Source organism: Cryptomeria japonica, chromosome 2 (assembly GCF_030272615.1).
Source record: "Cryptomeria japonica chromosome 2, Sugi_1.0, whole genome shotgun sequence".
NCBI lineage: Eukaryota > Viridiplantae > Streptophyta > Pinopsida > Cupressales > Cupressaceae > Cryptomeria > Cryptomeria japonica.
Window position 1 is genome coordinate 62,047,547 of NC_081406.1, and position 144,179 is coordinate 62,191,725.

The following is a 144,179-nucleotide window of genomic DNA, read 5'->3' on the forward strand; positions in this document are numbered from 1 at the left end:
TGTTAAACTTTGGACCTTCCCTCTTCATCATTTGACTGTGATCTTTACCTCAAGTGATTAAGCTTACAACACAAAGGACCTAGAGTGCTTTGATACCAATTCATAACTCAATGATGAACGAATAGTACCAAATCGGTACTGAGAGGGGGTGGGGTGAATCAGTACAGACAAAATATAATCCAAAACTAGTTTGATAGCAAATACTCCAAATGACTGGCAAACAGTGACACTTTTTGAAACAGAGTGCAACTGGTAAGACCCAGAACAACTAAAACAATCATAAACTAGTTACTCACTTAGCTTTCCTCTTAGCTCAATACTATAGTACCATTACAACCTCATGCATGAACAGGTAAAGTATCATCAGATCTTCACAATAGTTAGTTCAATATGTTTTATAGATAGGCATAAAACACAGAACCATCATATGCATAACAGGTCATAACAAAGCATCACAAGATAAAAGCATCACACATGAAACACATATTTTTCACATGGAAACCCAACTAGGAAAAACCACGGTGGGGATGAATACCCACAAGCTACTTTTTGAACTCTTTAGAAGTCCTCTATATTAGGAGCCTTGTCCGATTAAAGACATTACAATAGGTTCTGCTAGGAACCGATCCTGTTAGGGATCACCCAGTTAAGGGATGGCTATAATACCTGGTTAAGGGTTAAAACTCGTTAGGGTTACCTTGTTAGAGGATTTCAAGAACTCAATAGCTAAAGGATCTCCAGAGTTCTATAGCTTCCCAAAACTCAATAACTTCGAGTTACCTTGTTAAAGGATTTTTATCAAGCCGGTTAAGGCTACCCTGTTAAGGGATTTCACAACTGTTGAAGTGGTTAAAGATCAAAAGGGATTACAATGATCTGGTAACAACACTAAATGCTAATGCAGATCCATTTTGGCTCCTCTTCACCTTCTGCACATTCACTTGGCAGGTATCTCTTCTCTCTTTTGGTCTGGCAAGAATCATGTATCACTTCCCTTGGATACACACATACAACTTTAGAAAGAAACACAATATTGACCTTATAGAAAATAGACAGGTCAGTAGCAAAAACCCTAAACCTTAAACCTGTTAGGTTAAGCAATTCAAATAGTTCAATCCTAACTATTGAATCATACTACATTAAATGCAACAATCTTGAATCGATCTCAAGACATTCTCCATCGTCCATTATCCATTGATTTCATGGCGGCTGATAACCCATCATGTGTTATCACTGTTTGACAAACTTTGCACATTCCCAAGGTGGATAGGGATAGTCTTCTTCATGGAAGATCCTTCATGTACACAGGGTTTACATGGCAACACAATCTGTTCTTCGTTATACTGCTAACTCATCACACAAAGATCACCGATTGAGTCACATAGGCTTAAGGTACTCCAACCGAAAACCCTGAAGTGGAAACTACCTACCAACCGGTAGTCATACAATGCTTCCATATGTCGGTTCCCATAACTACATGCCAATTCACCTTGACATGCTAGTTTATCTTGAACAAACATACCGCTTCACTTTGGCATATATACCGGTTCACACATATGCCGATTCTCTCTTCTCACATATCACATATGCCAGTTCACATCATATCACATATTGACATCAATGACAACATACAATACCATTATGTGCTCATACCGGTTCACATAATGCCAACACCTTCATGTTTTTGGTGCAGAGGCATTTGCTCATGTGCCTGATGTGAATAGATCTAAGTTGGATAACAAAGTGGTGAAATGTGTCTTAATTGGCTATGGAGTTGGTGTGAAAGGATACAAACTTTGGAATCCAGTGACTGGTAAGGTTGTGTACAACAGAAGTGTGATTTTTCATGAGCTGAAGCCTGTGTCACTAGATCATAATATAGAAAAGAGAGGAGAAGCTGAGGTTGAAATTCCTCCAGCCAAAGAAGAATCTCCAAAGATACTTGAAGATGAGGAAAGTTCAAGCGATTCAAGTAGTTCTAAAGAAGAACATTATGATGAGCCTCCCATGGAACCTCGAAAATCCTCAACACCAACATTGAGAAGATATACTCAAGAGAGGCAGCAACCTAATAGGTATACAACTAATAAGTACAGTCACTCTATGCTGAATGTTAATTGTACTTATGTTTTACTTGGAGATACTGATGAGCCTAGGACTGTCAAAGAAGCACTTGAAATGCTTGATTTAGATTCTTGGTTGGAAGCCATGAATGATGAAATGTCATCATTGGATAAAAATGGAACTTGGGATTTGGTGCCATTGCCTAAAGGAAGAAAGCCTATAGGATACAAGTGGGTGTTCAAAAAGAAGTATGGTCCAGATGGTAGCATTGACAAGTATAAAGCAAGACTAGTTGCAAAGGGGTATTCACAAAAAGAAGGTATTGACTATGGGGAAATATTCTCTCCTGTAGCTAAGCTGACATCTATCAGATTTCTCTTGTCACTTGTAGTGACATATGATTGGGAGATTCAGCACATGGATGTGAAGACAACATTTCTTCATGGTGATCTTGAAGAAGAAATTTATATGTCCCAGCCTGAGCACTTGGTGGAAAAAGGTAAAGAACATCTGGTATGCAAACTCAAGAAGTCTCTGTATGGTTTGAAACAGTCTCCCAGAATGTGGTATCAAAAGTATGATACATTTGTTTTGTCCTTGGAATTTGTGAGATCAAAGGTTGATCATTGTGTATACTACAAAACTAATGGTGATAGTATTCTTATCATATCTTTGTATGTAGATGATATGTTGTTCATAGGAAATACAAAAGGTATGATCTCAGATTTAAAATCACAGCTTTCTATGAAATTTGAAATGAAGGACTTAGCACCAGCAAATTACATTCTAGGAATGGAGATCAAAAGGGATAGATCTAAGAGGAAACTCTGGCTCAACTAGAGAAAGTATATAACCAATGTTCTTGATGGGTTTCATATGTTTGACTATAAACCACAGGTTGTTCCCATCTTGGAGGGAACTAGGTTATCTATGTTTGACAATCTGAAATCTCCAAAAGAGATTGAAGACATGAAAAGTGTACCTTATGCAAGTTCTATAGGCAATCTGATGTATGCTATGGTCTGTACAAGACCATACATTGCCCAACTAGGGGTAGTACTTAGCAAGTTTATGTCGAATCTAGAGAAACCGCATTGGGATGTTGTAAAGAGAGTGTTTAGATATCTAAAGGGTACTTTAGACTTTGCATTATGTTATCATGGTAATCTGAAGGATTCAAAGAGAACTCTCAGCATTTGTGGTTATATGGATACTTATTGGGCAGGGGATATTGATAGCAGGAGATCCACTAGTGGATGTGTTTTTGTCCTGAATGGTGGAGCAATTAGTTGGATGAGCAAGCGACAAGCTGTAGTCGCTTTGTCCACTACAAAGGTAAAATATATGGTGGTCACACATGCTTGTAAAGAAGCAGTCTGGCTTAGGCATTTGTGTTCAGATATTGTTTTTGATGTAGGGTAGGTTGAAATCTAGAGTGATAGTCAGAGTGCCATATGTTTGGCAAAGAATCCTACTTTCCATGCCAGATCGAGGCATGTTGATGTTCAGTGTCTCTTTGTTTGTGACATGGTGGAAGATGGAAAAGTTTATCTTAACAAGGTAGGCACTCTAGAAAATGTTGCAAATGCCTTGACGAAATCGGTGAGCATGCACAAGTTCAGGTGGTGTTCAAATTCTATGGGTCTTGATACCCATGTTTCTTAGTAACGTCTAAAATGGTAATCAGTCTAGTGAATTCCTCATCAAGTGGGAGTTTGTTAGAATTGTGCCTCTAATTCACTTGACCTTTGTTCATACTAATCGGGTTAACTCTTGTCGATGAAACAGTGTGAAGGAAATCTATGAGCTCTATCGATATGACTCTTGCCGATGTATCCTCTTTCATCAAAGCTCAGAGAAGCAAGTTTGATGTTATCCTGATGACCCGATGAAGTTGACTTTGGTCATTAGGATAACTTTGGCTATCGGGAAGACTACATTAGAGTTGTGCTGATAACCCAATGGAACTATCTTAGGCTCTTTGGGTGGATATCGGCAATTGGGTCGATGTGATGAAGGCTACATCAAAGTCCCAATGAGTCCTCTCTGGTTTGTCTCAGAGTGCTTCACTTTTCAGGATAGCATTTTGGGCATGTGTCGATGACCTGATGAGACCACCTTAGGTTATTGGGATAACAATGCAGATCAGGGTAACATCGCACTATTGTTTCCGATGAGCCGATGAGGGCCTCTCTTGGTTATCGAAGATCGGGGTAATGTTTCATGTGTTTTGTCAATGACTTGATGGAGTTGCCTTCGGCGATCGGGTATCATCGGGTGATCGGATCTATCGATTGAAAGCTATACCAATGGCCGATGGAGTAGAGACCGACTATGGATGTGAGATTGAACCGAGATCCAAAAAGTTGAACACTCGGACACTAAGGATGAGACTGTCGGTGTATATGAATTCAAACCGACCTGACTCCCTGATGCATGTGGGATAATTGGTTTTCTATGATTGCAGACTGACAGAGACAGTTCGACTTCCCAACCGTCTCATGCAGGTGTAACAGTCAACCAGTTTGGTATTTGAAGCCAAATGTGAACTGAATGTAGGGTTACGAGTTATGATAGCCTTTGAGTGATCTATAATTGTAGTGTGATCCGAGTGTTGTATGTTACATCTGGAATGATTGATTGACAAAGTGAAAGGAAGTCTGCAGACTTAGCTTTATTGTATTTGACAACCTGATAATAAAGTTATTTTTTGTTGGTGGTGGCTTTTTTCTCCCAAAAGGGTTTTCCCACATTAACTCTTTGTGTTCTATCTCTGTGTTGTTTAATTGTGTATGCTCAAGCTTGTGCCATATTCTATAAAAGTTGAAAATTTGTAAACACTAGTTTGTTTTCCCCTGCAAATTGGCATTAGGGAAGCGAATTTCCGCACTTGCTTTCCTTACATATTTTGGGGCATGACCTTCCTATAAAATGCATTGTGGGTTGTGCATTGGGTGGAAAACTCCCCCGATGTTGGCCTGTGATGAAAATCAAATCCACTAACATGTATTTAAGGGGCATTAGTCCTCTCATTTGCATAGGTTGAAGTTGGATGAGTGGGAAGTTTACATGAGACCAAGCATTCTCTTACAACATTGAGCATTCTCAAGTCTCCCTTCAAGGCTAGGTGTTGCATTCAAGTCAAGGATTCAACCATTGAAGAGGAGATTGATTCCAAAATTCAATTCCACATAAGAATTTCTATTAGCATTACTATCACAACCTCCCTTGAGGTGATTTACAATCCAGTCTTTCATTTACATCTACTTGCAAGTACTTTTTTTCATTATTTGGTTAATTCCAAAACTAGGGTTTGACCTAAAGGCAAACACCCAATCCCAACCTATTTTCCTCTATTTTTCTGTGTGTAGGTTGTAGGTGTGCATCTATACTTCTAGATCAGGCTCCATTTGTAGAGGTGGAAAAACCTGTTTCATTTCATCAATTTTTTCAGAGGACCGTGTACATTCCCACCATTATTCAAGCAACTTTTCCTCAAATTTGCAGGGAAACTTCGTCTCAACATATTACTACCAGATCTAGGTGCACAACTTCATCCCATACTCTGATCTCAAGTTATAATCAGTTCTTAGTCACTTTTGCACTACATAATTCAATCAATTCCTTTCCATTTCAAATAAGGAAGAGGAGATCAACTTCTCATTCCCATTTCATTGAGAATTCGATCTTTATCCTTGAAGGTTGAATCTAGTGAATTCTCCTCTCCTCTTCTAATGTAATTAGGTGAAAAGTGTTTGAAGAGAAATCAATAGTGAAACTCTCGTCTCTCCTTAGAAGGAAAGGGTATTTTCCCTCTTGATCTCTCATTCACATTTCACCCACATTACAATTAGGAATTCAATTCTTACATTATTTAGAGTACTAATGCAACATCAAGTTGTGAAACAAACACTAAAACATTCATTTTCTATAAATTTTTAATATAGATATTAAAGAGAAAGTAATGTGGTTAGCTTTTAATTTGAATTTTGAAACTTTTACATGTAAATTAATGAATTATGTAAGAGGAGAAATCCTTGGAACTATTCATTTATTTCATCGTGTGTCTTGATGTACTATCATTAACTACTCTATTTCATGATAACAAATCATAGAGAAATAGTAACATAATTCATTTTTATAATGGTGAAAAATATTAGGGTTTCCACCATTAGATGTATGAAAACCAATAATATCTTGACTTGGAGACCATTACATTTAAAAGAGGAGTGAATATAATAGATCTAGCCATGAATCAACAAGGATAGGGTTGAGAGTTACTATTAGATTCACTTTGGAGGGTTGATTATCCTATTTTAAATTGAATTGTAAAAATGTTGAAATTAGGGTAAATATATTGGAAATAAAGTAAAAATGCATAAACAATGAGCTATAGTCATTGGATCATGCCAGAAACCTAGATCTGAGCAATGTAAGAGTGTTCAGATCTATTCCCCAAAGAAGCTCCTAAAATGTCAAGACTAGAATTCTTGTCTCTCTAGTCCTCTGCACTTTTCGTCATCCAAAGGGGAACTTGTTCATCTTTGTAAATAAATCTAATTATAAAGATTGTATCTTCATACTTGTTCTTGTGCACAATAGAGAAGGGAAATAGGTTGGGAATAGGGGTTTTCCTTAGGTCAAACCCTACTTTCAGAATTAACCATGAAATAGAAATGAAATGTAATTAAATTACAGTAATGGAAATGATATCCTTTTGAGGGAAATGTTAGATAATATTTGAAACACTAATGTTGTACCTTTTAGTGGAGTTTTATTTATCTCCACAAGGAATTAGGGTTTCATGCAGTCATCATAAACATAGAACATGAATGTCAACTCCAATGTTTGAATCTTGTGATAGCTCAATGATGAATGAATAGTACTAACCTGATACTGAGAGGGGGGGGTGAATCAGTACAGACAAAAATATAGTCATAAACCAGTTTGATAGTAGACACTTCAAATGACTAGCAAACAGTGACACCAGTTTGAAACAGAGTGCAACCGGTAAAGCTAAGAATGACTGATACAAGCATTAACCGGTTACTCACTTAGCTTTTCACTTAACTAAAGACTACACTACCATTTCACCCTTATGCATAAACATGTAATCTATCATCCGATCATAATAACAACTAGTTCAACATGTTTTATTGACAAACATAAAACACAGAACCATCATATGCTTGACAAACAATAGCAAAGCATCACAAGATAAAAGCATTACACATGACACACATATTTTTCACGTGGAAACCCAACTGGGAAAAACCATGGTGGGGATGAATACCCACAAGCTATTTTTGAACTCTTTAGAAGTCCGCTCTGTTAGGAGCCATGTCCAGTTAGAGACATTACAATAGGTTATGCTAGGAACCAATCCTGTTAGGGATCACCCGGTTTAAGGGATGGCTAGAATACCCAGTTAAGGGTTAAACCTTGTTAGAGGATTTCAAGAACTCAATAACTAAAGGATTTTGAACTCAATAGCTTTGAATTACCCTGTTAAAGGATTTACAGCAAGCCGGTTAAGGCTACCCTATTAAGGGATTTTCCAACTATTGAGGTGGTTAGAGATCAATAGGTATTACAATGATTTGGTAACAACACTCAATGCCAATGCAAATCCACTCAAGCTCCTCTTCACCTTTTGCACTTACACTCTGTAGGTATTACTTCTCTCCTTTTGGTGTGGCAAGAATCACGTATCCCTTCTCTTGGATACACACACACAACTTTTGCCAATGACCTCAGAAAGAGACACAACATCAACCTTATAGGAAGATAGATAGGTTGGTAGCATAAAACCTAAACCCTAAACTTGTTAGGTTAAGGAATTCAAACGGTTCAATCCTGACCGTTGAGCACACTGCATTAAATGCAATAGTTCTTGATTCAATCTCAAGACATTCTCCATCATCCATTTCCACTGATTTTATGGCAGTCGATAACCCATCACATGTTATCACTATTTTATAGACTTCTCACATTCCCGAGGTACATAGGAACAATCTCCTTCATGCAAGATCTTTCATGCGCACAAGGCTTATGTGGCAACATGATCTATTCTTTGTTACCATGCTAACTCATCACACAAAGTCACCGGTTGAGCCACACAGGCTTGAAGCACTTAAACCGAAAACCCTGAAGTTGACACTACCAACCGATAGTCATACAATACTTCCATGTGCCGGTTCTTATAACTATATGCCGGTTCATCATGAACAAACACACCGCTTCACTCTTGCACAAATGTCGGTTCATAGTGTTCTACTAGTTCTCTCATATGTAGGTTCTCACTTCTTCAACATATTGATGTCAATGACAACATACAATGTCATTATGTCCTCATACCGGTTCACATAATGCCAACAATCTCCCCCTTTGGCATTGATGGCAATAAACAAAGATACCTTCTCCGCTTCACATCTTCTCCCCATTTTCTACAGATATTTTCTCTGCTTCACATCTTCTCCCCCTTTGACAACAATGCCAAAGTGGAGGCACAAGCTTCCCTATTCCATTATGCTGCTCCACTTGAGGAGTGGCATCCTTCAACACATTAATCCTAAAGAAAAATTTGACTATGCAATACTTGACTGATGTGGAGCATATATCTTTAGTTTACCTCCTGAAGGGGCAACACCCCTAATTCACCTCTTAAGTATATAAACATGGCCTTTGGGAGAGGCTTGGTGAATATATCTGCTAATTACTCCTAATTAGAAACATGTTTCAGTGCAATCTCTTTGTTCTAAACCTTTTCCCTCAGGAAATGATACTTAAGTTCAAAATGCTTGGTTCTAGAGTGTAAAACCATATTCTCTGAGATATTGATAGCACTTGTGTTATCACAAAATATACTTACCGATTTAGATACAGGAACTTTGAAGCCATTTAATACATGCTTCATCCAGATTGTCTGAGTGCAGTTCATGAAAGCTGCAACATACTTTGCTTCCACTATAGACTGAGAGATACAACTCTGCTTCTTACTCATCCATGAGACTAGTCTACCACTGAGAAAGAATGCACCACCTGTTGTGCTTTTTCGATCATCTATATTGCCTGCCCAATCAACATTTGTGTATACTTTCAAGTTGAAATCCTTGCTATAAGTATACCACAATCCATAGTCAATAGTTCCCTTCAAATACCTAAGAATCCGCTTGACTGCAACAAAGTGAGATTCTCTTGGGCTTTTCTAGAATCTTCTAGTAATGCCAACTGCATGTGCAATATCCAGTCTTCTATGCACTACATAATGCAACTTACCAATCATTGATTGGTATTCCTTCTCATCAACCAATTCTGAGTTATCTTCTTTAGATAGTTTACAACTGGTCACCATCGGAGTACCAACTGGTTTGCTATCTTCCATGCCAAAGGTTTTCAACACCTCTTTGACATACTTGGACTGAGTGATAAAGATTCCATCCTTCATCTGCTGGATCTGTAGTCCAATGAAGAATTAATCTCCCCTATGAGTGACATTTCAAACTCTTTCTTCATCTCATCTGCAAACTCATGACTCATCTTGTCATCTCCACCAAAGATAATGTCATCAATAAATACCTCATAGATCAGGATTTGATCTCCTTCAGACTTCAAGTAGATATTACTATCTTCACTTGTTCTCTCAAATCCAATCTTCACAAGATGGGAATGCAAACGTTCATACCATGCTCTAGGTGCCTACTTTAGTCCATATAAGGCTTTATGTAGCCTACACACCATGTCACTGTCTTCAGATAGGGCAAACCCATCTGGTTGTTCAATATACACCTCCTCTTCAAGTACACCATTTAGGAATACAAATTTTACATCCATTTGATATACTTTGAAACCTTTAAAAGCTGCATATGCAAGAAGCATATAGACTCCTTCCAATCTGGCTATAGGAGCAAAGGTTTCTCCATAGTCTTCTCCTTCTTCTTGAGCATATCCTTTGCACACTGATTTGGCTTTGTTCCTAATCACTATGCCATCCTCATTCGACTTATTTCTAAAAACCCATTTAGTACCAATGACATTTTTGTGCTCCAGTCTGGGTACCAAAGACCATGTACCATTTTTCTCTATCTGGTCAAGTTCCTCTTCCATTGCCTTGATCCAGTCTTCATCCTTATGTACCTCCTTGAATGATTTAGGCTCAAATTTAGAGATAATACATGAGTTTTCTTTGACCTTTCTTCTTGTAAGGATTCTTGCATCCTTATCTCCTATGATCTGCTTAGGATCATGATTCAACTTGACATACTGAAGAATAGTCTTGATAGATTCCTCTTGCTTTTCTTCTTCATCCTCATCTCCATCAGTATCAGCATCTACATTTGCCGGTGTAGGAACATTGTTATTGGTACTAGATTGGCTGTCAACTGGTTCCCAGAAGGTTGCAACCGGTTGATTTACTGCTTGCTCATTGCCGGTTTCCTCAGTTTTCTCAGAGGTTTCATCAACTCTTACATTGATGCTTTCCATAATTCTCTGAGTCCTATTGTTGAAACACTTGATAGCTTTGCTCTTGGTGGAATATCTTAGGAATATTCCCTCATCACATTTCACATCAAATTTTCTCTGGTGTTCACTCCTCTTGATGTAATATATGCTACCAAACACTCTAAAGTAGATAACCACAGGTGTCTTACCGGTCGAATACTCATAAGGAGTTTTATCCTTACCTTTCTTGATGAGTACCCAGTTCATTGTGTAGACTGTAGTGCTCACCACTTCTCTCCAAAAGGTGTGAGCTACCTTTCCTTGAATCAACATGGTTCTAGCTACTTCAACCATAGTTTGGTTATTCCTCTATACTAGGACATTTTGCTGTGGGCTCCGGGGGGCAGACAGTTGCCTCTTGATGCCATGTTCTTCATAGTACTTGTTGAATTCAACAGAAGTGAATTCCCCTCCTTGATCAGTTCTCAAGCACTTGATCCTTTTACCACTTTCCTTCTCCATTAATGCTTTGAAAGCTTTTAACTTTACAAAGGCTTCAAACTTGTCTTTCAAGAATGTGACCCACATCATTCTTGAGCAGTCATTAGTGAGAATCATGAAGTACCTATCACCCTGCACACTTCTTGTTTTCATAGGACCACACAAATCAGTATGCATAAGGTCAAGCAAGTTGTCAGCAATGAAAGATTTACCTTTAAAGGTTGAGGAAGACATTTTCCCCAATTGACACTCTCTGCACAAGGTATTATCTAGTTTGCTTAGCATCAACAACCCTCTAACTGCCTTGATCTTACTAGCCTTCATAATGTTATCAGAGTTTACATGGCAGAGTCTCCTATACCATATCCAGCTATCATCAAATTTAGCCATAAGACATATACTTATATTTGCATTCAACTGAAATAGGTTACCTTTGGTCTGCATGCTGGTAGCCATCAATTCACCATTCTTTCTTTTGATTCTGCAAACTCCATTCTTGAATTTGAGAGTGAGGCCACTATCATTCAATTGGGCAACACTTAGAAGGTTGTGTCTAAGACCATCAACCCAATACACATTGTCAGCACTACTCCTTCCAATCATAGAGATAGACCCTTTGCCTTTGACCATGCATGGTGCATCATTGCCAAAGTGAACCACACCACCATCATACTCCTCCAAGGATAGAAACTTGCTCCGGTCACTAGTCATATGGTGAGAACAACCACTGTCAATGATCCACTCATTGGAATTATCAAACCAGGAGACAAGAGCCTTCTTGTTTGACACATCTTCCTTGACAACAACAAACACAATATCTTCATTTTCTTCATCCTCTAATTCTTCATCTGTGACACCTTCATCAACTACCACAAAATAGTTTCTCTAATTTCCTCCTTTGAATTTCTTGAACCTTGTTGCTTCTCATAACTATATGCCGGTTCATCATGAAAAAACACACCGCTTCACTTTGGCACAAATGCCGGTTCACAGTGTTCTACCAGTTCTCTCATATGCCGGTTCTCACTTCTTCAGCATATTGACATCAATGACAACATACAATGTCATTATGTCCTCATACTGGTTCACATAATGCCAACATCTTGACCTTACTTATGCTCCAATGCTTGAAATAAGACTGATTGCTTGCTCACTTGAATTTGAATTCTTGAATTAATTGCATGAATCTCTTATGTGGTTATCAAAATGAGAGGGGTAGACCTCCTTTTATACATGCTTGTTTAAAAACAATTTAATTTTCCAACATGAGCTGACATCAGATCTAGGTCCTTGCCAAAATGATGTTACCATCAAGGGAACCAAAAATGGGCCCTAATTGGGAGGACCAGAGTGCTAGTGCCGTAGTTCGGACCAAACAGGGACCAAGAAAAGAGGGGCAGGAGATGTGCATTCTAAAAATTATGATGTATTTGCATGGTGTGAGTAGAATTTGGGCTCTGATCAGGCCTTGGGACAAGAACACCAAGGTGAGGGACCAAAACCTTCAATCAAATTCACCAATCTTCGCACATTTAATCATACAGACTTCTTACACTCATAATATTCACCAAAATGCTTAACCAAATCGATCTTATATATCCGCACCAATAAAATAAGTCAATTCTCATGTCAGCTTCCAAAAACCACATAAGACGCAACATGAAACATGTCATGTTAAGTCGGCTTAATCTATCCACAAAATCATATGTGAACCCAAACACGATGATAACAAGCTTCAAGTATGTTAGCCCAATTTCCTCAAACATGAAATAAATCATAGAAATCAACCCAAATATTTCACATCACATGTTACACCAAAATAGCTCTATTAAACTTGAATTATTAGATATCAGACCTTCAATCTCTCTCATGATTTTTAGGATTAATGATAGTCCCAAAGATACTGAGAGGGGGGGGGGGGGGGGTGAATCAATATCTAACCGGTTAGCAGAATATTTGACCTTATTAAGTATTTTGCATTCCAAAATAGTGTACCGGTAAATAAGAATTAATGTAGTAAATAGGAACAATAAAGAAAACATAGAAAACACACCATAACACAATATGTTTAACGAGAAAACCCGGTGTGGGAAAAACCTCAGTGGGATTTGTGACCCACAATATTCACTCACTGGCCAATGAATGGATATTACTTACAAGAGGGGCCTGCACATGCAGGAAGGCCAACTTCCTAGAGCTCACTACTCAATCACAAGATAGAAGTCTTACTGACTTGCAAAATGTATTATGAAAATCCAATACAATGTATTGCTTCAAATCAACATCAACTATGCCAAGTTCAATACCATTTTAAGCTCATACTATAACCATAAACCTTATACAAAATCTGCCCTTATTATTTGTTCATTCTTCTCCTCTATCATCTTTCATATGTCCATCATAAAATGATTTACAAAATCTCATACATATATGAGTCTATTACAATATGCCATGTCGACTTTACAAAAAGATATTTACAATTAAATACAATAAACAAAAGTTTATTCCTATCGGCTGGAGTGCCGATATACATTGTTGTCGCTACTGGTGAAGTGTGCTGATGCCGGTGCCTGCTGGTGGTTTACCAGATGAATGTCAGGTGGTTGCCTGAAGGTTGTCGATAGGTTTCCATCAATGACAACACCATCATTTCTCACTAGAGTGTAGAATGCCAATAGAATCAACACCGGATATTTGGATTATAGAATAATCTGCCTCAAACCTCGAATCATCTACCTCTATCACTGCAACCAAAATTAAGATATACACACTGAACTCATACTCTATTGGTTATTGTGTTCCACCTTCTAGACTTATGCCTCATGATAACATGACTTCCGATAAATCAAATCTACATGTTTGGATGTGATTTCTGGATTGAGTTGCTATGAATGACAACCTCTAAGAATTTCTCATGCATCAATCTTCACTAGAACAGTGTCTCTTGCCAACAATCTCCCTCTTTGGCATTGATGGAAATATTGTGAAAAATGAATTGTACACTCAAAGCTGCAAAACTCAAAAATCTTTAGGACTTCAAGACTCAACAATCTCAACAAGCTCCCCCTAAGGGTATGCACCATTTTTCATCTTTCTCTCTCCCCATTTGACAACAATGCAAAAGATAGGAATGTGCCAAAATTCATATATAGTGATATACAATAACTTACAACAATTTGAAAATATCTGCAATATTTGTCTTTAGACTCAGCATGTGGTTATCCCAACCCTTCTTCAAACTCTCTAAAATATTGATCATACCACTAAAACTATAGGCATGCATCTCTACTCCTCTATGATGTTCTAGAACACTCTTATTCAGTGCATCCATTGCATCCTATATTCGGGTGGTCAATGAGTCTATTTGAGGAGTGATAAGACTTCTTACTTGTTCCATTTCCCAAAGTTTTGTCCTTCTCCTGATTAAACTCTTGATCTTGTCCAATATACTCATAACTTGACCTTCAAAATTTCTAGTTGGGACTAATTGGGGTGCATATGACTATGATATGCTAGCAAGCTGCTCTTCACATTCTTTTATTTTCTTGTCAATGTTAATGGTGAACTTTAGAAAAATCAGGCATGACTTGTATATCTGGTCACCTTCATCTAATGCATCTTGTATATTCTTCATAATAGTTATCAAACTTACCCTATCAACTTCAATCATCTTCAAAAATGTTTTCAATCTCATAGCATTAAACTGAGACAAAACTTTAGCATCTGTCACCTTATCCAAAGATATAAAATGAAAACCTACAACATTCAACATACTTCTAAGCTTACTAGAGGGATTATCAATTATATCAAATTTAAAAGATGGCAAAATTTTCTCCAACACATTTGTTGCCAATGTTATCAACTCTTTATCTACGGTACAAGACTTGAGTAAGTCCTCACTAGATTTAGCTTGTGCAAGAGTAGCTTCAATGCTTGAATCAGAGAGAGTGAACTCAGATCTATAGGCCCTTGAGAAAAATCATCTGAATCAGTGACAACCTATATTCCTTTATCAATGTCTCTTTTCACTATCACCGGAGCCTGATCATCCTTCTCCTCTCCTTTCTCCTTCTCTGTTACCTCTGCACTTGCATCCTTACCGACATCTTCACCCTTTTCTACATCAACTATCTCCTTAGCTGCCTTCTCTAAATCAACATTTAACATTGGAGGATCTTGTTCAGCTTCACTAGAGTCATCAACCTTAGCATTATCAACATCAACTACAACTGTGGTTTGTTCATTTTACTGCACTGATGGAGTGGCTTCATTAGTTGTCTAATATTTTTGCACATTAGGAGCCTCTGTATGTACTTCTAGAATGGAAGTGTCATGTGATTTCTCTTCTAATTGAGTGTTATCATGTGATGGATTCACATCATATCTGTGGTCAACCAAAATTGTCTCAAAATTTCTTCAGTCTCTTTAGTTACTTCATCTATTTTCTCAAGCATGATTTTATTAACTCTCTTCTTACTTCTAAATCTTTCCTTTGCAAGATTTAGCAATCTAACAACTTTAGCTTTAGAAATAATAGAAGATAAATTCACTAATATGAATTCCTTTATTCTTTCATCTACCAAACGGGTTTATGCCTCCTGGTATCCAAAATATCATATAATTCCTTCAGATTCCCCTCTTTTAGCTTTTCATCAATTTTTCATTTGCTGTCTTTGGGGGGACAACAACATAAGTACCTTCTAATTTTCTAGACTTCAAAGCTTCATCCAATTCAGACTTTTTCTTCTTGCTTGCTCTGGCTCTACTAGATGGCTCAACTTTAGCTCTTGGCTTTTTGGTCGGTTGGGCTCCACCATATTGAGGCTTCTTCACTACCCTAGCATAGGTAGTTGTCTTCTTCACCTCTTTCACTACCTCATTAGACTCTATCTCAACATCTTCGGTAGTAGCCGCAACAAATTCCCTTTGAGGCTTCTCCTTCTTCCTCCTCTTAGCTCCACTGATTGATTTGACTTGTGGCTTGGGTGGAGGGATAGGATTTTGTACACCAGAGGTAGGTGCATACTAGGTTTGTCTTGACTTAGCTTTCTTGGGAGGAGTGGAGACCGGTTTTGTCTTCTTAGACTTTACCATGTCCTCCTCCTTCAGTATATTCTGCTCCCTAGCCCTTTGAACTACCTCTTTTGTTATACCCATTTGTTCTGCAAGCTCTTTAACCTCTTTTATGACTTTCCTCTTCGTTGTAGGCTTAGTAAATTTCTTATGCAAGTCAATATATTTTTTTTTGTAGGTGCCAAACCTTTCTTCTTTTTTATCTATCCGTTTACTCAACAGATGTTGAGCATATGCATCAAGTGTGTTTCCATCTATGTGTGTGAAATTTGGGGAACCTGCAAGGGCACAAACACTTCAATAAACCATTATTTGTATGGGTTAATTAATCAAAAACAAAAAACAAAATCCATTGCAAGTCGGCTTATTGCCTCCTAGAAAGTGTGAGTGTCGATTGCTCTTAGATTGCTAGGCTATCTAGTGACTAGACTACACTCAAACGAAGGATTTTTAAATGCATGCAATTAGGTGAATGCAAGATTAATAGTTAAATGAAAGATTGAATGCAAGATTAATTGATTAAGAGAAATGAGATTATCAAGCTAAATGATCAAATCTCTAAATGAAGCTAGCTCTATTATATGCAAGAAATTGAATCTAGATAAGAGAAATGAATTTGAGTTAATGAACTAGAAATCCAAATTATTCTAAGATTAAATGAAAGATAAATGAAAACTAAGTTGATTGATGAATTAACTATGGAAAGCTTCAAATTTTCCTTGATAACCTACAACACAATATTAGCATAATAATGATGTAAAATTCTTTGATCCTGATTGAAGAATGAGAGCCTGAATTTATAGGAAAATCAGGAGGGAGACCACAGGTCAGGATTGATACTTAATGAACAATCGAGATCTATTCAAAGGAAGCACAATCCAGGGGAAATAATTTGATTGGACAATTTAATTCCATTTTGGAGAGATAAGATTGCGTTCAAATTAGCAACTCAGATTCTTTCCATTTTTTTTGAGTTCAACTGATTTGTTTCCTTTTTTGAAGATTTATGGCAATTTTTTATTTATTTATTAAATATGCAAAAGATATTTAATTAAATAAATGAGATATTTGATTTTTAAAAGATTTTCTATTTTGAATTTTGAATTTGATCAATTAATTAAATGAGAATTTAATTAATTGTAATTGCCATGTTGCATTTTTATACCGTAGGAATTAAGTAATCAGGCTCTCATGATTGATTTAAATTGATTATTTGATTCAGGACCTTGATGAATTTTATTGAATTTAAGCACATTAGTCAAGATTAGGGGACCATGGTTTTCGATGACCATTTTTAGGGTATTACATTTGCCCCTCTTTGAATTGATGTGCGAGCAGTGCATTGATTCAAAGAACAATTGATATCTTGGAGATACCAATTCTTAACTTGATTGATCACGAACCAGATGAAGAGTGAGGTATTCAGTTTGTTTTGAAGCTATAAAACTGAACAGACTGATTGAAAGCGATACTGATCCCGAGCTTGATTGAACTAGGACCGATGAAGAGCAAAGATACTGAACTTGAACTTGATAGATCAAGAAGCAAATCTTACTGATCTAGAACTTGATTGAACTAGACACAGTGAGCAAAGACAAAATTGATCTTGAACTTGATGGATTGAATTGCAAGCCATGAGGGTTCTAAGGAGAACCAAAGGGGGTCACAAAAGTGACTAAAGATTATGCACAAGCAAAAGCGAAGTAGGAAAGCAGGGAATGCCAAAGCTACGTTGATAGATGGAGTGCTTGTGAGTACAAGAAGTGCTTGTTTACCAGGTTTTCACCTTCTTGGCAGAGATCTTTTTTTTTTTTTTTTAGGACATTTTTTTTTAGTGATTTTTTTAGGACTTTTATGATTTTTAGGATTTTTTTCAAGACATTTTAGGATTTTTAGGATTTTTTTGAATGTTTGCCCCTAGTTTCTAGCAAGGTAAAAGGGATTTTGAGCGAGTGAATGAATGAATGGGATATAAAATGAAAGCAGGGAATGCCAAATTTATGTTGATAGATGGAGCGCTTGTGAGTACAAGAAGCACCTGTTTACCAGGTTTTCACATTCTTGGCAGAGATCTTTTTTTTTTCAGGATATTTTTTTTTTTTTAATTGATTTTTTTGTTTAGGACTTTTATGATGTTTAGGATTTTTTTCAAGACATTTTATGATTTTTAGAATATTTTTGAATGTTTTCCCCTAGTGTCCAGCAAGGTTAAAGGGATTTTGAGCGAGTGAATGAATGAATGGGATAGAAATGGATAAGTGAATGATGGAGGAAGCTTATGCAATTTTCAAGGACTATACCACAATAGGATAACATGTTTAATCCAAGCACATGGACTAGATATAGCAATGCAAAGCTAGGATAGGTGTAACGAATGTCAAGTGATCCAAAGGAATGGACATGTCAAGAGGTTTTTTTTGGCATTTTATGTCCTTAATTTTGATCGAGATCGAGGGATAGATTTGGATAGGAGGCATATATGATAAGAAAGATCAAAAGGGGGTAATGATGGATGGAAGCAAGCAATGGACACAATAGATAAGGGTGTGGATCAAGTGCAATAGATAGGACACACAAAAGCCTGTAAAGATCCTTAGCCTTGTTAAGATCAAAGGTGGAAAAAGGGATATGGATGGATATAAAGTGAATAAGGGATAATGGAGGATGGGGGATAATAGATGGATGCACATGGATGGAACTTGCCCCCAATGAATAGTGCAAGAGGAAAATGAACTACCCATGATGCTTGTTTGCCAAGTTTTCATCATGGTACTTGCCCAAGGTGCTTGTTTGATAGGTTTTCACCAGTGGACGAATTTGTTTTTCTTTGCTTTTTCTAATTTTTCACTTTTTTTCTTTCTTTTCTTTTTGTTTGTTTTCCATTTTTTTTCTCTTTTCCTTTTTTTTTTTTTTTTCTCATTTTGACTTCTTTCTTTCATTTTTTTTTGACTTTTTTGAACTGTTGGAAGATGATGGATACTTGATAGGAAATATGACTTAGGAATCAAGTTGTTCTCTATATAATACCCCTGAAAGATGTTCTATAACGATCCATGGCTATTGGAGTTATGCTCAAAGATGTTGATAGGGTGATGGTAAAGGGAGATGAAATGGATGATAAGATGAAAAGGTTATAAGGATTTATGCAAAGGATTGGAGAAGAGGGATGTAAGGATAGAACATAGGTGTTGGATAATGGGTGGGATGTTGGAATAATTGTGCATGGCTAGATGGAAATGCTGGTAAGGTCAACATTGGCACACACCTTGAGGGGTGGTGGACTGGTGGAGGAATAGTGGATTTCAGAGTTTGTGATTTTGATGGAAAGGTTGATGTGGATTTCAGGATACAAGGAGCCAAAATGGATGAAGGAGGTGAAATAGGTTTTAGGATAGTGGATGTGGGAGAAGCTTTTTTTTGCAAACTTCAATGCCAATTTTGATTTTTCTTTAGTGTGCAAGTCCTGTATGAGCGACTTGGGAATCCACATGGTTCTTGATTTTTATTTTTTTTGTGATACTTTAGAATGCATTGCCTCGATGTAAGACTTAGGAAGCCATACAAATTTTGAATTTTCTTCTTTCTTTGTGGGCATTTTGGAAATTTCTTTCTTTTGTAGTTCCTTGGAATGCATGTCTTCTACAAGCACTTTAGGAAACCATATGGTTTTTTATTCTTCTTTCTTTTTCTTAGTGGGCCTTTGTGGCCTTTTGGATTTTTCTTTTTCTTTTTGGATCATATTTTTCTTTGTTTTGACATGTCAATTATATGGGACATGTTGATCCTTGAATACATGTGGATTGTTTGACTCATGACTTTTATGCTTGGACTCCAAATTGCTTGGAGAAGGAAAAGAATGTGTAGATGGATAGGAATGATATGAAGGTATTCTGGATGTATGGAAGGGGCTTGAAGATGTGTGCCTTTGTTGGTCTTGCATAAGGGATGGAGGGATATAGGGACCTAAAATAGATGGAAGGGGTGAAGGGGAAGGCATGTATTTGGATTTAACTGGAGAAATGTTGGATTTATGAGGGATACCAAAATCTTGAGAGTGAGCAATGTAGCTGGTGCAGAGGCACCTAAGCACACAAGCATACCAGAAGGTCAAAAGTCATAATATGAGAAATTTTATTGTATTTGAGTCATTCATAATGTATTAAGGTTATTTGATTCCGTTGAATCATAATATATAAGGCTAAATGAGACATTTTGTCCAAAGATATCATATTTTTTCCATGTTGAAGTGTTAAAAGTGTCCATATAAGGGTTAGAGTCATTTATGTGAAAAATGCAAAAATTGTAAAAATTCCAAAATTGCAACATTGCCAAAAAGTGCAACAAAAGTGTAAAAATGAAATCCATTCATCATGAGGTGGTTAGATTAGTTAGGAAGGGGTTTTAAATGGTTTATAAAACCATTTTTGGTCAAAATCAAGAAGGTAGAGCAGTTTGGAGGGGATTTGACAAAGATTATCCATCAAACCCTCAAACTGTCATAAGGTTTTAAGGAATCTGTGATTGTCATAGATCCATGGAGGATCAAATGGTTAGGATTCCCATAGATACTGAGAGGGAGGGTGAATTAGTATCTAATCGATGAGTTGAATTTCTTGACTTAAAACATGCAGATCATATTATAACAGTGTACTGGTATGCAAGAAATAATGCAATGAACAGAAATGAAAGTAACCACATAAGAAACACACCATAACACAAGATTTTAACAAGGAAACCCGGTGTGGGAAAAACCTCAGTGGGATTTGTGACCCACAATATTCACTTACTGGCCAATAAGGGAATATTACTTACAATAGGGGACTTGCACATGCAGGAAGGCCAAGTGCCTAGAGCACACTGCTCAATGGGAAGGCTCACTGACTTACAATGTGGATTATGCAAATACAATGTCTTGTACTGCTTTACAATAGCATCTTCAATGCCAGATTCAGTATTGATTTCTGCTCTGTTCTTTACATATACCCCTTAACCTATATTTCACATAATAGGTCTGCCTCATAATTTTTCTCCATGCATATGAAATGTCTACAATGATCTCTCTTATATATGAGAGTCATTTTACAACATGCCAAGTCAGCTTACAAATTTTTTACACTAATAAATAAAATATAATATATCAAAAATCCTGTCGGCCTCTGTGCCGGTATGCTTCTTTTTTCTGCTGGTGCCGGTGTAGAGTGTGATTTGTTGATGCCGGTGTGATGCCTTGCCGGTTCCATATGATTGTAAGGTTACCATCAATGACAAAACCTTCAATCACCTTCAATGTCTCATTGGAGTGTGCATATGCCAACAATCTCCCCCTTTGGCATTGATGGCAACACTCATGAGAGATTTCAAAAGTGTATCCAAAAATGTGAGGTCCAAAAGTGTTACCAAAAATGTGTGCTCCCCCTGAGCATATGATTCCTGTGATATTGAATTTTCTCATACCACTACTCCCCCTTTGGCATCAATGACAAAGGTTTTCAAGATGTCAGTAGAGTTTGTGGTTTCAACCTTGTAACTGGATAGTTACAATTTGAAATAGATCTGTCAAAATTAAGTTTGTACTCTCCATAAAATTTTTACTGTCTCTGATAGCTGTTTCTGTCCTTTGAACTGTACTGATGAGATGTTGCATGTGCTTTTCCGGTGTCCTTTGTCCCTGTACAAGTGCCTCAGATATCTCTTTCCAAATGAATGCTAGATAGTCCAATCTTGGACCCAATCTTAACCTTAAACTTTTTTCCTTATTCTCTATTTTGTCCTTTTCTCTTCCCAACTTTAGTAATTCATCCTCAAAATTTGTTATCTTCTGTTCAAAAACTGATAGTGTATCTAGTGAATTAACAAAATTATCTACAAGTTTATTTATTTCATCCTGTACCTTGCTTATTTTCTTATCTATATCAGCTGTTAGTAGGTTTGTCTTGCAGGTGACTTTGTACAAAGTCTTGAACTCTTTTAGTAAATTACATAGTTCCGGTAGAAGTGTGTCAAATTCTCTGGTACACTTCTTTATCTGATTTTCAAAGAATTTTTTCTTTTCAATTTCTACCTTATTCTTCAAAGCCTCTTGCTCAATTGTCATTGTGTTTTCATTGATGTATTTTGACAAAATTTCAATTTGATTTAATGAATCCTTATTGTCTATGTTACAGTTAGGAGCTAGCCTCTTCAAAATTGGTATGGTGTCATCTATAGCCTTATAAGCTTTTGAGCTGAAATCTATTATCTTCTTAATTGAATCTAAGGGTACTTCTGTTACATTGGTTGATTTATATCCTGATGAGGAACCAATATTCTGAATACCGCCGGTGGTAGAAGTAACCAAGCTTGTTGTGACCTCTGGCAGGTTAGTTTGTGTTTCCATTTCTTTAAGCAATGGTTTTTAGTCTTCTCCAATTACCGGTGAAGTTGTTTCCATGTGAACCTATCCCTGTTTTGGAGCCTGTTGCTCTTCTTGTCTCTCTATTTGTTTCTCTGCCTTAGTTTGAGTCTGAGTTTCTACCTATTGTTCTTTGTCATCTGTCGGTCTCTCTTGTGTGTTATCAGTTTGCTCAGCTACCAGTGGCGTACTATCCATGTCTGTCTTACCAGTTGTGTCTTTGTCCACCACAATTTTGATCTTTTGTGCATCAATATCTACTGTATATAAGACTTTAGGATTAGGATTGACATCCTATTCATTCATACTTTTAACCGCCGGTTGATCTTCTATAGTTGTTGTTGTTGTTGTTACCGGTGGAGTAGTCAAAGGAGGTGGGGTTAAGTTGTCTTTAACTTTGATACTGGGTGGTCCACAAACTTTACCTTTACCCTTGTCCTTGTCCTTCTGATATACCTTTATAGGTTTATGGCTCATGTATTCTTCCTATTTTTCTTTTTCAACTAGGAATGTGTCCCATGCATTTTCTGTTTCTTTAGTCACCTGATTAACTCTTCCTACCATTAATGCAATGTGTTGGTGTGCAATAGAGAATACTGACCGGTTGGCTTCAACAATTAAATTATCAATTTCTTTGGGTGAGTTCACTGGGTACACAACAAGTAGCTTTTCTATCTTGATTTTCTTGTCAAGTTCTACTACTACTTGTCTTCTTGCTTCCAATCTTTGAAATAATTCATTTGGTACTTCATCTGCTACTTCCATAAAAAATTTCTTATACATGTCCATGTGCAAAATAACACTATTTTCTACTTGTTCTTTTTCATCTGCTGTCAAAGTGTTATACAATTTTTCTATATTCTTTAGTTTTCCTTCCTCTGTAATTTCATTCAACAGCATGTCAAGGGGGGCCATGTCCTGATATGTCCTCTTCTTCTTCTCAGGTGTCAGTTTCTTCTTTGGTGTCATCTTCTTAACCAAAGATCTCACTGCTTGTTGTTTTTGTCTTATCCTCCTGGGTGAGGGTGTGGCTGCTGGTGAGGGATCTCTTTTTCTTACAACTCTCTTGAAATTTGCAGGCATGTCATTCTACGAAGAAGTGCCTACTGGTGATAGGTGAGTTTCAGGTTGTAAAGTTCCTAACTCTTCCTCAGTAATACCTGTTTGTTTCATCACATCTTCTTTAATGCCCTTTGCTTGTCTAGAACCTCTTCTCACAAATGCTTCGACCTTTTTCACTCTCTTCTTAGATTGAATTTGTTTTTCTATGGTCTCAGCACTACCAAATACTTCTTCCTTTGGTTCATTTGGTGCTTCTAGAAGTGCTTTAGCATATGTTTCAATGATGAGGTCATCAATCTCATAACCTATTTTTGTTACCCAAATTGTCCTTGGGATGACTGCTTCCATCCATATCTCATCCTTTTTGATTACAAAGCATATGTTATCTTTGTACTTGTCAAAAATCTTTTGTGATAATATGATTCTCTTCTTCATTTTGGCCTTAAGTGCTTGAAAGAAATCATGGATATTGTTTTCCTTATCTTCTCCCATATTGTTGAATAATTCGGTTAGTTGTTTACCTACCGGTATATCAAATCCAAGTTCTTTGTAGCCTATACCAGGAACTTGTTTGGTTATATGTAGCATCAAACATACTAGCAGATTTCCAAACCTAAAAGTTCCTTTCTTACCCTTCTTAATCTTGCCTAGGTTGTCAATTAACTCATCCTTCAACCACTCACATATATCAAATTTTGCATTATCTGTGATCATGTTGTTGGCATTATGTGAACCGGCATGAAGACATAATGATATTGGATGTTGTCATTGATGTCAATATGAGACATAGTGTGGACCGGTACATGTGATAGGTGAATAGAGAGAGGAACCAACATATGTATGAACCGGTTTATATGCCAAAGTGAAGCGACATATTTGTTCAAGGTGAACCAACATGTAGTTATGAGAACCGACACATGGAAGCATTGTATGACTACTAGTTGGTAGGTAGCTTCCACTTCGGGGTTTCCGGTTGGAGTACCTCAAGTCTGTGTAACTCAATCAGTGATCTTTGTGTGATGAGTTAGCAGTATGATGGAGGACAGATTGTGTTGCCATGTAAGCTTTGTGCGCATGAAGGATCTTGCTTGAAGAAGACTATTCCTATCTACCTTGGGAATGTGTGAAGTCTATCAAACAGTGATAACATGTGATGGGTTATCAGTCGGCAAGAAATTGGTGGATAATGGATGATGGAGAATGTCTTGAGATCGATTCAAGATTGTTGCATTTAATGCAGTATGATTCAACGGTCAGGATTGAACCGTTTGAATTGCTTAACCTAACAGGTTTAGGGTTTAGGGTTTTTGCTACTAACCTGTATGTTTCCTATAAGGTCGATGTTGTGTTTCTTTCTGAGGTTGTTGACAAAAGTTGTGAGTGTGTATCCAAGGGAAGTGATATGTGATTCTTGCCAGACCAAAGGAGAGAAGAGATACCTGCAAAGTGAATGTGCGGAAGGAAAAGAGGAGCCTAAACGGATCTGCATTAGCATTGAGTGCTGTTAATAGATCATTGTAATACCTGTTGATCTCTAACCACTTCAACAATTGTAAAATCCCCTAATAGGGTAGCCTTAACTGGCTTGATTCAAAATCCCTTAAATCGGGTGGTCTTAACCGGCTTGATTCAAATCCCTTGACCGGGTAACTCGAGGCTAATGATTTCTGAGAAGCTAGAGAGCTTAGGAGATCCTTTTAGCTATTGAGTTCTTGAAATCCTCTAACAAGGTGACCCTATCGGGTTTAACCCTTAATCGAGTATCCCTTAACCGGGTGATCCCTAACAGGATCGGTTCCTACCAGAACCTATTGTAATATCCTTAACCAGACAAGGCTCCTAACAGAGCATACTTCTAAAGAGTTCAAAAAGTAGCTTGTGGGTATTCATCCCCATTGTGGTTTTTCCTAGTTGGGTTTCCATGTGAAAAATATGTGTGTCATGTGAAATGCTTTTGTCTTGTGATGCTTTGTCTGACTTGTTAAGCACATGAAGGTTCTATGTTTTATGCCTGTCTATAAAACATATTGAACTCACTATTGTGAAGATTTGGTGGTTAAGTTTACTTGTTTATGCATGAGAGTATAATGATACTGTAGTATTGAGCTAAGAGGAAAGCTTATTGAGTGACCGATTCATGACTGATTGAGCTGTACTAGATGTTATTGGTTGCACTCTGTTTTACCGGTATCCCTGTTTGTTAGTCATTTGGAGCATTTGCTGTCAAACCGGTTTTGGACTGTATTTGTGTTTGTACTAATTCACCCCCCCTCTTAGTACCGGTTTGGTACTAGTAGTTCATCATTGAGTTATCACATGTCATAAGCACTCTTAATGCATAAACTTGAGACTGAATTGAGTTTATTTATATGAGTTGCTTTATACCCTAATATCATGCTAAAAAATCTCACATTTATATCTGTTACATCATTTACCCTTAAGGACCTTCTGTCGGATGTTGCACCAGTTAACTTAGTAACTAGGTCATTTGAGACCTTCTTGGTATTATCTAGCCTTTTACCGGTGGTCGATAACCCTATGACAACTTTCACAGCTTCCTTGGTGATTTTGTGAATTGCATCTAACCAGAAAAATTCACCATGTACCCTGCTTAAAACTATCCTAATCACATCCTTGGGAAATTCAGGGATGCAGAGGATTTCGGTAAATCCTAGGGTTTCAATGATTTTATGTTCCGGTTTTACATTTCTGGATTCATCACATATGATAGATTTATACATTGTTTTGATTTCTTCATTTCCTAATTCCTCTATGTTGCAGTGGATGTAAATTCTAGGGTCTTCAGCATAAACAACTCCTTTTGGAATTTGAGAAAAAGCACCTACATTGTCATCTTTCTTTGCTACCTCAGGAACAAGTCGAAACATGAGCCTAGGGCATTTTATGACTTTGACTATAGTAGGGTTTGCTATATATTCAAGTGCAGAGGTGGATGCCATGATGATAAATACCTTTTTCTATCTTTTGATGGATTGATTGCTTGAAGTGCTTCGCCTCTTTTCTTGAAATCCCTTAGCTCTGCAAATTTCACGCTCTACGAATGTTTGAAATCACGGTGAATTGAAATTGAGCCAAAACCATAAATTTATAGTGTTTATTTGCCATCTACCATAATTAATGTATGTCGGTTAAGTGCTCACTTGACATTGTCTGCGGTAATGAAGTAATTTCCAACTTCTCATCTCTAACCGAGGGAATAATAGCATATGTCTCATTTATTGCCAAACCCTCAAAGAAGATTTTCTTCAGTTTGATGAAGAGCTTCCTATCGGTGGAGTATTGCTCTGTCCTATCGGTGAAGCATCACTTTGTCCTACTGGTGAAGCATTGATTGGTTCTACCGGTGGAGGAGTATTCCCAACATTTAGGTCAACTTTTCTAATCCATTGTTTTGAGAATTCTTGCTTTACGTCTTCAATTTTTTCTTTCCCTTTCAAGCTAGAACTTTTGTTATCTACCGGTGATCCTTTACTTCTACAGAATTTTTCAATATGCCCAATCTTGTTACATGCATAAAAAGTTACATTATTTTTCTGAGTAGCTTTTCCATAACCTATGTCGGTTTGTGTTCTACATTGATTAGATAGGTGTCCAAATCTTCCACAAACATAACATCTTACATTCATTCTACAATTTTCAGAGTTGTGACCAACTTTGTTGCATTTTGAACATTGACCGGTGGGTGTGTTGATGTTCTGATAATTTCTAGATCTACATTGATTTTCTCTATGCCCATACTTATTATAGTTAAAGCATTTTTCATTGAATTTATAAGCATTAGTTAGTCTGACTAGTTTGCTATGATCTTGAGTGTTTGCAGTATCGAAGCTTTCTCCTACTTCAAAGCCAATTCCCCAAGTATCAAAATTAGGTTTTTGAATCTTCAGCAAGTCACCAAGTTCTTGTGAGTTTTTCTTGAGTTTGTCTTTGTGTTGATTTGAAATATCCAGTTCTCTTTGTAAGATCTCTTTTTGTCTCATCAGTTCATTTGAGTCATTCTATGTATGCATCAGATCTGTCTTCAAAAGGTCATTTTCATAGTTGAGTCTTGTGTTGTCATTTGCTGCATTACTTATTCTTTTGGTCAATTCTTCTTCATTCTTCTTCCTATCTTCAATCTCTTTACAAAATCTCATAGTCATATCATGCATTTCATTCTTTGTAGTTATGTTCTCCAGTTTTAGCTTACTTAACATATCATTAAGTGATTCCTTTTCATCATTCTCATTTTGCATCTTTTCACAAAGTTCTCTTCTCTTATTTCTTGCAATAGTAAGATTCTTTTGAAGTGCTTGAATGATATCCTGAGCTGCTTTTAGATCATCTTCTAGTTTGATATTTTTCAATTTTTTTGTATCATAGTCTGAGAGAGCTGCTTCAAGTTGCTTCATCAAATTTTCCATGTCTACCGATGTCAAGATCTTCCTCAAGCTGTTAGGCTTCTGAAAATAGAGGACCAGGCTCTGATACCAATTGTTAGGATTCCCACAGATACTGAGAGGGGAGGTGAATTAGTATCTAATCGGTGAGTTGAATTTATTGACTTAAAACATGCAGAACATATTATAACAGTGTACCGATATGAAAGAAATAATGCAATGAATAGAAATGAAAGTAACCACATAAGAAACACACCATAACACAAGATCTTAACGAGGAAACCCGGTGTGGGAAAAACCTCGGTAGGATTTGTGACCCACAATATTCACTTACTGGCCAATAAGGGAATATTACTTACAATAGGGGGTCTACACATGTAGGAAGGCCAAGTGCCTAGAACTCACTGCTCAATGGGAAGTCTCACTGACGTACAATGTGGATTATGCAAATCTAATGTTTTGTACTGCTTTACAATAGCATCTTCAATGCCATATTCAGTACTGGTTTCTGCTCTATTCTTTACATATACCCCTTAACCTATATTTCACATAATAGGTCTTCCTCATAATTTTTGTCCATGCATATAAAATGTCTACAATGATCTCTCTTATATATGAGGGTCAATTTACAACATGCCAAGTCGGCTTACAAAGTTTTTACAATAATAAAAAAAATATAATATATCAAAATTCATGTCGGCCTCTATGCCGGTATGCCTCCTTTTTCTATCGGTGCCAGTGTAGAGTGTGATCTGTTGATGCTGGTGTGATGCCTTGCTAGTGTCATAGGATTGTAAGGTTGCCATCAATGACTAAACCTTCAATCACCTTCAATGTCTCATTGGAGTGTGCATATGCCAACACAAACTTCATGTAATTTTTATATGTAGATGTTATTGAATGATAGATAACTGAAATATATTTCAGATTAATCCTTTTTGTATACATTTTGTGGAGTATTTGGCAAGATATGTTTGTTTGTACAATAATTGTCAAAACCCTGCCAAGGGTTACCCATTTTGGGGAAAATGCTCATAACTTTTGATTTAACCATTGGATTTGGCTGAAATTTGGAGAGAACTTTTTTAACTCAGTAATCTAAAGTCTGATTGAAGCATTTTTTTTTAGGATCAATATTTTAAAAGTTATTGATGACTGTGTATTACAATTCATGGTGAAAGGCAGACTGGTGAAGGCAATAGAAGTCTGGTTGAAGCATTTGGTGTGGTCACATGAGGAATAATAATGAATAAAGGATATATGTTTTGGAAAGGTGTTTGAATGTTCTTTCCAGTTCTTTTTTTCTTACTTAATTTGGTTAAGAATTGAATATTGTGTGATTATTTTGGTGAAAACAATTTTTAAAGGAGGAAACCCTGAAGTAGGGTATTCCATGGCAAATAAGAATTCGTTCTCTCATGTTATGGTGAATGTTATGATCTAAAATATTGAATTAAGGTCTGTAGGGATGTAATATAAACTTTGAAATTGGTTTTGAGTTGAGAAAAGTGGTTGATCTTTTTATATGCCTCTTGATTCAAGTTTAAAGTCTACCCTTGAATGAAGGTTTTATGGTTTCTGATAGATGCTCTGCATCAATGGCCATTATAATCAATATTTTATTTTATAGCAGGGGGTTCTAATATACCATGTTCATGAATTTCTAACCATTTTCTTTTATAATGCATTATTTGAAAGATCTTTTTAACAAAGGGTTTCTTCTTACTTTTGATGCTAGAGGCAAGTCAATTTTGAGGTGGAGGTGGCTTGTAGGGAATGATATGATCATGAGAGGGCTTTATGAGCATGATGGACTCTTGAGGTAAACATGGATAATTATGACAAGAGAATAAAGGGATACTTTGATCTTGACATGGAAGAGGACCATTGGATAGAGTAGGAAGGGTGTTTGACTCTTCATTTTGAATAGGATCATTTGAAAAGGTGGAAGAGGTATCATGATCTTTCTTAGGAAGTGGATTAGGAATAGGATTTGGAAGGATGATTTGTTCTTGAGATGGAAGGGGGTCATCTTGGAAGAAATGGAAAGGTATAAGGGGATCATCATGGGATTCTAGGGAGGTAGGATCTTTTTCAACCATTGGATGGGATTGGAGAGTTTTGGTGTCTTGATCTTGATTTATGATAGAACTCATTTCTTCATTTTTCAGATTATCCTCTTGACATGGAGCCACTTCTAAGGAAGGGGTAGTAATTTTGATATGCGATTCTTGGAAGGTGTTCATGTTTTCACATGATGGGGAAGCATTTTGGATGGGGGCTTCTAGAGTGGGTATGATTGGAATTGGAGTGTATGATGGCATAGGATCTAAGATATCTAAATCATATAAAGGATTTATATGAAAAAAAGGATTAGCTTGGATTTGTACTATGGATAGACCTTGAGGGTCAACATGAGAAGTTTCATCATTAGATTCATTATTTGATGGATATGATATGGATTGTTGTTCAAAAGACATAGGAGATGGAGGCATCATGGAAGAGATGGAGGCTACATGTGGGCCATTGCTAGACATAGGTTCATAATTTTCATAATTTTGATCATGTTTCGTAATGACAGCTAGTTTCTCCTTAGGTGAATTATTAGGATCTTCAATTTCAATAACACCATTATCAAGGAGGTCTTGAATTTTATGTTTTAATTCCATGCACATTGAAGTCTTATGTCTGTTATGTCTAATACATGCACAATAATTACTCAAAAATTCACATCCCCATGTGGTCTTGTTAGGCAATATGATAATATTATGCTCAAGAAGCTCTTACAAAGCTAACTCAATAGATTGTCCAAAAGGTGCAAATTGTCTATTTGAGGGATATTTGGAGGAAATGTATTTTTGTCTTAGTGAAGGTGTCTTGTGATCTTGTTCGAGATTTGGCTTTTGATTTTCAATCACTTGTTCCAAATCATATAGTCATTTTAGCATTCTTTGAAGTTTGTTGTTCTTGATGTCTTGAATTTGTCTTTGAAAAGGTGTCATTGATTCATTTTGTTGGATTTGAATGTCATATATTGTTCTCTTGAGATATTGAATTTGTTGGGCCAAGGTAGCCATGGAGATTTATGATAGTTCTAATCTTTGACCTAGGACAATGTATGAGACTCTAGATATGATGCAAACCCTAAAGTGAAAAGGGGGAACTATATGGTATGAGTGAGATTAGGATGTGATAAGGATCAATGAAAAAATGTAATCTATGTGACATGATTAAGATGGGAATGTGCTAAAGGTTGATGCAAAATGCAATCTATATGATAGGAAAGTGTTGTGCAGCTAAACCCTAAATGGGATATGAGGATGAATGTTGTTTTCAATGCAAGGACTAAGGATACTCTAGGTATGAAAAATATTTGAAATGTGAGGTTTGACTTGTGCTATGATGGATAGACACAAAGATAAGTGATCAAAGAGAGGTCATGCTATGATAGGAGATGATGAACTCCAAGCGAAATACCAACTCAAAGAAATTGATATGTTCCCTAACTCAAGGAAGATGCACCTCAACTGATAAGGGTGATTGAAATTTGATGTAAGACCTAAGATGAGAAATCCTAAGTGCAAGCAATGTTTTTTTGGGTTTTGAGTTTTTTTTGGATTTTGGTATGCAAGTAATAATTAAATTCTAGGACCAATGATGAATTGACCTAAGGAACTTATGCAAGGTTTTAACGTTATGTCCTAAAGGAATTTTGGAAGGTTATGCAAATATTATGGGTATGATCTAAGGGGATTATGCAAGGGTATAACTTAATGGTGGTATAAAAAGGTTTGATCTAAGGGAGGTATGCAAAGGTTTGATCTAAGGGTGGTATGCAAAGGACTAGATATAATTAAATGAGATATGCAAGGATGAAAGGTGAAACTAGGTGAAGACTATGCAAGGACCTATAAGGTATGGTAAGATAGAATGATGTGACTATATGAGGACCTAAAAGATCAAGACTTGAAAAATGACGTCTGGAGAGATTTGAAATGATTGTTTTGTGAAAACAGGTTCAATGTTTGAAGGACAATGTTGTTTTGCAATGTTTTTGATTTACAACATGGATGGATACTTGAAAGTTTAGACCAATGTTTTTTTGTAAAGTGTTTCAATTTCAAGTGTGGTGTTGATTGTGAAATTTTCTTATTTGTTTTACACACACTTAGAAAACATGTTAGACAAAATGTTTGTTTGATTTTTAAATAAAAAACGCATTCAAGCACAATCTTAAGGCTGGCCAGGACAATAGTTGTTGGATCTCACTTGGGGGGTTACCCCAAGCTACGCAATTCAAAGCAAATACTTAAATGCTTGACCCCACTGGCTCCACACTCAACACTCACTTATCCGGGGCAGCCAAGCACCAATCCCCACAAAAACTCCATGTGGCGAACTTGTATCTCTACTAAGAATTGTGAGAATGTGAGCCACTTAAGAGGTTCGACCTCTTGTGTCAACAACTAGAAGGTTTTTGGCTTCTAATACAAAAGGTGTCTAGTAAGGGAATCCCTTTGAGTGGCCATACATGCGACAACATATGCTTCATTAAGGCTCCTAGCCTATAGAGGTTGCTCTCTATAGGGTTTATGGGGACACATGTCATCAATATGAACTAATCAACACTTGTTGCTTGAAACTTTTGTCACAAAAACATTTATTTATAGTGGTTTGGAAGAGCTTGGCTTTATCCCGTTATCACTTAGGTTGTTCCCTCTTACCGAGCCTTAGGGGCTTCTCCGGAGGTAAGCCCTCTAAAGGTATCAACAAATCTCAAACTCTAAGAGAAAAAAAATCTTAAGGTTTGGATTTTTGATTGTCTGAATGGACAAGAGCATACTCTCCTACTCTAGATTTTTCCCAAAAACACGTAAAACAAAGTTCTTTCCCTTATAGAAAATGAAGTGTTCCTAAAAATATTAAGAAGATAGAATGTTTGTTTGTATCTCCTGAGGCAACCTGCAAAACAAAGATATTAGTAGTTCGAGTTTATAATCTTTGGCAAGCGTATGTTTAATGGTTGAATTCTTTGCCAAGAAAACCTACAAACATTAAAAGCCCAAAATTAGTTGCCAAAATAACATAAAAAATCATCAAAAGAAAATTCTAGCATGCAAACTGTAAATTAAGCTAATCTAACAAGAATTTCCAATTTTTATGACTATCCTAGTTCTGATAGTTTTGATAGTACTGCATTCTGTCATTTATAAATTTCAAACTAGACAAAATAAGGAAAATCACTTCAGTGAAAATGTTGAAAACTTGGTTTTAAATAACATATCCAAAATTTGTTTAAATCCAATGGTTCAATAAAATGTTATGCCCTCCAAACAGAGATCATTTTTGACTATCATAGAAGAACAAGCAAAAGGATAGTACTGCACTCTGTCATTCATAACTTTCAAACCAGATAAAATTAGGAAAATTGCTCCAAGGAAAATACAGGAAACTTGGTTGGAAACAACATATCCAAAATTTGTTTAAATCCAATGGTTCAATAAAAGGTTATTTCCTCCGAATAGAGACCTTTTTTTACTGTCACAGAAGAACAAGCAAAAAGAAAGATCTTTATTTGCAAATTTAACACATGTTTATTAGTTATAAAGACCAAACATAAAATCTGTTCAAGCAAGATTAGAAATCTTGTAGTTGTGGGTTCGATCGCCATGGTGGGTGCCAAAAATGTGTGTGTGAAATTTGGGGAACTTGCAAGGGCACAAACACTTCAATAAATCATTATATGCATGGGTTAGTTAATCAAAAACAAAAAAATGAAATCCATTGCAAGTCATCATATTGCCTCCTAGAAAGTGCAAGTGTGTATTGCTCTCAGATTGCTAAGCTATCTAGTGACTAGACTACACTCAAACGGAGGATTTTTAAATGCATGTAACTAGGCGAATGCAAGATTAATAGTTAAATGAAAGATTGAATGCAAGATTAATTGATTAAGAGAAATGAGATTATCAAGCTAAATGATCAAAGCTCTAAATGAATCTAAGCTAGATTATATGGAAGAAATTGAACCTAGATAAGAGAAATGAATCTAAGATAATGAACTAGAAATCTAAATGATTCTAAGATTAAATGAAAGCTAAATGAAAACTAAGTTGATTGATGAATTAAGTATGCAAAGCTTTTTCAAAATTTCCTCGATAACCTGCAACACAATATTAGCATAATAACGATGTAAAATTCTCTGATCCTGATTGAAGAATGAGAGCCTGAATTTATAGGAAGATCAAGAGGGAGACCAAAGGTCAGGATTGATATTTAATGAATGGTCAAGATCGATTCAAAGGAAGCACAATCTAGGTGAAATGATTTGATTGGACAATTTAATTCCATTTTGGAGAGATAAGATTGCGTTCAAATTAGCAACTTAGATTCTTTCCATTTTTCTTGAGTTTGGTCAATTTGTTTCCTTTTTTTGACTTTTGTGCTTATAATTTCCAATTTATTTTTCAAATTAATTCCTCTTTCTTGATTTGTTTCCTTTTTTGAAGATTTATGGCAATTTTTATTTATTTATTAAATAGGCAAAAGATATTTAATTAAATAAATGAGATATTTGATTTTAAAAAGATTTTCTATTTTGAATTTTGAATTTGATCAATTAATTAAATGAGAATTTAATTAATTGTAATTACCATGTTGCATTTTTATACCTTAGGAATTAATTAATCAGGCTCTCATGATTGACTTAAATTGATTATTTGATTCAGGACCTTGATGAATTTTATTGAATTTAATCACATTAGTCGAGATTAGGGGCCCATGTTTTTGGATGACCATTTTTAGGGTATTACACCATCTACCTCATACCCGGTGGGCATGATCCTATTGGCATTTTTGATAATTGATGTTGTGAGTGTCATTGATGGACACAAACTTGATTTGAGATCACTTTTTGTATGTATAAGTTAAAGCTCAACCGGTATTTGTTCCAACCGGTATGATGTATTATAGTCTTTAGACTATCGGTGTTTTGCAGAAAGTGTTTACTGATCTGAAGCAATATGAAGACCCCAAGCGGTTTGAGGATCTCAAGTGGTATGAAGGAATGAAGCTACACAACTCATATTTCCCAGTCTTCATTTTGTCAAACTGGCAACCGGTATTTTTGTATGAACCAGTAATACTCTGTGATGAGTTACCAACCAACATTTTGTGATGAGTTACCATCCATCGATTGTTTGGTGGTTCCGACACTTTAACGGTACTTTTTGTGTCGTGTTACATAATATGTCTAGATGCATTGAACCTAGGAAATTGTATTGTAATCCTATTGGACCGATATGAAATTAGATTCCTTTATAAGGACATCATGTCTAGGGTTTTAGGTTGTTGCTAGGGTTTAAGGTGGTTGAAGAGTTTTTGTAAGGAAAAATACAAAAGAGAAGTTTAGGTCTGTGAGAAGAGGCAGAGAGTGTGAATGTGTGGAAGACTGAAGTAATGCTAGAATGCATTAGGAACGAGCTATCAAGGATCTAACCAAGCAATCTATGCTATTTGCTAGATCACTCACTTGTTGATTACTCACATCTTCGACAAGTCTAAAGCCCTTAACCGGGTAGGCCCAAAAGCCTTTTGTAAATCCTCTAACAAGGTGGTTCACATCTAAGGATCTAAAATCCTCTAGCAAGGTAGTCCTTAACCGGACTTATCTCCTAACAGAGATTGAGATTCCTAATAGGATCTATTCTGGTAAAGAACATTGTATGACCTTAACCGGTCTGGTTCCTATTCTGCAGATAGTTACTTGTGAGTTCCATCTCACCGTGGTTTTTCCCATTTGGGTTTGCACGTCAAAATCTCTTGTGTTATGGTGTTTATGCTTTTGTGGGTGAATGCATTGTTTTCTATTTGGTTTGCATGTGTGCTAACCGGTTTGTTTGCTAAACTATTTTACTAGTTTACTGTTAGTTTAGTAAAGTGTTTAAGTACAGTGATTTTTGGCATACTAATTCACCCCCCTCTTAGTATTCATCAATTGGTATCAGAGCCAACCTTTCTATAAGTCTAATCACTTGGAAAGAGATATGGGGGAATACACTATAAGGGAACTTACTCATCGGCTCACTCAGTCTGAGCAAGCCTATGATGATCTTATAGTCAAATATAAGGCCTCTCAGGCAAAAAAGAGAGAACATGTTGAAAAATTGATGGAGCTATTTGAAAATAGTTCTTCTGATGAAGCCGACATGGAAGCCCTGAGTCAAGAAGTAGAAAAGTTGAATGAATCCAATTCCAACCTGAGAAAAGAGTTGTAAGGACTGACTATTCGAATGTGCCAAGAGTTTGAGAACCAGAGGAAAGCTGAAGATCTGGTAAAAGACAAAGATCATGAAATCTCCAAGCTAAAGCAAGAGATCAGTGCCCTAACTGCTCAACTCCATGCAAGAAAAGTGGAAAAGGAAGACATGCAAGGAGAAATAAACATGGCCATCTTTGAGAATGCAAACTTGATGGAAACAAATGCTACTATTTCCAAAGAACTCTTTGAGTCAAAGGAAATACTTGCTAAGTTCAACAGGAGTACTGTTAAGCTAGAGCTAAAGCTTGAATTTGTCAAACCTGTCAAGAATACTGATGGACTTGGTTATTCTGGTCATGAGGAAGGTGAGACCTTTGGTACAAATGCTGGAGCATCGAAGAAACAACCGACATCAAAGGATAAAGGTAAGCAAAAGTTTAAAGCTGTTTTCTTTAACTGTCTTAAAGAAGGACATACTGCCAATGTGTGTAGGAGAAAAGCCTACAATAATTTTCCTTAATTTATAAACAATGTACCTAGATCCAATAAGTTCAAAGGTAATTGTTATGTATGCAACAAGTTTGGGCATAAAGCATCTGAATGGAGGTCTGTTATGAAGAACACTAGAAGATATCCTCAGAGGACTAAAGGAGTTGGTCTGGAACCTTTTGTGAACCAGAATCAAAACCGGTTTAATGCTTTTAATCATTAGTCAGGAAGTGGTGCCTATCAAGCAACAACCAGATGGAGAGAAAACTGTTTGATCTGTCATTGTCATGGTCACACTACTACAACATGTAGGAGGAAGAATGGTAACATGAATAATGGACCTTGGAGAGCACCTAGAATGGTCTGCTATCATTGCAACAAACTGGGTCACATTGCTAGATTCTGCAAGACAAGAAAGAACATATCAGATGACATACCGGTCACTCCAGAAGGAAAGATTGATATTGAAACTGTTCAAGCGGATATGAAAAAAACCTGCAAAAAGAAACTAGCGGTGTTGCAAGAAGAACCGGTTTCTGCACCTAGTGTGGAAATCACAGAACTGACAAACTAAGCATCAGAAAAGATTAGGGGGACCAAACGGCCAAATACTTCGAACCCCTGGTTTACACCGGTAAAAGAACTTAACTAGTATGAGATACCTTTTAGTCGGTAGAAGATCGGAAATGGTAAAAGGCAAATTAGGGTTTATGCCCTAATATTGGAGCATTTATTATGGTAGGTGGAGAACCTATTTAAAAGGAATTTTGAAATCATTTCTCACTTATCATTTTTTGAGCGAAGAAGTTTTTTCAAGTGTAGAGTGAAGGAAGACAATTTACACCGTGATTCAAAGAGTTTATCAAAAATCTTGAGAAGAATCTAAAGCTATCATCTATTGAAGGAGTGAAGAACGCAAAGTGGTATTTTAGTAATTGAAGGAGTGTCAAGTGAAGTTCAAATTGCGAAGCCCTAAATTTCAATTTGCGGAGGTATTTCTCATAATTCTTCATTTATCATGGCTTTCGCATCTCATGATAGTTCTATTGCAACTGTTGATTTTATGGACTTCATACAACGAAAGTCAAAATATAATGCCTTGTCTCAAGTACCGGCTGGTGTTATAGTAGAAGAAGGGATTTTTGATTGCATAGACTACAAAATCGAAGACCTAGGGTCTCTTGTGATCCATTCCCAGCTCAGCTTATTCTGTAGAGAGGATAAGAAGATTAAACTAGAATTCAACATTCTATGAAAGAAGAAACTCCAAAATGCAGTTTACTTTCTTGAAGAATTTTTGGATGATCACATTCATATTATTCTAAGTAGGGTACACGGTGACAAGATGTACCTAGAGCGGACACATGATATCACACCAGAAGTGATTCATGTTGTCACCGGTTTCTACAATACAAGGGAAGTGCCAACCCTAAGGAAGGTCAGCAAGACTGAAATGTCCAAGCTCACCGGTTCAGTGAGCGACTCACATGGCATGACCATCAACTCAATCAAGGACGATATGGTCAAGTATGCCTGCATGGTGATAGGTTACCAGATGTTCTCTACTAGTAGAATTAATTCTGTCTCTGCTGCAGTGGTAAATGCTGCTTACAAGATGATCAAGGAGGATGCATCGTTTGATCTGTGCACTTGTATGCAAAGACAACTTATGTTGAATCTTAAGTCAATCAAATAGGACAATGCACTGAGATTCAAGTTCGGATAACTACTGGTTGGGTTGTTCTTTTACTTTCAAGGCTACTTTCTAGGAGTAGGTGACATTCAGTGGTTTGTCGACCAACCGGTGACAAAACAAATCAAGGAGAGCCTACAAGCAGTTGGAATTGGCTATCCGGAAGCACTAAAAAAATACGTTGATGAGTTCAGATGCAAGATGAGCCAAATGATAAGAATATCCGGTGATTTAGTCAAAAAGTATGAGGGGGACATCTGCTTCAGCATCAAAGTGGATGAATGCTTAATGGAGGCTATTAAGCCTAGGCAGGAAGAAGTAGAGCCTATGGGCTATGAGGTAATGAATGATATGCTGGATGGGTATGCTTCTACCCTAATCTCCTCACCCCTTGATCCTAAGGCAAAGAGAACCGACACCTATTTAGAAAGGGTTGCACTGATTGTAGAACCCTCTGAAAAGAAAGGAAAGGCAGTGCCTTCAACATCAACACCGGTTACTATAGCTAGTCCCAAAGTGACCAAGCGGTCACCAGTTAAGAAGAAATCGGAAGCGGTCACCTACAAAAGTCTTCGAGAGGAGGTGGAAGACAAAAAGCAATACACCTGACTCAGAAGAAACTATGTCAAAAGAACCACCTAAGAAGAAGACTAGGCAAATAAAGAAAAAGACAAAGAATGAAATGACATCATCTGCATCGGTAAATATTGACATTTCTTCTTACAAACCTTTGACACATTGTCAAAGAACTATAAAGAATACTAGGAGAAAAGTACTAAATTATTTAATTGATTGTTTTGATGATTTCAATGATGATGAAAAGGAAGCAGTCGAACAAGAAATCATTAAGTATTTATGTGTTAATGACCGATCACCTTCAGAAATTAGATCTGAGACACCAGATTCTTTGTATAATTCTTTAGACAATAAATGGCACTTTGCCATAGAAAAGGAATAGGAAATGAGAGAGAAAATATTTGCTCAACATTTTCCTGATATATCAAATTCAGAACTTTTCAAAGTTATGAATAAATACAAAGGCCACTTCTTCATGAGAAGAAGAAGACTCCTATTACTGGAAGGAAAGGGTCAAGAAGTGATCAAGGATACACATACTCATGCTCAAGAAGATCTTAAGATGCATCAAGTGGCTGAGGCCAACAGAAAAGATGAGCGAGAACTAGAAACTAGCAAACCAGATGTAGTGTATGATAGTGAAGAAGAACCGGTCAGAGAACAAATGGACCCCATTGATGTAGACAACTTAGATGGTGAAAATTTTACTCAGGATGCACCATCAGAAGGAACAGGACAGGAAAAGAAGGCAGAAGAAGAAAAGAAGCAATAGGAAGATGAAAAGAAGAAACAGGCAGATGAAGAGGATAAGAGAAAAGCAGAGGAAAAGAGGAAAGAGGAAGAGGATAAGAGAGAAGAGGAGAAAAAGGAGAAAGAGGAAGAGGATAAGAGAAAAGAGGAGATAAAGAAGAAAGAGGAAGAGGATAAAAGAAAAGAAGAGGAGAAGAAGAGAAAAGAAGAGGAAAACAAGAAACAAGAGGAAGAGAGGAAGAAGAAGGAAGAGGAAAAGAAAGAAGAAGAGAAGCAGAAAGAGGAAGAGAAAAAACAAGAAGAGGAAAAGAGGAAGAAGGAAGAGGAGAAGAAGAAGGATGAAGAAGAGAAGAAGCGAAAAGATGAAGAGAAGAAACAAAAATAAGAGAAAAGAAAGAAAGAAGAAGAGGAGCAGAGGAAGGCTGAAGAAGACCAGTAAAAAGCCAATGACAAGGAAGCAGCGGAAAAGAGCACATAGGTGGAGACTCCAATGGCAATCGATTGTCAGGCTAAACCAGCTACAATTACCAGTCCTATTGATCTCCAGTCTGCAAATGAATCAGAGTTGTTGCAGAGCATTAAGCTCGCTCAAGAGCAATTGGATGCTCTAAGGAGGAAAAAGGAGGAAGATGTTATCCAAACTATGGTGGAAACACTTACCAGTTTGATACCCGGTACGAACCTTCCCAGTACCGACTCCTCACTAGCACAATTGAAGCTCCTATGCTCAATTGTAGAAGACCAGGTACAAAGCCTAGAAGAGGTCGCATAAGCAAATGCCAAGAAGGCACATCAAAAGGCTCTGGACACTGCCTTGGTGAAAAAGATAACAGAGCTCCGGTCTGATCTCCAAATGGCACAAAAGGCCATTAGAGATGCAATGAATGAGGGAAATCTTCTACTTAGCAAGATTTCCCAACCTCAATTATGATGTGATGATGTGCTCATTCAGAAGAACAAACTGCAATCTGATATGCAGTCATATATTAGTACCTTCAAGATGCCATATGATTGCTTTTCCACATATGGTCAAACTTTTCACTAGCTTTAACAGTAGTCTGCAAGACTAGAGGCAGAGATAAGAAACCGGACATGAAATTTGTAGGAACTTCAACTGGTCCTACTGCCAAGATTGCAAATTCTCTATAAGTGCTACCTAAATCTTGATGCCCTAATGGTCTCTCAAGAGATGAGCACGATAGATGCCATGGAAGAATAGCTCTCCCAGATGTAGATAGAGAAAGAGGTGGCTACATCCCTACTTGACTCATGGTCCTTATCCATGAAGCAATTTTTGTAGGACTTCAAATCAGTTTTTGACAAGTTTTACTCTTTACTGTCATAAACAATTATTCTTTTAATACTAATGAAACAGGGGTTGGTCTGCAATATTATTTTTGTTGTCATTGTTGGCAAAGGGGGAGAAGTATAAATTTTGAATGTTTTGATGTATACTTTCATGTTATTTCTATTAAGAAGTAGTATACATTATATTTTCTGCAAAAGGGATAGTGTATATGCTTAGGGGGAGTAATTTTGATTATGGCATATTTTTGTTGTAAAACACTTAGATTTCAAAATTTTCCTAAGTGTTTCCATCAATGCCAAAGGGGGAGATTGTTGGCATTTTTGATGATTGATGTTGTGATTGTCATTGATGGACACACACTTGATTTACCAATTTGAATGGTATGAAGACCCCAAGCTGTTCGAGGATCTCAAGCGGTACGAAGGAACAAAGCGGCACAACTCATATTTCCCAATCTTCATTTTGTCAAACCGGCAACTGGTATTTTTGTATGAACTGGTAATACTCTGTGATGAGTTACCAACTGACATTTTGTGATGAGTTACCATCCACCAATTGTTTGGCGATGCTGACATGTTAATGGTGCTTTTTGTGTCATGTTACAGAATATGTCTAGATGCATTGAACCTAAGAAATTGTATTGTAATCCTATTGGACCGACATGAAATCAGATTCCTTTATAAGGACATGATGTCTAGGGTTTAAGGTGGTTAAAGAGTTTTTGTAAGGAAAAATACAGAAGAGAAGTTTAGGTCTGCGAGAAGAGGCAGAGAGTGTGAATGTGTGGAAGACTAAAGTAATGATGGAATGCATTAGGAATGAGCTATCAAGGATCTAACCAAGCAATCTGTGCTATTTTCTAGATCACTCACTTGTTGATTACTCACATCTTCGACAAGTCTGAAACCCTTAATCGGCTAGGCCCAAAAGCCTTTTGTAAATCCTCTAACAAGGTGGTTCACATCGATGGATCTAAAATCCTCTAGCAAGGTAGTCCTTAATTGGACTTATCTCCTAACAGAGATTGAGATTCCTAATAGGATCTATTTTGGTAAAGAACATTGTATGACCTTAACCAGTCTGACCTTAACCGGTCTAGTTCCTATTCTGCAGATAGTTCCTTGTGTTATCCGTCTCATCATGGTTTTTCCCATTTGGATTTCCACATCAAAATCTCTTGTGTTATGGTGTTTGTGCTTCTGTGGGTCAATGCATTATTTGCTATTTAGTTTGCATGTGTGCTAACCGCTTTGTCTGCTAAACTGTTTTACCGGTTTATTGTTAGTCTAGTAAAGTGTTTAAGTACAGTGATTTTTGGCATACTAATTCACCCCCCCTCTTAGTATTCATCAGATCCAACAATTCTAGGTTTTTCTGCCTCCGTGTGGCATTGTTCTTTGTCTACCATGAAATATATGGTATCTTCATATTTTTCAACAATATTCTTTGGAATCCTCTATCTTCTTTTCATTATTGCCTAGAATGATTTGAAGTAACCCCATAAATTAGATTTTTATGCTACCACATCTCCTAATCCGTACAAACCTTCCTTAATTTGTAGTGCCACCAGTTTATCATAAGCCCATTTAACTTTTCCTATATCGGGTATCTCATTCAAAAAGTAAAGTGCCAAATAGACAATTAGATAACCAAATTTAAAAACATGTTTCTTATCTTGTTTTATCTTCTTTAAATTGCTCACTAACTCAATGAGAAGCACTCCACACAGATCATATCTTTTGTCCTCCTTAAGCATCTGATAGGCTAAAAATATAGCAGTATTGGATACTGAGTTTTGTCTGCTAGATGGGTACATGTTATAGCCTCTTACCATTGAATAAAATCTCACATCATATTCAATAATATCACTTATTGTCATTGACTGACTGTCATGTTGAGATTCAGTAACCTCTGTCATAGTAGTGTTCTTGACATTCCTCAGACTAAGGATCTCACCGATTGTACTCAAACAAGTTACCACCTAAATGGATTACTTTGTGATCTTGTGAGGTCTATCTAGCCACATAAATTCATCATGGATTTGGCTCAAGATATACCTAACCCATTCAGGTTTATCGAACACCAAAAAGCAAACAAACTGGATAAAACTCTTGTCTTGCAATGATTTTAATTCAAGCTTTAGATTGCCCATTCAATCCATCATATGCTTGGTGGATAGTGTTAACATGTCTACATTCCCAATCTCTTCGATGTTACAATGAATATATGCCCTAATATCTTCATTGTGTAACACACCATATGACACAAAAGAAAAGCTCCTTCTTGATCATCGTCGACCAATTTGAATGGATGTTTCTTAAACACTAGCCTTGCCCTTTCAGTAATCTCAACTACAAATGGAGTTGTAATACTAGATTGTGATGCCATTTCAAAAGTAGGGTATGAAAAATATCTCAAACATGGATAAATACCTTTTCAAATTCAATTAGATACTAGGAATTGCTGTAAGATCACTTCAAGCTCAATTTACTCTGCTCAATCTTTTTCGCCTTGCTCTTCTTCTCATTCTCTTCATTCACAATGTGAAGAATGAATAATAGAGTACGCTTTTTATCCACCTAAAACCTAAATTTAAGCTGTAATAAATGCACAACCCTAAAGGCTTTCTCGATACCCTGCATTTTCAAGAATTCATCACCGGACTCTTAGATCACCATAGAATCTTGCAAATATCAACTGCACATCTAATCTCAATCATCTATAACCATCCTTGGCTGGTTACAAATCTCTAAAGGGGGGTTTTAAGAATCTACATGAAAATATTCCCCCTAAGACCAAAATGCCTTAGTTACCGGATGAGGTTCCAACTCCAGAATTTGGTGTGGAGCCATTCTGAACATTTGAATCTTCCTTCTTAACCCAAATTTTCTTATTCTTCTCTCTAACCTCTTAAATCTTTACTTTACCTTTCTCATCTGATTTATTCTTGTCCATTGGAGAATTCTTGTTCACATTCTTGCTTCTACAATATTTTGTAATGTGACCGAATTTGTTGCATGCATGACAAACAACATTTCTATGCATAAGCTTTAAATTTATCTAATTTGGTCTCATCCTACATTGGTTATAAATGTGTCCAAACATTCCACAATAATAACATCTCTTATTTTGGAAATTATTCATCATTTTTCTACACATGTTTGACTTACGACCAAATTTGTTGCATATCAAACATTGACCGACAAAGGTAGGACCATTATTCACCACATTATTCATCATCCTATTTTTGTATTGATTTGTCATATGATCAAATTTTACACAAACAAAACATTTACCATTGAATTTATAGGAATTAGGCTGTCTTACCAAAGGTTTCTTGTTCTTTTGATGATTGTTTTGTCCCATACCGGAGGATTCTCCTTTCTCAAAGCCAAGTCCTTGCATGTATTTCCCATGTCTCTGACTTTCCAGCATCTCATCTAATCGGGCTGAGCTAGCTTTGAATTTTTCTTTATACTCATTAGTAGTAGAAAGCTCATCTCTCAATATTATGATCTACATTTCAAGTTCTTGTCCATTATTCTTGCATTGTACCAATTCAAGTTTCAACTAATCATTCTCATAGTTCAACCTACAACATTCATCAGATCTATCCTTCAATAACTAAGTTAGATTTTCTTCATTCTTCTTCTAGTCTTCAATCTCCTTTTTTAGTTTCATCACAATAGATTGCATCTCATTCTTCAAGGTTGCTTTATCTCTAGCAAGATTATCACATTCATCTCTTTTGTCTTATAGGGCTTGATTATCAATGCTTTGTTCTTTCTTCTCTTTCATTTTATCCATCAATTATTTTCTCTTCTCTTTGGATGTACTCAGTTGTTCTTTCAAAGATTCAATGAAATCTTCAGTAGCATCCAGACTTCTCCTCATGCTACTCTTTTCCTTCATCTGATTGTGGGTAAGGTTTCCCACCATGGTTTTTCCCCTTACAGGATTTCCACATACAAATATTGGTGTTATGTGTTGTGGATGACTTTATGTTTATGTTTCATGAATTAATCCTTACCGGTATAGTAATTTACTATTAACACTATCTACCGGCATACTTAACTGGTTTACCAGTATTAAGCATTAAGCTGGTTAAATGGTTTTTGGTTTAAATTTATTAGACAACTAATTCACCCCCCCCCTCTCAGTTGTCTCCGGGACCTAACAATAACAAGATTCAAGTATGTTGGCCCAATCTCCTTGAACACGAAACCAATTACCAAAATCTTCCCAAAAGATTTTGCATCACACGTTACACCAAAATAGCTCTATTCAACCTGAATTATTAGATACCAGACCTTCAATATCACTCATGAATCAACACCGGATATTAGGATTCTACAATAATCTACCTCAAACTTCAAATCATCTGCCTCTATCACCACAACCAAAATTAAGACATGTACACTAAACTCATACTCTATTGGTTACTGTGTTCCACCTTCCAGACTTATGCCTCATGATAATATGACTTTCAGTAAATCAAATCTACATGTACCAGACGTGGTTTCTAGACTAATTTGCCATCAATGACAACCCCTAAGCATTTCTCATGCATCAATCTTCACCTTAATAATGTTTTTTTCCAACACGATGCCTTAAATGATTATTACATTTATTTATACAAGTCATCAACCTATGAAATATAGGTTGTCTCAACACACGCTACATATAAAAAAAATATAATTACACACACTACAACAATGAATGCATACCAAAAAAATGTTGGCTAAGACATAGTCTAGACCTAAACAACCACCACTAATATGAAACAACTCCAAGAATTATGTCTCGATCATCTGCAACATGCTACAATCACCAAGAATGTTGCATAACACAAAAAACATCACCAGACAAGGAAAATATTCAATAACATGCACAATAATCAATGCAGACCACCAATACACATATATCACAATTTAGAAACATTCACAAGCAATGTGAATTGCACCACAACAACTCAAATTACTATAATCATCATCATCTTTTTACAAGAGTTCAAGAACACCAACATAACTGACTATCAACCTAAAAGATCCACTTGTGGATTTCCAAATCATGAACCAATCTAATTGAGGACACACATCAACATCCATAATACATCCCACACATCCACAACTAAAGATATTACAAATCTGAAGCAATGTGGAGCACAAACCAAAATATTGAACAATACGAACAACTAAATAACATCCTCGATACTGTACCTCATAAATTGATCAAATCATCATGCAGACCTTTGCAAATGGGAATAAACTATCTACAAACAACATACCATAAACCCTTTAATCTACATCAGCTCATCTGTAGCACACAGGATAAACCAACCCATTCAATCTGACTACATCACTGGAATACATAAGAGAATATGTTGACATCAATGACAACACATCATTCCAGCAAACTTCACAGCAATATCCAACAATCTCCAACAATCTCCCCCTTTGGCATTGATGGCATTGTTAATGAATGTGAAAAAAAATCAATGCAAAGAAAGAAATCAACTCACAACAATCTCCCTTAAAATCACAAGGATCAAATCCCCCTTTGACAAACAACTCAAATCACAAATATCTGATTTCCTATCCCAAAAATTTTCAGGGTTTTTCACATGCTCTTCTCTCCCCCTTTGATATCAATGACAAAGGCTCATGAATCAGGATTCTCTCCCCCTTTGAATTAGCTTCACAATTTTTTATATCTGAACCACTGAACACCAATACTGACTACCCCCCCTGAGTAGTAGCCTCACTCATCAACCTAGATCATAAAATATCTTTGTGAAGTTCACCAAACTAATGCAAATCCATGCATCTTAGTTCTCATCAGGAGGGGCAATCAATGATTTTTTAGTGGCTAATATTTGCCGATTGGCTATTTTTTTAAATCTGGCAATCAAAATTTGGCTAATAAGTTCAACTTTTTAGGTGAATCGAATCACCACATGTTTACAAATTTTTATTTTAGTGTTATTTAAATTGCCACATAATTTATTTTGTTAATTTTTTAACTCAAAGATTCACCACAATATTCAATACATGATTGGATCAGATTCGCCAATATGTTTTAATTTATTGTAGTAATCTAAATTAATTCATCAATAATATATCATAGTTATTAGTTACTTTAGGGTTATACCAACAATCTTTAGTTGCCACCATTGATTTATAATATAATCTAATGACCTTCATTGTATTACATGAGGTAAATTGTACCTACAAGTTGAAATGTTTGTGGTGGTTGAAATTGCTTTTGAATTGTTGACCTCAATGAAAATCAATAGTCTAAAAGCAATTTTTGGCCCCATGAGTATTACAAATTGTTGGTATATTATCTCACAAACTACAAACAGGGCTATTAGATTATTTTAAATTAATGGTAGAAACTAAATAAACTAGAGTCTACCCCTTAAACTCATTAATGATTTCCACCTTTAGGCCTCTACTTTTCTGTTAAAAAACTATTTTTTTTGAATGAAAGGATTTGTAATAGTAATTAATGCATACTCTTATTATTTTCCAAGATTTGCCAATATTTTCTACCGCAAAAAAATTGATATAAAAAATTCGCCAATAAAATTAATATTTTAAAAAAAAGAGGAAAGATTCACCAATGAAAATTATTATTATTTTTAAAAATTAAATATTCGCCAAGATTTTATACAATTTTTTGAGAGGGGGTTTCTTAAAGTTATCACTGGGGGCAATCACCCCTAACTTCTCTCTGAAATACTCAAAAGTATCTTTAGGCAAAGGCTTCATAAAGATGTCTGCAATTTGTTCCTTTGTAGATAAATACTCCAATCTGACTTCTTTCTCATTAACCTTCTCTCTCAATAAATGAAATTTGATTGATATATGCTTTATTCTGGAATGCAACACCAGATTCTTTGAAATATTGATAGCACTTGAATTATTATAGTATATAGCAATAGGCTCATCATAAATAACTCCTATATCCTTCAACATATGCTTCATCCAAATTACCTGAGTATAAATTGCTAGCAACAACAATGTATTCAACCTCTGCAGTAGATAAAGAAATAACATTCTACTTCTTACTTTCCCAAGAGACCAACTTCTTACCTTAAAAGAATGCACCACTAGTAGTACTCTTCCAGTCATCAACATCAGATGCCCAGTCAACATCTGTAAAAGCACTCAAGGTAAATTCATCATTCTTAGGATACCACAAACCAACATCAACTATCCCTTTCAAATATCTTAATATCCTTTTTATAGCAGTAACATGAGATTCCTTAGGATTATCTTGAAATCTAGCAACATGACACACAACATTCATTATATCATGTCTAGTCTGGGTCAAATACAACAATCCACCAGTCATAGATTTATATCTAGTCTGATTAGCTTTCAAAGAATCATAATCCTTTATCAACTTACATCCAATCACCACATGCATACCAATAGTCTTAAAGTCCTTAAAACCAAATTTCTTCAACAATTCCTTTACATACTTGGACTGAGATATGAAAAAACCTTTATCCAACTGAATAATTCACAATCCCAGAAATAATTTCATCTCACCAATCATAAACATCTCAAATTAATTTTGCATCTCTTGAACAAATTTCTTACATAGGCAATCATTTCCTCCAAAGATAATATCATCAACGAAAACTTCAAAAATCAAAATTTTATTCTGATCAATCTTGAAATAAAAATTATTGTCATCAATACTTTTATTGAATCCAAGCTTCATCAAATACTTATCCATTCTAGCATACCAGGCTCTAGGGGATTGCTTCAATCCATACAATGCTTTCTTCAATCGGAAAACCATGCCATTTTCATCTGTTAGCTAAAATCCATCCAGTTGCTAAATGTAGATTTCTTCTTCCAACTCACCATTAAGAAAGGCTGATTTGATATCCATCTCATAAACCTTGAGATCTTTGTGAGTAGCATAGGCACAAAATAATCTAATAGCTTCAATTCTAGATACCAGAGCAAAAGTATCCTCATAATCAATTCCTTCCACCTATGAATAACCCTTGCAAACAAGTATAGCTTTATTTCCAACAACTTCACGTTGGTCATTCAACTTATTGGATGAAATACCCATTTAGATCCAATTACATTTTTATCCTTAGGTCTAGGAACTAGAATCCATGTATCATTTTTCTCAATTTGATTCAATTCTTCTTTCGTAGCTTTAATCCAATTTTCATCTTTACATGCTTCATCAACATTTTTAGGTTCAATCTTAGAAATCAAACAAATTTCTTCACCAAGTCTTCTCCTAGTCATCACACCTTTATTCTCATCACCAATAATCTGATTTTCTAAATGATTCAACCTCACATACCTAGGAGTTTTAGGATTTTCTTGAATTTCAAGCTCTTAAACTCTTTCTTTTGTACAATCATTTGTACCTTTCTCTTCATTCTCTGACATTTTCGGATCAATCTGAACTTGACTTTGGATCTACACTTTTTTTTCTTTATTTGAACTCAAATCCTGATCATTAATATCATATCTACAAGATCTGATATGTCTTGCATTACCTTCATCAACCTTCACATTAGTACTTTTAACTATCTTTCTCAATCTTTTATTATAATACCGATAGACCTTACTTTTAGTAGAATAATCAAGAAAAATTCCTTCATCACATCTAGCATCAAACATTCCAAGATCTTCATCTCTTTTGATATATCATCTACTTCCAAAAATTATGAAATACCTAATAGTAGGGGCATGACCAAACCATAACTCATAAGGAGTCTTACCAGTATCACCTTTGATATTCACCTGATTAAGAGTGTATACTTCAATACTGACAACTTCTCTCCAATACACATGCAAAACATTTCCTTCAATCATCATGGTTCTAACAAATTCTTGAACTGTTCTATTCTTTCTCTCCACAACACCATTTTGTTGTGGTGTCCTAGGAGAAGATATCTGTCTCTTGACTCCATGCTCTTCACAATATGCATTAAACTCACTGGAAGTGAATTGTCCACCTCTATCATATCTCAGACACTTCAGCTTTAATCTAGTTTCAATTTCAACCCTAGCTTTGAAAATCTTGAACTTCTCCAACGCTTCAAACTTCTCCCTTAAGAAGGTAACCCACATCATTCTTGAATAATCATTAATCAACAACATCAAATACATGTCACCCTACAAGCTTCTCACTCTAGAAGGAGCACACAGATTAGTATGTACAAGATCCAATAATCCATTAGAATTATACTATTTGCTCTTATAAGTGTTAGTAAATAGATTTGTCTCTCACAATAGAATTATTTTTTATACTCTTTATCCCAAGAAATGAAAGACAAATTTCACCATATAGTTGGAAAATCATTGTATTGATTAACCTCTAAATTAAGGTACAACTCCCTTTAATAGATATTCAATCAGCTCCAAATTACATACAACCAATATTATACTTTTCACCAGAAAGTACAAAAAGGTAATTGTATTCACCAGTTAATACCAAATGAATGCAAGCATCGATTCATATATAATTCTTTGTGTAAAGCTAACAGACTTCACATGTACGCTAAAACAAAATGAAAACCTTAAAAGATGAATCTCACTGATATTTTTTGCACATATAGAAAGCTATGACAAATTCTTTCTTGAAATAGATTCTCACAGAAATGAAATTTCAAACATGAAACACACAAATTTGAAGCCAAATATAAACCATCATTTGATTTTCATTCATAACTGATCATCAACTTCCAACACATACATAAAGTATTCAGTAAAAATTAAAGAGATAATTTTTCAAAAACTTAGTGGACCAGTGCAAAGTCATTACAAAGCTTATAAATAGGCCCCTCAGACCAATAGTTCAGCCAAAGGTAAAATTAATTCCAAATGAGTTAATGAGAAAATGTCCTAACTGCATAACTGAAAAATTAAAAGAAAGCTAGACACGTTGGCATACAACTGCCAACAGTGCTAGTCATGCGGTCGATTCTATTTCAGTCAGATACAAATTGCTATTCTAGGCAGACACCATAACCACCTTCACTGCACTCCACTCCTGATGAATCCTCGAGAATTCCCAGATTACCACTACATGTGGCAAGCTGATATGAATTACCCTTTGCTTCCAGAGTTCCTTCTTTCTTTTCACTAGCTGCACTTTATCTCTGTGAGAGTCCAATTGATCTAGACATACTGTAAGCATCGACTCCACTTTAGCTATCTTTGTAAAATCTTCCATGGCTAAGGACTTTTCCACCTTAATCTATTTAATGCGGCTACTGAATAGATTGACCATTTTTGTTGTATCTTCTAGAGTTCGGCCATCCTCTTTAAGCAATTGAACATCTACACAATGCAGATCCTTTTGCATGGTTATTCTTAGGGTTGTTAGTTCACCTTGTAGACTGACAGATTCACTATGACCTTGCTCAATGATTTGGTTATGCCACTCTATACTTTCTTTGCATATGAACATTATATCTTCATCTAATCATGGCACTTGTCTTTCGGCAAGAAAATTCATCAAGCCATAGCACTGAATATCGTGCATTTGCCTTGATATCACCTCCCATTTAGTCTTTTCATTTTGCCATACGATTAAGTCAGCATCCAATTCCTTGGTAACATCATTGGCATCTTTGAAAATTTGAACTAAATCCGATATATAATTAGTTCCTTGATGTACAATCGATGTAATCCACTCAGAGAAAATCTCTGCGATCATCTTGTTCCTTTGAACTTCATTCAAGAACTTCTGATTATTAGGGGATTTTAGATTAAAGGGAAAAGAGCCTTGGGACAATGGCGAAAGACTATTCTACAGAGTATGGATGTATTGAGCCATTTGCATTAAACTCTGTTTCAACTCTGCTTTATCCTTTTCATCCTTCCAATTGCGGGAGATAATCCTTTTGGTTGAATTTTCTAAATGTTTCACATTAACCGCTCTAGTTCCTACTCCCAGATCAACTCACTCAATAGTATAATCGGTCTCTGAGGTAGTGGCAACATCCTTATCAGATGTAGGCCTAGCAATATCTGCAGTCCAATACTTTGTGCCCTCATCAAAACTGATCATGTTTTCCACTTTTAGCCGCTTAGGCTTCATGGCTCTTCCTAGACATTTTACTCATGGCATCTTCCATTGACATAGAAATAGGCACAACATTCCTCTTCTTGGTAATTGAATCACTCAACCATTTAGGAGCCACAGTTAGATCTTTGGATTGCATGGGCAGAGGCCCTCCTGAAGTCAGCAACATAGCATTATCTGCATTAGACATCACATCAAGCACCTGTGAATCCTATACATTAGCATCAACATTGGTTACAACCTTGTTAGCATCAAAAACAGGGGTTGTCATATTTCCTTGTACTTCCTCAGCGTCCAAATCAAGAATGAGATGAGCGGGAGGTGGCTGAAAATTCTTCTTGTATCTTGATCTAGTAACTCGGCCACCAATGGAATGTGCAGCTTCAAAGTCAAGTTTTTCCTCTTTAATCTTAGCTTGCTTCTTTCCTACAATAGAATAGGAATATTAGTTAAAATAGTAGTTTTTCTTACAATCTCCTTTTTTCCACCCTTATTTCTTGAACTATTTGCCTTGTTTGAATGAAATCTGTAGTTCCTTAGCCAATTCTCCATTCTGCAAATTATAGTAAAGGTGTGTGCCTGTACATTATCCTTCATCCTTCTACTCCAATTAACCTCTGGAAGAGATTCATTGTGTACCCATTTCATGAATTTGGGGTCTAGTATATCTTCATTATCAATAGTCACACCAGAGGTATCCATTTGCAACTTCATGTCAAGAATCTACTTCAGAGTTAACCTGGACCAATTTCTTTTTCTTACTTCAAATTCATCTGAGCAGTCTTCCCAATAATCTTCCAACTGTGCAACATGTTGACCAGGCATTATCATTTTCACATAATGAGCAATAAAACTTTTGCTGTCAAAATTATTTCTCTTCATCAAAGTTTTCAAATGAAAGCTTTGAAATTCCAATTCAAGATCCAGTGCATCAGAAACAGACCTACAACTGTAATGTGTTAGGTCCTGGAGACAACTGAGAGGGGGGGGGGTGAATCAGTTGTCTAATAAATTCAAACCAAAAACAACTTAACCAGCTTAATGCTTAATACTGATAAACCAGTTAAGTATGCCGGTAGATAGTTTTAATAGTTAATTGCTATACCAGTAAAGACTAATGCATGAAACATAAACACAAAGTCATCCACAACACATAACACCAATATTTGTATGTGGAAACCCTGCAAGGGGAAAAACCATGGTGGGAAACCTTACCCACAATCAGATGATACTACTGTAGATAGTAAGTGTACATAAATGGGGTCTGCACATGCAGAAAGGCATATAGCCTAGAGCTCACTGCTCAATCACAAAATGGGAGTCACACTGACTACAGTTGGATGGTTAAATCCAATAAGAATGTACTACACAAAATAGCATCTTCATATGTTGGATTCAGTACTGGTGTAATGCTGATATGCTTTCACAAAAACCTAGCTTCACCTCCAGATGATGTTTGCATGTATTGCACTGGTTAATCTTGCATATACCTTTTCACAATCCTTTTTCGCATTCCACACTTGATCTTACAAATAAGATCTTACATTTATACCATAACCTAAGACCAATTTTAGTAGGTTGGCTCTACAAGATATTACAATAAAACATTTTACAAACAATATAATATCTGATGCAATAACTGATTGAACATGTCGACTTAATGCATTTACAACAATAATTAATTATTTCCATAGCGTGCCATGCTGACCTAGAAAAGATAATCCTGCCGGTGTAACCCTAGACCAATTTGCCAATAAAAGAAAGTATGTAAATATGAATATACCAATGATTAATTCATTAAGATAAGATGTCCACATGATGTCTTTGATATTCCCAAGTGTCTTCCATAAAATTCCAAGTGTCGGTGATCATTATATCCTGCCGGTGAACCATATACTAGTAACTATGCAATAGTTACTTGCTTGCCAGTGAATGCTGCTGGATCTCCAAAGTTCTAGTGTTTTAGTAGGTGATGACATCAATGAAAAAACCATACCAAAATACCAAAAATCTCCCCCTTTGGCATTGATGACAACACAATATGGAAAAACCATCAAAGTGCCAAAACAGAAATGCCAAATACCAAAAACCAACAATCTCCAGAAAAGATTATAACTAGAAATCAGAGAGTAATAATCTTTCCTAAACAACAATCTCTCCCCTTGGGAGAAACATGTGTTTTTCAAAGTTTTTCAATACCAAACTCTCCTCAAAAGATAATGTGTTTTCCATAGATATCTCTCCCACTTTGACATCAAATGCCAAAGTTATAATAAAACCAAGTTCATATACAAAATACCAATCAATTCAATATACCAACTACTCCCCCTGAGAAGTAGCTTCCTCATCAAAGACTAGAGTAAAAGATTTGTCTATTAATTCTGTCGGTTGATGACAATCATCAACTATCTAAGTCTCTATCGATGGTGGTATGAATCCAAGTTGATCTCTGAGATATTCAAAAGTCTCCTTAGGCAAAGGTTTTGTAAAGATATCTACAAGCTGTTCTTTAATATTCACATAAACCAGTTTTATCTCCTTTTCTTCAACTTTTTCCCTTAGAAAATTCAGTTTGATAGAAACATATTTTGTTTTAGAATGTAGCACTAGATTCTTAGATATATCAATTGCTACAGTGTTATCACAATATATAGTAATAGGTTCCTTGCATTTTACCTTTATGTCTTTCAACATTTGCTTAAGCCATAGTACCTGTGTACAGTTAGTTGCTGCTGCAACATATTCTGATTTTGCTGTTGATAAAGATCTACAACTCTGGTTCTTACTCAACCAAGAAACTAGTCTATTTCAAAGAAAGAATGCTCCACCGGTGGTGCTTTTTCTATCATCCACATCTCTTGCCCAATTTGCATCTGTGTATGCACATAATTCAAAGTTTTCATCTCTAGGATACCATACTCCAAGATTTATAGTGCCTTGTAAGTACCAGAAAATCCTTTTTACTACTGATTCATGATTTTCTCTTGGATTACTTTGAAATCTTGAAACAATACATACTCTATTCATAATATCAGGTTTGGTTTGTGTCAAGTACAATAAACCTCCTATCATAGATTTGTATCTAGTTGGATTAATAGGTGTAGATTCAGCCCTTTGAGATAATTTGTCATTTGTAGTCATAGGTGTGCTTACCGATTTAGAGTTCTATATCCCAAATTTCTTTAGTAACTCTTTTAGGTATTTGGATTGACTCAAGAATATACCTCTGTCTGTCTGTGAAATCTGCAATCCTAAAAAGAATTTTATTTCTCCAATCATAGACATTTCAAATTCCTGCTGCATTTTAATAGAAAATTCCTTACATAAACCATCTTCTCCTCCAAAGATTATATCATCAATTAATACTTCTATAATCAAGATGTCATCATTAGTTAGTCTGTAATGTAAATTGTTGTCTGCATTTCCTTTTGTAAAACCAATCTTTAAAAGATACTTATCCAATCTTGCATACCAAGCTCTTGGAGCTTGTTTTAATCCATACAAAGATTTTCTTAACCTGCAAACCATATCATTATAACTTGTCAAAGAAAATCCATTAGGTTGTTCAATGTATACTTCCTCTTCAAAATCTCCATTCAAAAATGTACATTTAATATCCATTTGATAAACTTTGTAGTTCTTGTGTGCTGCAAAAGCCAAGATAAATCTGGCTGCCTCAATTCTAGCTACCGGTGCAAAGGTTTCATTGTAATCAACTCCTTCCTTCTGAGAATATCCCTTACACACTAGTCTTGCTTTATTTCTGACAACCTTACCATCTTCATTAAGTTTGTTTTTGAATATCCATTTGGTTCCAATTACATTTTTATCTTTAGGCCGGGGAACTAATGTCCAAGTGTTATTTTTCTTAATTTGTTCTAATTCTTCTTCCATAGCTTTAATCCAAAATTTATCTTCACATGCCTCATTAATAGATGATGGTTCAATTTGAGAAATAAGACATACCTCTTCATTTGCCAATCTTCCTCTTGTCATAACTCCTTTAAACTTATTTCCAATTATCTGATCTTCAAAATGATTTAGTCTTACATACCGGGGTGTCTTTGTTTGTTGTTGTTCTTCAATTATTGTGGAATCCTTAGATGGTACCAGGGTAACTGGATCTTCATTTTGTACCAATGGATTTAGAGTAGTTTCATTTGCTATAATTTCTGTTGTCAGTTCAGAGTCTATATACCTTGAAGTTCCTCTGAATTGTTCATCAATCTTTACATTTGTACTTTCAACAATTTTCTGCAATCTCTTGTTAAAACATCTATATGCCTTGCTCTTAGATGAATAACCAAGAAATATTCCTTCATCACTTCTAGGATCAAATTTGCCAATATACTCATCTCTTCTGATATAACATTTACTTCCAAAAATTCTGAAATACTTAAGAGTAGGAGTATTACCAAACCATAGTTCATGAGGGGTCTTACTGGTTTCACCTTTGATGTGAACTTTGTTGAATGTATAGACCGTTGTGCTGACTGCTTCTCTCCAATACACATGTGGTAAATTTGCTTCTGATAACATACTTCTTGCTGCATCTAATATAGTTTTTTTTTTCATTTCAACAACTCCATTCTGCTATGGTGTCCAAGGTGCTGATAGTTGTCTTCTGATTCCATTCACTTCAGAAAATGTATTAAATTCCTTAGATGTGAATTCTCCTCCTCGATCTGATCTTAAGCATTTGATTTTCTTACTGGTTTCATTTTCAACCATTTCTTTGAATAGTTTGAACTTTCCAAGTGCTTCTTATTTTTCTCTAAGAAAAGTAGCCCAACACATTCTAGAATAGTCATCAATGATTAGCATGAAATATCTATCACCTTGTAAGCTTTTAGTTCTAGCTAGACCACATAAATCAGTGTGAATCAAATCAAGAGCATTTTTGGATTTTTCTGGAATACTTTTGAAACTAGCTCTAACTTGTTTTCCAAATTGACATTCCTTACATATTGTATTCAGAGGTTTGACAATTTTAGGTAAATCTCTAACTGCCTTAGTAGTATTGATCTTCACCATGCAATCAAAGTGTACATGACAGAGTCTCTTATGCTATAATGAACTTTCATCTATATGTGCAATCAAGCATGTCTTTTCACTATTATTCAAATGAAAGATATTACCTCTAGCTTGATTATCGATTGCAATTTTCAAACCAGTTCTATTAATGATTTTGCATTTTCCATTTTTAAATTGTAACTGAAATCCTTTCTCAACTAATTGACCAACACTTAAAAGATTATGCTTTAATCCTTCAACATAGTAAACATTATCAGTGTGATGCTTACCATCAAGAGATATTGTACCCTTACCTTTGATTGAACAAGCTTTGTCATCTCCAAATCTTACTAAACCTCCATTGTATTCTTGAAAGTTCAAGAATTTACCTTTGTCTCTTGTCATATGATGTGAGCATCCTGAGTCAATGATCCATTCATCCTTTACTTCAACTTTAGCTGCTAGGGCTTGTTCTACCGGTTGAGCAGTAGGTGTCGGTTGATCTTTTGTTATAGCAACAAAAACCCATCCATTGTCTATTAGATCCTCATTAGAATCATCAGTCACACCTTCATCAGCAATGTAACAAGATTTGTCTATGTTCTTCTTAAATTTGTATCTCTGATATTTAGGGTTAGGCTTGTATGTTCTTCTAGCTTCTTCTCTTAGTCTAGCATGTCTATCAAGGCATCTCGAAGCCATATGACCAACCTTATTGTAGTTAAAACATTTAAAGGGTGCTTTACCTTCATTCTTACTTCCAACTGTACCTTTAGATAGTTTCCTTACAAATAGTGCTTCAAGTTCTTCAAGTTCTTCATTTTCTTTCTTGCTTTCTTCAAGTTCTCTTGCATAAAAGGCTTCCCAATCAGATTTCTCAAATGATGGAGTAGATGATGTTGATACTTTAAAGGCTAAATCTATCTTTATAGTAGAAACATGACTAAATTCTTCAATTTCAAAAGCTGAAAGCTTCCCAATCAATGTATCCCTAGTTACTGATGTATTAGGCATTCTTCTCAACTCATTTATAGCAGTAACCTTCATTTTATATGTCGGTGGCAATCCTCTTAAGACTTTTGAAACAATTTCATCCTTACTTAAGGTTCCTCCACAACATTTAATACCTAAAACAATTTCATTTACTCTTTCCATAAAAGTAGAAATCCTTTCATCTTCTTCCATTTTCAGATGTTCATACCTGACCCAGAAGCTTTCAAGTTTTGCAATTTTGGCTATGGAATCTCCTTCATTTAGTGTTTCCAAATGATCCCAAATAGCTTTAGAAGTAGACCAATCTGATAGTCCCATGATTTGTTGATCTGATAATGTGCTCAAAAGTGCTTCTCTTGCTTTGCAATCATTTTCCTCATCTTTTGTCAAGTTAGCTAGACTGGGTTGACCTGGTACAGCAACAGTATAACCATTCTTTGTAACTTCCCAGATGTCTTTTCCAATGCAATTCAGATGTGTCTCCATTCTGATCTTCCATATGCCATAGTTGGTTCCATCAAGTTTAGGACTGTCCTTCCTAAAATAATTAGTAGACATTGGATCTCCTCAAGCTGTTTAACTTTTGCAAAAGAGGACTAGGCTCTGATACCAATTTTTAGGTCCCAGAGATTACTGAGAGGGGGGGTGAATCAGTTGTCTAATAAATTCAAACCAAAAACAACTTAACCAACTTAATGCTTAATACCGGTAAACCAGTTAAGTATGCTGGTAGACAGTTTTAACAGTTAATTGCTATACCGGTAAAGATTAATGTATGAAACATAAGCACAAAGTCATCCACAACACATAACACCAATATTTGTACCTAAAAACCCTACAAGGGGAAAAACCACAGTGGGAAACCTTACCCACAATCAGATGATACTACTGTAGATAGTAAGTGTACATAAATGGGGTCTACACATGCAGAAAGGCCAATAGCCTAGAGCTCACTGCTCAATCACAAAATGGGAGTCACACTGACTACAATTGGATGGTTAAATCCAATAAGAATGTACTGCACAAAATAACATCTTCATATGTTGGATTCAGTACCGGTATAATGCTGATATGCTTTCACAAAAACCTAGCTTCATCTCCAAATGATGTCTACATGTATTGCACTGCTTAATCTCGCATATACCTTTTCACAATCCTTTTTCGCATTCCACACTTGATCTTACAAATAAGATCTTACATTTATACCATAACCTAAGACCAATTTTAGTAGGTCAGCTCTACAAGATATTACAATAAAACATTTTACAAACAATATAATATCTGATGCAATAACCAATTGAACATGTCATCTTAATGCATTTACAACAATATTTAATCATCTCCATAGCGTGCCATGCTGACCTGGAAAAGATAATCCTGTCAGTGTAACCCTAGACCAATTTCCTGGTAAAAGCAAGTATGCAAATATGAATATTCCAATGATTAATTCATTAAGATAAGATTTCCACATGATGTCTTAGATATTACCAAGTGTCTTCCATATCATTCCAAGTGCTGGTGATCATTATATCCTGTCAGTGAACCATATACAAGTAACTATGCAATAGTTACTTGCTTGCCGGTGAATGCTACTAGATCTCCAAAGTGCTAGTGTTTTAGTAGGTGTTGACATCAATGACAAAACCATACCAAAATACCAACATAATGGCCTACATCAATAGGGGAAATTCCACTCGTGCCAGAATCTTCACCAGAATCCTTTACAACATAGGCTAACTACCTGGAAACTTTAATCAAAACATAACAATCTGAAAGATATCTAGGTAGCCTAAAGGGTTCACCTTTAAAGTCTCCAACCCTTATATAAGTGAAGTGATTAAACTGAATAAAGAAGCTACCATAGTTGTCGATTGGTTTAATAGCTTCAATCGACATTCTCCTATGCAAATTACCTTGTAACTAAAAAGTTAGCCTCCCAGCAAACATATCATTCCAGTGAAGGTAATTGTTGACATGTCCTTTTTGGATCAAATGGGGGTGGAAGTCATAGATTTTTATACCCTGAACCCATTTTATATGGAACAATCCAGGCCACTTCCTCACATAGGCTAACATGTAGAACAGATATGAAGACATATAAAAATTTGAAACCCCAACATGATTGCTCAAACCCTCATGCAACCTTTCTGCAATTATTGTGGCCCAATCAATGAACCGGTTTTTGTCGAGAGCGAATTGGATGAAGAAATACATCTAGTCCTCCCAATAAAAGGAGTGTGAATTTCCCCTAATTCTGCTCAACATTATTACCAAATCCCTGATCTCAGGAATCAAATGCTCTCGGGTTAATGGCCTTGGCACCCTTGAGCCGCCCTTTTGATACTTCAGAAGCCAATTTCATGCAATAATGGTTCTATAATACTGCTTCTTCTCAGAATAAATCCCATAATACTTTCCAATAGTCCAATCCTCATAGGGTTCCCGATGTGGGATACCCATGGCTACCATTACTATCTCTCTATTAATAGACAACATAATTTCACCATTATTTCTCCTAATGCACTTGTTAACCTTGTCATAGTGATTCATGCACACTAAAACCAACTTAGGACAAGGGGTGGCTATGGGAAATGCCACCTCTTCCAATAAACCACTTTGTGCAATATCTTTCAGCATAGAATCAATAGCTGGGTTCCTCACTCTTTTTAAGAAAATATCTAAATCTAATTGAACTAGAGCCGTATCATCTAGCTCTAGTAAGGAAATCACAAGAGAAGAAGAGCTCGCTAATTTAGGCAAATTCGGCCTCATACTTAACCCATAATCTTTTCCCAATCAACTCAGAAAAAGCAAAAAATAGGTTAAATAGAAACAAGTAGCTAAACAATATACCCAAATCATTTAAAAGTCTAGCAATTAGGAAAGTCGTTGAGCATACCTTCCTCTATCATCTATAAAACCCCTGTCACAGTCTATTTTTCTTTAACTCCAAAAACTTTCCTTAAAACTGATGTTTCACAAATGACAATCTCAACAAGACAATTGCTCAATTTAAAACAGCCAAGAAAATCTTACTCATGGTTTCCATAAGTTATCATCATTACTCTTCACTCATGCGACATTACTCTGAAATGATTGCAAATGATCATGCATTTAATAACAAGTCACTTCATATCTGAAAACACGGATTCCCACGCCATAATTGCTATAAATGACAACTTTTAAATCATTAAGAAAGAATATTCCATTTCTCTATCACCATTAGCCATTCCTCAAAATCCGTGCTACCATCTTATGAAATTTTTTATGATTTCCAAGAAATCAAACATTGAACTTTTAACCTTGAAGAACAACAACAATGCAAAAACATATACATGACAAATATTGAACTTTGAACCTTGAACCCAAAAGGTTCAAGTTCAAGGTTCAACCAATGCTAAACACCGACAAACACTGAAAAAGACTTATAAAGCCATGCAGGGAAATAAACTTTAACATGACGCTCGTTGAACTTTGAACCCCAAAGGTTCAAGTTCAGCACAATGAAACTTAAATAAAGAAGACTACGATGACTGAATTACACAGAAAATTCAAGAAACACAACCCGACCAAAGGACCAGTTAGGGACATGATTCAATAAGGTGATATAAAAATGGAAATTTATATGTACCACCAACAATAAGTAACTCTTGTCTACTTCCCTAATTGACATTCCTTACATACCAGATCAGAAGGTTTTATTAGCTTTGGTAGATCTCTAACTACTTGAATAGAACTTATCTTAACCATACAATAAAAATTTACATGACACATTCTTCTATGCCATAACCAACTTTCATAAATCTGAGCAATCAAACAAATTTTACCACTAGCATTCAAGTGAAATATATTTCCTTTAGTCTTTGTACCTGATGCAATCTCAATTTAGAAGCTACTCAAGATCTCACATTTTCCATTCTTGAATTGCAAGTTATATCCCTTATCAACCATTTGACCAACACTCAAAAGATTATAATTTAAACCTTCAACATACAACACATCATCAATATTGTGTTTACCATCAAGAGAAATAGAACCTCTACCACAGATTACACAAGTTTTGTTATCACTAAATCTTACTATACCACCATCATACTTTTCCAAGTTTACAAATTTACTCTTATCACCTATCATATGATGAGAGCATCCATTGTCAATTAACCATTCATCTTTCTCCTCAACTTTAGCAACCAAAGCTTTCTCCTCATTAATGAGGCTTGTAGAATCTTTAGTTATAGGATCATCTTCCTTGATAGAAATGAACACAAATTTATCTCTTGATTTTTCCTAATCCGACTCATCATCTGTCATACCTTCGTCAACAATATAATAACACTTCTTCTAATATTTAGGTTTATATGGCTTAAATGTCTTCTTAGGATTTCTATCTCTTTCAAAACACCTTGATGCAAAATGTCCTATCTTATTACATGGAAAACATTTAAGAGGTAACTTTCCTTCATACTTATTGACACCTCTAGGTAGTCTTCTAGCAATAAGTGCTTCAAGCTCCTCAAGCTATCTTTCTTCATCTTCCATCTTCCATCTCTTTCATATATTTTTAATATCTATATACTCTTGTATAAATTTCTACCGGATCATATCTCTGCTTCCTGGAAACAATAACTTTGAATGCAAATTCAATCTTAGGAAGAGAGTCTCCAAACTCACTCAACTCAAAAGCAACAAGTTTACCAATCAACATGTCTCTTGTCACATTTGTCGTAGTACAGATCTCATCAACATCAGCAAATTTATGTTTGTAAGTAGGAGGAAAGGATCTTAACACTTTAACAACAATATCAGATTCTTCTAATAATCCACTGGCACATCTGATTCCACACACAAGCTTATTCACTTTCTACATAAAATAAGTAATGTTCTCATATTTTCTCTTCAAGCTCTACAACTTTACAATCTTCACATGACTATCACTTTCATGAAAGGTCTCCAATTTTATCTAGATTTAATGAGCAAACTCTAAGTTCACCACATTAGTTATTTCAGAGTCTGACAAGAAACTCAACAATGCTTCCTTAGCTCTAAAATTGAATTTTACTTCCTTTATCTCATCTAGAGTAGTAGGACCATTCTGAGGAACATTATATACATTCTTAGTAATCTTCGAGTACTCTTGTCCAATGCATCTCAAATGACATTATATTTGGCTTTTCTAGAGAATGTAGTTCATTCCATCAAATCTCAGACTATCCTTCTTGAAAGAAAAGGTTGCCATCTCGGATCTCCTCAAGTGCTCAAGCTTCTTCTGGAGGATATAGCTCTGATACCAATTGTTGGCAACAATACAACAAACTGAGAGAGGTAGGGGGTGAATCAATTTACTAAACAACTTACTGCAACTTAAACCACAAATCAGATTTGATAATTAACAATTTAATGCATGAAACAACACCACATCAATACCACACATAACACCAAGATTTTTGACATGGAAAACCTGATTAAGAGAAAAACCACAGTGGGAACCTACCCACAATGAGATAATACCCTATTAGGTGTAAGTGAAATATTGCAATGGGGAATGCACATGCATTCATGCCCACTGACTAGAGTTCATTTCTCAAAAAAGAAACCCAGAAGGGCTACAACCCTTAGGGAAGGCTCACTGCCTTACAAAAAGTTTCACTGACTTACAAAAGAATTCAGACAACAATCCAGATTACATAAACTATGAAAATAGCATCTCCATATGCCTGGGTATAGTTTTGGTTAAGCTCACTATCAAATCTTCTCTGCAACACACTTCTTTGCATAGCTTCGCACTTCCCTACTACTGAATGATTGATACAATACTAGCACATAGCATGATGCATTACAATGTTTATTACATTCATTTATACAAGTCATCAACCTATGAAATATAGGTTGGCTCAACACATGTTACATTTACAAAAATATAATTACACACTACAACAATGCATGCAGACCAAAACAATGTCAGCTAAGACATAGTCTGGACCTAAACAACTATGAAAAATATGAAACACCTCCAATAATTATGCCTCGATCATCAGCAACACGCTAAAATTACCAAGAATGTCACATAACATGAAGAATATCACCAAACAAGGAAAATATTCAATAACACATATATTAATCAATGCGGACCGCTAATACACATAGAACACGATCTAGAAATATTCACAAGCAACATGAATTGCACCACCACAACCAAAACAACTTAGATTACAAGAATGATCATCATCACTCTACTAGAGCTCAAGAACACCAACATAATTGCCTATCAACCTGAAAGATTTTCTTATGGATTTCCAAATCATGAATCAATCAAACTGAGGACACACATCTAATAGAATTATAAAGAACCGAGAGGGGGGGTGAATTAGTGACAGCAAAAACAATACCACTTCAAACACAGACCGGTAAAGACAGTTAACCGGTTTTCTTATAATTATGCATGCAATTCAAAATGATACAAAAAAATCCACAGGAAAGTAAAACATCCACCATAACACAAGTGTTTATACATGGAAAACCCAATTGGGAAAAACCACAGTGAGATGGGACTCACAAGTTAACTATCTGCAGTAATAGATAACTAACCAGTTAAGGTCTACAAAAGTGCTCTGCTAGGAGTGAATCTCGTTAAAGATCACAAATTATACCTTGTTAAAGTTAGTACCCTATTAAGAGTAACCTCGGTAGAGGATTTCAAACCCAAACTAATGGATCACTCGGTTAGAGTATTTGTACAACGAAGTTTGTTAGAGCTTACCCGGTTAGGGGATTTCTCTATTGAAGTGATTAGAAAACAACATGTGGTGTGATCTAGAAGTAGCACATCTTTCTTGATTAGATCCTCTTCTGCTCACTCAAAAATGCATCACCGACATACTCTGCAATGCCTTTAGTAAATCGCAATAGCTTAACACTTCTATCTCGCATAATGAAAATAGTTCATCAAAATGTCATTATATAGATATTAGATTTCTTGTCAGCTCAAGAACATCATCACAATTTCCTAGGTGCAATATGTCTAGACAATCTAACATAACACATCATAGATTGCCTCCAAATCTGTCGATTAGGGGAAATGCATCATGAGCGGTGATAACTCATCAGACAATCAGTGAAACTGATTGGAACACCGATACCGGTTAAGAGTTAATGTCTCCCAATTGATAGACCTATTTTCCTCCAGTTTCTTCTTTGATGATCTCTGGAGTATCTCCAAGCTGGCATCATGCCATTCCTACATATACCGATTGTCTACATATACTGGTTAGACACCTTCAAAACCGATTGGACTTCTCTACGCAAATAATATTGCTTTTGCAATACTAAGACCTAGGAGTAGTACCGGTTTATCTTAACTAAGATGAATATGACACTGTGAACATATGTGTGTGTATACATGTGCCATACATGACAACACATGAAGTCATCCATTACAAAAATCATCATCGAGCCAACAATCACCCCCTATGGCATTGATGGCAACACTTAGAAAATTTTGCAACTTTACAACTAAGTGTGCTTACAAAAATTGTACATACATATTTCTACTCCCCCATAAAAATACATACAAAATTTTCACAACACATACATAACTACTCCCCATTTGACAACAATGCCAAATTGAAAAGTAAAATACATATATATTATCTCAAAATTTGCATCAAAAACTACATATACAAAAATATAAGTCTTTTCAAGGAGTGTTCACTGCAATTTTCAAGAAAATGTCATTGAAAATAATCTTCATCTGAGTAAAATCATTATCCCATGTTTTCAATGAAGTTTCAATGATCTCAATGGTTGTCATAACTTGTGCAACAAAATCTTCCATTGCATCCACTATGCTCATCTCTGGAGTCGCCAAAACCACTTTTGCATCCTTGTATGCTCATTGTAAGATGTCCACTTTAGGTATCAACTGGTTCTTGAGTTTTTTCAAGGATTGGAGTCTCTTATCCCATTCACAATAATAAACATCTAACTGATATTGCAAATCATCAATTGACTTGCCAAAAGCTAAGGTTGAATCATGTAAAGGTATGTAAGCAATACATATCCTTTCTAGTTCCTGTTCTATTTTTTCTCACCTCTTCTTCAGATTAGGATAGAAAAATGAAACATTAGATGTATAGGCTAGTATCCTTCATCCATTTTTAATAACAGTCTTCAAAAGATCTTTATTTAGAGATAAAGCAATCTTCCCTGTATCAATATCTTTCATTATTTTCTCTCCTTACTTCTTTCAATAATTTTTCTTAGCTAAAGTCTGAGCATCTTCTTCAAGGGACTTTAGTTGGCCAAAAACATCAACAACCAATTGGCCAAGCTTGTTGATAGGGATTGACAAATTCCCACTGTCAGTCTTTGGTAGGAGACTTGATAAAATCTCAATGATAGTTTGAATTGTTTATGCTTCTTTTCTCTGCTCTTTCAATCTTTTCTTTTGAGCTCTAGATTGCATCACTGTAGCAATCTCCATGAGTTCAAATGCATTCATATTGTCTACATCTATAGGTCCTTTGATTCCTATTGAGTCATCCTCATCATCAGTTTGCTTATTTACCTTTCCTTTTTCCTTTTCATCTATTTTCTCTGCTATCTTCTCCTCTATTTTCTCTTTCTCTTCCTCCTTTCTCTCACTTCAACGTCTTTCTCTAGTTTCTCTTTCTCTATTTCTACCTCTGTTTGTTTCTCATGTGTATCTTATGTAACTGATGCCAGATGATTTTCCACTTGGTATTCTTTTTCAGGTGGTAGTTGAATATCCATACTAGGTTCAATAATCGGTGCTTCAGCTTCTTCTTGTGTAATAGCAATGTACGGTTGCTATATAGGTTCCTTAACTGGTTCAATGATATTACCAATTGTACCAATAGTGTCCTATATTTCTTCATTATCACCTACAAAGAAAATAACCGGTGGAGAATTCATGTCTTCCTTATTTTTAATAGGATATACAATAGCCCGTGTAACAATATCTTCTTCATCTAGCTCCAATTGAGCTCTCGCCTTTGTTTGATCAGTTTTATGAGACTTCATTTTCTCATGCATCCCTTGAATATTTTTGGCTATAAGATGAGTATCATATTCAACAAGTTGAGTCTTTCCACTCAATAACTTCAATCTTCTTGCCTTAGAATGAAATTGTCCTTTGAAATTGTCAAGAAATTCTAATATTTCATCTTTGGGTAACTCAGGAAAATATTGAATGAAAACTCTATCAATAATTTCTTGATCTTGTTCTACAACCATTTTCCACTTATTTGTAAGAATAGAATATAAAGAATCAAAAATATCCTTTTCAATATCTTGAGGCAACCGATTGTATTGACATAAGTGGTTGATTACCTCTTGAACAATTTGTTGTTTCTATTCATCATCAAATGAATCAAAACATTCTTTCACATTATCAAACCTATTCCTCCCTAATGTTTTTAATGTCCTCTCAAAATCAATCATAGGTTTGTATGATAAAACACTAATAGGGATACTTTTTTTTGAAGTGTCTCCTACTGGTTTGGCTTTCTTACCAGTCACTTTCATTTTATTTGGTTCCTTTTCAATGTTGGTATGCTTAGATTCTGCTTGAAGAATGAGTTTCCTACCTCTCTTCTTCGTTGCAGTTTGCTGAGCATATACTTTGGGCATTGGTTCCTTTTTGCCTTGAAAACTTATTGTCACCCTTGTATTGGTGGTCATTGAAGGTGCTTGCTCAACTTTTTTCTTCTTTTCTTTGGCACTACTAGGTTGAGAAGGTGCACTCCATTCCTGGTAAGTTCCTAGTATTTTCTTCTTCTTATCCTTGGGAAATGCCAAAAGGTTGTTGGAATAACTGATTAATAAGTCATAGTTGACTTGATAACTCATTTCTTCCATCTCATCTTCCTTGGGTTCAACAGCCTCCATAAGGAAAAAGTCTATGGTAACTATGAAACAAATGTCTTTTGCAAAGTGTTTCACCACATCTTCAGGTAGCCTTAACCTCATGCTCATCTTCAAAATATTCAAGAAAATATGTCGCATTATGAAAACCTTCTTCATAAACCCTAATGTACTCTGGTTTGATTTTCCCAATTTTATCACACAAATATTTGAGCTATGAATAGATTGATAGTGATCCTAAATCCTCAATTTTATAATCTATATAACTAGATAAATCACCTTTGATCATAACCCCATCAGGAATTTGAGACAATGCATTGTATGATACTATTTTGTTTGATTCCATAGACTCCATAGGTTTAGCAGTAATCATAAGTCTCTCTGCTTGCTTTGACGATGATGCCATTCTAGATAAATTTGATTTGAGAGAGATTAAGAAAAGAATACCCAATTCCCTTTGCGTTGGCAAGGTTTCCGGTTGATCTTTCAAATGTACACCCATTTCGCCTTTACTAATCCTCTAATCTGATTCAATATTTTGATACGCAACACAAATCCATTCACAATCAGCTAGCCATTCTCTTTTTCACTCTGCAGGTGCTCAAAAAAATTCCTTTGAATGCAATTATGGTAAAAATAACATAGTGAAACTCATTTTTATAAACTTACCCACTTCATTAATTGCCCAATCGATAGAATAACAAACCCTAATATACCGCTTAACAAAACTCACTTATACCGATAGCTATATAACCAATTGATAATCCTTTGAAAACCGATAGACAATGATATCAATAATTCTCACAAAACAACTCAAAATGCAAAAATCTCTTACCACACATTCTTCAAGGGGTCCAGAAGTAGATTTACCGTTATGCTCCCTTTAGGCCTGTTGAAAAGATAAGTTCTCTAGTGAAGGATTCTCCACACTAGGTGAAGGGTTAGATTCTTTTGCAAGTTTGTCCTTACTCTTCTTCTTCCATATTCTTTTCATCTCCTCTCTGGTTTCCTCAACATCGACCTTCGGCTTAACTTTCTGATCTTTACATGGTTAACTGGTTTGTTCTTCTTAGTTCTACAAAACTTTGCCATGTGTCTCAGTTTGTGACAATGATAGCACACCATCCCGAATGATCTTCAAGGTCCTGCATTACCTCTTCTAGTTCTCCTTCTATAGTTCATAGCCACATGACCATAATTATTTCTAATGGTGAAAAACACATTTGTTACCTTTTCCATTTCATATGGACTAAACTAATTGACATAGGGTTTCTGCCAGTTCATGTTTCCCTGGTTGTCATAGGCTCTTCTCTAGTCACCACTAGTTCTTGGATTCATGTGAGGTGCTGGATTGTTTGCTCCATATCTACATTTAACTGATCTATGTCCATACATATTGCATGTGAAACAATGACCTTCAAATCTCCTAGACACATACCTAGCATTACTGTACATTAGGAAATAGGAAATCATCACAAGACAATATAAACATACTAACTCAATCACAAAAGCATTCATTGCAATGAATCTATCCTAAGACACATTCAATAGAGACATGAAAACAAAGCATACAAAACTAATGATTGTGCAAACCAGATGACGATTTGAATGCTCCTTCCATGCGGCTCCATTGTTCTTCTTTCCTCTCCAAATAGTTGTGGATCTCACCTACAAGTGCACAAACAATTGAAAGCAAGTAGACAGGATTTTTGATCAAGAGTACTAGAAGCTTAAATTCGGTAGTCTGATTAAAGTTTATTAGATTAAGGGCCTTGATTGAAGAAATTCATCCAATTTATAGAAGAATTGGAGAGATGACAAGATTAGCATGATTCAATTTAAATGGAAATTGCAAATCAGTTATGTCAATTATGACAAATTATGACAAATTATGCACTTTCTATGCAAAATTTGTTGATTGATAATTTATGACAAATTATGACAACTTCTATGTCAAAATTGATTGATTGTCAATTATGACAAATTTATGACAAATTGACATGTCATTTCCATGAATTTAGGAAAGAAATTGAAATTAGGAATTAGAAAATTAAGAAATTAGGAAATTGATGGAAATTAGAAATTAGGTAAATTAATTAATAATTTGTCATTTATTAATTAATTCACAAAGAGGAATAATTAGCCAATTAAATGAACATTTAATTGCAATGAGAAGACTTAGGATAAATAAACAATTTATTAATCCTAAAGGAAGAAATGACACACACAAGGTTAAATGATTAAATCACGAAACCCTAGAAGATGAATTAGGTCTTGATGAAAGATAATTGACTCGATTCGATCATGATTTTGGATTGATAAATGATTTGATTGATAAATGATTGACAAATTGATCAATATTGATAAAGAGACCAAATTGATATGCACCAATTGACATGATTGAAGAGGACAAGGATCGATGACAAATCGATCACAAAATTGACGAGATTGACAAGTTGATAAGAGATTGACAAGATCGACCAAAATCATGATTAAAGATTGTTACCGACAAGACCAAATTCGAAAGCGAGACAGATGAAGAATGTAGAAGAATGACTCGATGCTCGCAAATGATAAAAAAATAAAAGGACCATGAACCATCCCGGTCACTCTAAATCACTCAGTGACATCATCGAGCAACATAGGAACATGATTGAAGCCAAAGATAAATCAATAAAAAGATAAGATAAACAAATTCCAACAAATCAAACAAACATCTTGATCTTCGTTGTCAAAAGTTGAAAGTGCTGATAAGACGATCATGCTGTCTGGTTTCAGGGAATGCGGTACCTCGTCTAAAATAGGACACAGTCTGGTTTCGAGTATACCACACCCTGTATAAGACCCATGATAGTGTGCCAAGGACAAATGATATTGATGGTAACGTTCGATTGATATGACATTTTTGATCAGTTTGAATGTTTGGTTTTGATTGAAAAAGTTCATCTGTTTAAAGCATGATTTCATTAAAGCACAGCGTGTGATTGCGAGTGTCGTTGGATGAATGCTCAGTGATTTGTCTTATGCACAAAAGGAATAATGTATTGCAAAATGTTTGTTTTTGTTTTTGGAGTTTTACAATTTTTATTTTTTTTCGTTTTTTTCAGTACTGTATTTGACTTTTTAGGGATTTTTTTAGGACATTTTTCAATTTTTTTAGAGATTTTTTTTCAGGACATTTTTTGATTTTTAGAGATTTTTTAAGGACATTTTGCAATTTTTATGAAATTTTTTCAGGACATTTTTAAATGTTTTTGAGATTTTTTAGGACATTTTTCAATTTGTTTTTTTTTTATGATTTTGCCCCCAGTGTCTAGCAAGGCAAGGAATATGACAGGTCAATAAATAGGCTTTCTGAAATATTGGTGGATAGAGGGAAGACAAAGGCCTTTTATTAGGGAGACAATACAGATGCAATTTTCAAGGGCTATGACATGATGGGACAAGAGACTGGATATGACAATGTAAAGCAGGAACATGGCATGAGGGACATGTCAAGAGACTTTTGAAACTATGTTTTGCATTTCACATCCTTATGTCAGATCAAGATCAAGGAATGAAAAAGAGTGTATGGATAGTGATAAGATATGGATAGGATAAGCAAGAACAAGAATGGATAAGGGACATGGACTGAAGGTCGGGATAGGATACGAGATAGTGGTAGAAAGTTGCAATAAGCTAGGGAATATGGATGAAAAGTTATAATAAGCAAATGGATAAATGACCAAAAGCTATGATGGACAAAAAGCTACAAATAAGATGCGTGATGCTCATGATGATCGTCAACCTTGTCAAGATCAAATGTGGAAAGGGAAAATGAACATGAGGGATGATAGGACAAGGAAGGGTAATAGGACATGAAGGAGTATGACATGGTATGATAGGATAATGAAGGGCAATAGGATATGAAGGAGGAAACCTGCCCCCAAGTGTGGTATGCAAGAAGTTCATAGATTACGCATGATGCCTGTTTGCTAGGTTTTCATCATGGTACTTGCCCAAGGCACCTGTTTGCCAGGTTTTCACCAGTGGACGAATTATTTTTCTTTACCTTTTTTTTTCTTTTTTTCTTTTTTTTCACTTTTTTTTTGATATTTTTTGCTTTTTTTGTTTCTTTTCTTTTTTCACTTTTTCAATAGGAGATGGACACATGATAGGGGATGGAAGAAGGACTCAAACATCTTTTTGTTTTGGATAGTAGCCTTGAAAAAAAATGGACCATGACCTTTAAAAGTATGCTCAAAGACGTTGGTAGGATAAGGACATGGAAAAAGAGATGAAACTAAGGCAAGGATTTATGCAAAGGATTGGATCAAAGGGATGGAAGGATGGAAAATATGCATTGGATAATGGATAGGGTATTGGAAGAACTGGGCTTTAGTGGACGGAAATGTTGGCAAGATCAGCGTTGGCACACACCTTGAGGGGTGATGGACTGATGGAGGAAAAATGTATTTCAGATTGTGAGATTTGGATGGAGGAATAGCTTGGAATTTTGGGACATAAGAGCCCAAAATGGATGAAGAAGGTGATGAAGGAATAGACTGGGAAGGTTTGGATGGAGGAACAACAATTTTGGATGCCAATTTTGATATTTCTTTTTGCTTTTGTGCTTCAAGGAGCCGCTTAGGGATCCACATGGTTTTTGATTTTTCATGCTTTTGTGGTTCCTTGGAGTGCATTGCTTGCACAAGGGATTTAGGAACCCATATAGATTTTGACTTTGCTTTATTTTTCTCAGTGGGCCTTTGTGTCCTTTTGGATATTTCTTTTTCTTTTTGGATCATATTTTTCTTTGTTTTGACATGTCGATTATATTGGACATGTTGATCCTTGAATACATGTGAATTGCTAGACTTATGACTTTTATACTTGGCATCCAAATTACTTGGAGGGGGAAAGGAATGCATGGATGGATATGAATGAAATGGAGTTCTTTTGGATTGATGAAATTTACTCAAGTATGTGTGCCTTTGTTGACCTTGCATAGGAGATGGAGGGATATAGGGACCTAGAATGGATGGAAGTGATGATGGGGAAGGGGTATGTTTTGATTTTGATCGAGGGATACCAACATCTTGAGAGTGAGTTGTGTAGACATGACTCTTAAGATCTTCTTTGATATGGAGGGGTTCTTTCTTATGAAGATCTACTCCTTTGCCTTTATGAATATCTTGACTTGTAGGATACTCTTTTCCTTGGGAAGAAGACGCGAGTCCATTATGAGGTGGATATGATATGAGAGAAATAATGAGATCTTGAAGTGGATCGGATTACACCAAAGTGGAAGAACCCATTATGCATGTTGAGGGTTCATGAACATCTTGCACTAACACATTAGGATCATGAGGGGGATTAGGATCATGAGGGGGACTAGGATTATGTAGTGGACATGGTTCAATGACAGGCTCTTCAAGAGATGGAATGGGAGAAATAATGGGATCATCAAAAGGAATGAGATCTTGGAGTGTATATGGAGCATTAAGACAAGGAGATGGAGGAACAAGTGGATCTTGTGGAGGATTTGAAGGAATGATTTGATCTTGACAAGGAGGAAGATCATTGGAATCCTCTTTAAAGGTGTTTTTCTCTTGACTTTCAATGGGCTCATCGGAAAGGATGGAAAGGATATCTTGATCTTTCTCAGGAAGTGGAATGTCAATGGGATTTGAAAGGACATTGTGTTCATGAAATGGAAGGGGATCATTTGGGATTGGATGGACTGGGATATCTTGATCTTGCTCAAGGAATGGTGTGTCAATAGGACCTTGGATAGGATGGACAAGAATAGGGGAATCATCGTGAGTTTCTGGGAAGATGAGATCCTGGTCAACAATTGGATGGGATGATAAGGTTTCGGGATCTTGATCTTGATTTTCTTTAGGACTCATTTCTTCATGCTCTAAATTATCCTCTTGACATGGGGTTAGACGTTGGATATGCATGGGGGATTCTAACAAGGGATCAATGTTTTGACATGAAGGAAATGCACTTTGAACATTTGTGATGGATTCTGGCAAGGAATCAATGCTTGAACATGAGGAAGAAGGACATTGAATGGGGTCTTCTAAAAAAGGTAATGGCAATAAAGTGCATGGTGGCATTGGGTCTTGTATTTCTGAAACATGACAAGGATATGCATCATGAATTGGATTATCTTGGCAATCGATTATGGATAGCTCTTGGATAATTGCATCCTTGGGTGTATTGTTTGATGAGGATAATATGGAAGGTTCTTGTGAGACTTCTAAAGGTGTAGGGATAGATGCCACTGGAGAGTCAATTTGTTTGCGGGGGGATGAGGCATTGCTAGACATAAGTGTATTATCTTGATATTCTTCAAAGAACTCACTTGGTAATTTCCTTAAGATCATTGCAATAAAGCCACCTTTCTTTCGAGGTTTTGACATAGTTGTATCTGGAATTTGAACTTGTTTGGAAAGGAGTTGGTCTTGGTTTGATGTCATGTTTTGATTTTGGACTTGGTTCAATTGCTCTGACATGTTTGAAACTTGGGTTGGTGTGTGCTGCAACCTTTATTTTTGAATGTTTGGTGATTGTGGTTGTTGACATTGATATATTGATTGAACTCGTTGTTGATACTTGATAGTCGGTTGGACATATTGTTGAGATTGGACCATTGGTTGTGTTGGTTGTATATGTTGGACCATTGGTTGTATTGGTTGAAAATCTGATTGATAGTAAACAACTTCTTGTTCTTGTTGTGAAGGCACATAATGTTGAAATTGATGTTGTCTCTTTTCTTGAAATTGTTTCATCATCTCTATTTGTGAGAGGAGAGCTGGTATGTTTGATCGTTCGATAAGAGACCTTACATCAATTGGCTCAATATTTGGATTTTGACCTGGAAGTTTTCAAAACATTTTGGACATTTGTGATCTATTCTTCGCAATGTTTTTCACTCTTTGTTCCAATATCTCCTCTTCTTGAGCTAGTTTCTCCTCTAGTTTTTGTATTTGGAGACTTGTTTCATCATAAAAAGTTTGATCGATATTGCCTTGTTGTTGGGTTGGATAGAATTGTGATTGTATTGTGAGTTGATATGTCAAACTTTGTTGCATCATTGGTGCTTGGAACCTTGTTTCAATAGACATGTCACTATGCAAATGCAATATTTTTGGAATTTTTCAAGGATAATGAATGATATGCAACTAAATGCAAACTAAATAGATGAAAATGCAATCTATGGCAAGAGTACAACCTATGTTTTTTGGTTATTTTTTAAGATTTTGACAAACTTTTTGGAATGCAAATCTAAGAAAGAGACCCTTAGGAAATTGAAATGATGTCTAGACCTCAAAGGACAAAATGACAAAGTCTCCCCTATATGCTTGGATACTAAGCTAGGTTTGACCAAATGATATTGATGGCAAAAAGACAAAAGTTTGATAAGGTCTAGACTTCTTAACAATGACTTAGGGTTGCACCAAAGATTTACATTACTCAAGTATGACAAAACCTAGTTTTGACACTATAGGCTAAGGGACAATTAATATGCAAGTGACCTTAATATGATATGATAATGACCTAAGCTTAATGAAGAGACCTAGGGTATGAAAATATGAATGACAATGGTATGACTTTAGTGCAAGAGGACATATGCAAATGGATAACCCTTATTGAAAAGAGTATGACTTAGGTGAAACCTAACCTTGGTACTTGACAATGACTTTTGCAAAATGCAACCTAGGATGAACTTAAATGTAAGTGACATGAATGTTGAGACAAGATTTTGAACAATATTTGACAACCATGTTTGAAGATGAGTTTTGAATCTTGATAAACTTTTGAACTTTGTTTGGATGAAATGTTCTTGTATTAAACTTTGTTTGGAATCAATTTGTCTTGTTTTGAAATGAGATACAATTTCAACTTTTGACAATCAAAGAAGACAAGATATTTCCACTTAGACTCAAAAAAATCATGCTCATTCACACATTTCTTAGGGTAGGCAAGGACATTAGGTACTTGAGAGGTAGACTCATTATGAAATTCAAGGAGAATACATAGATGCTTGACCCCACGGGCTCCCCTCCACGGCACTCACTTCTCAGGGCAGCCAAGCATCAATCCCCATGGAAATCTCCCCATGGCGAACTTAGTATCTCTTCCAAGTATCCGAATTTGTCCTTCTCAAGCAACTAGAAGGGTTTTTGGCCTCTAAAAACAAGGTATGTAGTAAGGATTTCTGTCAAGCATTACTCCTTGATGTCACGCAAGTGTGATTGAGACATTAAGCCCATCAAGATACCAAACAAATGTAGTCGCACAAGCACAATTTAGACCAAGAGGCCCTACTTAGATGTTGAAATGAGAAAGAGTCCAAGGGTCATCACTTCCCAAGTAACTACAATTCCCACGTAACACTTCCTTTAAAGCTTTCGCTCATCAGGTATTTGTTTATAGTGAGTTAGAATGCCAAGGAATTCTAGCCATACTCACTTTGGGTCATTCCCTTCTCACGATTATCACTTTCTTGCAAAAGCAAAGTGGTCGGGAAGGCAGGCCCTCTAAATGTGACACACAATCAACAACACAAGCATGGTATCAAAGATCTGGATTTTTGATCACCCTAAGAAGGATGAGAGCATACTCTCCTACTCCAATGTCATACTCAACAATCAAAGCAAACAAATGTTCATTCCAACCTATTTAGAAACCACTAGGTGCCTAAAAATTAAATGCAAACACAAAGTTTGATTGTTTCTCCAAGGCAACCTGCAAAAACCCAAGTTAGGAGTTTGATACGCTTATTCTTTGACTTTCGAATCTGCACAAAGCATTTTAGTAGTTTGATTTATTGTCTTTTCCATGCGTATGCCAAGATTCTATACAGATAATTAGTACCAAAATCCAAAGCACAGAAAACAGAATGCAAAAACACAACAAATTTCAAGTAAACACTGCATTTTTTAACTTCTGTTCTGGACTTTACACAGGCGCAAAACTCATGACACAGGTGCAGAACCCATGACACAAGCACAGAATGTCATCTACACAAGCGCAGAATGCTCAACACAGGCGCAGGTTGCTTCACATAGGCGCAGAGTCTCTAGAAAACCCTGCACGACCCTGTTTTTGGGTTTTTGGCCTACAAAATCAACTTGAAAGCACTCCAAAACACAGTTAAAGGGTTAGATGGTTAGTGTTCACGTCAGGTTCACCAATTAATGTATGTTAGGAAATAGGAAATCATCACAAGACAATATAAACATACTAACTCAATCACAAAAGCATTCATTGCAATGAATCTATCCTAAGACACATTCAATAGAGACATGAAAACAAAGCATACAAAACTAATGATTGTGCAAACCAGATGACGATTTGAATGCTCCTTCCATGCGGCTCCATTGTTCTTCTTTCCTCTCCAAATAGTTGTGGATCTCACCTACAAGTGCACAAACAATTGAAAGCAAGTAGACGGGATTTTTGATCAAGAGTACTAGAAGCTTAAATTCGGTAGTCTGATTAAAGTTTATTAGATTAAGGGCCTTGATTGAAGAAATTCATCCAATTTATAGAAGAATTGGAGAGATGACAAGATTAGCATGATTCAATTCAAATGGAAATTGCAAATCAATTATGTCAATTATGACAAATTATGACAAATTATGCACTTTCTATGCAAAATTTGTTGATTGATAATTTATGACAAATTATGACAACTTCTATGTCAAAATTGATTGATTGTCAATTATGACAAATTTATGACAAATTGACATGTCATTTCCATGAATTTAGGAAAGAAATTGAAATTAGGAATTAGAAAATTAAGAAATTAGGAAATTGATGGAAATTAGAAATTAGGTAAATTAATTAATAATTTGTCATTTATTAATTAATTCACAAAGAGGAATAATTAGCCAATTAAATGAACATTTAATTGCAATGAGAAGACTTAGGATAAATAAACAATTTATTAATCCTAAAGGAAGAAATGACACACACAAGGTTAAATGATTAAATCACGAAACCCTAGAAGATGAATTAGGTCTTGATGAAAGATAATTGACTCGATTCGATCATGATTTTGGATTGATAAATGATTTGATTGATAAATGATTGACAAATTGATCAATATTGATAAAGAGACCAAATTGATATGCACCAATTGACATGATTGAAGAGGACAAGGATCGATGACAAATCGATCGCAAAATTGACGAGATTGACAAGTTGATAAGAGATTGACAAGATCGACCAAAATCATGATTAAAGATTGTTATCGACAAGACCAAATTCGAAAGCGAGACAGATGAAGAATGTAGAAGAATGACTCGATGCTCGCAAATGATAAAAACCAAGTGCGTGACATAGGAAAAATGTTAATGCGACGCAAAAACCTAAAATGAGGCAATGCGCAAATGTTAAAGTATGATCCCGCAAGCGTTGACCATTTTTAGGTGTCTACAATTACCATTATACCTTGTATTCTCATTAGCTATACTTCTACATACATTAGCAGTATGTCTAGGTTTGTGACTGTAAGGCCTTCCCCAAACCAAGCTTTGATTTACTTAGTTGACCATGTTTGACCTATTAATAAATGCTTTATAATTCAATAGAATGGACTGTGTTAGACAGATAGATTGGTGAGAAAGGTAATTGAACCAAGTTATAGAGTTATTGCACCTTGTGGTGTACATTTTGATATGTTATGAATTTGAAATCCTAAAAGATCCAATGACTGGATAATCTGGATTTGACGTATGTCAGCTATGTCTGGATGTAGAACTTATATGATTCTATGATTGGGTAACATTTATGAATGTGGATGCTTCATTTATATGCTTTATAGATACAGAACTCTAGATGATCCTAGAATAGGATAAATTTGAGAGGAGGTATGTCATTATTGGATTTGCAGGACTTTACTATGAGGATAGAAATAGGAATGCATGTTTTAATGTATGGATCAAAATTATGTGAATGATGATAATTGTTATGTGGAGTTATTTGGATGAAAGATGTATTGATTGATAAATGTATATTGTATGCAGAGTGTTTGTAGTGCATTATTATTCATGTGTTTTATATTATATGATATTATTTGGAAGTACTAATGTGTAAATTGAGTTGCACAGGAATTATCCATGTGACCATGGGAAAATTACAGAGAACCAAACCTAGACTTATGTATGTTCGTAAGCCAGGGGTTGCCTATTTGGAGAGACAACACCCCGTTTGTGTTGTATTTTATTCGTAACAGTATATGTTGCATGAGTGTTACGTGTTATTTAAATTTAATGTGTAAAAACCACAAGAGACGATTTCATGTTTTAATTTGTAAAAAGTGTTTTATTTGTGTCACTTGACACGTGTGGATTTAAGTTTAAATGTTTTATTTTTGTCTCTTGGTGGGAAAGTGTTCAACTATAGATTTTTCTAATAATGTAGCATGATGTCATAAATACTTTGGGAAAAGAATCTTTGGAGAGGTCAACATATGTTTGACCCGAAAATAAACTTCAGAGGGGTTTAAAATGGGTTAAATGAACACCTAGGGGTAGTTTAATAGGGTTTCCTAAAGCCCATAAGGTATACCTAAGGGTTGGGTAATTTTAGGCAAGTTTCTACTCCTAAGTGACCTTTTTGACACTTTAAAAATTGGCTTTTCGAAGTTGTGCGAAAATTGAAATTAGAAGTTTGATCTTAGTTGTAAACTTTCCTTTTCGAATGAGAGTCTTTTTCCCATTCTATCTTACTTTCCTTTTTGAGTTTTAGAAACTTGTGAGAACTAATAGAATGGGCTTCTTAAGCAAGAACTGGAGAATTTGAGGGTAATCACCCACTCTCCATTTTTGGAGACAAAAGAATTTTGTAAAGTAAAAAGAATGAATTTGGTTTGAGAATTTTAGCTAAGGGTAGAAAGGGAAGAACAGTGGAATTGGGTTGCTCATCCTCAACAAAACTAACCTACCTTTGGGCAGATTAAGGTTGGTCATATTCATCACATAATGGATTTCTTATTGCATGTGTGTTAGTGAACAGATTGTCCTCTTACTTAATTTCTCTTAATTTACTCTATGCCCAATGTTATGAAGAGAACAGAATCTTTCACTACAGTTGAGAAAGTATTAGTTTCATTTTAACTTCCTCTCTGAATTCTTCTAAAGGTATAGCTCCCTTATCTGATTTACAATGAATTCTTTTTTTTTTTATACGATTACACTTTTTCCTGAAAGTGCGTAAGGTTCTCTCAACTACTCCTAGGTAGTGAGGTAATTACAAAATACAGATCACAGATAGAAAAATTCACATATATATATAATCAACAAAATCTATTTCAAAGAATGGATTTTCTGCTAGATTTTCCACATATATCAAGACAGGAAATAGATGAACTTACAATTAACCAACAGCAATAAGGAAATTTCGAATCGCTGAATTATCTCCATAAAGTGATAATAATTCAACACTCAGAACACAAAGTTTCAAAGCATAACTCAAAATCTTTCATATATGTATATCCAACTTCAATGCACAAAGTCTTTGGAAACTAAAACATGCATATACTATCCTTTATCACTGTTCTTCGAAAAATCTATATAATAAAAAAAAAAAAAAACTATATTTAACTTCCTATTTTTTCCTATCCTATATGCCCTCCCAAAATTTTTTTTTTGCAACAGTTTAATGCCCCAGCATTTATAGTTATTTTTGCAATCCCAAAGGGCCTCCCGTAAAACTCAGCCCTATCGGGTTAATACAAGAAACCGTTATAAAACTTAAAAGCAGTTATCAAAAAGATAGAATGCCAGCAGGTGACGATTCAATTTCCGCTATATTCGGCGGTTTCTTCTTCATTTCCAACGGTCTGACGTACCAGCTTCCAGCTCTGGAAACAAGACATGAATTCTTGCGTGGCCTGTGAGTGCGGATTCTTTAAACTCATCAGCCAGGCTCTACATGCATCCTTCTGCCACCTGTATTCCTTCATTTTTAGGCTCTAACATGGCATCAGCTTCTCATTGAGGCGCAGCATGGATTCTATACCTGCCAATGAAGTGAAATCATCGACCTTGGGCGTTTCTTTGTCCCTAATCCGCTCGACTGCTTCGGTAAAATTTTTAGTTAACACTTCAATGTCCATGTTGCCTTCATCCAATTGTAGGATGCCTGTGGGGTTGACAGTCTTCATATCCTTAACCAGTTTTTTATGTATGTCTATGATTTGATTCTTGATGCCTTGGACTTCTTTGATGGCTTCTTGGTAGATGGACTCCTTCCAGCACATATTACTTTTCAGGATAAATAAGGTGCACGGGTCCACGGCCTTCATGGAGTTTTCACCTAAGAATTTGAGAACTCCAAACTTTTCAACCTCAATTACCCGGGAAACTATGGTTTGACACCGTGACAATTTTGTCTCCCATACTTGTATCAAAGTTTGAATCTCTTCGAGCAATGCTTCACCCTCGGAATAGATACTAGTAATTTATGAAATAAACTTATTCCCTTGCTCTAATATGTTATTTACCCAACTAACCACAGCGTCAGACAGTAATTTTCCCCTCTGCGTTTGTTTCATCAATTGCTGGCTTTCGACAGAATTTGGGTCGAATGGCTGAGGCAGCTGGATTATTGAGTTAGGCCCTAAATTAGTCAGCAAATTGATGTATGTGGCCATCGTCACCACCATTGCTTTCAGTTCTTTCTTCTCCTTAGAATCTTTTTCTGATTGAGTGAGCATGTGGTCAGCAGAAAACTTAAAGAAATTATTGCTAGTATTCCTGTTAAGGGTACCTAGTTCAATAGAAGTGACTTTGAATCCTTCCTCATCAATTTCCCCTGACTCCCTTTTCTGCTTATAAGTAGCCACTTCCGCTATGATTTTCCCCGTCACCGGATCCTTAGTGAAACAAGCATCCGTTTTCATTTTCTTTGCTTTAGACCCTCTAGCCGCGTACCTAGTGACAATGTCCTTTACTGGCGAGGCCACTGATTGTAAACTCCGTTTCTTATTGATTGAATTTGACAACCATAAAGGAACAGTGGGAGTGGTTGATACCATCTGAGTATCTTTAGTTGGAGTCAAGAACTTGGGTTGATCTGCCTTTGGTGTTTCAATGAATTGTACTTCATCGTCTGCTTCATCTCGAAAAGGAGACTTGTCACTTGAATCCCGCTCTTGTGATGTCATTTCCTGCTTCTGGGAACTAGGCTGCTTCAAAGCTTTGTTCCTGGAATGGGATCTCGTTCTAGGAGCCGTGACTTGGGAAGGGAACTTTATTTTCTTATCTGAGGCCAATGTATCACCTACAACATGAGAAAGTGGAATGTCAGATTGAAGCGGTTCCGAGAGAGAAATCACCTTAGTAGAAGACTCAGTGATGTTTCCAGTCTTTTTCCTCTGCAGCCAATCATCCGTATAAGTTAATATGGATCTGGCTCTCCAATTAATATCATCATCTTCCTCCTTGCTCCAATCAACTGTCAAGAATTTTGTTTCATTTGATTCTTCCCATTCGGGTTCAACTAGACATGAACCATCCTCAACGATCCCTTGTGTTTTGAACTTCAAATTGAAAGAATTAATTTGCTGCAGGGTGAGTCTAGAATGGTCCTTTTTCAGGACTTCTTCATTTTCACAATCTTCCCATAAATCTTCTAGCTGTGGAGCAACTGTTGAGTTGATTTCAAGGCCGACGGTTAGAGCTGCATATCCTTTACTGTCGAAGTTTCTCCTGCTGTGGTAGAAACCAAAATTGAATCCCAGCAAATTGCTTCCGATGATGGAAGCGTCATTCATGTTATTACACACCAGAGAGTGCAGCTTGATAGGGAAGACCGTTTCCCATTTATCCTGAGGGATGTTATCTTTAATAACAGCAGAAAGTTGCCTGCACAATTCGGCTAAAATGAAACAATCAAGGGCATATCGAGGTAACCTCACAGATTCTTCCTCAAACCCTCCGATTCTCAAATATGTGAACCTGGGGAACTGAATAAAAGAACTCCCATAATGTTGAACCAGCTTCAGCGATTCAAAAGAGAGTCGTGGCATCTGAACACCTTCTAGAGCCAAATAAATGTTTTCAAACAATATATCATGCACTTTACGGAAATCCTCTAGGACTCTGTCTTTTTGCAACAACGGGCAATATTGGAAAATGGTCATTTCTTCATTCCATACCTCATGTGGAAGAGCAGCGAGATCACAGGTGCAGGCAATACAATAAGTCAAATATGAGGCCATACGGAAATCTTCTCTAGATTCTTTGGCGCGTTTGAGCTGGCTTCTCAGGGAAGTGGCAATAATCTCCACCCAATCTATCCATTGTTCACCTTTTAAGATAATTTCAATGTACCTATACATCCATTCTTCGAACAAACATACATCAGCTGAACCTTTCACCCTGTGTAATAATACCACCAGGTCGTGTATGTGGGGTTTCATGTGGCTTCTAGTAATGACCTTGGGAAGTCTAGACCCACCTCCATAGTTAACCTTGGTCCATTTCCTGGCAAGAGTGTTTCGGTACACACTAGGGTTTTCCCGATACTCAGCTTCAGCTTGAATGGGTGAGAAAGCGGCAAAGGTACTTGTTGTTAATTTCAAAACAGAAGAAATGGTTTCTCTGGAGACAGAAAGTATGACATTACCATTTTTGCTTACTATGCTCTTGCTTCTTACATCATAATGGTCAATGCAGAGTTGTAAGAGTTCAGGGTGTACAAAGGCAGGGGGAAACGTAGCGGCTTCAATTAACCCGCTCGTTAATATTTCCATACATCCCTTAACCTCTTCCGTATTCGCAAGAAAACTTGCTTGAAGATTTTCCACATTTACCCCTTCTAAATTGATATCACAAATCACTCGTCTTTTACATTCAAGGCTAGAAACATTACCGAGAAAATGCATGACCGACTTCATTCTTAACTTAAACAAGCAAGACTTCTTTCAGACAAACCTTTGAAAATAACAGTTTTGCAGAACAGAACAAAGGTTACCAAACTCTCACCTGTTTTCCATTGAAAAGCAAATAATCTCCTCTAGCTTCCCTAACAGCTCTTTTTCTCCGAAATCAGACCCCCTCTCCTTTATCCTTTTTCTTTGTTTTCGGATAACTTACTAGGCAACTAAATGAAAATTTATCACAGGGGAATTTTATACATGAGAAGATCAGATAATGATGGTTTATCGGCTCACATCAGGATTGACATGCTCGAGGCGTTGATGCATAAATGCCTCGATTAATGATTTACCCTTCCGCATGAGTTAATAATAATTTATTTCGTGCGATATCCAGTCTTTCATGAAATGAAGGTTTACTCACACTCATTACAATGATGCCCTTTTCCTTGAAAAAGAAATAAAATCTTTTGATTTGACATGCCGATGGGACCATTGATTGCTCTGAGAGAAAGGCGGCGCAACGTACTCCAAAAATAAACTCCTGACGTCGGTACTTGCCAAAAACTGCTTTGAATAGGTTTGAACCAAGCTTCAAAACGGTTCAAAGTGTTTCAAAAAGGACCACCGCGATAAAGATACTTCCTGCCAAAGAAAGAGTGTTAGTATGAAAAATTTGGTCGAATTACTTTGAACTACTTCGAACCAAGGTTCGAAATGATTCGAAGCGATTCAAAGGGAGGGGAGCAATGACCGTGGAAACTTGCGACCTTGACCAACTTTATTCAGAAGACGATAGATACTTAGATGGTAAAGAAGAGACCTCGAATAAGATAGGTGGAATTTTTAAAGGGGGGACCTTTGAAATAATATGGCGACTCTAAACACAACTAACAGGGGCTCTGACTGGGGGCTGTGTATGCGGAATACACAGAGAACTCAGAAATAGGAGACAGAACTCCAAAACAGCAGACAGGAAAGAAAAAAAAACAAGAACGAGAAAAGTAGACACATCAAAATACTATGTACACAGCAGGGGACATCAAAACTTAGAATTTGACCAGCTTCAAATCCTGCCCGTTGTATGTAAAAGGCAGAATTGCTCCATCTGGGTGCTTCAAACGGAAAGTGTTAGGACCAACCACTTCTGAAATGAAGAACGGACCTTTCCAAAGAGATTCAAATTTTCCGTGTGTTCCTTTCGGTTCTTTCCTCTTATCCCACAGGAGCACTTCATCATTCTTAAGGAAATTTCTTGGTCGAGCTTTCCTATCAAAAATGCGCTTTACATTCATCTGGTGTTCCGTGATGTGATCAACTAATCTGTTCCTCTCATTTTCCAGCTTGTGCAGGTACATGACTCTCTTCTCCAATGAATTTTTAAAGAATTGATCCTCGATGACCGATTGCAATTTAGCTGCCGATAACTCCAGGGGTAAAGATACCTGAGCTCCAATCCCATATACTAATTCAAACGAAGCCATCCCAATAGCTCTTTTTGGTGTGATCCGGTCTGCCCACAATGCTTCATAGAGCCTTTTGTGCCAATCTCGGGAATTATCAGATACCAATTTTTTTATGATGGCCACTAGATTCTTATTGCTAGACTCTGCCTGTCCATTTCCCTGTGGGAAATAATCTGATGAATGTGCTAATGATACCCCATGCTCATAACAGAAAAGTGATATTTCCTTTGATGAGAAATAAGTGGCATTATCTGAAACTACTTTCTGAGGTACACCGAATCTAACAAAAATTTGTTCCATCAGAAATTCACATACCACTTGAGAGTTAGATTTCTTCGTTGGAATCGCCTCTACCCATTTAGTGAAATAATCTGTTGCTGTTAGAATGTAGATATGTCCAGCGCTTGATGGAGGATTTATAGGCTCAATAAAGTCAATGCCCCATTGTTGAAAAGGTTCATCAATTACTATAGGTCTGAGAGGTAATGCTGCTAATTGAGGACGTCCAGTAAAAAGTTAACATTTTTCACAGTTTTTCACAAACTTATAAGCATCTTTGAACATACTTGGCCAGTAAAAACAACTCCTGAGAATTTTAAAGGCAGTAACAGTGGATGAAAAGTGCCCTCCACAAGTCTCAGAATGGTACGCCTTTAACAATTTTCCTTGTTGCTCTGTGTCCACGCACCTTAAGAATATTCCATCAATTCCCCTCTTATATAGAACACCATCTGAAATTACATATTTGGCGGCTTTCAGTCTGAGATTCTGTCTTTCTTTATAATTCATATTTGATGGGCATTCACCGTATAAAAGAAAATATGCAATGTCAGAGAACCAAGGATTTGTTAGACTGACCAGCAAAACCGTATGAGCTCCATCAGATTTACCAGGAGATACATCTCTATTCTCAGCTATCATTTTGCACAAACCACGCCCCCTTACCAGAGAAGTAGGTTTGATTGTTAAATCATATTCTTGCACTTTAGCTACCCAAGTCGCTCGTCTATTCATTCCTACTTCTCGTTGAGTCAAGATACTTTTGACTGCGGTCGGGCACATATACAACAGAATGAGAGTGCAGTATGTAATACCTGAATTGTTTCAATGCCCTTACTACAGCAAAGGCATGTTTTTCTGTTGGACTATAATTTAATTCATGCTTCTTCAATGGAACACTCATGAAGGCGATTGGAGCTTCTTTTCCTTCATCATTGGGTTGGGTTAGAATACTAGATAGAGAATGCTCAGAAGCGTAACAATAAATAATGAAGTCTCTCTCAAAATTAGGGCTTACTAGCATTGGAGCACTTGCAATAGCTGTTTTGATATCTTCAAAAGCTTTCTTACCCTCCTCTTGCCATCTGAAAGGACATTTCTCACTCATCATGTCTAGCATGTATCTCACTTTTTCAGAAAATTCAGGTACAAAACTTCTCAGGAAATTGATCTGACCAAAGAAAGATTTCAAATCACTTCTATTTGTTGGCAGAACCAGCTTCTGTATTGCTTTTACCCTCTCTGGATCGATTTTTACACCTTCTTTGGAAACAATATGCCCGAGCAATTTACCTTCTTCAACGAAGAAAATAGACTTCTTCGGGTTCAAAGATATACCATGCTGTCTACATCTTTCCAGCACTCTCTCTAAGTCCTTCAAATGATGTTTCCTTCTTTTAAAATAAACAGTTAAATCATCAAGATATATAACAATTATCTTATCTCGCAGGTCTTTGAAAGAGGAATTCATTGCTCGCTGAAAAGTAGCTCCAACATTAATTAGACCGAAAGGCATCCGGTTGTAAGCAAAAGTACCCCAGGGAGTGATGAAGGCTGTTTTATGCTGATCTTCTGGGGCAACACTAATCTGATTATATCCTGAGTAACCATCCAGCATCGACATTACTTCAGATCCAGTTACTGACTGCAAGACATGATCCATAGTAGGAAGTGCGTAGTTATCTTTAAGGCTTGCTTGATTCAGATTCCTAAAGTCTACACAAATCCTTATTTTGCCGTTCTTTTTCCTCACCAGAACGATATTTGCCACCCATGTTGAATGATGTATTGGGTAAATTATACGAGCCTTCAACATCTTTTCCACCTCTCTAAAAATGGCTTCTGAGACTTTAGGGTTATAATTTCTAAGCTTTTGTCTAAAGATGGTGGCCCCTGGTTTCAATGGTATGTGATGCACGAATTCACCATTTCTGAAATTTTTTAAGTCGCCATAACCCCATGCAAAAACATCTCGATATTGGATTAAAAGCTTGGATAAGTTTTTCTTTTCCCTTGCAGAACAAGTTTTGCCTATAGAGATCAGCCTAGGATCCTCTTCGCTTCCAATGTTGATCTTCTCGTGTTCCCCTTTATTTTCATTAGAACCATCATCTTTCGTTAAAGTACTGTCATCTTTTCTACCAAAAAGATGTTCCAAAGAAACCAGGCCTTTGGGAATCCTGTTTCCTTGAAGTTGGATCACTTCCCCTGTTTCCGTTGATTCTTCACCAATTGGTTTTCCCCCATGTTCAGATCCTTCAAAAAGGATTTCAGCGAAATCTCCTGCACAAGCCATGAATTCTTTTAATTGTTCATCATCATTAAACACCTGCCAATGATTAATATTATCTGGGACTCTCGGTCTGTATAACACCTCAATTCTGTAAGCATTGTTTTTTAATTCGGGATGGGGCAATAATAAAGATGCAGAGACAGCTAAAGAATCAGCTTTGGTATTTTGAGCGCGAGGGATGAATTCAATAGAAAAGGCTTCAAATGACTCAATTTCATCCCAAACCAGATTTCTATAATGCCTCAGTCGATCATTTTTTATAGAGAATTGTTTTCTTACCTGCTTAACAATGAGTTCAGCGTCCCCCTTTGCTTTTAGCTGCCTTATCCCTTTTTCCTTTGCTTCTTGTAAACCTAGAAGTAACACTTCATATTCTTGTGTATTATTTGTATTATGGAAATCCAGCTTGAAAGAGAAAGGGAAAATTTCTCCAGAAGGTGATATGAGTACTACACCAGCACCTGAGCATGAGTTCGAGCAGCTTCCATCAAATTCTAAAGTCCACAAGGTTTCTTTAGCACTTACCGTTTTCTCTTCACATGACCTCTCGGGTAAGATGATATAATTCCCGAATTGACACTCCTCATATAATATCTGTGCTTTGGGATTGTCAGAAGGTACCACAGTATATTTGTTTTTCGGCTCAGGTTCTAACTTTATTTTCTTCTTTCCCACAGGAATATATGCTTCGGACCAGTCCATTTTAATTTCTCCACCTATATCCTTGCAAAAAGTTCTGCTAAGTAGCATCCCATAGCTAGCTGGAATAGCAGCTACCAGAATAGTAAGCTTCACTCTCTTTTCAGGACAAGCGTAAAGGACAGCTTGTACATCTTTCACTTGGCCAACCAAGGGTACCTGCTTCCCATCCATAGCATAGCAACACCCAAAAGTTTTTGTGAGCTCCAAACCAAGGGCTTTTGCAACTGGCTGAGGCATAATATTGTCTGATGCTCCGGAATCAATAATACAATTACTAAGCCTTTGACCGTTTAACAACAAAGATATATAAAACGGATTGGGCTTTTTCTCCTCCGTTTCTTTCTGAACTGAATTAGCAGTGGTTTCAATGTTCTTTGGGCATCTCTCGGATATGAAAGTGAGTTCATCAGCAGTTCCTACATCTTCAAAAACATTATCTGTAACATGTGCGCTAGTGACTGAACTTCCCTTCACGTATTGAACCAACTTATCTAACTCCTTAGGATTAAGCTTTAAATATTCAGCTGGTGAAATGGATATGGAAGAAGTTTTACAGAATTCTACAATATCAAAAGCTGAGGCACTAGCTTTCGTTTCAGCCCTGAACAAAATCTTAGGTTCCATGGTATCAGCCTGAACATGCTCGTTACCTTTAGAATTTGATACGTTTGGGGTGTTTCCAGGATAGAATTTTTTATTCCTTTGGCCTCTAGTCATGACTATGCAGGCAGGTTCTTGAAGTGTTGTAAAAACATCACCTGCTCTCTCTGAATCAGATTCATATTCTAGGAAGTAACTACTGGACTCATCTTTTTCTATATCTTTTTTTTCAATTATCGCTTCTGCCATAAGAGCGTTCTTTGCTAGCTGAACACAATTTAGCCAGTCAGGACATCCTCGTTCATCATGATCTGAAGTCATGTGGAAAGAACACATTGTTTCTTTAGGGGCTTCTTTGATTTGTAGTCTCGGCTGAGGGGCAGTTAATAGGGGAGTTCTCCCAAAATTTTGAGACTGCTACCATCTTTGAATGTCTTGATAAGAGGGAGGATACTGATTATGTGTTTTATTCTGCGGCCTCTTCATCATTGCTATGTCATTCATAAAGTTTTTTTTGTAAGACTGGATCTGTGGGTGTAGCAGATGAAACGGTCCCGGGAGTATGTTCCTGTCTTTTCCATTTACCGGCATTAATGAATGCATCCTCTACTTGAATGGCCAACCTCTGAGCAACGCCTAAATCAGCACAAGCATCTTTAATAAGATGAAAACTTATATCTGCTGGAATGACATTAATAAAAAATGATTTCTGATTTTCTTCACTAGGTCTTGACGTTGTGGGAATTCTTTGAACCAGTCTATTGAACTTGGCAACAAACTCTCTCATAGGTTCATGCAGATCTTTCTTCATTTGACTGAGTTGGGCAAATAGAGAGCATTCATTTTCAGGGGTTTTAAATCTATTTTCAAAGGCATTTTTCATATCCTCCCAACTAGTAATAGAAAGATGGGGCAAATGATTGAACCAATCAGCAGCAGCATCAGTCAATGTTCGTACAAACAATCTCACATCAACTTCCTATGTAGGGATGTTTATAACAGCACAGGCAGAATGAAAAGCGCTTAAGTGGTCATCTGTTGAGACTTTGCCATCTCCGGTAAACTTGGGTAAAACTTCAGTAGCTCCTTTAGGAAGTGGTGCAAGATTCACGCCTAAATTCAGTGGACCTATGTTATGTCCCCAAGGTTGATTAACAGCCATGTTGGGTGGTACAACTTGCAAGGGTGGAACTGATATACAGGCTGGGACAAGGGCGCTCAATGGAAGCAAGGATTGAACTAGAGGTGAGAAGGGAGAAGGCTTTGGTGGTGAGTTTGGCCTGCTTTGGGATTTGATGTGCTTCTTTTTAGGGTTGCTAAAATTTGGCAAAAGTTTTAGGTTTTCTAACAACTCAAAGTTTTCATCAAGAATCCCTTTTTTTGTTTTCCCTCTTGTGTATCTACGAGTAGCCAATTTCTAAACTACTGATGTGTTCAAGGTCTTGCAGGTACCTGGGCTATTCTATTCACAACAGCCGCCTCCTGAACTTCTGGCACTCCTCTCAAGAACTCGGCTCTTTCTTCCTCTATTTCCAGGACCACTAATATTTGCTGATAGTGTTGACCACTTCTACGTTCTCGCCAAACAGTTGCCGCTAGGTCTGAAATTATGTCTTCTTGAGTATCTTCAAATCGAAGATTGGGTTGTAATACAGGAAAGATCTCGTTATGTTGAAGGACCATGGTTATATATTACATTAAAGATTAAGTTTTCTTCAAAGGACTCGATTTCTCCCCAGCAGAGTCGCCAAAAATCTGTTAGTGAACAGATTGTCCTTTTACTTAATTTCTCTTAATTTACTCTATGCCCAATGTTATGAAGAGAACAGAATCTTTCACTACAGTTGAGAAAGTATTAGTTTCATTTTAACTTCCTCTCTGAATTCTTCTAAAGGTACAGCTCCCTTATCTGATTTACAATGAATTCTTTTTTTTTTTTATACGATTACACTTTTTCCTGAAAGTGCGTAAGGTTCTCTCAACTACTCCTAGGTAGTGAGGTAATTACAAAAAAAAGATCACAGATAGAAAAATTCACATATATATATAATCAACAAAATCTATTTCAAAGAATGGATTTTCTGCTAGATTTTCCACATATATCAAGATAGGAAATAGATGAACTTACAATTAACCAACAGCAATAAGGAAATTTCGAATCGCTGAATTATCTCGACAAAGTGATAATAATTCAACACTCAGAACGCAATGTTTCAAAGCATAACTCAAAATCTTTCATATATGTATATCCAACTTCAATGCACAAAGTCTTTGGAAACTAAAACATGCATATACTATCCTTTATCACTGTTCTTCGAAAAATCTATATAATAAAAAAAAAAAAAAACTATATTTAACTTCTTATTTTTTCCTATCCTATATGCCCTCCCAAATTTTTTTTTTGCAACAGTTTAATGCCCCAGCATTTATAGTTATTTTTGCAATCCCAAAGGGCCTCTTGTAAAACTCAGCCCTATCGGGTTAATACAAGAAACCGTTATAAAACTTAAAAGCAGTTATCAAAAAGATAGAACGCCAGCAGGTGATGATTCAATTTCTGCTATATTCGCCGGTTTCTTCTTCATTTCCAATGGTCTGACGTACCAGCTTCCAGCTCTGGAAAGAAGACATGAATTCTTGCGTGGCCTGTGAGTGCGGATTCTTTAAACTCATCAGCCGGGCTCTACATGCATCCTTCTGCCATCTGTATTCCTTCATTTTTAGGCTCTAACATGGCATCAACTTCTCATTGAGGCGCAGCATGGATTCTATACTTGCCAATGAAGTGAAATCATTGACCTTGGGCGTTTCTTTGTCCCTAATCCGCTCGACTGCTTCGGTGAAATTTTTAGTTAACACTTCAATGTCCATGTTGCCTTCATCCAATTGTAGGATGCCTGTGGGGTTGACAGTCTTCGTATCCTTAACCAGTTCTTTATGTATGTCTGTGATTTGATTCTTGATGCCCTGGACTTCTTTGATGGCTTCTTGGTAGATGGACTCCTTCCAGCTCATATTACTTTTCAGTATAAATAGGGTGCACGGGTCCACGGCCTTCATGGAGTTTTCACCTAAGAATTTGAGAACTCCAAACTTTTCAACCTCAATTACCCGGGAAACTATGGTTTGACCCTGTGACAATTCTGTCTCCCATACTGGTATCAAAGTTTGAATCTCTTCAAGCAATGCTTCACCCTCGGAATAGATACTAGTAATTTCTGAAATAAACTTATTCCCTTGCTCTAATATGTTATTTACCCAACTAACCACAGCGTCAGATGGTAATTTTCCCCTCTGCGTCTGTTTCATCAATTGCTTGCTTTCGGCAGAATTTGGGTCGAATGGCTGAGGCAGCTGGATTATTGAGTTAGGCCCTAAATTAGTCAGCGAATTGATGTATGTGGCCATCATCACCACCATTGCTTTCATTTCTTTCTTCTCCTTAGAATCTTTTTCTGATTGAGTGAGCATGTGGTCAGCAAAAAACTTAAAGAAATTATTGTCAGTATTCCTGTTAAGGGTACCTAGTTCAATAGAAGTGACTTTGAATCCTTCCTCATCAATTTCCCCTGACTCCCTTTTCTGCTTATAAGTAGCCACTTCCGCTATGATTTTCCCCGTCACCGGATCTTTAGTGAGACAAGCATCCGTTTTCATTTTCTTTGCTTTAGACCCTCTAGCCGCGTACCTAGTGACAATGTCCTTTACTGGCGAGGCCACTGATTGTAAACTCCGTTTCTTATTGATTGAATTTGACAACCATAAAGGAATAGTGGGAGTGGTTGATACCATCTGAGTATCTTTAGTTGGAGTCAAGAACTTGGGTTGATCTGCCTTTGGTGTTTCAATGAATTGTATTTCATCGTCTGCTTCATCTCGAAAAGGAGACTTGTCACTTGAATCCCGCTCTGGTGATGTCATTTCCTGCTTCTGGGAACTAGGCTGCTTCAAAGCTTTGTTCCTGGAATGGGATCTCGTTCTAGGAGCCGTGACTTGGGAAGGGAACTTTATTTTCTTATCTGAGGCCAATGTATCACCTGCAACATGAGAAAGTGGAATGTCAGATTGAAGCGGTTCCGAGAGAGAAATCACCTTAGTAGAAGACTCAGTGATGTTTCCAGTCTTTTTCCTCTGCAGCCAATCATCCGTATAAGTTAATATGGATCTGGCTCTCCAATTAATATCATCATCTTCCTCCTTGCTCCAATCAACTGTCAAGAATTTTGTTTCATTTGATTCTTCCCATTCGGGTTCAACTAGACATGAACCATCCTCAACGATCCCTTGTGTTTTGAACTTCAAATTGAAAGAATTAATTTGCTGCAGGGTGAGTCTAGAATGGTCCTTTTTCAGGACTTCTTCTTCATTTTCACAATCTTCCCATAAATCTTCTAGCTGCAGAGCAACTGTTGAGTTGATTTCAAGGCCGAGGGATAGAGCTGCATATCCTTTACTGTCGAAGTTTCTCCTGCTGCGGTAGAAACCAAAATTGAATCCCAGCAAATTGCTTTCGATGATGGAAGCGTCATTCATGTTATTACACACCAAAGAGTGCAGCTTGATAGGGAAGACCGTTTCCCATTTATCCTGAGGGAGGTTATCCTTAATAACAGCAGAAAGTTGCCTGCACAATTCGGCTAAAATGAAACAATCAAGGGCATATCGAGGTAACCTCACAGGTTCTTCCTCAAACCCTCCGATTCTCAAATATGTGAACTTGGGGAACTGAATAAAAGAACTCCCATAATGTTGAACCAGCTTCAGCGATTCAGAAGAGAGTTGTGGCATCTGAACACCTTCTAGAGCCAAATAAATGTTTTCAAACAATCTATCATGCACTTTACGGAAATCCTCTAGGACTCTATCTTTTTGCAACAACGGGCAATATTGGAAAATGGTCATTTCTTCATTCCATACCTCATGTGGAAGAGTGGCGAGATCACAGGTGCAGGCAATACAATAAGTCAAATATGAGGCCATATGGAAATCTTCTCTAGATTCTTTGGCGCGTTTGAGCTGGCTTCTCAGGGAAGTGGCAATAATCTCCGCCCAATCTATCCATTGTTCACCTTTCAAGATAATTTCAATGTACCTATACATCCATTCTTCGAACAAACATACATCAGCTGAACCTTTCACCCTGTGTAATAATACCACCAGGTCATGTATGTGGGGTTTCATGTAGCTTCTAGTAATGACCTTGGGAAGTCTAGACCCACCTCCATAGTTAACCTTGGTCCATTTCCTGGCAAGAGTGTTTCGGTACAGGGTTTTCCCGATACTCAGCTTCAGCTTGAATGGGTGAGAAAGCGGCAAAGGTACTTGTTGTTAATTTCAAAATAGAAGAAATGGTTTCTCTGGAGACAGAAAGTATGACATTACCATTTTTGCTTACTATGCTCTTGCTTCTTACATCATAATGGTCAATGCAGAGTTGTAAGAGTTCAGGGTGTACGAAGGCAGGGGGAAACGCAGCGGCTTCAATTAACCCGCTCGTTAATATTTCCATACATCCCTTAACCTCTTCCGTATTCGCAAGAAAACTTGCTTGAAGATTTTCCACATTTACCACTTCTAAATTGATATCACAAATCACTGGTCTTTTACATTCAAGGCTAGAAACATTACCGAGAAAATGCATAACCGACTTCATTCTTAACTTAAACAAGCAAGACTTCTTTCAGACAAACCTTTGAAAATAACAGTTTTGCAGAACAGAACAAAGGTTACCAAACTCTCACCTGTTTTCCATTGAAAAGCAAATAATCTCCTCTAGCTTCCCTAACAGCTCCTTTTCTCCGAAATCAGACCCCCTCTCCTTTATCCTTTTTCTTTGTTTTCGGATAACTTACCAGGCAATTGAATTAAAATTTATCACAGGGGAATTTTATACATGAGAAGAACAGATAATGATGGTTTATTGGCTCACATCAGGATTGACATGCTCGAGGCGTTGATGCATAAATGCCTCGATTAATGATTTACCCTTCCGCATGAGTTAATAATAATTTATTTCGTGCGATATCCAGTCTTGCATGAAACGAAGGTTTACGCACACTTATTACAATGATGCCCTTTTTCTTGAAAAAGAAATAAAATCTTTTGATTTGACATGCCGACGGGACCATTGATTGCTCTGAGAGAAAGGCGACGCAACGTACTCCAAAAATAAACTCCTGACGTCGATACTTGCCAAAAACTGCTTTGAATAGGTTTGAACCAAGCTTCAAAACGGTTCAAAGTGTTTCAAAAAGGACCACCGCGATAAAGATACTTCCTGCCAAAGAAAGAGTGTTAGTATGAAAAATTTGGTCGAATTACTTTGAACTACTTCGAACCGAGGTTCGAAATGATTCGAAGCGATTCAAAGGGAGGGGAGCAATGACCGTGGAAACTTGCAACCTTGTCTAACTTTATTCAGAAGACGATAGATACTTAGATGGTAAAGAAGAGACCTCGAATAAGATAGGTGGAATTTTTAAAGGAGGGACCTTTGAAATAATATGGCGACTCTAAAAAAAACTAACAGGGGCTCTGACTGGGGGCTGTGTATGTGGAATACACAGAGAACTCAGAAACAGGAGAGAGAACTCCAAAACAGCAGACAGGAAAGAAAAAAAAACAAGAACGAGAAAACTAGACACAACAAAATACTATGTACACAGCAGGGGACATCAAAACTTAGAATTTGACAAGCTTCAAATCCTGCCCGTTGTATGTAAAAGGCAGAATTGTTCCATCTGGGTACTTCAAACGGAAAGTGTTAGGACCAACCACTTCTGAAATGAAGAACGGACCTTTCCAAAGAGATTCAAATTTTCCGTGTGTTCCTTTCGGTTCTTTCCTCTTATCCCACAGGAGCACTTCATCATTCTTAAGGAAATTTCTTGGTCGAGCTTTCCTATCAAAAATGCGCTTTACATTCATCTGGTGTTCCGTGATGTGATCAACTAATCTGTTCCTCTCATTTTCCAGCTTATGCAGGTACATGACTCTCTTCTCCAATGAATTTTTAAAGAATTGATCCTCGATGACCGATTGCAATTTAGCTGCCGATAACTCCAGGGGTAAAGATACCTGAGCTCCAATCCCATATACTAATTCAAATAGAGCCATCCCAATAGCTCTTTTTGGTGTGATCCGGTCTGCCCACAATGTTTCATAGAGCCTTTTGTGCCAATCTTGGGAATTATCAGATACCAATTTTTTTATGACGGCCACTAGATTCTTATTGCTAGACTCTGCCTGTCCATTTCCCTGTGGGAAATAATCTGATGAATGTGCTAATGATACCCCATGCTCATAACAGAAAAGTGATATTTCTTCTGATGAGAAATAAGTGGCATTATCTGAAACCACTTTCTGAGGTACACTGAATCTAACAAAAATTTGTTCCATCAGAAATTCACATACCACTTGAGAGTTAGATTTCTTCGTTGGAATCGCCTCTACCCATTTAGTGAAATAATCTGTTGCTGTTAGAATGTAGATATGTCCAGCGCTTGATGGAGGATTTATAGGCCCAATAAAGTCAATGCCCCATTGTTGAAAAGGTTCATCAATTACTATAGGTCTGAGAGGTAATGCTGCTAATTGAGGACGTCCAGTAAAAAGTTGACATTTTTCACAGTTTTTCACAAACTTATAAGCATCTTTGAACATACCTGGCCAGTAAAAACAACTCCTGAGAATTTTAAAGGCAGTAACAGTGGATGAAAAGTGCCCTCCACAAGCCTCAGAATGGTACGCCTTTAACAATTTTCCTTGTTGCTCTGTGTCCACGCACCTTAAGAATGTTCCATCAATTCCCCTCTTATATAGAACACCATCTGAAATTACATATTTGACGGCTTTCAGTCTGAGATTCCGTCTTTCTTTATAATTCATATTTGATGGGCATTCACCGTATAAAAGAAAATATGCAATGTCAGAGAACCAAGGATCTGTTAGACTGACCAGCAAAACCGTATGAGCTCCATCGGATTTACCAGGAGATACAACTCTATTCTCAGCTATCATTTTGCACAAACCACGCCCCCTTACCAGAGAAGTAGGTTTGATTGTTAATTCATATTCTTGCACTTTAGCTACCCAAGTTGCTCGTCTATTCATTCCTACTTCTTGTTGAGTCAAGATACTTTTGACTGCGGTCTCGGACACATATACAATAGAATGAGAGTGTAGTATGTAATACCTAAATTGTTTCAATGCCCTTACTACAGCAAAGGCATGTTTTTCTGTTGGACTATAATTTAATTCATGCTTCTTCAATGGAACACTCATGAAGGCGATTGGAGCTTCTTTTCCTTCATCATTGGGTTGGGTTAGAATACTAGATAGAGAATGCTCAGAAGCGTAACAATAAATAATGAAGTCTCTCTCAAAATTAGGGCTTACTAGCATTGGAGCACTTGCAATAGCTGTTTTGATATCTTCAAAAGCTTTCTTACCCTCCTCTTGCCATCTGAAAGGACGTTTCTCACTCATCATATCTAGCATGTATCTCACTTTTTCAAAAAATTCAGGTACAAAACTTCTCAGGAAATTGATCCGACCAAAGAAAGATTTCAAATCACTTCTATTTGTTGGCAGAACCAGCTTCTGTATTGCTTTTACCCTCTCTGGATCGATTTTTACACCTTCTTTGGAAACAATATGCTCGAGCAATTTACCTTCTTCAACGAAGAAAATAGACTTCTTCGGGTTCAAAGATATACCATGCTGTCTACATCTTTCCAGCACTCTCTCTAAGTCCTTCAAATGATGTTTCCTTCTTTTAGAATAAACAGTTAAATCATCAAGATATATAACAATTATCTTATCTCGCAGGTCTTTGAAAGAGGAATTCATCGCTCGCTGAAAAGTAGCTCCAGCATTAATTAGACCGAAAGGCATCCGGTTGTAAGCAAAAGTACCCCAGGGAGTGATGAAGGCTGTTTTATGCTGATCTTCTGGGGCGACACTAATCTGATTATATCCTGAGTAACCATCCAGCATCGACATTACTTCAGATCCAGCTACTGACTGCAAGACATGATCCATAGTAGGAAGTGCGTAGTTATCTTTAAGGCTTGCTTGATTCAGATTCCTAAAGTCTACACAAATCCTTATTTTGCCGTTCTTTTTCCTCACCGGAACGATATTTGCCACCCATGTTGAATGATGTATTGGGTAAATTATACGAGCCTTCAACATCTTTTCCACCTCTCTAAAAATGGCTTCTGAGACTTTAAGGTTATAATTTCTAAGCTTTTGTCTGAAGGTGGTGGCCCCTGGTTTCAATGGTATGTGATGCACGAATTCACCATTTCTGAAATTTTTTAAGTCGCCATAACCCCATGCAAAAACATCTCGATATTGGATTAAAAGCTCGGATAAGTTTTTCTTTTCCCTTGCAGAACAAGTTTTGCCTATAGAGATCAGCTTAGGATCCTCTTCGCTTCCAATGTTGATCTTCTCGTGTTCCCCTTTATTTTCATTAGAACCATCATCTTTCCTTAAAGTACTGTCATCTTTTCTACCAAAAAGATGTTCCAAAGAAACCAGGCCTTTGGGAATCCTGTTTCCTTGAAGTTGGATCACTTCCCCTGTTTCCATTGATTCTTCACCGATTGGTTTTCCCCCATGTTCAGATCTTTCAAAAAGGATTTCAGTGAAATCTCCTGCACAAGCCATGAATTCTTTTAATTGTTCATCATCATTAAAGACCTGCCAATGATTAATATTATCTGGGACTCTCGGTCTGTATAACACCTCAATTCTGTAAGCATTGTTTTTTAATTCGAGATGGGGCAATAATAAAGATGCAGAGACAGCTAAAGAATCAGCTTTGGTATTTTGAGCGCGAGGGATGAATTCAATAGAAAAGGCTTCAAATGACTCAATTTCATCCCAAACCAGATTTCTATAATGCCTCAGTCGATCATTTTTTATAGAGAATTGTTTTCTTACCTGCTTAATAATGAGTTCAGCGTCCCCCTTTGCTTTTAGCTGCCTTATCCCTTTTTCCTTTGCTTCTTGTAAACCTAGAAGTAACGCTTCATATTCTGCTGTATTATTTGTATTATGGAAATCCAGCTTGAAAGAGAAAGGGAAAATTTCTCCAGAAGGTGATATGAGTACTATACCAGCACCTGAGCCTGAGTTCGAGCAGCTTCCATCAAATTCTAAAGTCCACAAGGTTTCTTCAGCACTTACCGTTTTCTCTTCACATGACTTCTCGGGTAAGATGATATAATTCCCGAATTGACACTCCTCATATAATATCTGTGCTTTGGGATTGTCTGAAGGTACCATAGTATATTTGTTTTTTGGCTCAGGTTCTAACTTTATTTTCTTCTTTCCCACAGGAATATATGCTTCGGACCAATCCATTTTAATTTCTCCACCTATATCCTTGCAAAAAGTTCTGCTAAGTAGCATCCCATAGCTAGCTGGAATATCAGCTACTAGAATAGTAAGCTTCACTCTCTTTTCAGGACAAGCGTAAAGGATAGCTTGTACATCTTTCACTTGGCCAACCAGGGGTACCTGCTTCCCATCCATAGCATAGCAACACCCAAAAGTTTTTGTGAGCTCCAAACCAAGGGCTTTTGCAACTGGCTGAGGCATAATATTGTCTGATGCTCCAGAATCAATAATACAATTACTAAGACTTTGACTGTTTAACAACAAAGAAATATAAAACGGATTGGGATTTTTCTCGTCCGTTTCTTTCTGAACTGAATTAGCAGTGGTTTCAATGTTCTTTGAGCATCTCTCAGATACGAAAGTGAGTTCATCAGCAGTTCCTACATCTTCAAAAACATTATCTGTAACATGTGCGCTAGTGACTGAACTTCCCTTCACGTATTGAACCAACTTATCTAACTCCTTAGGATTAAGCTTTAAATATTCAGCTGGTGAAATGGATATGGAAGAAGTTTTACAGAATTCTACAATATCAAAAGCTGAGGCACTAGCTTTCGTTTCAGCCCTGAACAAAATATTAGGTTCCAAGGTATCAGCCTGAACATGCTCCTTACTTTTAGAATTTGATACGTTTGGGGTGTTTCCAGGATAGAATTTTTTATTCCTTTGGCCTCTAGTCATGACTATGCAGGCAGGTTCTTGAAGTGTTGTAAAAACATCACCTCCTCTCTCTGAATCAGATTCATATTCTAGGAAGTAACTATTGGACTCATCTTTTTCTATATCTTTTTTTTCAATTATCGCTTCTGCCATAAGAGCGTTCTTTGCTAGCTGAACACAATTTAGCCAGTCAGGACATTCTCGTTCATCATGACTTGAAGTCATGTGGAAAGAACACATTGTTTCTTTAGGGGCTTCTTTGATTTGTAGTCTCGGCTGAGGGGCAGTTAATAGGGGAGTTCTCCCAAAATTTTGAGACTGCTGCCGTCTTTGAATGTCTTGATAAGGGGGAGGATACTGATTATGTGTTTTATTCTGCTGCCTCTTCATCATTGCTATGTCATTCATCAATTTTTGTAAGACTGGATCTATGGGTGTAGCAGATGAAACGGTCCCGGGAGTATGTTCCTGTCTTTTCCATTTACCGGCATTAATGAATGCATCCTCTACTTGAATGGCCAACCTCTGAGCAACGCCTAAATCAGCACAAGCATCTTTAATAAGATGAAAACTTATATCTGCTGGAACGGCATTAATAAAAAATGATTTCTGATTTTCTTCACTAGGTCTTGACGTTGTGGGAATTCTTTGAACCAGTCTATTGAACTTGGCCACAAACTCTCTCATAGGTTCATGCAGATCTTTCTTCATTTGACTGAGTTGGGCAAATAGAGAGCATTCATTTTCAGAGGTTTTAAATCTATTTTCAAAGGCATTTTTCATATCATCCCAACTAGTAATAGAAAGATGGGGCAAATGATTGAACCAATCAGCAGCAGCATCAGTCAAGGTTCGTACAAACAATCTCACAGCAACTTCCTGTGTAGGGACGCTTATAACAGCACAGGTAGAATGAAAAGCGCTTAAGTGGTCATCTGTTGAGACTTTGCCATCTCCGGTAAACTTGGGTAAAACTTCAGTAGCTCCTTTAGGAAGTGGTGTAGGATTCACGCCTAAATTCAGTGGACCTATGTTATGTCCCCAAGGTTGATTAACAGCCATGTTGGGTGGTACAACTTGCAAGGGTGGAACTGATATACAGGCTGGGACAAGGGCACTCAATGGAAGAAAGGATTGAACCAGAGGTGAGAAGGGAGAAGGCTTTGGTGGTGAGTTTGGCCTGCTTTGGGATTTGATGTGCTTCTTTTTAGGGTTGCTAAAATCTGGCAAAAGTTTTAGGTTTTTTAACAACTCGAAGTTTTCATCAAGAATCCCTTTTTTTCTTTTCCCTCTTGTGTATCTACGAGTAGCCAGTTTCTAAACTACTGATGTGTTCAAGGTCTTGCAGGTACGTGGGCTATTCTATTCACAACAGCCGCCTCCTGAACTTCTGGCACTCCTCTCAAGAACTCGGCTCTTTCTTCCTCTATTTCCAGGACCACTAATATTTGCTGATAGTGTTGACCACTTCTATGTTCTCGCCAAGCAGTTGCCGCTAGGTCTGAAATTATGTCTTCTTGAGTATCTTCAAATCGAAGATTGGGTTGTAATACAGGAAAGATCTCGTTATGTTGAAGGACCATGGTTATATATTACATTAAAGATTAAGTTTTCTTCAAAGGACTCGATTTTTCCCCAACAGAGTCGCCAAAAATCTGTTAGTGAACAGATTGTCCTCTTACTTAATTTCTCTTAATTTACTCTATGCCCAATGTTATGAAGAGAACAGAATCTTTCACTACAGTTGAGAAAGTATTAGTTTCATTTTAACTTCCTCTCTGAATTCTTCTAAAGGTACAGCTCCCTTATCTGATTTACAATGAATTCTTCTTTTTTTTTTATACGATTACACTTTTTCTTGAAAGTGCGTAAGGTTCTCTCAACTACTCCTAGGTAGTGAGGTAATTACAAAATACAGATCACAGATAGAAAAATTCACATATATATATAATCAACAAAATCTATTTCAAAGAATGGATTTTCTGCTAGATTTTCCACATATATCAAGACAGAAAATAAATGAACTTACAATTAACCAACAGCAATAAGGAAATTTCGAATCGCTGAATTATCTCGACAAAGTGATAATAATTCAACACTCAGAACGCAAAGTTTCAAAGCATAACTCAAAATCTTTCATATATGTATATCCAACTTCAATGCACAAAGTCTTTGGAAACTAAAACATGCATATACTATCCTTTATCACTGTTCTTCGAAAAATCTATATAATAATAAAAAAAAAAAAACTATATTTAACTTCCTATTTTTTCCTATCCTATATGCCCTCCCAAAATTTTTTTTTTGCAACAATTTAATGCCCCAACATTTATAGTTATTTTTGCAATCCCGAAGGGCCTCCCGTAAAACTCAGCCCTATCGGGTTAATACAAGAAACCGTTATAAAACTTAAAAGCAGTTATCAAAAAGATAGAACGCCAGTAGGTGACGATTCAATTTCCTCTATATTCGCCGGTTTCATCTTCATTTCCAACGGTCTGACGTACCAGCTTCCAGCTCTGGAAAGAAGACATGAATTCTTGCGTGGCCTGTGAGTGTGGATTCTTTAAACTCATCAGTCGGGCTCTACATGCATCCTTCTGCCACCTGTATTCCTTCATTTTTAGGCTCTGACATGGCATCAGCTTCTCATTGAGGCGCAGCATGGATTCTATACTTGCCAATGAAGTGAAATCATCGACCTTGGGCATTTCTTTGTCCCTAATCCGCTCGACTGCTTTGGTGAAATTTTTAGTTAACACTTCAATGTCCATGTTGCCTTTATCCAATTGTAGGATGCCTGTGGGGTTGACAGTCTTCATATCCTTAACCAGTTCTTTATGTATGTCTGTGATTTGATTCTTGATGCCCTGGACTTCTTTGATGGCTTCTTGGTAGATGGACTCCTTCCAGCTCATATTACTTTTCAGGATAAATAAGGTGCACGGGTCCGAGGCCTTCATGGAGTTTTCACCTAAGAATTTGAGAACTCCAAACTTTTCAACCTCAATTACCCGGGAAACTATGGTTTGACACCGTGACAATTCTGTCTCCCATACTGGTATCAAAGTTTGAATCTCTTCGAGCAATGCTTCACCCTCGGAATAGATACTAGTAATTTCTGAAATAAACTTATTCCCTTGCTCTAATATGTTATTTACCCAACTAACCACAGCGTCAGACAGTAATTTTCCCCTCTGCGTCTGTTTCATCAATTGCTGGCTTTCAGCAGAATTTGGGTCGAATGGCTGAGGCAGCTGGATTATTGAGTTAGGCCCTAAATTAGTCAGCGAATTGATGTATGTGGCCATCGTCACCACCATTGCTTTCAGTTCTTTCTTCTCCTTAGAATCTTTTTCTGATTGAGTGAGCATGTGGTCAGCAGAAAACTTAAAGAAATTATTGCCAGTATTCCTGTTAAGGGTACCTAGTTTAATAGAAGTGACTTTGAATCCTTCCTCATCAATTTCCCCTAACTCCCTTTTCTGCTTATAAGTAGCCACTTCCGCTATGATTTTCCCCGTCACCGGATCCTTAGTGAGACAAGCATCCGTTTTCATTTTCTTTGCTTTAGACCCTCTAGCCGCGTACCTAGTGACAATGTCCTTTACTGGCGAGGCCACTGGTTGTAAACTCCTTTTCTTATTGATTGAATTTGACAACCATAAAGGAACAGTGGGAGTGGTTGATACCATCTGAGTATCTTTAGTTGGAGTCAAGAACTTGGGTTGATCTGCCTTTGGTGTTTCAATGAATTGTACTTCATCCTCTGCTTCATCTCGAAAAGGAGACTTGTCACTTGAATCCCACTCTTGTGATGTCATTTCCTGCTTCTGGGAACTAGGCTGCTTCAAAGCTTTGTTCCTGGAATGGGATCTCGTTCTAGGAGCCGTGACTTGGAAAGGGAACTTTATTTTCTTATCTGAGGCCAATGTATCACCTGCAACATGAGAAAGTGGAATGTCAGATTGAAGCGGTTCCGAGAGAGAAATCACCTTAGTAGAAGACTCAGTGATGTTTCCAGTCTTTTTCCTCTGCAGCCAATCATCTGTATAAGTTAATATGGATCTGGCTCTCCAATTAATATCATCATCTTCCTCCTTGCTCCAATCAACTGTCAAGAATTTTGTTTCATTTGATTCTTCCCATTCGGGTTCAACTAGACATGAACCATCCTCAACGATCCCTTGTGTTTTGAACTTCAAATTGAAAGAATTAATTTGCTGCAGGGTGAGTCTAGAATGGTCCTTTTTCAGGACTTCTTCTTCATTTTCACAATCTTCCCATAAATCTTCTAGCTGCGGAGCAACTGTTGAGTTGATTTCAAGGCTGAGGGTTAGAGCTGCATATCCTTTACTGTCAAAGTTTCTCCTGCTACGGTAGAAACCAAAATTGAATCCCAGCAAATTGCTTCCGATGATGGAAGCGTCATTCATGTTATTACACACCAGAGAGTGCAGCTTGATAGGGAAGACCGTTTCCCATTTATCCTGAGGGAGGTTATCCTTAATAACAGCAAAAAGTTGCCTGCATAATTCGGCTAAAATGAAACAATCAAGGGCATCTCGAGGTAACCTCACAGGTTCTTCCTCAAACCCTCCGATTCTCAAATATGTGAACCTGGGGAACTGAATAAAAGAACTCCCATAATGTTGAACCAGCTTCAGCGATTCAGAAGAGAGTCATGGCATCTGAACACTTTCTAGAGCCAAATAAATGTTTTCAAACAATATATCATGCACTTTACGAAAATCCTCCAGGACTCTATCTTTTTGCAACAACGGGCAATATTGGAAAATGGTCATTTCTTCATTCCATACCTCATGTGAAAGAGCGGCGAGATCACAGGTGTAGGCAATACAATAAGTCAAATATGAGGCCATACGGAAATCTTCTCTAGATTCTTTGGCGCGTTTGAGCTGGCTTCTCAGGGAAGTGGCAATAATCTCCGCCCAATCTATCCATTGTTCACCTTTTAAGATAATTTCAATGTACCTATACATCCATTCTTCGAACAAACATACATCAGCTGAACCTTTCACCCTGTGTAATAATACCACCAGGTTGTGTATGTGGGGTTTCATGTGGCTTCTAGTAATGACCTTGGGAAGTCTAGACCCACCTCCATAGTTAACCTTGGTCCATTTCCTGGCAAGAGTGTTTCGGTACACGCTAGGGTTTTCCCGATACTCAACTTCAGCTTGAATGGGTGAGAAAGCGGCAAAGGTACTTGTTGTTAATTTCAAAACAGAAGAAATGGTTTCTCTGGAGACAGAAAGTATGACATTACCATTTTTGCTTACTATGCTCTTGCTTCTTACATCATAATGGTCAATGCAGAGTTGTAAGAGTTCAGGGTGTACGAAGGCAGGGGGAAACGCAGCGGCTTCAATTAACCCGCTCGTTAATATTTCCATACATCCCTTAACCTCTTCCGTATTCGCAAGAAAACTTGCTTGAAGATTTTCCACATTTACCCCTTCTAAATTGATATCACAAATCACTCGTCTTTTACATTCAAGGCTAGAAACATTACCGAGAAAAAGCATAACCGACTTCATTCTTAACTTAAACAAGCAAGACTTCTTTCAGACAAACCTTTGAAAATAACGGTTTTGCAGAACAGAACAAAGGTTACCAAACTCTCACCTGTTTTCCATTGAAAAGCAAATAATCTCCTCTAGCTTCCCTAACAGCTCCTTTTCTTCGAAATCAGACCCCCTCTCCTTTATCCTTTTTCTTTGTTTTCGGATAACTTACCAGGCAACTGAATGAAAATTTATCACAGGGGAATTTTATACATGAGAAGATCAGATAATGATGGTTTATCGGCTCACATCAGGATTGACATGCTCGAGGCGTTGATGCATAAATGCCTCGATTAATGATTTACCCTTCCACATGAGTTAATAATAATTTATTTCGTGCGATATCCAGTCTTGCATGAAACGAAGGTTTACTCACACTCATTACAATGATGCCCTTTTCCTTGAAAAAGAAATAAAATCTTTTGATTTGACATGCCGACGGGACCATTGATTGCTCTGAGAGAAAGGCGGCGCAACGTACTCCAAAAATAAACTCCTGACATCGGTACTTGCCAAAAACTGCTTTGAATAGGTTTGAACCAAGCTTCAAAATGGTTCAAAGTGTTTCAAAAAGGACCACCGCGATAAAGATACTTTCTGCCAAAGAAAGAGTGTTAGTATGAAAAATTTGGTCGAATTACTTTGAACTACTTCGAACCGAGGTTCGAAATGATTCGAAGCGATTCAAAGGGAGGGGAGCAATGACCGTGGAAACTTGAGACCTTGACCAACTTTATTCAGAAGACGATAGATACTTAGATGGTAAAGAAGAGACCTCGAATAAGATAGGTGGAATTTTTAAAGGGGGGACCTTTGAAATAATATGGCGACTCTAAACACAACTAACAGGGGCTCTGACTGGGGGCTGTGTATGCGGAATACACAGAGAACTCAGAAACAGGAGATAGAACTCCAAAACAGCAGACAGGAAAGAAAAAAAAACAAGAACGAGAAAACTAGACACAACAAAATACTATGTACACAGCAGGAGACATCAAAACCTAGAATTTGACCAGCTTCAAATCCTGCCCGTTGTATGTAAAAGGCAGAATTGTTCCATCTGGGTACTTCAAATGGAAAGTGTTAGGACCAACCACTTCTGAAATGAAGAACGGACCTTTCCAAAGAGATTCAAATTTTTCGTGTGTTCCTTTCGGTTCTTTCCTCTTATCCCACAAGAGCACTTCATCATTCTTAAGGAAATTTCTTGGTCGAGCTTTTCTGTCTTTTGTGTTTGCATGTTTGTTACCTGTCTAGGGCTTGGTTCTCTGAGCTCGGGGGTGACTACTAGTTAGCCTAGGCTGGGAGGTGAGCACTCCATGGTCATAGCCTATGTTTTATTTATAGGATTCTTGGAAGAAAGGAAAGAGGACAAGTAGAGGTTGTTGGATTTCATTTGTTACAGAAAAGATGTGGGAATGGAATATATATGTTTTAAGTAGCAACATTGTAATAGGAAATTATGTTGTATCTATCTTTCGAAAAGAAACGTATCAAATGTTTGTAAGAGCCTCATTGAATAGAAATGAGAGATCCATTAGTATTGAAGGTTATTTCGTAATTTGATGTACCTTATAGAGATGAAATATTGTTTTATGCTATGCTAAATAAATGAATTTGGATTAGTTCGTAAAGTTTTTCTAAACTTTAATAATTGTAGTTTATACAATATTTAGGAAAGAGCAATGAAATTTATTTTAGCCCTTTATGCATATGAAATAGATTAAGGAAATAAAGAAATGATTTAATGATTGCATGCATGATGTTTTTGAATATGAAAGTTCCAATTTAATTCGTATTGCATGGCTAAATTTAAAGGATTCTAGATAAATTAAGTTGCAGAAATTAAAATCGCACATGTATTTGCAGGAATTTAAGTCTAGAAATTAAATGGCCTATCTAGTTTAAAAATCACATATGTGTATAGTTGCTGTTAAAATTATCGTACTCTATTATTTATCTTTTTGCAGAAAATAAAATCTATACTATTCTTAGTGAATTTAATTATGATAATTACCTTATTTATTGCAGAAAGTAAAACTATATTTAAATAAATCTAAATTATTTAGCCTATTTTTTATTAAAACAACCAAGTTAGCAAAGAAAGAAAATAAATATAATACATGGATCTAGTTAGGGATAATTAAATCAATCTGTTCAAAGGACTGGAATAATAGTATGTATTTACTTGCAGAAAACTTAAACCCTAAATCTAACTGCATTCAAAATATGCTTATTTAATTTTATATCTTGAATATATGTATATAAACAGAAAGTATATATATACATATATTTATGTATATTCATATTTAAAAAAAAAACATATTTGTATATATAATGCAAAGAGATATATATATATATATAACTTATAAAAAAAAAAATATAAAAAAAAAATAAAAATAAATAAAAATAAATAAATTTAAAAAAATAGGGCTTCGGGCGGAGGGCCGAAACCCACTATGTGTGCACACAGTGGGCGGCGCCAACGCCGACACTATGTGAACACACAGTGAGCGGCCCGTGGACCGCCACTGTGTGGGCACACAATGAGTGGCGCTCGCACCGCCATTGTGTGAACACACAGTGGACGACCCACAGACCGCCACTGTGTGGGCACACAGTGGGCGGCGCCCGCACCACCACTGTGTGCGCACACAGTGGCGGTTGGGTAAAACCCCCATGCCACTGCCTCTCTCCCTTCAAAAAAATAAAGTTCGGCCACTCCTCCATGATTTCGAATTCGATCGGCCCTGCAATGCAAGAAACAAAAAAAAAATAAAACCCTAGCCGTGTAGGGTTAGGGTAACATGAGAAGAGAAGAGATTTTTTAAGAAGGATATATAGAGTATTTTATAATATACATCTTAAGTTAGGGTTTGCATGCAAATTTTAAGAATCTGTGAAAATAAAAATAAAATAAAAAGAATATATATATATATATATATATATATATATATATATATATATATATATATATATATATATATATATATATATATATAATTTGAAAGTATGAATGAATAGGGCATATTTTTAGAATAAATATTTTATAAACTTATATATGCTTTTGAAATTTAAATGGGCATATTTTAAAATGATGTATAAATTTTAAATGTTTTGGACTTCAATCTTATGAAAAATTCAGATGAATTTGGTAAATTAAATTTGGAGATCTAATTGGATTCTCATAAATAAATGGGACTATTAAATAATGTAATTAAATAATTAATATAAGAGGATAGTGTAGGGGTGTAAAGATTACTCTCTCTAAGTGGACTAAACCTTGTGAACCCTGTTAACCCAAGAGGGAACTTTTATGATGATTGGCACTTTAATTGTAACGGCTCCATTTGATAATATCAACGCAATTAAATAGGTTTTAGTATTGAATTAATTGAAGCCAATTTCTTTGTAAAATTAAGTATTAAGGAGGAACGTAATTACAGGATGGAGGAAAATTGATATGTAATAAATAATTCATATAGAATCAAGTAAATTATGTTAATGTCTAGTTAAGAGAAATGGTTTAATTTATGTTCTAATATTCGCAAACGAAATGATAAAGACTTTTGAATGAATTTAATATTCCCTTATAAATTTTATTCGCCCCACTTGATATTAGGAGCTATCCTAAATTGTTATGTTAGTATTTAATATCAATTAATAATTTGTCAGAACCACATGTTAAGTTGTCACAACTATTTAAGCTATGGTTACATGTGAATAAGTGTCTCAAAAAAATAATTGGTGGTTGTGTTTTGCCCTAAATTTTGGGCATGATAGTGATAGATAAAGAAAATAGGTTTGAAAGCTTTCTTATCAGTAGGCTTGTTAGTCTTAGGAGTATTTTTACCTTTGCGCATGTTTCTCTTGGTACCAGAAGATTCTCCTTTCTTAGATGTATTGAAACCTAGTCCAGATGTGTCACCTATCATCCTCTAAGATTGGATCTGCTCATCCAGCATAGAAGAACTCTATTTAACTTTTCAAGCTTCCCATTAGCCTCAATGAGCTCTCTGGTAAGATCTTCACTGTGTTTTGTCAGAGTCTCTCTTAGAGATGTTTCCATTTCAAGATCTAACTGCAAAGCTTCTTTCTCTTCCTTCTCCTCATGCCAATGTTCATGTAAAGTTGCGTTCTCCTAGTTGATCTTAGCAATCTCATGATCTCTCTCTTTGATTAGGTCTTTACTTGCCCTTCTATCTTCAAGCTCTTGGCTCATGCAGATTGTTAGGGCTTCAAGTTCTCTCCTTAGATTTAGCTTTTCACCATTCAGTTTTTCAACTTCTTTAGCCAATGCATCAATATTGGCTTCATCTGAAGAACTATTATTAGATATCTCCAATAGTTGCTTAGTCAACTCTCTCCTTTTAACTTGTGAAGCTTTAAATCTAACCCTCAGGGTTTCAAGATCTTCCTTAGTAGCATCAAGCATTCTAGCCATTTCTAAATAACTCATATCCCCCATGGTGGCTTTAGGTTTTCCTTCCAAGCGATTAAGCCTTAAGGAAGTTAGGCTCTAATACCAATTGATAGACTTATAAAGCACTAAGAGGGGGGATGAACCAGTGACAACAAAAACAATATTACTTCAAACATAAACCGGTAAAGACAATTAACTAATTTTCTTATAATTATGCATGCAATCAAAAATGATATTAAAGCATCCACAACAAGTAAAACATCCACCATAACACAAGTGTTTATACATGGAAAACCCAACTGGAAAAAACCACGGTGAGATGGGACTCATAAGTTAACTATCTGCAATAATAGATAGCTGACCAGTTAAGGTCTACAAAAGTGCTCTACTAGGAGTGAATCTTGTTAAAGATCCCAAAGCCATGTTAGGAGTAACCTCGGTAGAGGATTGCAAACCCAAACTAATGGATCACCTGGTTAGAGGATTTGTATAATGAAGCTTGTTAGAGCTTACTTGGTTAGGGGATTTGACTATTGTAGTGATTAGAAAACAACAAGTGGTGTTATCTAGAAGTAGCACATCTTGCTTGAATAGATCCTCTACTGCTCACTCAAAAATGCATCACCGACATACTCTGCAATGCCTTTAGTAAATCGCAACAACTTAACACTTCTATCTTGCATCCTGAAAATAGTTCATCACAATGTCATTATATAGACATTAGATTTCATGTCAGCTTAGTAACCTCATCACAATTTCCTAGGTGCAGTGTATTTGGACAATCTAACATAACACATTACAAATTGCTGCCAAATCTGTTGGTTAGGGATAACTCATCATGATCGGTGATAACTCATCACACAATCAGTGAAACTGTTTGGAACACTGATACCGGTTAAGAGTTGACCTCTTCCAATTCGTAGACCAATTGTCCTCCATTTGCTTCTTTGATGATCTCCACAGTATCTCCAAGCTGGTGTTATGCCATTTCTGCATATGTCAGTTGTCTACATATACCGGTTAGACACCTTCAAAACTAATTGGACTTCTCTATGCAGATAATACCAATTTTGCAATACTAAGACTTAGGAGTAGTACTGGCTTGTCTTAACTAAGATGACTATGACACCGTGAACATATGTGTGTTTATACATGTTCCATCAATGTCAACACATGAAGTCATCCATTACAAAAATCATCATCAAGCCAACAACATCAACATCCGAAATACATTCCACACATCTGCAACTAAAGATATTACAATTTCCTGGAGCTAAGTGGAGTACAATCTAGAGTACTGAATAACATGAGTAACTAAAAAAATCCTCAATAGAAGACCTCATAAACTGATCAAATCACCATACAAACCTCTACAAGTGGGAATGAACCATCTACAAACAACATACTATTGGTAGTTTTTGTGCCAACCTTAGCAGGTTTTGATGTGGGACAAGAAAAGTCAAAGGTGGGTGGGATTTCCCCCTATTGTAATGCCCCTACCCTAGTCGGACTTGTAAAACCCGTTTGACCTTGGTTGACTTCCTATGTGGCATTCTTGAATGGTAGGTTAACTGTGGTGCAATGTGTAGTTTAGATAATATAAATAATTGTGCATACCTATTATTGTGCTTTTGCATCAATTCTTGTGTATATGTAATTGTTTCCTAACTCTTGTGATAAATCTCGAGCTAACGCCTTCATTGAATATGTATATGTATATGTATGCTTGCGTGACTCATGGGTGCAGGACATTGCAGGGACAACATCGCCTAGGGCGAGGTTCATCTCCTTCGGGATTCGCAGGTTTGAGTAAACCTCCTCCATCCTCAGAATTCGGATTTGGGGGTCATAAAACTCTTGTCTTGCCTTATCCATGGTCAGGTGAGCATCGTGTGTGTGGTTCGTGGGGCTTTCTTTTCATTGGGTTGCGCATTTCTGTGATTTGGTGTACCTCCTCAATTTGTGTGCCTTGCGTAGGGTAAGTGGAGTTTGTAATCCTAAGTATTTGATTCAATTTAATGAGTAGATGTACGCATTGGTAATTTAGAAATTTAAAATAGGTAGTTTCTTTTATATGATTAATCGTTAATTTAAAGAGATCGCTTTAATTATAATTGTAGCAAGCTTAAAGCATTTAAATTGAAATAATGTGTTCATTTATGCATTAAAAGTTGAGGAATTAAAATAAATAGGTTTCTTTCAAGAGATTAGTCATTTATTAAAAAGGTCGCTTTATTATGTTGTAGCGAGTTAATTTAATAGTTAATTTTAAAAATAACGAAATTCAATGAGTTTTCCGTTTTAGAAAGGAAAGATTTAAAGTCATTTGGGAAATAGAAATAAATTAATCATTTTCGTATTTTGGAAGGGAAAGGGTAAATTTTATTATTTAAAAGAAATTATTTTCTTTTTTTTTTATTTGTTAAGTTGATATAGTATACAGGATTGATTTTTGGAAATTTAAATTAATTTAAATACCTTACCCTTGTTAATAGTTGAAAATATAAATGTTGGCTAAAGTAATATGGAGAAATTAAAATTAGAATTAAATAAGAAATAGAAGCATTTTAATTTTAAATAAGAAAAATGAATAAGATGTATTGAATAATGGAAAGGAATGATTTCCATTTTTCTTTTTCTTTTATTTTAAAAATAAATGCCTAAATTCGAAATTAAAATTAGGTCAAAAAAAGGGGTTGCTCATTTAACCTAGTTTTTGAAATGTTTTTGGGCATTCTTTCTTTTGGTGACCTGTTTTGGAACAAAAATGGAGATGGGGGAATTTTGGAGAAAAAAAAATGGAGTTTTGTTTGGAGTTGCAGGTGGAGCTCTCCTTCAAGTCATGCTCAGAATGCGTTTGGAGGTAAGATTTTGTTCATCAGTTTGATCAAAATGTCTTGTATTTTCCTTTCTTACAATGCTGGTTTTCAGATTTTCCATTGTTGGCTATGAGTAAATTTCATTGTAAAAGAAATGGTAAAGCTTGGTTTTTGTTGGATCTTTGTGTAAAAAAAATGGACTGCAAATATTGTTGGATTGGGTGGTTATTCACCAATCCCTTCTATTTTTTTTGAAACCCATAACATTCTGGAAAAAGAAAAAAAAAGGGGAGAGAAATGGCTGTGACTGTGTTAAATGGCTAATGGAGGTTTATGTTTTTTTTTGTTATTTTATTATATGATTTCAAAAAAAAAATTAAACAAAAGAAAAGAAGAAAAAAAAAATTAAACAAAAGAAAAGAAGAAAAGAAAAATTATTAAAAAAATATTTAGGATTTCGGGGGGGGGAGCCGAAGCTCAACCTGCTCCTCCCCCACGGTGGCGCCGCAGCCGCAGTCTACTTGCGACCACAATGTGGCCCGCAGGGACCTGCGTCCACAATGTGGGCCGCAGGGAGACTTGCGACCACAGTGTGGTTCGCGGGACCTGCGTCCACGCTGTGGGCAGTAGGGAACCTGCGACCATAGTGTGGGATTCGCAGGACCTGCATCCACACTGTGGGCCGTAGGGACCTATGTGTGGTTTCCTCCCAATCTCGAGATGGGAGGTGGGGCCCGTAGGTAGGGTTTCCAGGATAAAATAAAAATAAAAAATTGTTTTATGTTTGTTTTTTATATATATTTTTTTTAAAACAAAAAAAAATATATTATAATATATGCCTTGGGGTATAAAAAAAAAAGAAGTTTATAATAAATTTGTAGAAAATCTATGTTATATAAATTTAGATTTTAGTTGCTAACATTAATATATATATATTAAATAATGGAGATTGCATACTTCTCTCCAATTTGTAGATTAATTATGATTTATTAATCTTGGATTATTAAATTTATATTAACGAACATTTAAATTTGGTACCCATTTCTAATAGGAAAGGTAATCTTTGGTAAAGAGATCAAATAATGTCTTTATTTGAAGACCTTTGAAATAAAACACTTTTCTTAACGTTATGTAATGTATTTTAATAAGATGTTTTTCTTTTCTTTTTTTCCTTGAAATAAGTATTGTCCTTCGATTTGAATAATTAAGATCTTTCGGAAATTTTAGAAATGAAAACTAAAGTATAGGAGACTATGAAAATATGAATCTAAATTATCTTCGTATATTTTGTTATTACTTCTTCTATATGCTAGTAGAATGAATGGAAGTTTGGTAACGAATCAATTTGGAAAGTTTGTAAGTTTAAGTTTTGTAATTGCCTTGCTAAAGTGATGGGAAACCTTGATGTATCTATTTGGAACCTGTTGTTGTTGAAATGGGGCACCTGTGAAGTCTTAGGTCTCTAAATAGAGTACTGTTGGACAATGAACCTTGTACTTCCTTTTTAGCATGCTTAGTTGGTTCTGCCTCTACGTGGAAGTCAATTAGGATTTGTGGATCAAAGTGGTCATTTGTGTATTGGTTGTGTTCGCCTATGTGGCAAGGATGTAAAAGACATATTAATTATGTACTCCTAACTATATTAAATGCCAGAGGGGTCTTGCAGTTGAGCAGACCCGGAGATGTAGCCCTTTAGGGGTGAACTCCGAGATCATATCTATGTTATGCCATGTTTTAGCTTCCTTTGTTTCATGCTTTAAGTTATCATGTATGGTTGTTATCTTGTATAAGTATATGATGGGAAATTAACAAATTTAAATCAAAGTGCATAAAATTATTCATCTTGACAAATGTAGTAATCAGGGTCATAAAACATTGTAAGTAAGATTATGGGAAAGTATCTTGATAATGTTAATTAAAAGTAGTAATAGTGGAAAGAGTCTTGCTGGGTTACTAGCATTGGATTAACTTGTTATTAAGCATGTAAATTGAACGAATGTGAATGGAAAATAAAGTTAGAATTAATGTTATAATTCCTAGATTGAAATCTAAAGGATGAACATCATATAGATATCTACCTTTTTATCTTAGTAAATGAGTAACACCATGTTAATTATGTTTCACTATATTGGGTGAATTCATATAGTTAATTCATGTTTTAAATCTCAACAAATAATCCTTACCAAATTAATTTGATAATTGGGTGAACTCAACTATTTATCCATAATTATAACCCTAATAAAAGAATCTCTTTATAATTGCTAAATTGAACTAAGAAGAGAAGTATTTGTATAGTTGTTTATATCTTAATCTTAGTAAAAGTATCTTTTCAAATTAACTTCATTTAACAAAAGAGAGTGACATGCAATAAGATAGTTATATTCTAATCCTAATGGGAGAACGTCACTATGAACTTACATTTTAATCTCGTAATGATGAATTTCATCTTGCTAACTATATTTTAATTTAAAGGATGAACTCATGTGTCCTAATACATATCCACCTTAATGAATTGAGTCCATCTAATAGCACTATTAAAGCTTCAATGAATGAACTCTATGGCTTCTTGCATCTTATCCTCCATAAAAGAACTACGACTCATTAGTTGGTTATGCTTGAATTCAAATGATGGAACCCCACTCTATTAATGGAAGTTTAATCCTTAATGAACGAATCTCATCTTATTAGCCATACTTTTAATATTTAAGAAAGATATCAAATGTGGGTGGTTATCTTAAAACCAATGAATGAACTTTATTATATTTATCCCATTGAACCTTAAGGGAGCCCTCTTAAATTAAATGGGTGTTAATGTGCATTGAGTAAATAACCTCATGATGGCCTCCTAACCACCCAAAGTAAATGAACACTTCCTAAAATTCAAAGACGTCAATTCATTGAGCATATATATAATCATGTCTTATGCATTATCCCGTAATTAAGTTATCCATCTTATTGGATCAATTGACACAAGTTGAGTTAGGTGTAAGGTACGTAATTGCGTTGGGAAACTCCTTAGGTTCGTTTAGCCTTCCGCTGTAGTATCTAAGTTTTAGATGATCCCTAATTATCTTAATGTTGTAACTAGTCAGTAATACTCTTAACTATTATTATAAAAAAAAAAAATATTTACACTCTATTTGAGTGTTTTTAACTTAAACCCTTAGGGGTTTCCTGGCAAGGCATTACACTTGGCATCAGAGCCCATGTTGCAGCGTTGGGATCTCTAGTTTCGGTTGTGCCCTTGGTGTGTGTGTGTCTACCTTATGTTGTGTGGTTGTCCACCTTGATGTGAGGGTGTGATTTAACAAACCCTACTTGTGTGCAACGTGTGCGTTCACACCTTGTTTTCACCTTATTGATGTTGGTGTTTTGGAAATAGTTATGGGTGTTTTGTCTGCTTATTGAGGACTTGGTCTACGATTTCTCTTACTTTGAAAGGGAGTCGTATGTACCTTCATTTTTTATTTATTTTACTCTTTTGACTAATCCATCTGGGTTGGTTGTTAATATCTTGAATCCAAAAGTACGGTATGTGCTTGTTTATGGTTTTGATCTATCTTAATGATTGTCCACTTGAAAGAATAGTATGGCAAATGTTAATGCTTATTATGTATTACATTGAGTGATTATGACTCATCTTCTTCTCTCTCTCTAGTAAATTAAAAGGATTTGATATGGGTAATTATCTCTTATTTAAGTTTTCTTAATGCAAGAGAAAGAATGGTATTTCTTGAGCCCTTGTGTGAGCCTCATAGCGTTTTGTGTTTTGGATTGTGAAAGGGATTGATTTGGGAGTTAATTTTTGGTTAATGATAGAAAATGGCATGTTGCATTAAAGGGTTCTCCATGTGCTTGGTAGGAGTAATATAATTAAATTCCATATTAAGTAAGGTGCATTAAAATGTGCATAGTTGATTTTGTGAAAATTGCTTGTTGTGAAAGGAATACCGAAAGAGGACATTTTATAGTATCCTCAGAAGTGTATTAATGTGTTCCTCAAAAGATGGTTTTATGTGCTTATTCAACTAGTGTGATTTAGGACCTATTAAGAGATGCACCATTTAACTTGCTTTGGATATAGATAATTGTCTTATTGTGTTTAAGAAAGAGTAAATGAAAGACTTGTTGAATTGTATGCATTAAATGTGTAAAATCTAGTAGATAGCTCTTCATTTACCTCCTTGTCTTATTATGAATTTTCAATGTTAGATTTGATGTATTATTGTATTGTATCATATCACGAATGGTGATTGTTCTCAAGAAGACTTGTATTACAAAAGAAAATTTGGTTGTCTTGAATTCTGGTTCGGAAAACTAGAACATTATAGTGCAACAATAATGATTAGAAATGTCATGTTAGGATGCTTTGGCACCTTCCTAAAAGATAGCAAAATGAAAACTGTGCAACTAAAATGATAGACCTATATCCGAGCAATATGGTGTGATCTTGAAATTCTTGTGTATTCGTAGGAGATAGTCGATTTTCCAACTCTCTTCCTCCTCTTGTCTAAAATATAGGAATTGTTGTTTTTGAAATACTATTTAGAATGCAGTGATTTGAAAGGAATTCTTATAACGCATATGAAGTTGTATGTTTCTTTGGGCTTCTAATTGAAAGGGGAAAGTTTTTCGCCTTGGAAAAGGAAATTGCATAGTTAGTAATGTGAATGAAAATGCTTAGGGAAGATTGAGAAAGATATCAAAATGATGTAATTTCTTTGTGTAAATTTGAATTGTTGAGAATTTCAGAACGTGTATCTAGAGTAAACTTTGTTTGGTGATTCATGTGTAAAGCATAATTAAAACTTCCCTTAAGTATATGTTAGCATAATGTAAAGTACTTCCCGTAAATGTGACTAAACCAGTAATGGTGCTATTCTGTGTGTGTTGTGAGAAAACCCATACTTGTTTTGTGTGCCCATGGGATGGTGAAGTAATCAGCCATGGGGAATATGTTTTCTTATGAGTATGGGAAACCATACCTATCTATGTGATGTTGCTTATTTGTTTCCTTACTGAGTGCCAACCCACGGGTTGTTGATAAGTCAGTATGTGAAGGGGTAGTAGTAGAAGTCACCATTCCTTGAATAGTATGAATAGCGTACGAGTAATGTCAACGCGAAGCGACTTTAGCTTCCCTATTTTGAGGAAAAGTATAGTTTTGTAATGAACTGTAACATAGGTGTACTCTATACTTCCCCTTGTGATGAACCAATTTATGAGGTTCATGTGTGCCAGCCTAATTCCTATCCTTTATTTTGAGCATATAGATGACAGTTCTTGAGCATATTGATGGGTTTTATTGGAGCATCTATTGCCTTGTCTTCATGAGAGGCATGTTATTTTCTTACATAAGTTGCCAACTGACTAGTGTTGGTAGACTTGTGGTAAGACCTTAGCCATGTATACCTCTGGCTTACGGTGAGTATCCTAAGAGGAACATCACTATGTAGAGTGTGACCGGTGCATGCCTTATCCGTGAGGTACACTACCATGCAGGATACGTCCATTGCGTGGCCAGTCCGCTTGGAGTATTGCCATGTCATGCTGAGACATGATGCAGGATGTAGTAGACATTTCCATGTGGCCTACCATTAGGTATAGGGTAGAGCCATGCCGCGTGACGACATGATGCAGGGTGATGTCGAGGTGCACACTGCCATGCCATGCGGATGTGTGACTTGGCCACACCACATGATGAGCTGCTATGATAGCTAGACGATTGTCCCTTCCTTCCTCGTTGGTGGCTAGCTACTAGTCACGTAGTGATGTAATGTGCAATTATGATTTTTCTTTTATTTATTTATTTATTTCCTTGTGGGCCAGCAATTTATTTTACTTTGACCTTGACAGTTTAGCCACGATCTTGCAATCTTGATTTTACTTGATTTGATGTTGCAAATCCAGAAATTATTTTCTTGTCTTATTGTTGGAATTGACAATTATTATCTTTATTCTTTTGTACTTTGGTGGCTAAACCGGTTTATCCTTGTTGTTTTCATATGCTAGTCTTGTGTTGCAATGTGAATTCCTCTCCAAGAATGTAGGAGATGGTCTTGGATGAGTGTATACGAGGAAGTAGACATAGGGAACCTTGAGGATGGAGGTATGTGAGGCTATGAGACAGCTAGGAACCACTACCTACCTATGAGTGGTGACTATCTCTTGGAGGCTAAACACCTTACGCAACAAGGGATATTCAGGAGGGACTTGTATGGAAGGTAGCACCGCTATGGTGTACCCTAGCACCATCAAACCCTTGAGTGAGATGTTGGATATATTGTTGATCATGTATTTGTTCTGAGAGCAGGCATAGAGATGTGGATCGTATATGTTACCTTTGACCGAGCGTTAGACATGCTCACATGTGGCCTTTTGTGTTGTGCAAACCAATCTTGTGGATGGATATTATGTGTAATCATGGATTAAAAGGTATTAACTTGTCACTATGATATGGGGCATAGTCATTGGAAAGGTTCTTGTATGTTTGAAAAGTGTAAACAATTGAGTTCTTACGTTGCTCTTATTTGTCAAAAGTTAACTTGGTTGGAGAAATTGATATTTGAAGCTATTTCTATGCAATGAAGTTTAGCGAAAGAGATGAATTGGTGAAAGAAATTGACCTTGAGGGCATATTTTCTTGTCATGTTTGATAAATGGGTATAATAACTATGTCTATATACTTTAAATTGCTTAAATTTGGTGTAATAAAAAGGGAAAAAGTCTCGTTTCTCTACTATGGTTGTGTGTAAAATTCTAGAATATTCTAAGATGGGAATGATGTTAGATGCACTTTTGTTAATGGATGATGACACTCGTAGAGGATTTATGAATAATGTTCTAAGATGATGACAAAATAGTTGGTTGTGCAAATTGATAATTGTTAATTGAGTTTAAGGGCTAATAAGTGTTGCAGGACTTCCATTTAGCTTTGCGACTTCCAGGAGTAAGTCGGAGCCTAGGGGGGGAGAATGTAATGCCCCTACCCTAGTCGGACTTGTAAAACCTGTTTGACCTTGGTTGACTTCCTATGTGGCATTCTTGAATGGTAGGTTAACTATGGTGCAATGTGTAGTTTAGATAATATAAATAATCGTGCATACCTATTATTGTGCTTTTGCATCGATTCTTGTGTATATGTAATTGTTTCCTAACTCTTGTGATAACTCTTGAGCTAACGCCTTCATTGAATATGTATATGTATATGTATGCTTGCGTGATTCATGGGTGCGGGAGATTGTAGGGACAATATTGCCTAGGGCGAGGTTCATCTCCTTCGGGATTCGCAGGTTTGAGTAAACCTCCTCTATCCTCAGAATTCAAATTTGGGGGTCATAAAACTCTTGTCTTGCCTTATCTATGGTCAGGTGAGCATCGTGTGTGTGGTTTGTGGGGCTTTCTTTTCATTGGGTTGCATGTCATGTGATTTGGTGGACCTCCTTGATTTGTGTGCCTTGCGCAGGGTAAGTGGAGTTTGTAATCCTAAGTATTTGATTCAATTTAATTAGTAGATGTACGCATTGGTAATTTAGAAATTTAAAATAGGTAGTTTCTTTTATATGATTAATCATTAATTTAAAGAGATCGCTTTAATTATAATTGTAGCAAGCTTAAAGCATTTAAATTGAAATAATGTGTTCATTTACGCATTAAAAGTTGAGGAATTAAAATAAATAGGTTTCTTTTAAGAGATTAGTCATTTATTAAAAAGGTCGCTTAATTATGTTGTAGTGAGTTAATTTAATAGTTAATTTTAAAAATAACGAAATTCAATGAGTTTTCCGTTTTAGAAAGGAAAGATTTAAAGTCATTTGGGAAATAGAAATAAATTAATCATTTTCGCATTTTGGAAGGGAAAGGGTAAATTTTATTATTTAAAAGAAATTATTTTCTTTTTTTTTTACTTGTTAAGTTGATATAGTATACAGGATTGATTTTTGGAAATTTAAATTAATTTAAATACCTTACCCTTGTCAATAGTTGAAAATATAAATGTTGGCTAAAGTAATATGGAGAAATTAAAATTAGAATTAAATAAGAAATGGAAGCATTTTAATTTTAAATAAGAAAAGCGAATAAGATGTATTGAATAATGGAAAGGAATGATTTCCATTTTTCATTTTATTTTATTTTAAAAATAAATGCCTAAATTTGAAATTGAAAATTAGGTCAAAAAAAGGGGTTTCTCATTTAACCTAGTTTTTGAAATGTTTTTGGGGGTTCTTTCTTGTGGTGACCTGTTTTGGAACAAAAATGGAGATGGGGGAATTTTGGAGAAAAAAAAAATGGAGTTTTGTTGGGAGTTGCAGGTGGAGCTCTCCTTCAAGTCATGCCCGGAATGCATTTGGAGGTAAGATTCTATTCATCAGTTTGATCAAAATGTCTTGTATTTTCCTTTCTTACAATGCTAGTTTTCAGATTTTCCATTGTTGGCTATGAGTAAATTTCAGTGTAAAAGAAATGGTAAAGCTTGGTTTTTGTTGGATCTTTGTGTAAAAAAAATGGACTGCAAATATTGTTGGATTGGGTGGTTATTCACCAATCCCTTCTATTTTTTTTGAAACCCATAACATTCTGGAAAAAGAAAAAAAAAGGGGAGAGAAATGGCTGTGACTGTGTTAAATGGCTAATGGAGGTTTATATTTTTTTTTGTTATTTTATTATATGATTTCAAAAAAAAAATTAAACAAAAGAAAAGAAGAAATTTTTTTTTTAGGGTTTCCGGGGGGAGCCGAAGCTCAACCCGCTCCTCCCCTGCGGCGCCGCCGCAGCCACAGTCTACCTGCAACCACAATGTGGCCCGTAGGGACCCGCGTCCACAATGTGGGCCGCAGGGAACCCCGCGTCCACACTGTGGGTCGCAGAGAGACCTGCGACCACAGTATCGCTCGCGGGACCTGCGTCCATGCTGTGGGCTGCAGGGAACCTGTGACCACAGTGTGGGATTCGCAGGACTTGCGTCCACACTATGGGCCGCAGGGACCTGTGTGTGGTTCCCTCCCACTCCCGAGATGGGAGATGGGGCCCGTAGGTGGGGTTTCCAGGATAAAATAAAAAAAGAAAATTGTTTTATGATTTTTTTTAATATATTTTTTTTTTAAAACAAAAGAAAATATATTATAATATATGCCTTGGGGTATAAAAAAAAAAGAGTTTATAATAAATTTGTAGAAAATCTATGTTATATAAATTTAGATTTTAGTTGCTAACATTAATATATATATATTAAATAATGGAGATTGCATACTTCTTTCCAATTTGTAGATTAATTATGATTTATTAATCTTGGATTATTAAATTTATATTAACGAATGTTTAAATTTGGTACCCATTTCTAATAGGAAAGGTAATCTTTGGTAAAGAGATCAAATAATGTCTTTATTTGAAGACCTTTGAAATAAAACACTTTTGTTAACGTTATGAAATGTATTTTAATAAGATGTTGTTTTTCTTTTTTTTTTTCCTTGAAATAAGTATTGTCCTTCGATTTGAATAATTAAGATCTTTCAGAAATTTTAGAAATGAAAACTAAAGTATAGGAGACTATGAAAATATGAATCTAAATTATCTTCGTATATTTTGTTATTACTTCTTCGATATGCTAGTAGAATGAATGGAAGTTTGGTAACGAATCGATTTGGAAAGTTTGTAAGTTTAAGTTTTAGAATTCCCTTGCTAAAGTGATGGCAAACCTTGATGTATCTGTTTGGAACCTGTTGTTGTTGAAATGGGGCACCTGTTAAGTCTTAGGTCTCTAAATAGAGTACTGCTGGGCAATGAACCTTGTACTTCCTTTTTAGCATGCTCAGTTGGTTCTGCCTCTACGTGGAAGTCAATTAGGATTTGTGGATCAAAGTGGTCATTTGTATATTGGTTGTGTTCACCTAAGTGGCAAAGATGTAAAAGACATATTAATTATGTATTCCTAACTATATTAAATGCTAGAGGGGTCTTGCAGTTGAGCAGACCCGGAGATGTAGCCCTTTAGGGGTGAACTCCGAGATCATATCTGTGTTATGCGATGTTTTAGCTTCCTTTGTTTCATGCTTTAAGTTATCATGTACGGTTGTTATCTTGTATAAGTATATGATGGGAAATTAACAAATTTAAATCAAAGTGCATAACATTATTCATCTTGACAAATGTAGTAATCAGGGTCATAAAACATTGTAACTAAGATTATGGGAAAGTATCTTGATAATGTTAATTAAAAGTAGTAATAGTGGAAAGAGTCTTGCTGGGTTACCAACATTGGATTAACTTGTTATTAAGAATGTAAATTGAACGAATGTGAATGGAAAATAAAGTTAGAATTAATGTTATAATTCCTAGATTGAAATCTAAAGGATGAACATCATATAGATATCTACCTTTTTATCTTAGTAAATGAGTAATGCCATGTTAATTATGTTTCACTATATTGGGTGAATTCGTTTAGTTAATTCATGTTTTAAATCTCAACAAATAATCCTTACCAAATTAATTTGATAATTGGGTGAACTCAACTATTTATCCATAATTATAACCCTAATAAAAGAATCTCTTTATAATTGCTAAATTGAACTAAAAAGAGAAGTATTTGTATAGTTGTTTATATCTTAATCTTAGTAAAAGTATCTTTTCAAATTAACTTCACTTAACTAAAGAGAGTGACATGCAATAAGATAGTTATATTCTAATCCTAATGGGAGAACGTCACTATGAACTTACATTTTAATCTTGTAATGATGAATTTCATCTTGCTAACTATATTTTAATTTAAAGGATGAACTCATGTGTCCTAATACATATCCACCTTAATGAATTGAGTCCATCTAATAGCACTATTAAAGCTTCAATGAATGAACTCTATGGCTTCTTGCATCTTATCCTCCATAAAAGAACTACAACTCATTAGTTGGTTATGCTTGAATTCAAATGATGGAACCCCACTCTATTAATGGAAGTTTAATCCTTAATGAACGAATCTCATCTTATTAGCCATACTTTTAATATTTAAGAAAGATATCAAATGTGGGTGGTTATATTTAAACCAATGAATGAACTTTGTTATATTTATCCCATTGAACCTTAAGGGAGGCCTCTTAAATTAAATGGGTGTTAATGTGCATTGAGTAAATAACCTCACGATGGCCTCCTAACCACCCAAAGTAAATGAACGCTTCCTAAAATTCTAAGACGTCAATTCATTGAGCATATATATAATCATGTCTTATGCATTATCCTGTAATTAAGTTATCCATCTTATTGGATCAATTGACGCAAGTTGAGTTAGGTGTAAGGTATGTAATTGCGTTGGGAAACTCCTTAGGTTTGTTTAGCCTTCCGCTGTGGTATCTAAGTTTTAGATGATCCCTAATTATCTTAATGTTGTAACTAGTCAGTAATACTCTTAACTATTATTATAAAAAAAAGAAATATTTACACTCTATTTGAGTGTTTTTAACTTAAACCCTTAGGGGTTTCCTGGCGAGGCATTACACCTATCCAGCGGAGTAAAACAGAAGCAACAAAGACCACATGGGATAAGGAATAATGATAGGCATTTTACTTATCCCGTGGGGTGAGGAAGAACATAGCAACATCTCATGGGATAAGATTTTTTGATGAGACGATATGTTTTCTCTTATCCCATGGGGTAAAATGGAGACAAATGTAGTCTCACAATATAAGATTTCCGATGACAAAGTATAGACTTTCCTCTTATCCCATGGAATTAAAAGGGACACAACAACAACATGCGGGATAGGATTTGTCTAAAAAATAAAGAAAAACTTATCCCGTGGAGTAGAAAAAGGGCACAAATGATGTCGTAGGATAAGAAACATAAATGCGGATGTGTGTTTTCCCTTATCCCACAGGGTGAAAAGGTCAACAAGGTCACGCATGATAAGGAGTATAGAAGAAGGTCAGACTCTCTTATCCCGTGAATTAAAAAAAAGGCTCTAGGAGATGAGGAAATAAAAATATATCAAAGAGACCCTTATCCCATGGAATAGAAAAAATATAAGGGAGATGTCATGGGATAAGCAAACAAGGAAGACAAACTCAAGAAATCTTATCCCGCGAGGTAAATAGGAAGTGCAAAGGGACCCGCGAGATAAGAAGACAAAGAAAATCCAAAGGGGATGGTTTTTCCCACTTATCCCATGCAGTATACAGGGAAGTTCAGTGGTCAAACACAACTAGGGAAAGGTGAAGTTGGGGTGCCACGTAAGCCAATTGTAGTCATTGGATCTTCATAAAGGCCCGCCCGATCCGATGACCATGTTTTAATCATAGATTGGGCCTACTGGTTGCCTATATGGAGAGGTCTCACGCATCCATCTTCATGTGAATCTCTCAGATCGATGGTGGATATTTGAATTTGCAGTGGTAATTGAGTTTTGAAGCTCTCCATGAGGGTGGTTGTTGATCTGATGGTCGAGGATGTTCTCTACTCAGTCGGAACTCGATTTTGGACCCGATTTCAGTGCAACCACTGAATTTGCTCACCTTTACTCTAGATTGGACCCTGGAGGCCGATTTTAGATACCACTCATGCCTCTTCAAGGCATTTTGAAAACTTTTGGGCTTTGCAAGTACACAAAGATGCATTTAGATGCAGGGTTTTCCCCAATTTTTGGGGATTTTCCCTCTTTCAGAGGCAGAGGACATCTTTCAGAGGCTCTTCTAATACGCTATTAGATTTGTTGATTTGATATTCTCCTCTCTTAGATATTTTGTAACCCAACCCTAGATAGGGTTAGGGTTTCTTGATTGTAACCATCTTAGTTATGCCTAAACTATAAAGGAAATTTTGTAACCTATTCTCAGGATCTTCTCCTCCTTTTCTCTTAAAGTAATCTATGATTTCTGCAACTAGAAAATCACCTTATCTATGCATTAATTTCAATTGGCTAAAACCGTTAAAGTGTTGATTCACCCCTCCCCTCTCAGTATCGGTTGGGACTAACAATGACTCCTCTTAGAGTGGCATCTGAGAATATTGTTCATTCCTCTGCCATCTTTAAGAATTCCAACCTTGACTTATTCTTAGAAATCTAGACTTAGATAAAAATTCATGTACCTTTTGGGCAGTTTTTTTTATGTTCTATGTAGTTACAAGTGGGGGTAGATAAACTTTCAATGTAGGTACAAGTCTTATTTCCCTTATTTCATGCAACCCTTCTCTCTCTCCCTTTTCCCCTATCAGAGAATAGATTAGTTCTATCAATATTGGTTGGTCTAAAACCTACTCTCATATTGAATAGGAAGCCAACCTTCTCTAGAGATTCAACCTCACATTTAGCAAGGTCCCACACCTAGGAGGTTGTTTTAATGTTTCACAAGGTTGATGATCAAGGTTTCTTGGGTTGTCAAGGCTGCAAAATTTTGTGACAACAGTTTTTGGGACACCCGGTGGGACAAATGTTAACATACTTATTGAGGATTCAATGCTTTTTTTGAGGAATTCGACCTTTTGAGGTAGTCAATCAAGCACTTGGTGACTCTAAGGAACAAATTTAGACTCTTGGTGATATTAGTTGAATTTTATACCAAGAAGACACACCAGATCATCATCTAGAGGTATTTTTAAATTTATTTAACTCCCTTATTTGAATTATAGGAGAAGAAGAGGTAGACATTCTTTATCATGTGTTAGGGGAACCCAAGGAGAAACATCCACTCCCCTAAGGTCCTAGTCTACCCCCCCCATTACAAGACTAGCATATCCTAAAGGCCTTTCCATCCATATTAATGGACCCTTATTTGAAATGGCAGTCATAAGAGAACATACCTTTTTCACCTTCAATGGTGGCAATCCCTTAGTCCTAACTTAAAAGAATGACATTCCAGTACTGGCCTTGAAGGCTATACATTTTTTTACTGGAGAAACATCTACCTCCCCTGAAGAACATATCTAGGATGTGTCATGTATCTGCACAGTGTTTGATGTCACTGAAGACAATGTAGCAGTAAGGCTTATTGCTTCCTCATTCAAAGGAAAGGCCCTTCAGTGATGTTGGCATTTTGGCATTAAGTTGTCATTGATGTCAACCGACATGATGGATATTCACATGAGTGTGAGCAGACAGAATGAAGGATTACCAGTAAGGCACAAACCGGTCTAAAGGATAGTTTCTTGTTCACGATGTGTTGACTCTAAATTTTACTTTGAAAGCAAACAACCTTATGAGAAATTCAGTGATGGGGGCCCAATTGCATGAGACTCATTGAATGACCTTCAGGTTTAAGAAGCCCACTCTTCCTTATGGTTTTGAGAAAAGGGGAAGAAGGAAACTTAGAACAATAAGATCTAAACTACTGAGGTGATGCGCTAGAGAATTTTATGAAAACATTAATCAGCATATAAAACCCAAAGACATGCGGTTTTAAAGCCCATTCAATAATCTACATATCCAAACAGAACCACAATTAAGATACAATCAAAATTTCTTCACAACATAAATAAATATCAATCACAAATCTACCAAATAACAAGTGTAAAATATAGTTTAATTGGCAGAATCTTAGATATATATTTCCAAAGTTATTAGAATCAAAAGGGAAAAGCACAAAAAACCATCAAAGCATGTTGAAAAGAGGCATCACAAAGGTCACAGACACAATTTGATTAACCTTCTTCAGAAAATAGTAACAGCTAAAAGGCAAAAAATTCTATCTAAGAAAACTTAATTGTTTCTTTTTGAAAGTTCTAAACCCCGAAAAAAGGGAAAAACAAAGCATAAATAGAGCCCATGGCTCTGCTAATAGCTCAAACATCCACCAGCCAAGCACAACCACCCTTGAAATAGAAAAACTATGCGGTGGTATTCCGCAATAACACACCCAACAAAACAGCCTCTGAAGTTGTTACTCCCACCCAGCCGTGATGATCTTCATACCTGCCTGAATAGAAAAGCCATGTCGTGGCACTACTTGGCAGACCACACACATTGAAGGACATATGGAAGCTCAGAGGAACCTCTATGGAAAAGCATCCCAACTAAAATACTACCAACAATGTGAAGATGCCATGTGTCTCCATCTTTCTCAAACCACAGGGCGGGGCCCAAAAGAAATACCGAGTCACTTGAATCGATCCATTTGTCACCTCTACTCTCCTTCATACTTTGAACATAAAACATGGGCCATCGGGGCAATGCCAAGATGACATTTGGCCTGTACATTGAGCACACTTGGAAAGTTAAAAATGTAAAAAAGGCATCCTGATCAAAATTTCACTTGCGAAGTTTAACTAAAAATAATGTGAACATGATGAAGAGGCAGAATGTTAAAGTTGTCACAAACCACTGGAGGTGAAGATGTGTTACCGGTATAGTGTGAACTACAGGTTAGCAGAAAAAGAAGGCCTTATCGATAAAGGTGTGTATTGGTATGAGTTTGATGAATGTTCAAGTTTGAACTGACTATATGTCAGTGAGCAGAGTGATTGACCATGGTGATGCCATGTGGAGCTGAGGTGGCAAATAGGCAGAGATTGATAAAACCATCATCGACATGGTTGGTAAAACTATCTACAAATATAAATAAAACAACCACAAATCACAGGATTGTAACTGACTATTGTGGCTCAAGGAAGAAAGAATGATAGAGGAAGATCAGGGAGTAGTTAGTGCCTAGATCAATGCAAAGGAAATCCAATTCAGGAAGACCTTGAAAAGGAAACAACTGAAGTGTTTTATGTGTCAATGAATTTTAAGGCAGGAGACCTTTTCAAGATTGCTATTTTCAACAAATATGAATCAAATAATGGAAACTATGTAGAGATGCATCCTTGAAGGACAGGTGATCGATCCAAGATAGGCTGGATCAGATCTCATGAAGATTGTGTCGGAAGAGGAAACCCTAACCGCTCTGAAGTTTGAATCACTTTCTGGCAAGAAATCATGGGATAAAAGAGGAGAGCTCAAGATAGAGCAAGTTGATGCTACGGAGAAGAGGAAGAGAAAAGAGAGAGTTAGTAAAAGAGAAGAATTACGAACCTTAGAAATAGTTCTAAGAAAGTTGCAGTGTAGGTGAGAAAGCATACCAATGAGAGGATTCTACTGACATAGCTATAGTTTTGCATTTAAGCCAAACTAGAAAGGTGTCGCAGAGTAGGCAACATCAAAGTGTGACACAGTGTGTTGAGAGACTGAGAGAGAGAGAGTAAAAGATAACAGAGGTCGAGATTCAAAGAAAGTAATATCATAATCGGTAGTGTGAGATTCAGTGGAGGAGAAAAGACCATCAACCGACACTGAGTTATTTGATTAAAGAGTTGCATAATTCATTTGCAACAAAAAGCCTTAATTGTATTCAAATAGTATTTCAATATACATCGCCAAGTTGAATCTTGGTGCAGGGGTTGGTGTTCCTTGGGCTGGTGCCCTAAAAGTGTAGGGGTTGGTGCTCCTTGGGTTGGTGCCCTAAAAGTGCAGGGGTTGGTGCTCCTTGGGTTGGTGAACTAAAAGTGCAGGGGTTGGTGCTCCTTGGGTTGGTGCCCTAAATCTTTGTAATTTAGTGTTTTACCCATGAGGCTGGATTGGAGCAGTAATCTCCAACAACTTTTCTCACCAAGGTTTTTCCCACATTGGGTTTTCCTTGTAAATGTGGTGTTAAGAGTTACATTTGTGTGAATGATCTCTTTGGCTTTCTTTCTTGTTCTACCGGTTTGATTGTTTAAGTGCTTAAGTGAATAACTGATGTTCTGAAGTTTATTTGAAAGTCAAAAAGTTTAGGAACCATTGATTCACCCCCCCTCTTAGTATTACTCTGTGTTCAACAATTGGTATTAGAGCGTAGGTTCCCGGTTATCTTTAAACCTTGGGTAGATTCTAGATTGTGAGTACAATTGGTATCAGGAAGCTCAAAAGAGGAACCAAATGGTATAAAGGAAAGCTACCACTTAAATGTTTCAACTATGGGAAGGTAGGACACTTTGCTGCTAATTGTCCTCATAAGGAAACTAGTGGAGATGAGTCAAGAGAGTTCAAAAAATCTGTCAGAAAAAAATAGAGAAAGAAATGACTACTAGCAAGGAAGGAGAGGCTACCAAAATTAGAACATTCTATATACTATTGAGGATGATATGACAGATGAAGAAAATGCATCAGAAGTTGAATACCATGAGTATGATAGAAAAGTCAACCTCTTCATGGCTCTTGGTGAACCAGTTGATGAAGATGAGGAAAAGGAGGATATTGAGGTTGAAGTGGACTTGGAAGGTGAACTTATTAGTGCTCTTGAGGAATTGAGTAAAACAAGAAGTGAACTCAAGAGGGTCAATCTTGTTGCAGTAGATGAACAAGATCTTTTGAAGCAATCCCTAGATGAGTCCAGTCAAGTTATATCTGACTTAAAATTGCAGTTGGAAGAAACTAAGAGGATATGTGAAGCTACAACCTCTGATCTAACAAAGAAGGAAAAGGATCATCAAAAGTTGGAAGCAAAAATAGTAAATCTCATAAAGGAGCTTGAATAAAGTAAGGAAGAAATAAAAATAAGGAGCAAGTATGATGGCAACACCGAGGCCTTAGACAAGATGTTGAGAAAACAAAAGCAATCCAAAGACATTGGTGGAATAGGCTTTGAAGAAGGTAAAAGTTCAACCCACAAAGATAAAATCAACAAAGAAATAATGTTCACCTCTTCAATTAAAGGTGAAGAAAAGAAGACAATCATTGCAAGCAAGGATATCGGCAAAAAGACATATGCAGATGTTGTTGGAAATTGCCACTCAAATCAGTACACAGCAATGAACCGGAGGCCACACTTCCTATATCAACATGCAGATCCAAGGAGAAATGCAAGAGTTGACCATGAAGAACTCACTAGACTAAACAACATGAAGGGAAGACCCCAAATGAGGTAGTTCCATTCAAGACCAAAACAACCTAACTGATATGTTTCAAACTTTCATGGTTACTATTACCGATATAACACATTTGGGCATAGTATAGCCGACTGTAGATTAATCAATAAGCCCTCTATGAGTTATGAAATTAGAAATCCATTTAATGCACTTTGGTATATGAATGTTGTCTGTTATCAGTGCAATGGATATAGTCATAAGAGTTTTGATTGTAGAAAGAATAACGAGTACACTACAATAATTTTAAGGATTTTCCCTTAAATGAAAATGTAAAATGCTATAACTATCAAGAGTTTGGACATATAGAAAAGTTTTGTAAAAACCAAAAGATCAAGAAGAAGAGGACAAATCCAGATCAAGAGTCGGTAATTGCACCTGAGCTCAATATAGCAGCTGATAAGAAGAAGGAGACCAAGCTAGTGTAGGTTGAGAAAGAAAGGGAAAAGGCAAAATAAAGTCTCATAGTACAGACTGCCTTACATGCTGAAAGGAAAAATCTATGAGTTGTATATAGTGGTTGCTCAAACCATATGACTGGTGACAAAAGGAAATTCATCAAACTTGAAGACTAGAATGGTGGTTTAGTAAGGTTTGGAGACAACTCCTCCATAAAAATAAAGGAAAAAGGCACTCTAAGCATTGATGGAAAATTGAAGGCACATGATGTAAATTATGTGGAGGGCCTTAAGCATAATCTGCTGAGTGTGAGTCAGATGTGTGACAAAGGTTACAAATTCACCTTTGACTCAACCAATTGCTAGATAAAGAAAGACAATACCAGTCAAGTTGTGGCAGAAGGAAAGAGAATAGATGGAAATGTTTATAATCTGAAGGAATGCTATGAGTCCTAATGTATGATAGGAGAAGTAGATGAAAGTTGGTTGTGGCATCGAAGATTAGGCCACATAAATTTTGATAACCTAGTTGTAGTAAGAAAAAAGGGGTGTGTGAGGAATATTCCACCCATCATCATGTTATCACTGTTTAAAAATGGGTTTTCCTTTCCCATAAATTGGCTAAGTTTTGAAATTTTGAATTAGACATGCTATCAATTGCTTTAGCTCTGTGTTATGTCTAAGGGGTTTAGGGTTTTAATTTTAAGTCCTTCAATGTTTTATCAAAAACCCTTTGGTTTCTATTTCTTCGTTACTTTATCTACTTAAGTAATGGGCCTCAGGTTCGTAGGAAGTGTTCCCCCTTATCATTTGCCTAGGTGGTTGTCGAATTAATTGAAAAATTTATGCCTTATGTCTTGTCTTCCTAATGTTGTCAGGTTCAGTAAGTTGTGCGCAGTTCTTAGGAAGATCTATGGTTTTTTCTATTTCATTAGGTGAAGTTGTGCATGGTTTAAGACTTGTGAAATGGCGAAAGGGAGAAGCGTTCTAAATGGCATTTTTGGTCTGGATTAAAGAGGCTTCATCTCGTCCAAGATCCAATGGCTGGCATTATTTCATAGCCCGAACTTGCAAGTGAAATACCTTTCATGAAATGGTGAAAGCGTCTGGTGGGACCCTGCATGCGAGGATTTTCTAAGTGACTAAAAGGTGACCAAGTCCAATTTGATCCGACAATTTGCACTGTTTCGCAGGATGAAAGTGCTTGACAGTTATCTTTCATGAAATGGTGAAATGACATGGCACTCCACGTAGACGGTCCAGCCAGTTGAGATAGTGAGTAAGATGGTGGCACATGGTAGAGGTCACAATAGTCAGCAAGGTGGGTCTAAGGGTTAAAAGAAGGTGGGTCCCAAAGGTGAGTCATGCTGCAGGAAAAGAAGTATAATTAGATACAGGTGGCAAGGAAAAGGTGGAATCTAGTGTTTTCTCTCACCAAATGAAAGACTGACATGTCAACTTTGAAAGTGACTAGATGCCAGGTGTTTGAGGTTGAGTCAAAGGGCCCACCTCTGTCAGAGTCAGTTCAGATTGTTAAGCATTGAGCAAGTCAAAAATAATCGGACGACCCATGTGAATTCACAAAGGTAAGATGCTCATGCTTTATGCCCTGCGAAATGGTGAAAAGGTTTTTCATCCCCAAAGGTAGATAAAACATGAGGTTAAAGGAGGATCAAGTTCATTTTGATCGAATGATTGGCGTTATTTCGTAGTTGCAAAGTGCTCCAAGGATATGCTTCGTGAAATAGCGAAAAGAAGAAAAGGTATATAGGTGTCATGCTAGATGCTGACGTGTCCATGTACATGTGGTTTCAGAAGAAGTCGAGGGCCCACCAAGGTGTAACCAGCGGTATAAGGGAGATACACGTGGCTGATGTTGAACTAGGCTTGAACAGTTTTCTAAAATCAATTGTTGAGTGCCACATGGTAGTTAGTAACCAATGAAAAGGCAACGTAAGTAAAGCAAGCATAAAGGGTTTCCCTTAAAGGATAGTCATCTCCAATCTGATCCAACACCTTGTGTTGTTTCGTGGCCCAAAGTTGAAAGATGTTTAAGCTTCGTGAAATAGCAAAAGACCACTAGCAGTCAAGGTAAAGGCACGGTTAATGAAGATGTCGATGGTTTCGGTAAGAGTTAAACAAGGAGCAGTTAGAGTCCCATTTGACACCTGGCATTGCTTCGTGAAGAAGAAGTGATCAAAAGATAAAGTCTATGAAATGGCAAAAAGGAGGTGGGGCCTAGCGTGAAGGCAAGACTGTTAAATTAGTATAACGACCGATCAAGTTTCTTTTCATCAGACGGTTGGCATGATTTCGTTTAACGAAATTGCCTGAAGGTTATGCTTTGTGAAAAAGCAAAAGAGAGAAAGGAAAGAATTGCAAGAATGTTGTGACCCATTGGAGCAAAAATTTAAATTCTTTCAGGAATTCAATTCTGAAAGGATAGCCGAAGCATGCGGAATCAATGTCGTAGTTAAGACCCTGGGTACCATATACGATCTCCTGTTGATTGAGTAAAGGTATCATTTAAAAGAATTGCTGCAGAAGAGAAAATACAGAGCTATTGTCTTCAAATACAAAGCGAGTCAATTCAGTTGCAGAGAGGATTCCTTCGAGCTAAAATCAGGTTTTCTTGTACTCTTGTGTGGTAATTTCTTTGTGGTGTTTTAATTAAGGTCTTGATTTGCCACTGAACCATTTGGCGGATGTGTTTTAATTGCTTACATTTTTAAAATGGCAACTAAGAGAGAATTTTTTAGGAAAGTCAATTATTAGGAGAGAGCCATTTGTGATGATTTTCTTGAGCAGTTGACGTTGTCAACTAATCAGGCATCAAAGGTAAAAGAATTAGTGCCTAGAGCTCCTAGCTTGAAGATAGGAGAAGGCCTATATGATTAGGGCAACTGGTTGAATATCCACAGGTTGGGTTGTCTAGGTTGGGGTTATTCAAAGTTGGATTTGGAATGAGAAATTCTCCAGCCCCATAGAATAACATCTGGGAGTTAGATGTAGGGAAGTTAGTAGTTCAAGGGGTATTCATGGACATGGATCTATTGACTCAAATTGCACATAATTATGATCCAGTCACAAGAAGCATTAGAGACATAAATGGGAAATCCCTTATTGAAATTAATAATGAAGAGTTCAGAAGTGCTTTTGGGCTCAATGAGTTTACCAATTTTTTGGAACCCATTAATTTAAAATCATTAAATCAAATATACGGTACACAGAGAAACCACCTTAGGAGTGGGCCTCTTAAGGAATTTTTTGTGAAGATAGGTGGGTTGACAGTTGTAGGACCTAACACTGAAGAGCCCTTCTCATTTAATCTATTCACCCTTAGGGCTAAGGGAATGTATTGGTCACTCTGCCAGATTTTGGGAGAAAATGCTAAGGCAAATATGCCCAATCACTACTTGCTAATGATTGCTCAGATTCTGAATCCTTCCCTTGTAGTAACATTTGATTATGCTTCTTTTATTACTAATACTATCCATGGAAGGTTAGTAGGAATCAAAAATTGGAAGGTGGATGGGCCTTTCGGATGGTATTCACTCCTCATGCATCTATTTCTATTCAAAGGTGATGATTACTTTGCTAGTGGATTAGACCTCTTAAAAGAGAAAGAGGGAGAAAAGATGCCAGTGCAACTATGGAGTACTGTGTTGTCATGGGATAGAGATGATGCCAATTTCCTAAAATTTGATAAATATTTTGTATCAAAGATTCAGACTCTCCTCTGCTTTGAAAACCCAAGAATCCCCAAGGTTCTTTTGGAATTTGTTAGACCAAAAGAATTTGTAGAAAGCATAAAGATTGTTCATAATTGGGGTGATATTTACTTATACCATGTCTCCACAGTTTTCAGAGTTTTTCATTTTAGAGGCACTCTATTCTTATTGCCCTATAAGGTCCCTCTCAAAGTGGGAATTGCAAAAGTCCTTAGACAAATTGGTAGTGTACAAGAGGTAGAGCTGACAAGCAGGGGTAAAGGGACTATTTTCCCTACGGTTACCATAGCCCACCAATTTATAATAACCAAGGGAGGTTGGAATTGTTTGGAAGACTTTCTCAAACCTCATCATTTGTCAATTGCAATATCTAGGTGTGCCAATCTAGAAGACTTCTTCAATGGCATGTTTAGAAAGAGAGCAGTGTGCAGAGGTAGACCCCATGAATTTCAGTTTCCTGAGGACCTCATTAGAAATGAGTTTGATCTAGATGAGCAGGAGCTGTGGAAGGAAAAATGGGTGGCTTATAAGAAAGCCTTAGACTTTGTACATTAGTTTGATGCCAGCTATGACCCATTGTCTATCTTTTTCCCTTTTGAGGAGAAAATAAAGTTTTTAATTGTTTTCTTTGAGGATGTGATGTAGACTTTAAAAGAAAAGAGGGAGGCTATGATTAAAAGCAGCCTTGAAAAGGCAAGAATGATTCTAAGTAGGTCTACCTCCACCAAAGAAATCCCTCCTGGTGACTATACACTACACAAGAAATCTAGTTATAGTATGTTGATGCCTACAGCAGGGGAGCCCTCCACCTCCACAGGAAAGAGGAAGATACAAGATGTCATTGATATCCAAGAGAGCCCAAAGAAGTAGAGAGTAGGAAAAGAAGTACAATTTGATACACCCTGTACTCTGCATCCCAGTACCATATTCACATAAGAGATGAACAAGCAACAGCTGAACAACCGATACAATTAGGTAGTCTAGGAGAAATTGCCTATACATATGATGAAGTAGAGGAAGGAATGGCAGAAGAACCCCTTGCTGCTGAAATGAACATCACTACCAATGAACTCAAGGGCCAGGAGTGGGATCCTAAGATCAAGCAGGCTAGTGAAGACTTCTTGGCTGATAACAATTTTGTTACATTAGGTGAATTTATGCAGTTTGTATGGAAACAAAATATAGACAAATACAATGCAAGATGTGTGAAGAGAAAAGGTGAGCTGTCTCACAATGATCCAACTCTGGTGGAGGAGGAAATAAAACAAGAAATGATGGAATAATTTAAGACCATCACTCCTAAGCAAGGAAGAGATATGGTGGCACAAGCTGGAGTACTTATTCTCCCTGAGTGGGATATAGCAGATGCCCTAGTACTGGAGGCAGTGAGGAAAGAAACCAAGCCCATGGAGCGAATTACTTTTAGCAAAGATAATGCTGCACTCATCATGTGGTCTCTCAAGAGAGATGAAAATAAGAGAAGTAAAGATACCCCATGGTCAAGCTACCTTGGTGGAATGATAGTGAAGAGAGTGCAGAACATAGGGGTGGTGGAAGCTGCTAGCACTGTGCTAGAGATTGTAAAATTTAGTGTTGTAGTAGCAGAAAAGGAGAACAAGGAAAAAGCAGACCTCCAAGTCAAGTTGGAGACAATTTTGAAGGCTTATAATAGAAGGAGTAGGTAAGAGGTAAGGATAGCATCATTGCTAAGTTGTAGAGCCAGTTGAAAGGATAGTACCATCAAAGTGAGTCTTCAACACTGAAGCTTTCCTCCTCTCCTGCAAGACGTCCACCTAGCAGCCCCATCATTGAGTTCCCACCATCTCCAACAACTTCTAGCTCCCAAATGATTGAGATCACTTCTCAAGAGTTAGAGAATTTAAAACAGGCTCAGACCTTATATGCAAAGAATTATGAGGAAATTAGTAAGGGCTACTATTTCAAGTTTTGCACATACAATGAGTGCTTCACTATTACATAACAACATAAGAAAGATTTTGGATATGTGGAATAAGCTCAATGGAGCTAAATCCATTTTGACACCTATTTTTGACAGATGGAAGCTTAGAGAGCAGAACTTGGAGCTTATTTGTGCATCTTATGATGAAGCAGGGGCTGATCCTATCATCAAATCCACTTGTGGCACTGCCAAGGACTTAGTAAAATTAGTAGAAGGGGTGGATAATGCTGATAGAAAAATCAACTTGTACAAAAAGGAGTATGCTGAGCAAGTTTTTGAGTTGCTCCCAGGAGTTTCTGTTAGCCCAAATCAACTGAAGGACAAATAGGTGTGGCTCAAGGAGTTAGAGGCCAAATTTTCAGCCAGAATTAAAGGAATTGTTGATTTAGATGATGCTTCCTTCTTTGTTGTGACAATTCAAGAGATAGAGAAAATCAAATCTCATTATGGTTTTCTCAATTAAGAAGTCAACAAGATGAGAAATTCCTAGAAAAGGTTGACCAAGGCTAAGACAAAAGTGATTAATTTCGCATGGCCAAATGATGACGTGTTCAATGAATGGACAAAAAAATATGCCATCCAGTATGTAAAGTAGTTAGAGGGCGCTCCTGAATAGTTAGAAGAGGTTGCAACTAGACAACAAGTAGAAGCTGCAGAGGTCGAAAAGGAGTTGTAACTATTTTTGTAAAAGGCTTTGTAACTTCTTTTGGAAAAGAAATGATTGTGACAAATTCTACTAGGAAAGTCCGAAGCTATGTGCATCCATATTGTTATAAATGGATACCAAGACTAAGAGTATAAGGATCACAAAGAATTATAAGAAAACGCTACTGAAATTTATCTGAGATTTTCTAAGTTTAATGGAGAATATTCAAAAGTTTTTGTAATACTTTCTTGAAGAATATATCAATATACAGACCATCGATTTTGAGTGAAAACTTTGTGTCATCTTCAAATGTGCTTGCAATTGTTTACTGTTTCATTCTAAATAATCCAGGGTTATTTAATTTGAATAGAGTTATAAGGTAACTTTTAGTAGATTTGTTTGCTAGCTTTTCTCTTTAGGAGGGAAATTAAATATGTAGGGATCACTTCTACTAGTAAATTCTCTGTAGGATACTTTGAATCTTGATGAGCATAGTTTAATTTGGTATCCATAAATTCTTATGTGTGTCAGACATATATAAGGGTTAACAAAAGCCGAGCCAATGGGATGTGTGAAGATATTTTGTTTGGGGAGTATTGTTTGAATTTAGATGACTCTCTGACCTTGGATAAGGCACTGGTATAAATTGAAGTTGTCTATTACATGTTTTGTAGGTCAAAATACTAAATATGAGTATAATTTTCATTCCTTTGTTTCAGTTAGTTTCAAGGTGATTAGATCCACTAGTTTTTTGGACTGGTTTGCTGTGGATTTATATTTTGAAGGTGTGAATTTAGTTCACAAAGGTATACCCACCTAGACTCTGAGTAGGTCCAAAGTGTAGAAGGTTAAATCAAACCTTGTCATATGTTGTCGAAAGAGTTTCCTTCCCTTTGACATCTGTCCTACACAGATTTTAATCATCTTATTATATGGACGTTGAAGTGAACCAGATTTTGAAGACAACAAAAATGGCGACTCTGCTAGGGAGAGTCACATTAAGGATCCAGACGTAGATTTGTGCTTAAGTTGTAAAGAAAATCATTGTGTTTGTGGAATTCCTACGTATTATTCTAAACCTTGTTTTCATAATTCTCATACTCTTGTGGGTGGCAACTCTGTCATATTGGAACCAATCCTTGTGAATTATAAATCATTCTCAATGGAAAACAAGCGTAATGCAAGGAGGAAAAAACACTAGATCATTCATGAAGAAGCATCCTCATGAAACTTTGCAAGAAGGTTTACCAGAGTAGTCACGAAGAGGCCAAAAGAGATCATTGTTACACGAGCCATCAAATGCTACTTGGGTACAAAAGAATAATAATATTGGTAAGATGTCTGATCGACTTGTTTATGCAAAGTTTAATTCTTCTTCCAAAGATTTTGAGCAAGATATATTAGGCTTCCATTCTGGATTGTTTGGAAATATTGATAATGCACATGTTTTAAATCAAGATTTATCCCATGTTAGTGTCTCTACAAGAGATAGGACCAGTTCAAATGCCATTAGACACTCTATGCCTAGAACAATTGATGGGAACATTAGTTTAATTGACATAGATCAAGTCAATATATCAGATTCTAAGGAAAATTTCCCTGATGAAGATAAAGTATCCCAAGAAATTGAAGATCTGAATAAAAGAGTTCACCATCTAATTTCCCTAAGAGCCCAAAAGGAAGCAAATAGGGAGAAGGAAGTCAAAGCTAAATTAATGGAGAGAGATAGGCTCCTTAGACAAATAGCTGATCTTGAAGTGCTAGCTAAGGAAAAGGATAGGAGTGATGAGGAAGGCCTTGTAATCAAAGAAATTCTGATCCCCAAAGCCAAGCAAGCACATAGGTCAATATTCCAACCAAACAGGGAAGTATTTAGTGATTCTCAGCTTCCTAGGACCAATGTGGATAAAGGAAAATAGAAATGGGTGGATGAAGGAATTGAATCTAAAACTACAGAGGAAATTTCTCATAGATTGTCAGCACATGAGAGAGAAATGGAAAGAATGATGAAAGAAAAAGAGGATCTCCAAATGGAATTAGAGAAAGCTGAATTGGAAGTGGCAAATCAAGAAGTAAAAACAAAAATCAGTTATTTAAAGGCTCCCCCTACCACGTTTCCATCAGAAGACCTTAGTAAGCCTGATCCTCAACAAAATTCCCTTCCCCCAGTTAAAATTCAACCCACAGTGCCTACTAATATAGCCTCCGTGAGTCAAATCCCTGTGAATAGTCAGTACACCCAAGTATCTCAATCTCCAATCCCAAAAGTTAAAATGACCATGGGAAACAGTAATGCTATTACCCCTTTTCAAAGGAGACCAATCAATTTAGAACAATATAGACAATTGTTCTTTGATGGGATCCCAAGATATCCCAATCATGTTCCTATTGAGTTAAGAGACAGACTCCATAAATTTGCTGGGAACAATGCAATTAGTGCTGGGGAACATCTAATTTCTTTTGGGGACCTAATAAATGATTATGAGATAGTGGATGAAGATGTTATCATCAAACTGTTTGTCCAATCCCTGGTTGATGATGCAAGAGATTGGTACAGAGGTCTTGTAGTTAATAGCATAGGGTCATGGGAGGATTTTAAAAATTGTTTTCAAGAGCAGTATGGTGATAAGACTAATGTGAGCTTCATGCTTAATGAGTTCAATAACATTAGAAAGTCTGATAATGAAATGGTCATTGACTTCAATGCCAGATTCCAAAAGGCTATGCACAGATTGTATCAAGTGATGAGATTAGATGATAACATGTGTTTAAATACCTACTACAATGCATTTGATTCTAAGATGGCCTATATCCTGAGAGATAAGAATCCACATAACTTGAGAGATGCTTTTAGAATTGCCATTAATATAGAAAGTAATAGAAAAGTATCTGGGAAGTTAGGAAGAAGAATAGATGGTAGATTATGGCAAGAAGCAAAACAGCAACCTAATAAAGTTGCTAAAGAGGATGATAAGATAGAGAAGTTGGTCATTGCAATGAAGGATCTGACTGCCAAGGTAAACAAAAATGATAAACCTCATTATAATTGGAAAGATAGACCCCCTTGATTACATGACATGCCATATAATACCAATTGGAAAGATGGCAAAGCCCAAAATTGCTCAGAATCAGGACACTCCAGATCCCTTGAAAGGGAAAACTGTCCATAATATAGAAAATACTCCATGGTGTATTGCTTGTGATGGACCACATTCTCCTCATTAGTGTGTAGTGGCTCAGGCTCTTGAAGAATCTATGAGACAAGAAGCTAAGCCTGACATCAATATGTTTGAAACCATTATAGAAAGTGATGAGGAGTCTGTACAAAGTGAATACAGTGATGTGCTAAATAATGAAAGGTTCATTTAAGGAAAACTAACCTTAGATTAGCATCCTACATTGAATGTGTTAACAATTGAGGATGAAGAAGTTCATCTTAGAAGGCCTAGTGAGGAAGAAGTTAAAAATCTCACTAAAGCTGCCATTGCCAAAGCAAAACACAACTATAACTTGAGGAGCACTAAGAGAGACACTGATTAGGGTGAACTGGTTCCATGTTCATAAAAGAGGTCACTCAAAAGGGGGCAGCAAGTAGTGCTACTACTTTTCCTAAGATTGGTCAAGAAAAAGGGGAATAAGTTAAAGATGTACCCAAGAGTACAAATGATAAAAACACTGGTGGTATACAAGGAGCTGCCATAGTGAAAAAGGCAAGTTAGCTCAAGACAGAAAGAGTTAGAGCTAGTACTGAAACAAGCAATAGTTCTACATTTGACATGGCTCAAGCTCTTACTCAGATGAAGGTCACTGTTCCTTTTAGTAGAATTACTAAAGATTAAAGAACATAGGGATGTAACCTTGTCTTTATTTTGTAGTATATCTAGTAGTGACACAGTCTTACCCACCGGTTTAGCTAGAATTGGAAAGGATCAAGAGTTCCAAACCCCAAAGGTTTATGTCAGAACCACTATCACTCAAGAGCCTTCACAAGTAGATCCTTTCTATGTTACTTTGTTAGTAAACAACCAGTTGATTAAAAACTGTATGATAGATTCAGGAGCTGCTGCTAATGTAATGCCCTATGGTGTTATAAAAGAATTAGGACTGTCAGTAACTACTAGATATAGAAAATGCTATGCTATGGATAACAAGGAAGTACCTGTGATAGGTACAATGAAAGATGTTGAAGTTAAAATAGAAGCATTCCCTGAGGCTACTTATAAAATGGATGTTATTGTTACTGATACCAAGCCCCATTATGGTATTTTACTATCTAGGCAGTGGGTAGTAGCAGTAGGAGGAAATGTTCAACTTGACTTATCTTATGCCACCATTCCAATCAATGGAAATTAGGTCAAATTGTGCAGAGAGCCATGAGCTCCTAGGGTAATTGAAAATGTAGACCCTAATATGCTCAATTGTATGATTGATGTAGATCTTGATAACTTTATACTTCAACCAATTTTACCCCATTGTGGTCAAATTAGAAGCACAACAATATGGATTATGGTAGATGTATTTTGATGGAGCTTGCTCCAAAGAAGAATCTAGAGCAGGGGTTCTTTTTGTATCCCCATCAGGTATAACCTTCAAGTATTCATTCTTATTGGCCTTCCAATGCACAAATAATACTACAGAGTATGAAGCTCTATTGTTGGGGCTTGAGATTGCAAAGAAGCATGGAATCCAGCTATTGACAGTGTTAGGGGATTCGGAATTGGTTGTATCTCAGGTAAGATCCAAATATGCATCCAAGAATGATAGATTGAAGAGATATAAACATGCAGTTTGGGATGTTATTGAGCATTTTAGTGCATTTTCTATTAATTTGATAGAGCGATCAAAGAACATTATGGCATATTTCCTGGCTAATGTTGCCTTGCAAAATGATGATGCAACACTGACCGATATTTCCACTGTGGAAATAAAGTCCAGGCCTGCTATTCCTGATAATGTGTATAATTGGCAAGTTTTTGCTGATGATGAAGACATTCTTAGGTTCATCCAATGTGTTGATGATTATGATGGACAGAAGATTGATTGCAATGCACTGGTGGAGGTGGTTGATAATAGAGAAACAGTGTTTGGAAATGATTTGGTCCAGTTGGAAACCTATGAAATACCTAAAGGGCTAGTAGAGCTAGAAAGCATGCTCAGTTACAATGACAGTCACTTACATTAGCAGTCTACCACCAAGTTGGAAGAACTAGAGGAGGTAAACCTGGGGACTGAATCATCCCCTAAGTTAGTATACATTGGGAAGAAATTACCCCCTCATGTCAGGACTAACCTTATTAATTTATTGAGGAAGTATAAACATGTTTTTTCTTTGTCTTATGCAGACCTAAAGGCATATAGACAAGATCTTTTTCAGCATGAAGTTCCTTTACTTCCAGATGCTAAGCCTTTTAGACAGAAACAAAGACCCATTAATCCTCTATTAGAAACTAAGATGCAACAAGAGTTGACTAAATTAAGAGAAGGGGGGATTATCAAACCTATAAGACATTCTTCATGGGTCTCCAATTTGGTCCCAGTAAGAAAGAAGAATGGGGACATTAGATTGTGTGTAGATTTTAGGAATCTAAATGTTGCTTCTTTGAAAGATAACTACTCTTCCCAAAATATGGAAGCCATGCTACAAAGAGTGACAGGTTGTGACCTTTTATCCATGATGGATGCTTTTTCAGGATACAATCAAGTGTTAGTGAAGGAATCTGAACAGTTTAAAACTGCCTTCACTACTCCATGGGGAACATATGTCTACATGAGAATGCCATTCGGATTGAAAAATGCTAGAGCTACATTTCAGAGAGCCATGGATGTAGCCTTCAAAGAGTTCATCAATGTCATCATGGTGGTTTATCAAGATGATCTAACCTATTTTTCTAAGAGGGCTGATGATCATTGTGGACACTCGGTGTGTCACTAAATCCCAAGAAATGTCATTTTGGAGTCACTGAAGGAAAACTATTGGGACACATTGTTCCCAAAGAAGGGGTAAGGATAGACCCTAAAAGAATTGAAGCAATAAACAAGGTGTCTGAACCTAAGAATGTAAAAGGTATTCAATCCTTTCTAGGCAAAGTAAATTTTGTTAGGAGATTCATTGCAAACTTTGCAGAGATAGTGAAGCCTATTATCAAGTTGCTCAAGAAGGATACAAAATTTTGTTGGGATCAAGAAGCCTCAAAGGCTTTTGCTAAAATTAAGAAGGCCATTCAGGAAGCACCAGTGTTAAAATCTCCTGATTACAGTAAGCCCTTTTCTCTATTTTCTTTTGCTTCATATCATACAGTAGCTGCAATATTGTTACAAAAGGATAATGAGGGATATGAACATCCCATAGCTTTCTACAACAAGTCTTTGCAAGTAGCAGAATTAAAATATGACCATGGAGAAACAAGATTATGCTTTAGTTAAAGTTGTCAAGGCTTTTATGCCATATCTGGTAAATGCAAATATCATTGCCTATGTCCCACATGCTATA